The following is a 128,304-nucleotide window of genomic DNA, read 5'->3' as shown; positions in this document are numbered from 1 at the left end:
AGTTGCCGTGTGAGGGCTTCCCATTGCAGCGGCTTCTCTTGTTGTGGCTCCCGGGCTCTAGAGCGCAGGCTTAATAGCTGTGGCCCAAGGGGCTTTGTTGCTTTGCGGCACGTGGTATCTTTTTGGACCAGGGATTGAGCCTGTGTCCCCTGCATTGGCAGGCTGATTCTTAACCACTGAGCCACCAGGCAAGCCCGTGCACAGGTTTTTATGTGAACATACATTTTGATTTCTCTGGGATTTCTGGTTGTATGGTAATTGCACATTTAGTTTTATAAGCAATTCCACACTGTTTTCCAGAGTATGCGTGCCATTTTACATCCCCCCAGCAATGTATGACTAACTCATTTTCTCTGTGTCCTTACTAGCATTTGATATTGTCACTAGTTTTTTGTAATTTTAGTGATTCTGGTAGGTGTGCAGTGACATCTCATTGTGGTTTATTTATTTGGTTGCCTTAGGTCTTAGTCGCAGCATGGGTTCTCTAGTTAAGGCCCATGGGCTTAGGTGCCCTGTGCCCTGTGGGATCTTCCCAGACCAGGGATCGAACCCACGTCCTCTGCATTGAAAGGCAGATTCTTTACCACCGGACTACCACGGATATCCCTCACGGTGGTTTTAATTTGCATTTCCTTAATGGCTAAAGATGTTCAACATCTTTCAGCATGCTTATGTGAAATCTGTAAATCTTCTTCAGTGAAATGTCTGTTCCTGTCTTCTGCTCATTTTCTAATTGGACTGTGTGGTTTGGGGTTTGTTTTGCCTTTACTGTTGAATTTTGGGAGTTCTTTATATATTCTAGAAAGTAGTCCTTTGTTGGATATGTGGTTTGCAAATATTTTCTCCATCTCTGTAGCTTCCCTTTTCTTCCTCTTGACTGTCTTCCACAGAGCAGCAAGAGTTTTACATTAAAAAAAATAAATTTATTTGACTGCATGGGGCCTCAGTTGCAGCATGCAGAATTTTTGATCTTCTTTTGCGACATGTGGAATCTAGTTTCCAGGCCAGGAATCAATCCTGGGCCCCTTGCATTGAGCCACTGAACCACCAGGGCCATAAAGAAGGGTGAGCACAGAAGAACTGATGTTTTACATTTTGTTGTCATTGTTCAGTCGCTAAGTTGTGTCCGCCTCTTTGCAACACCATGGACTGTAGCACGCCAGGTTTCCCTGTCCTTCACTATCTTCTGGAGTTCACGGAAACTCATGTCCACTGAATTGGTGATGCTATCTAACCATCTCATCCTCTGCCGCCTTATTCTCCTTTTGCCCTCAATCTTTCCCAGCATCAAGGTCTTTTCCAATGAGTTGGTTCTTTGCATCAGGTGGCCAAAGTATTGGAGCTTCAGCATCAGTCCTTCCAATGAATATTGAGGACTGATTTCCTTTAGGATTGACTGGTTTGATCTCCTTGCAGTCCAAGGGAGTCAAGAGTCTTCTCCAACACCAAGGTTCAAAAGCATCAATTCTTCAGTGCTCAGCTTTCTTTATAGTCCAACTCTCACATCCATACATGACCACTGGAAAAACCATAGCTTTGACTAGATGGACCTTTGTCAGCAAAGTGATAGCTCTGCCTTTTAACATGCTGTCTAGGTTGGTCATAGCTTTTTGTCCAAGGAAAAAGTGTTTATTAATTTCATGGCTGCAGTCACCATCCACAGTGATTTTGGAGCCCAAGAAAATAAAGCCTGTTACTGTTTCCATTTTTTCCCCATCTATTTGCCATGAAGTGATGGGACCGGATGCCATGATCTTAGTTTTTTTGAACGTTGAGTTTTTTAAACCAGCATTTTTACTCTCCTCTTTCAATTTCATCAGGAGGCTTTTTAGTTCCTCTTCGCTTTCTGCCATTAGAGTGGTATCATCTGCGTATCTGAGGTTGATATTTCTCCTTGCAACCTTGATTCCAGCTTGAGCTTCATCCAGCCCAGCATTTCACATGATGTGCTCTGTATATGAGTTAAATAAGCAGGGTGACGATATACAGCTTTGATGTACTCCTTTCCCAATTTTGAACCAGCTATTGTTCCATGTCTGGTTCTGTTGCTTCTTGACCTTCATACAGGTTTCTCAGGAGGCAGGTTAGGTGGCCAGGTATTCCCATCTCTTTAAGAATTTTCCAGTTTGTTGTGATCCACACAAAGGCTTTAGCGTAGTCAGTAAAATGGAAGTAGTTGTTTTGTCTGAAATGCTCTTGATGATCCAATGGATGTTGGCAATTTGATATCTGGTTCCTCTGCCTTTTCTAAATTCAGCTAGTACATCTAGAAGTTCTCAGTTCACGTACTGTTGTAGCCTAACTTGATGGATTTTTAGCATTACCTTGCTAGAATGCAAAGCAATGAATGGTAGCTTGAACATTCTTTGGCAATTGCCCTTCTTTGGGATTGGAATGAAAACTGACCTTTTCCAGTCCTGTGGCCACTGCTGAGTTTTCCAAATTTGCTGGCATATTGAGTGCAGCACTTTCATAGCATCATCTTTTAGGATTTTAAACAGCTCAGCTGGAATTCCATCACTTCCACTAGCTTTGCTTGTAGTAATGCTTCCTAAGGCCCACTCAACTTCACACTCCAGGATGTCTGGCTCTAGGTTAGTGATCACACCATCATGGTTATCCGGGTCATTAAGACCTTTCCTGTATAGTTCTCCTGTGTATTCTTGCCACTTCTTAAAATCTCTTCTGCTTCTGTTAGGCTTTTACTGTTTCTGTCCTTTGTCCATCTTTACAGGAGACACTCCCTTGATCTAATTTTCTTGAGGAGATCTCTAGTCTGTCGTTCTACTCTTTTCCTCTGTTTCTTTGCACCATTCATCTGAGAAGCCTTTCTTGTCTCTCTTTGCTTTTCTTTGCAACTCTGCAGTTGGCTATATCTTTCCCTTTCTCCTTTGCCTTTCACTTCTCAGCTGTCTGTAAGGCCTCCACAGACAACCACTTTGCCTTCTTGCATTTGTTTTTCTTGGGGATGATTTTGTTCACCACCTCCTGTACAGTGTTAGAAACCTCCATCCATAGGTTTTCAGGCACTCTGTCTACCAGATCTATTCCTTTGATCTATTTGTCACCTCTACTGTAAAATCATAAGGGATTTGATTTAGGTCATACCTGAAAGGCCTAGTGGTTTCCTTACTTTCTTCAACTTAAGTCTGCATTTTGCAATAAGGAGCTGATGATCTGAGTCAGGTCTTGTTTTTGCTGACTGTATAGAGCTTCTCTATTTTTGGTTGCAAAGAATATAATCAACCTTATTTCCATATTGACCATCTGGTGATGTCCATGTGTAGAGTCATCTCTTGGGTTGTTGAAAGGTGTTTGCTATGACCAGTGCGTTCTCTGTTAGCCTTTGCCCTGCTTCATTTTGAACTCCAAGGCCAAACTTGCCTGTTACTCCAGATATCTCCTGAGTTCTTACTTTTGTATTCCAGTCTTGTGATGAAACAGACATCTTTTTTTTGGTGTTAGTTCTAGAAGGTCTTTTAGGTCATCATAGAACCATTCAACTTCAGCTTCTTCAACGTTAGTGGTTGGGGCAGAGACTTGGATTACTGTGATATTGAATGGTTTGCTTTGGAAATGAACCAAAATCATTCTGTTGTTTTTGAGATTGCACATGAGAACTGCATTTCAGACTCTTTTGTTGACTATGAGGGCTACTCCAGTTCTTCTAAGGGATTCTTGCCCACAGTAGTATATATAATGGTCATCTGAATTAATTTCGCCCATTCCCATCCATCTTAGTTCACTGATTCCTAAAATGACAGTGTTCACTCTTGCCACCTCCTGTTTGACCACTTCCAATTTGCTTTGATTCATGGACCTAACATTCCAGGTTCCTATGCAATACTGTTCTTTACAGCATCGGGCCTTGCTTCTATCACCAGTCACATCCACACCCGGGCGTTGTTTCCGCTTTGGCTCCGCCTCTTCATTCTTTCTGGAGCAATTTCACCGCTCCTCTCCAGTAGCAGTAGCTACATTTTGATGAGGTCTAATTTGTCAGTTTTTCCTATTATGGACTGTGCTTCTGATGTCATATCTACACTTCCTTTACCTAGCCCTGGACATTAAAGATTCTCTATTTTTGCCTAAAGTTTTATATTTTACATGATCATTTTACATGATCATTTTGAGTCAATTTTTGCATAACTTATGGGGATATAGGGGCTTCCCAGGTGGTACTAGTGATAAAGAATCCGCCTGCCAATGTAGGAGACGTAAGAGGTGCCGGTGAGATCCCTGGGTTGGGAAGAACCCCTGGAGCTGGAAATAAATGCAACCTGCTGCAGTATTCTTGCCTGGGGAATCCTATGGACAGAGGAGCCTGATGGGCTACAGTCCATGGGGTCGCAAGGAGTTGGTCATGACTCAGCGACTGAAGACACACATACACACACACAAAAATGGTACTGTATTTTTAATTTTGGTTTTCATTTTTTGTTGAAAACTGGACCTTTTAGCTAATATATTGTAGTAACTGTGGATTCTGATCCCCTTCCCCTGATGCTGATGCTATTGTTTCGTTGTTAGTAAATAGCCTATACTCAATTTGTAGAAACTATCTTCTCCATGCAAAGATGAGCTCGATAAAGGTCAGAAATAGTATGGACCTAACAGAAGCAGAAAATATTAAGAAGAGATGGCAAGAATACACAGAAGAACTGTACAAAAAAGATCTTCACGACCCAGATAATCACGATGGTGTGATCACTGACCTAGAGCCAGACATCCTGGAATGTGAAGTCAAGTGGGCCTTAGAAAGCATCACTACGAACAAAGCTAGTGGAGGTGATGGAATTCCAGTTGAGCTATTCCAAATCCTGAAAGATGATGCTGTGAAAGTGCTGCACTCAATATGCCAGCAAATTTGGAAAACTCAGCAGTGGCCACAGGACTGGAAAAGGTCCGTTTTCATGCCAATCCCAAAGAAAGGCAATGCCAAAGAATGCTCAAACTACTGCACAATTGCACTCATCTCACATGCTAGTAAAGTAATGCTCAAAATTCTCCAAGCCAGGCTTCAGCAATATGTGAACCGTGAACTTCCTGATGTTCAAGCTGGTTTTAGAAAAGGCAGAGGAACCAGAGATCAAATTGCCAACATCCGCTGGATCATCGAAAAAGCAAGAGAGTTCCAGAAAAACATCTATTTCTGCTTTATTGACTATGCCAAAGCCTTTGTGTGGATCACGATAAACTGGAAAATTCTGAAAGAGATGGGAATACCAGACCACCTGATCTGCCTCTTGAGAAATTTGTATGCAGGTCAGGAAGCAACAGTTAGAACTGGACATGGAACAACAGACTGGTTCCAAATAGGAAAAGGAGTTTGTCAAGGCTGTATATTGTCACCCTGTTTATTTAACTTATATGCAGAGTACATCATGAGAAACGCTGGGCTGGAGGAAGCACAAATTGGAATCAAGAATGCCAGGAGAAATATCAATAACCTCAGATATGCAGATGACACCACCCTTATAGCAGACAGTGAAGAGGAACTCAAAAGCCTCTTGATGAAAGTGAAAGTGGAGAGTGAAAAAGTTGGCTTAAAGCTCAACATTCAGAAAACGAAGATCATGGCATCCGGTCCCATCACTTCATGGGAAATAGATGGGGAAACAGTGGAAACAGTGTCAGACTTTATTTTTGGGGGCTCCAAAATCACTACAGATGGCGACTGCAGCCATGAAATTAAAAGACACTTACTCCTTGGAAGGAAAGTTATGACCAACCTCGATAGCATATTGAAAAGCAGAGACATTACTTTGCCAACAAAGGTTCGTCTAGTCAAGGCTATGGTTTTTCCTGTGGTCATGTATGGATGTAAGAGTTGGACTGTGAAGAAGGCTGAGCGCCAAAGAATTGATGCTTTTGAACTGTGGTGTTGGAGAAGACTCTTGAGAGTCCCTTGGACTGCAAGGAGATCCAACCAGTCCATTCTGAAGGAGATCAGCCCTGGGATTTCTTTGGAAAGAATGATGCTAAAGCTGAAACTCCAGTACTTTGGCCACCTCATGCGAAGAGTTGACTCATTGGAAAAGACTCTGATGCTGGGAGGGATTGGGGGCAGGAGGAGAAGGGGACGACAGAGGATGAGATGGCTGGATGGCATCACTGACTTGATGGACGTGAGTCTGAGTGCACTCCGGGAGTTGGTGATGGACAGAGGGGCCTGGTGTGCTTCGTTTCATGGGGTTGCAAAGAGTCAGACACGACTGAGCGACTGATCTGATCTAATCTTCTCCATGGTATGTAACCCATGATGTCTCTTCTCAGTTTAACTTATATTTTGTTTTTTGTAAAATAAAAACCTCCAAAGAGATTGCCCCTAGGTCTACATAGCATAGAAGTCGGGCAATTCCCGGTCAGAGGTTCTGCTCAAACATCTCAATTTTTGCCTATAGCTCTGGTGGTGAGTGGGGAAGCCTATTCAAAATTCAGTGTGTTTCCAAGTCTATCCCAACTTCTGATACTTTCCAGTACAGAGCTTGAATCCTTGGGTCGCCCCTGTGTGTGCACGTGGCCTCCCATTCTACCAGGGATGTGTGGAACCTCTCTGGCTCTTTTCCAGGAGTTCCTTGGTAAATTTCTCTAGAGTCTGCCACCCACCCCAAGCTTTCTCCTTTCTCGTTCTATCAAGTTTGCTATTTTTACAGACAATGCCACTGAACAAGAGTTTTTCACCTTTCCCTGCAGAGCAAGCCCAACAATGAAGCTGCTAGCTTTTTAAAGACACCTTCACCCTGGCAGCACTCTAAGCTAGGAATGAGGGAGAAAATGGAAGCAGCTCCAGGTGAAATACTTAGTGTTCTTTCTGGAAGTTCAGCCATCTTTCCATAAACAGTTGCATCTCAATACTTTTTCATTTACTTGCCTTGGGTCAGCTTTCAGAGCCCTGAGGTGGTTGTCCTGACAATTTCATCCTATTTATACAGCTGCCTGACACTTTGCCAGAAATACTCAGACACCCTGAAACCTCTGTCACCCGTGGACACAGCTGAGGATGCACTGGGGACCCAGACTCCAACCTCCTAGCTTCAGCCCCAGTGCATGAACCTGGCTTCTTAAGGTAGACCTCCCTCTGCTGGTGAGGGAAGACTCAGAAGGTTTCGGGTCGAACTTGCAGGACCAGAACTCAGTACATAACTATAACTAGCAGCCTCCACGGAGAAGGCAATGGCAACCCACTCCAGTGCTCTTGCCTGGAGAATCCCAGGGGCGGGGGAGCCTGGTGGGCTGCCGTCTCTGGGGTCACACAGAGTCGGACACGACTGAAGCGACTTAGCAGCAGCAGCCTCCAACATCACCCTCCCTGCAATCCAAGGCACCTACTTTTATCAGTGTACACTCACGATTGCATATGAGTCCTAGCCTCTCCCTCCTCCATCAGAGCTCATGAGGAATGTCAACCTTCACATAGTTCAATGGACCCGATTACTGGTCAAGTTGCCCCATTAACCTTTAACTTTTCCAGGGACCAAAGTAGAGAGGGTGTGAATAGGACAGTAGGCGGGGCTTGCGGGCTCAGCTCTCGTCTTGTTTCTCCCAACTCACCCCCAAGTGCTGGACTCCACGCCTCCACCGCATTCCCTCCATGGAGGGGATCTAAGTAAGCGGGCTGACTGCAGGCCTCCACAACTATAACATTTATCATCTAGCTCTGCTGCTGACTAATGTAAGTCGCTCAGTCATGTCTGACTCTTTGTGGCTCAATAGACTGTAGCCAGACAGACTCCTCTGTCCATGGAATTCACCAGGCAAGAACACTGGAGTGGCTTGCCATTTCCTTCTCCAATGCATGAAAGTGAAAAGTGAAAGTGAAGTTGCTCAGGTTATCTACTTGAAAGTTACACAGTCATGTCCGACTCCTAGCGACCCCATGGACTGCAGTCTACCAGGCTCCTCCATCCATGGGATTTTCCAGGCAAGAGTACTGGAGTGGGGTGCCATTGCCTTCTCCGTTCAATTAGATAGAAGAAACTAAAAATGTTAAATAGCAGTGCATGTCCTATGTGATAAGCATGGTTTTCATTTCCTGAAATGTGTTATATACACTTGCTTTGCGCATCAGTTCTCATCAGATGATAGGAACCCACTGCAAGGGCAGTACCGCTGTTGACGAAGACTAGAGCTTGGGGGAGATCTCTCCGCTTTGCTAATTCTCACCTACCAAACCAGAGGTGACCCACCAGCCTTGCTCTTGGACACCCCCGCCTCACACTTCATTATAATGTTTACAGAACACCATATACTGTTCCACTGTTAACCTGCTCAGTCCTCACTGCATTCAAGTGGCTGCTGTTATCCCTACTTTACAGACGGGAAATGGACACAGAGAGGTTAAACCACGCAGCCTAAGTTACACGGCCTGTTGTGAATTGGGGCCGGGGCTCAGACCTGCCGCACTGACTCTGAGAACACCCTGCGTGGACCAGATGGCGTAAGACATCTCCCTGCATAGACTGTGGGGCCGCCCCAGCAGCAGCCTGGAGGCTTGTCTCTGGTGGGAAGACAGATCCCTGTGGGACTCCATTCTCCACCCATCGTAAGGCAGGGCCCTGGAAGCAGTCTCTGCCCTCTGCCTGGAATGCCCCAGGCCAGCACTCCCCGCTCTGTGTGACTTCAAAGCGTACCTCTTTTGAAGATGCCTCCTGTGATCACCGCGGCTGAGGCATCACAGCCCTCATCCTGTCCCAAGAACCTTTATCTCATCACCGGCGCCATTAGATCAGAAACACACTTCTGTGTTTATGCACTATCTCCCCCCACAGAGGGAGGCACCCAGAGGCCAAGCGTTTGTTGTGGGCTGCTGCGGCTCTAGGTCCTAGATGGACGACGGCACTTAAGAACCCCAGCAAAACGTGTTCTTGGGTGAGCAAGAGTCTGGAGTAAAGAGGGTGAGTAACATGAAAAGCAAAACCTAATCTCCTTCCCCCTGGACAAGGCACTGTCAACTTGCTGTCTGTTCTTGCAATGGTCAGACCGCTGCTATTCACCCACCAGCAACACCTGGCGAGGTATGAGGAATGTGGGGCCTTCAGAGGGAAAAACAGACGGGCAGAGGTTTGTTCAAGACAGGACACAGGCTCACAAGCTGGCCTGGACTCCGCAATGCACGCTGGGTCTGTGCATTCACTCCGCTTCTCCCGAAATCTGCAGATGGTCCTGTGTGTCCGAGACTCACCAGGACAAGGAGATGCTTATAAAGCACTGTCGCTAATGGACTTGTGGACTGGGTCTAGGTCAGGTTTTACAGATGATGAGAGAAGGAAGATGCAAGCCCTTATTTTTCAAGGGCTTCTTCACTGTGATGGAGAGGAGACGCCACGCCCGAGCCTCCCAGCATGAGGAGGCAGCAGCAAAGCACGGTGAGCTGTGCTCCGCCGGCTAGAGAGGGCAGGGCCGGGCAGAGGCGGCAGACACCCGCTCCCAACCGGGCACCCGGAGGCTGACCCCTCCCTGCCTGGCACCTGCGGGGACTGAGGAAGGGCAGACCCACAGAGCCCCAGCCTACGGGGAAAGGGGAAGAATTCACATCGGTGAACACACTGCCCTTCACAAATAGCTACAGGTAACTACAGAGGATGCCTTTCCTGACAAAGCAGGGCTGGCCTGTGTGGTAGCTCTGTACTGGCGAGTCGGGGCCGGCTCTGGTACCTCGGGCAAGAGCACACGGAGAGCGCGTGGGACTGGTGTCTATAAACCCCGTCCCCGTTCAAACGCTCCTACCGCTCTGTATCTCTCTTCCTCCTCCCGGGCAGGAGTTGGGCAGGGCTGCGAGCACTTGTGGTCCAGCATACTAAGGTTCTGTACTCTGGGGGAGAAGACCTGGGTGCTTGGCAGGAAATAGTGCCCGCCCCTCATCCTGACGACAGCTGACACTTAAGAACAGCTTGCAAAACATCCCCACTGACTTACCGTGTATGTTCTTCCCTTAGAAAACACCCAGCAGACAGGAGGAAATGGAGACACAGCAAGTAAATTCAGACATTTTATTCTGGAAAGCACATGTGCACAGTTTCAACACAGAAAATTAACCTGGGAGTGAATGCCGGAACAGATCGGCTACCGACCATCATGCAGCAAGGTGAGTGACACGGACCCGCTGGCCCTCGGAGCCCCACAGTGCCTGCAGGAGGGTGAAAATCCAGGAGGCTGAACCCCTACACACTGCCCGAGAGAACGCAACAGAAGTGGCAGGTTCCTAACGACGAGAAAAACTTACAAATAGAATCAAAACTGATTCAAGTCATACAGTGGAAGGACAAAAGGAAAAGGGAAAGAGATCAATATGATCTGAAACAACTGTTTTAATAGTAAGTTGCTGACCTTTTGTTGGACTCCAGTCCAAGATGCCTGAGGACGGGCCAGTGCTTCTGCACAGGGTCGCCCCTGGAGGGGAGACAGGCCCTGTCTACGACCCTCTTCTCATCCTGAGGTCCCCCGCCCTCCCAGTGAGGGACAGCGGAGGACAGGGCCTTGTCTGTCAGTGCCCGGATAGTAACGGGTCCTCTGGACTTGCTGAGGGTCGGTGGACCCAACACCCCTGGCATCCCCAGCCTTCTTTGTACACCTGACTGGGTTTCTGTAAGATCTGAGATCACCTGTGAGGGGAGAATGCTGGGTTTAAAGTGTTTGTGTCCTGGCCTCGTGACAAGTCATACTGTCCAGGCGTTTTTGGCACTTCCTTTCCTTGTGCCTAACAGCGTCTCTCCTCCCCTGCCAGCAGATGCCAGCCAGTTCCTGTAATTAACACAAGGGTCATTAATATTAGCAACAAGCTGGACCCAACGAACCAGTGAAACTGACTTTTTTCACCTGTCTTCCTTTTATATTACTCTGCCAGTTAATAATCTATTCCTGTAACTCTACTTCCTTGGGATTTTATTAATTCAGTAGCAGCTTCATCTAAAATCTGTTGGTCTTAATGATACTGATGTTTCTAAAGGCCAAGCAAATGGCTTTTTCTCAATCTCATCTTGTAAGTCTCAAAGTCTCTAAAGAGAAAACTAAATTAACTGATTAGCTATGCATCAGGTAAGCAACTCATATCATTAAAAAAAACGGATAGACAAGTCTGATTATTGTGCTTGAAATGTACTAAAAGGAAAAAAAAAGTACTAACGTATCAAGTTACTATGATGATTATTTTAATAACCTTCAGTAAAAGCCCACAAATGTTTTCCATTCAAAAATGCCTGGGATTTAAAAAAAAAAAAACTTGGGATAAAATGTACTAGGCCAATATATTTCAGACTGCAGGGCTGGCTCTAATTTAGAACTGGCTACAGACCTGGAGTTAAGGGAAAGAAGTGCGGGCAGTCGCGCCCAAGACTGTTAACTGCCCTTTTGCTCTATCACTGCTTGGGAGAACTCTCAGAAATCATTAATGACTCTGAGTCAGTAAGGCAAAAAGCTGTGAAGAAAAATGGTAATAACACAAGTGATAAAGGGCTAGAAAAGATGCACAACCATTTTAAAATGAAGATGGCTTGGAAGGAAAAAGGGATAAAAGAAGTAGATTATCAGAATGTTATAAGAAAAAAAAAATGCTTTTGGTTTTCCTGATAAATGGCAAATCAGAATCATTTTCCCTCAGATTTCACAGCCAACGTTTTCTTAATGTTGTATCTATAAGTTGCCATTTCCTTCCAAGTATGTTAACTGCATAAAAATGAAACACCTCCCCATAAAACACCAGGGAAAGAAAAATCCACTCCCTCCTCAAAGAAAACAAGAAACCCTTTCATGACTATTAGACTGAACCATCACCCTCTCCTCTCCTTACTGTCATTTGCAGAAAAGAGAACGGCTCGCTTTCACTCTAGAGCCATCTGTACTTCATTTTTGAAGCCCTTTGGAGTGAGGAAGCTGTTTCAACTTTTATACCAGAGGTAAGGGACAACAGAGAAGAAAAAGGACAGTGGAGCACTCTGAGCCAGCTCAACTCAAACAAGACCAGGCTCTTCGCTGTCCACGTGGAAAATGAAACTTTGATCTTTACCAAGTAAGTGACTTTTAAATATTTAACTTTTTACTCAAGATAAAAGCACAAATCTCTCCTAACTAGAGTAGTAGTAAAATGTGACTATTTTCTCTTCAAAGGGAAAAAGAGGGGGATAAAAAAAAACTTAGAAAGGTATGTTTCCTTGCAAGCAAAACAGAGAAAAAGGTATTATTGTTGTTACTATAATTATTAAGCCACAGACACATAAAATCCACAAACTGGATTGGGGTGGCTTTGGAAATGCAGTATCATATCAAAGGTGCAGACTGTTTTGAACATTCTGTACAGATCGGGCTGAACAAGAACCAAAGCAAACCTCCCCCACAGCAGTGACACGCCTCGGGCCCCCGGGAAAGACAGCACGGCCTGCTCCGGCAGCGAGGTCGCGAATCCTCTCCGGCCGCGTGGGCCATCCCGCCAAGTCCGCGGGTGAGGCTGAAGGGTTCTGGTGGCACCCAGTGCGAAGCACGTGCATCACTGGCCCAATTTCTGAATGGACTTTTATAAATATATACAAATCAGTTACAGGCACTTGAAATGTCTTTGGCTGGAATAACCCAACATTGCAAGATAATGTATTCACAGAGTGTCCAGGCCCAGGCTGGCTTCAGCAGGCGATGATTATGGTTCTTTCAGTCTCTCTCGGAAAACGGCAGCTGTGGGATTAGGCGTCTGCCAGAGCCACCTAGGAGAGAGCAAGACGGCCAACCGGTCACGCAGTGACGAGCAGGTAACTCAGCCCCACCAGCTCTCCTACTGGGGGCCTGGGCTCAGCCCCGAACCCAGGGAGCCACACGCACGCATCTGCCAGGCGGGGGAACGATTAAACGCTAAAAAGATCAAGCTCATCTAGGAGGTAATGAGTAGAAATCAGCTGATCTCATGAAGCGCCGAGCTGAGATGGGGCCAAGTTTCAGCGCTCTGGGAAGTGACCAGCATGCAGACCTCAGTGGAACGGAGGCAGCCCTCAGGGTTAGCTGTTCTCCAGTGGGGAACTTTTTTTTAAATACAGAATTTCTAAAGTCGTTTTTTTAAAAAAATATTTAATTTGGCTGGACCAGGGCTCAATGGCAGCATTTGGGATCTAGTTCCCTGATCAGGGATCGAACCCAGACCCCCTGCACTGGGAGTGCAGTCTGAGCCACTGGACTACCAGGGAAGTCCCCAGTACGTAATTTGTTAATGATCTAATTTTCGCTTGTTTTGTTTTTTGGCCACACGGTGTAGCATGTGGCATCTTAGTTCCCTGACCAGGACGCTGGAAGGACAGAGTCCAGCAGCAGTTGGGACTTCCCCAGGGAAGTCCCTCCAGTGGGGATGTGAGAATGGTTTTTTCCCACCAAAGACCTGGGTATATGATTGAAAATGCAACACCATATTATAGGCTGAGGGGCAATGGCTACTGATAGACAGGAACTAATTTCCCTGGAGAAAAGGAATCATCCACAGTAAGTGCAAATAGGACTAACTGGGACTTTACCCAGAGACCTCCACAGCAGTCCTGGGCCAGACCCCACCCACCACTCACCTTCTCGGGACAGAATTCAGGATTGCTCTGACGCAGTTTGCTGGGTCTGCCTTTGATAACCGCGTAGCAAAACATCGTTATCACCATCACAAAGAGGAAATAACTGGTGTGCATGAGATGCAAGTTTATTAACGAGCGGTCATCCTAAACAAAGAGAACCAGAGAGACACCCACACTGAGTCACTGAGATTTTAAGGCTGGCTTCCTGCCATCAGAGGGCAAAACCTCTAGGCTTGCCTCAGTGTTCCTTCTCACATGCGAACAGAAGGTTCTCCTGTCTTCTCAACGAGGAAAGCCAGAGCTCGTGGTGTTCCAGACACCACCCACACCCTCCCTTCCTAAACCAGTACTCTGCTCAAACTCTCCCCGGAGCCTTTAACCCCTGCCCTTCCCTTTCTGTCTTCTTGTTCTCACAGCCCTCAAGCTGCACAGCTGGCCCCCCAAGTCTGTTTCTAACCCCTTGCTACTCCTCCCCATAGAGGCTGCGGCCTTTCCCCACGTCGACGAGCCCCTGGCTGCAAACGCCAGCCAGGACTCACGCTTTTGAGCGCCACAGGCAACCGCCACCAGGCCCGGCCAGCTGTTGAGATCCCAGCCAGGCCTCCACTCCTGTTCCTTCTCACAGCTCCAGGCCTCCTCAGGCTCCACCCCATTTCATTATTGGGGGGTAGACCAGTCTTCCTGACACACTGCTTTACAAATTTCCTACAGCCCAAATGCAGGCAGTGCTGGCCTCCTCCTCTGAGATCTAAACGCCTCAGTGAGGCCCAAAGGGCCTTCGGGAACCTGGCCCCTGCCCACCGCACAGTCTCAGCTCCACTGCTCGCTCCTGCAGGCCCTGGTGTTCCAACGCCCACAACTTGATAAAAGTGAGACATAAGGAAAGAGAGGGACCAGGCAAAAAGAAAAGAAATCCACCTGGCATGTACTGACAGAAGAGAAGAACATTTACAAAAATTCAGTGCAGTCTTTTAAAAGTGGGCTCCAGTCTGCGGAGCAAATAAAACCGGCAAATCACCCACTAGCTCAGAGGACAGGGCCTCCCCCTCTTCTCTTTGTAAAGTCAAAGCCCACCCATCAGTCTCCAGCCAGAGTCCTCTCCTGTTTACATCGGCCTCCCTGGATGCCACACTGTGCACTGCTCCTACCGCCACTAACCACAGACGCTTCAGCGAGGGGCGTGTGCAGGGGGAAGACGGACCAGCCTCCCCAGCAGCCCCTCTGAGTTAGGCACACAGCCGCAATCGATACATAACTGCTGCTGGACAAAGTGGAAAACGAAGAACAGAAGCGATTTCCTTAACCAAAGGGGTGGCGTGTTTCAGCAAGTCTCCAGCCTCCCCCAAGCTGGCCTCCCCACCCGGATGGAGATCAAGAATGGCAGGATCTAAGCTAACCCAAGGAAGGAGGTAAGCGGGGTCTGCTCTAACAGTTGCTGGACACACACAGGCGCACAGGATTCTTCCCACTTACGTCTGGAACAATAACTGTAAGCTTGGGGTTTAAAGCATGGTAGACTTTTCCAATGGCCCCCTTGTAACACCAGAAAGGGTTGTAGTCTTGAGCATATTTTGTGTTGGCATCCCTGGCCGTGGTGAAGATCTTGTACCAGAGCGTGGCGTTGCTGTAGGAGTCGGGAACGCAGTGCGGCGGCTGTCTGCAGGAGAAGGGGGTGGGACACGGCGCTGAGCAGGGCCTCTTGTGGGGAAGGAGAAATCGGAGACAGCCGTATTTTCTTGAGATAAGGCCTATTATGTTTTTAGTTCAGTGATTTTTTTTTTTTTTTAATTAATAAACACGACAGAATAAGAACTAGGCACCGACACTTGAGAGTTTGGGTGTTAAGATTTTTGCTTTCGGAATTCAATCCTAGGTCCTCTCACCAGAAAGGAGTCGCTTCCTGTAAGCCCATTTTCTCAAAGAGGCTAAACTTGCAGTCACCACTGGCATTTCCACACAAACTTCTCCATCAGCTGTTACAACCAACAGCAAATAACGCTGAATTTGGCCTACAGACCTCCAAACATCTAAAACAGATTAATCCCAGGATAATTATTTAAAAAGGATTCACCCTAAGATCCTTAAATAGGCTCCACCTTGTGTATTTCATGTACTTACAGATCATTACCTCCTTTACAGAGAAAGCAGAGGCAAGAACAGCCTTAAAGGCAAAGCAGTTAACACTGACAAGTGCTCAAAAAATAAAAAAGAAGAAGTTTCAGCAACAGTAACTATTTCATGGAAAAGAAGGTTCAATTTATACTATCAATTTAAAATATAACTCTTCCTGGATAATAGAAATGAACAAAATACTGTTCAGAAGCCGTCATTATGGTCACAGGATCAGCTCTTATGCATCCTTCCTGTGGCTTCTTCTACCAACAGGAAAGGAAGTCTAAAACCTGCAAACAACCAGATGCCTTTACGACCTTACTGAAACACTAACCCTCTGATATTTATATGCAGAGTTTTACCTCAGAAAAGCAAATTAAACTGAAATAATCCTAGAGACAAGTCCCAGAGAGGACAATTCTACAAGGTAACGTGACGCCAGCTGTCCTGAGAATTTGCTGCTAAAGCATCCTAGTCAAGTTCACGGTAAACAGCTTCGCACATACATCTGTGGGGGTCAGGGAGCACTTACACGGTGACGGGGAACACGCCAGGGTGAGCTGTGAGGGTCATGCAGGCTGTGAACACCACCTGCTCACAATGCCCGTGAAGGGCACAGTCGTCCGAGCTCCAGGATGTGGGCAGGGTGAAGGTAATGTTTATCTCCTCCTGGGCTTCCCTGCCTGGAAAGAGAAATCAGTGTTTTGGTAAATAAGGCAAGAAATCATACATTTATGATTCTCTGGGATTTGACTGAATCCTGAGATCAAACCCACCCAGGAATCCCATCAACCCAAGGAGGTGGGACCCCTGCCTTTGCGGGGTTTCGGGAATAACAGTGGTTGTTCCGAGCCAGACTCTGAGGCCTGCTCACCGGGCAGACCCACGATGTGGCAAACACAGCCAGGCCGCTTTCGGCCACCGCCTGGAGAGGCCACACCAGGGCCTGGCCATGCCTGGGTGGGAAGGCTGGGGCTGCATGAGTCCTCCCCATTGGCACAGCGCATGCATTACTTCACTTAGTGGACCACTATCCCATGAACAAGACCAAAGAAGTGTTACTGTAACCCTTTCACAGATAAGCAGACTGAGGATCAGCAGGTCAGACTTAAGAAAGGTCATGGGACAGGTGAGGGAAAAAGTACAAATGAACACCAAGGTATCAAACATCACAGCAAAAGAAAAAGGTCCACCCACTATGTGGAAAACCCAGCCGTTGCCCTTACTGCCTTACTCGGGAATACCTCTCACCAGGAGCAGCCAGTAGGGGACTGCCAGGCACTCCCCAGTTCCTTTAAGGACTTTAAAAGGTTCTTGGTAACCAAAGATGATTCTTCTGAGGCCCAATTCTCTGACACAAAGCCCCTCCTGATTATTCCAGCTTCCACTACTTGTTCAACCTTCTCCTGATTCACCTACAGTCTGTCATGGGTTTGGTACTAGTTCAAGGGCAGCGCTCAATGTTCCACAGGTGTTTAATATTAGTTAACAAGCATATATACAGCATTTCCTGTCTGCCAGGAACTACTCTTAAGTGCTTGATGAATATTAACTTACATTATGCTTGTCTCTTTCATATCCCAAAATTGCAGAGAGGAGACCAGATCTTGGGCTTTTTCTAATTCCTAGCATTTAGCCCAGTGCATTCCAAAAAAACTTAAGACTAACAGCAATATCTGTAGTATGTACTGAAAACTCCAGCATGATGAAACAGAATTTAAGCAATCTGTGTTTAACAGACTCACAGATACAGAGAACAGACCTGTGCTTGCCTCTGCTAATCCCAAACTCCCAACCCTTCCCTCCCCTCCACAGGCTATTAGATAGAACTGATAGACAACAAGGTCGTACTGCACAGTACAGGAAACTACATTCAATATTCTGTGACAACCGTAATGGAAAAGAAGATGAGAAAGCGTATATGTATAACTGAGTTACCTTGCTGTACAGCAGAAATTAACACGACATTGTAAACAAACTATACTTCAATAAAACTTTAAAAATACGAATAAAAAATGTGTATTTAAAAATGTTAAGACCATAAATAGGCCTTATAGTTTCTTCCCAGTCTCCCACTTACAAGCCTTCATTGAGCACCTACTGCATACCAAGCACTTGAGTAAGTGAAGATGTAGTAGAAATGGTTCCTTCTGACTTTGTTGGTTCAAACTCAACAAAAGGGAAGACACGCACAAAGACTAAGCAACAGTCTGAGGAGGGAAACCGGACACTCTCATACTCTGTGTGGCAACAGCTGTGGCCAGAGACAGCCTGGGGGAGCTGGCTGCCACTCAACGTACCCGAGAGTCCGATCTGATGCCCGAGGATGGTGGAGTACAGATGGGTGACGTTGCGCGAGTACCCGCCGAAGGGTTTGAGTGGGTCCAGGGTGAGGGTGATGGCTACTGAGATGTTCACTGGGCCCGCATCCTCCAGGGGCTGTGGGGACTGCGTGGATGTCCTGGCCTGGCCACTGGTCACTGTGCTTTCCGGAGCTGTGGTGTCATTTGTGAGATGCTTTAACGTTTCATTCTCTGAGACACACAAGTCCAAGTCATTAAACCGCAGGAGAAAAGTATTCCAGTCCTTTGGTAAAACGGAAGAGAAGCAAGGGTGAGACGTCTGAGCGCCGCCGGCGCAGTGGCACAGTCCCAGCCCGCGGTGTGCATCACACAGCAGCGCAACTGTGCCTCCAAGTCAGTGCTTCAGAATGACAGTGGGAGTACAGCCCGCAGCTTCCTGCACGGGCAGAACTGTGGAATTCCAAACACTCTCACACTCAAAATCTAAAGTATGAACTCTTCATTGGCATGACTATTAAATAAACTGAGTTGAAACAACTCAGGAATATATGTGAAGAGAAAAAAGGATATTATACTTACAGAAAATCATCTAGCCTCAGAATCAAATTTGAAAAGACGGCTTAGGACTTCCTTGGTAGTCCAGTGGCTAAAACTCTGGGCTCCCAATGCAGGGGGCCCAGGTTCGATCCCTGGTCAGGGAACTAGATCCCACATGCCTCAACTAAGACTCAGCACAACCAAATAAATAAATATATTAAAAAAAAAAAAAAAAGAAAAGGAAAGACAGCTTTGAACAAAAGTAGTAAAACATTCAAAGTATTAATCTAAACTCATTTAGCAGTTACAATGAGCTATTTTTATCATTTTATTTTTAATTGGAGGCTAATTGCTTTGCCACGTTGTGCTGGTTTCTGCCATACAAGAGTGTGAATGAGTCATAAGTATACATATGTCTCTCCTTCCTAAACCTCCCTCTCACACCCCCCACTCCTCTGGGTACCATTAGCTATTTTTTAAAAATTAAGGCTGCCTTAAAATATTTTCTTAAAAGGTCACTTTTCTACACCGAGCTCTCTCTCTTGAGAACATGAAACTGCAGTAAATACCCACCCTGATGTTAATACTTTCTCCCCCTCGTCATGGACCCTGGGTGCCACTTTAGGACAGAAACAATTTCAAAAGGGAGGAGAAAACATGTTCTCACGCTTCTCTTTATATCTGTACTGATGGTTTAAACTATAAACAGTTTTAAAACGGATACCAACATAGTAAATTATCCACCAGGGTGTTTTTTCATTTGAGCTGAAACTCAAAAGATGAACTCAGGCTAGAATGGCAACAACAAATCAACCTAGGCTGTTCCACACAACTCCTTTCTCCCAAGTAATGTATCTACAGAAAGCTGCCACATGTGAAGACAAACCAAATGACACATCCAGTAACTCTAACATTAATTAAAAATGCCATTCAAGTAATTCCCGAGTGGTCAGGTCTACTTTTACAGCCCCAGTTTATCAGTACTGGACATTTAGTACGAGGGCAACCAGCAATTTCAAATTACACTCTCCCTAACACCTGAAAACTCAGCAGACCATTCAAGAACATTAGAGCTGAGAATGAACATTCTAGTCTCACCCCTTCATATTCCAGACATGAGCCAAGAGACCCAGAGCAAAATGGGGACTCTCCAACTCCAGCTGAGGTGAGAGCAGCAGAATCAGAATTAAGTTTTCTGATTCACAGTCCCAAACTTTCCCTATATACCCAGGCTCTTCATTTGAAAATAAAATCCCTAAATTAAATCATAAAGTTCTGCAGCATCCTGCAGCTCTGCTTTCCTGCAGAGCTCGAGTCCATTTTGAACAGTTGGCCAAGGCCAAGGTCGGGCTCCATTCTGCTTATCAAGGGCTAATTATCCAGGCTACATCTTAACCTCTGGCCCTGGCTGAGCATTCAACATGGACTTGAGCTTGGAGGGAGAGCAATGCCAGGATGCTGCAGAACTTTGGTTGTGACTAGAATGTTCATTCTCAGCCCTAAAGACTCAGGCAGGGTCAGAAAAGGGAGAATTAAGCCAGCCAGTACGTTTCCTGGTAAGAAACTCTTTGGTAGCGTTTAGTGGGAGAAGTAGCTCAAGCTTGTTGCCCTGTCTCAGAGAAGGTGGTTCCTCTTGCCAAGATCATCTATAATCCAAAATGGTGCAGAGCACAGGAGTGAGCGCCATCCCCGCGCCACTGAGCGGAGCTCTGCTCCATCGCGAGCCGCACACACTGTGACAGGAACGCAATCCCGCCCCCGCCCCCATCCCCACCCAGGAACACACCCAAGAAGGAAAAGTTCAGGGGGCACTCACAGAAGCTACTAGAATGGAAACTAAGTTGTCCCAAAGGGAACTTATCCACCAGGAAATTCACCATATCAGTGGTTCAGCATAATGTAAACTTACTAACAGGTATACTGTCATTCATCTCTATTAAACATTATTAACTATTGTTTTCTGATATGCAAGAACATGCTTTTGGGGGTGGGAAGGGAGCTCTGTGCTGCATGGCTTGTGGGATCTTAGCTCTCCGACCAAAGACTGAACCCAGGCCCTTGGCAGTCAAATCACTGAGTCAACCATTGGACCCCTAGAGAATTTCCAAAAACATAAAATCTGTATTATGACTGTTCAAAAACCACTATATACCTAGATTAGCAATTAAAGAGCAATGCCCAAATAATTCATTTAAACTGACCAAAAACTGAATCTGTAAGGCAAGTTTGTAGATAACTAAAGTCTTCCTTGATAAGAGAAATGTATTTGGAAATAAAATCCTGCTTTCTAATATTTTATAATTCTTTCTTCCCAATTAAAAGGCTTTCAGTACAGTATAAAACTCCATGACAATATATGGTTTTAAAATAAATGCTTATGGTTTTTTAAAATTGCAATTAGCTAATTTAATGTGAATAGCAAAAAGTTAGTTCTCAAACTTCTTGACACATTGTACAAATACACTTTCTAAAATACATGCTTCATTGCTGAAAGTCTCACTAAAGCTGGGAGCATTATTTAAATCAGTAACTATCTGACTAGGTTATTTCCTACCAAAGTGAGTCACTGCAAGATGAAGACCAAAAATTCTCAATAAATATGACTCCTTCTCACTGGGATAAATAAGTCACGAACCAAAGAAAGGCATGTGGAGAGCCAAAAGGTGTTTCCCCACCCTACAAAGGCCCAGCCTGTCTGAGAGGAGAACTGAGAATTCACTGTACCTCTGCCATTTCTGGTGACTTGATCTCCTTGATTTTGAAGAAATAGCCCAAGGTCAGGAAAGCTATTGCCATGGCGCTGACGCTGATCATAAACACCACCAAGGGGGGCCGGCTGCTGATGTACAGCTTCAGGTTCTCCAGGGGGTTGATGTTGAACATTATTCTGATCAGCTCCACCTGAAAGGAATTCATCAGAATCACTGACAGACTCGCCGAAAGAAAACCTATGACTCACTTGTTTCTTTAATGGGGTTGGCGGGTGAGGAGGTCACACGTTATTGAACTTGAGAACTGTTTGATCATAAATCCATTCAAAGACTAGAAGGGGGAAAAAAACAAACACTAAATATTAACTGTCATTATTTCCAAATGGTAGGATTTTGAAAGACATTCTTTTGGTTGGAATTTTCTTAATTATTCTTTAAGGAACATTTGCTACCTCCACGTTACTTAAGAAATCAGGTAAGTAGGTCACTGATACGACACAAATACATGCCAACATGTACAAAAATAAGCTGAGGGTGCTCTCATTTCCTACCACTGAAGAGCGGAATTCTATTTATTCAACGTTCCATCCTGTTCACCACCATGCTCCTGCCCGTTCCAGCACCTGGTAGAGAGCAGGCACTCAACAAATACTGAATTTTATCACTCCCCTGCTTAAAGCTGAGCCTTCCTGTCAAGGCCCACAGGGTGTCATGATCCAGAAGCCCCGCCAGCCGCAGTAACTCCATCTCCACCAACATTCCCTCCCCTATTCACTGGGCGCTGGCCACACTCATCTTTCTCAGGAGCAGCTCTCAATTTCTACAGGGAAGTCGGCTGAGACTTAGAGAGGGATGGTCCTGAACCTACACATCAGTCTGGGGAGTGCCGCCGCTTTACCAATATTTGTCTTCCAGTCCACGAACCTGGGGTGCCTCTGCACTGATTTATGTTCTCTTTCATTTATTTCAGTATTTTGCAGTTTTCAAAGCACAGGTTTGCACTCCTTTTGCTAAACTTCTTCCTATTTTGTCCTTGGAATTTTTGAACATATCCTACCTGAAGGCTTTTACCTCTGCCTAGAGTCCTTACCCCCTTAAACTTCCACATACTTGCTCTTCTTCAAAAGCAGGTCTCTGCTCAGTAGTCAGCTCCTCAGAGAGCCCCTCCGTGACTACCCCCCATCCCCGATCTCCCAGAACCCTGCGTCAATTCCTTTCACACTGTTCAGTTAAATTTCTACTTGTTTACAGTCTTATCATCCCTCTTTCGTGACTCCATGAGAGCAGAGACGCTGCCCGTCTTGTTCATTGCTACAGCCCGGCTCCTGGCCCCAAGAACAGCAGAGGCACATAAGTTCTTGTATGTATGATCAGGCTACAATACTAACATCTATTTTTAAAATATGTGCCAGCTTTTAAAGTTGAGAGAGAAAAAGACGCATCAACAGCACCTAAGAACAAAGAGCAACCACTTGCAACAAGCCAGGCTGTGTGGCTGTGTACCTGTTTTCACAAGGCTTTGACTCAACCTTCTCTTTTTGAGACACAATCTGTTGACCCAGTCCACTGGGTTTAGCTGCTGTACACGATGCAACTGTATCACAGCTGAGTTATCTCGGGTTCTGCCCACTGTCTCACTCACAGAGGACGCCACAGCAGGCACAAGAGTGGTTCTAACACAAAGAGGTAGGCCCATCTGCAACCTGACTAACTGTCAGACTCTCTGAGGAAGTCGTCCCAGTTTATACTCCTCTCCCCAGCCCCCCACTGCAAGGAAAGCACTCGCTCCATTTCCCAACATTCATGCCAACATTTGATACTCTGTGTGAAACTGTATCTCACCATTATTTTAAATTACATCTCCCTGAAAAGAAGAGTATCTTTTTACTTCTTTATCAGCCATATAGATTCTTCCTAGGTGAACTGCCTGAATCTTCGGCCATTCACCAGTAGGTTGTTTGTCTATGTCTTATTAACATTCAAAGGTTTTTTGTTCTGGGATATTTTAAACACTGGACCTTTTTTCCAATTTTTTCTAAACATTATATATAACTACTCCAATTCTGTGGGTTTTCCTTAAATATGGTTTATGACATTTTGGGCCCTATGACAGGTTCTTAATTTTTTTAAGGGCTTTATTAAGATAAAATTCGCACACCATGTAATCCACTCATTTAAAGTATACAATTCAATTCACAGATTGGAAAACCATCACCATAATCAATTTTCAAACATTTTCATCATTTTCTAAAGAAACCTCATATCCTCTAGCAGTAAACATCTATTTGGGTCCACTTTCTTTTTCAACAGTTTTTTTTTTTAAATTTTCTCTTAATCATCTTGTTGGATTGATTCAAAGATAATTTATGTAGCTACCATTGACAGTATCTTCTAAAAATGATGTTTTCCATTGTTATTAGTTTATATAACAGCAATAGACTTTTGTACATTGATCTCAATTCCAGACACTTTGCTACAATCTTTCAAATTCGAATTAGACTGTAGCTTCTCTTGACAGTAACTCCACAAGCAGTAACAGTGTTTCTTTCCAACCCTTGTTTCATCTTTTTTCTTTCTCTTACTACTTTGACTAGAACCTTCAGTGAAATGAACAGAAGGGCAATAATAGGAATCCTTGCCTCATTCCTGACTTTAAAGGAAATGCTTCTAACGCTTCACTAATAAATGTGGTATATGTTAAAGATTTCTGAAAGAAATTCCTCATCAGGTTAAGGAAGCACCCTCTATTTCATGTTTGCAAAGAGAATTTCATTATAACTGTTACATTTTAATGAATGCTTTATCTGCAACCTCTGAACAATTTTTCTCCTTTAATCTGTTAACATGAACTATGCTCATTGATTTTTTTCACAACGATTTATTTGCGTTCCTTGAATAAATTTAATATAATCGTGATCTTTTAAAACTATATTGCTGACTTATGTTTGCTAAATTTTACTCTGAATTTCCACATCTATTCACAGCCAAAATCATTCTCTCCTTGGCTATATATACTCCCTGACTAGTATGGTTAGGTCATTCCAATATCATAGGATTAACTAATTGTGTTCACTCATCTATTTTCTAGAAAAACATATATATTTGCTTCTTTCTCTGGGAAGCTTGATAAAGTGAAAATCACTCAGTCGTGTCCAACTCTTTGCAACCCCATGGATTATACAGCCCTATTCTTTAGCCAGAATACTGGAGTGGGGAGCTTTTCCCTTCCCCAGGGGATCTTCCCAACCCAGAGATCGAACCCAGGTCTCCCGTCTTGCAGGTGGATTCTTTACCAGCTGAGCCACAAGGGAAGCCCCAAAGTTTGATAGACCTTGACCAAAAAAACATCTGGACTCAAGTTTTTTTTAGTTTTGTATTTTGACGGGCTGTCTTAACTACTTATTCCTGCTTTAAAAATAAGTTAGACTTCCCTGGTGGTCCAGTGGTTGGAATCTGCCTGCCAATGAAGAGGACGCAGGTTCGATCCCTGGTCTGGGAAGATTCTACATGCCTTGGGACAACAAAACCCATGTGCCACAACTATTTGAGCCCATGTGCTGCAACTGCTGAAGCCCTCACACCCTAGAGCCCCTGTTTTGAACAAGAAGCCCTCGCACCAAAACTAGAGTAGCCTCTGCTCACTGCATTTAGAGAAAGCCCGCTCACAGCAACAGAGACCCAGCACAGCCAAAAATAAATAAATATTTTTTTAAATCTATATCTTCTATTTTTAGTAATTTTGATAAGACATTATTCTAGGAAACTGCACATTATATTGGTTTTTAACATTTCTGGCACAGTATTATCTTGTGATTTGTCCAATTTTTACTTGTGAAAGTATTAGTCACTCAGTCATGTCTGATTCTTTACGACCCCATGGACTGCAGCCTGCCAGGCTCCTATGTCCATGGGATTCTCCAGGCAAGAATACTGGAGTGGGTAGCCATTCCCTTCTCCAATGGATCTTTCTGATCCAGGGATCGAACCCGAGTCTCCTGCAATGCAGACCGATTCTGTTCTGTCTGAGCCACCAGGGAAGCCAGTATTATCTGGTGATTTGTTCAATTTTTACTTGTAGTCCTGTTCTTTTTCATTACAAATGTTGTGATGTGTTTGTCTTCTTCTCTCTCCTTTTAATCAGTCTTACCAGAGCTGTATTGTATTTGTGTTTTCAAAAAAAAGTAGTATTTGGGTTTATAGATTATATCTAGATAATTCCTTTTCTTTTTTAGTACTTTCTACATTAAAAAAAATTTATTTTTCAGCACTGGCCTTCTTTGGTTTAGCTCAGCTTGGTTTTTCTAACCTCTGCAGTTGGAATCTTATCTCAGATTTTTTTATTCTTTTTTTAGTGGAAGCATTTCAAAATGTAAACTTTCCTCAACACACTCCTCGTTTAGCTGTATGACTTTCCCTCACCACTATCATCAAACTAATCCATCAGCAAATCTTGTGGATTTTCTTCCCAAAATGTTATCTCAGATCTACCTGCTCTGCCCCATCTTCTTAAGATGATGGAGACTGACCACTGCATCAGTCCTCCACATGTCCCACAGCCCTAAGACCTCTATATCCAAGTGCCCACTGACTATCCCTGTACTTAATATATTCTACAACATGTCAAAAAACTGAACTAACCTGCATTCCTGCCCAATCTGACCCTTCCTCCTGTATTCCCATCTCAACCTAGACCTTTGGAAAACATCCTAGACTACTGCTGCCCCATACCCAAGCAACTACTAAGAGCTAAGATTCTATTTCTTCACCATCTCTTACTTCTGACTCCTCTTTTCCATACTCCTCTGATACTCCCCTTAGTTCAGGCCCTCATCATCTTCACTTGCAGCTATTGCTACGAGTCTCAACTGGATCTTCCTACTATGGGTCAAATAATTCATCTTCCTGTCAGTGGCTTTTTTCAAATGCAAATCTAATCTTGTCACTGCTTCATTATCTCAGAGCTCCAAATGACCTAAGGATAAAGTCCAAGTTCCTTATAGTCACCATAAACTACGTCTTGTCTGCTTAATGGTTTGACTGACTGTCTACAATTCCTAGAACACATTAGACAACACTACAGTTGCCTGCAACTGAGTCCACAGGTCCTCCTGACCGTCATAACGCCATTTCTCACTACTTCAACTCCCCTCTTTCAAGTTCCGGCTGAAGGGTTACCTCATCCTATGAAACATTTCCCACCCCTAGCAGTCCCTCAGGGAGAAGTGACTTTCACCCTTATGTCCCCAGTATACGCCAAAAATTTCTCACACAGAATGAAATACCTCACCGCAGCTGCCTGTGCACATGTCTACCTTCCCAACCAAGCTGTAAGCCTCTTGCTGGGAGACACAACATCTTACTGTCTCTACTTATCAATATCTAAACACAAAGTAGGTAATTTTAAAATATAAGTTTCTTAAATGAATCAAATGAGTCCCGACTTACACTGAAAAATAAAGTAGTAATTTCAGTAAGACTGCAGAATACAAGGCTAATATACAAAAGCCAATTGCTCTTCTATGTTCCAACAGGAACAACTCAGTATCATTTACGTTAGCACTCCCCTTGCCACATACTTAAGGATAAATCTAACAAATATGTACAAGATATATATGAGGAAAACTTGACTTCCCTGGTGTCTCAGACGGTAAAGCGTCTGTCTATGATGCGGGAGACCCGGGTTCGATCCCTGGGTTCGGAAGATCCCTTGGAGAAGGAAATGGCAATCCACTCCAGTACTATTGCCTGGAAAATCCCATGGACAGAAGAGCCTGGCAGGCTACAGTCCATGGGGTCGCAAAGAACTGGACACGACTGAGCGACTTCACGTACACGTTCAAAACTCTCATGAACAAAATCAAAGAACTAAATAAATGGAGCGATATTTCATGTTCGTCAATACAATGATTCAGTATGTCAAGATGTCAGTTCCTCCCAACTTGACCTACAGATTCAACACAATCCCAATCAAAATCCCAGCAAACTATTTTATGGGTATCAACAAACTTCCTCTACAGTTTATATGGAGAGGTAAAAAACCAAAACAGTTAACACTGAAGGAGAAGAACAAAGTGGGAGGGCTGACTCTACTTGACTTCAAGACTTACTATAAAGTTACATAGTCAAGAGGGTGTGGTAGTGGCAAAAGAACAACTGTATCAGTGAAACAGAACAGAGAACTCAGAAACAGACCAACATAAATACAGGCAGCTAATCTTTGACAAAGGACCAAAGTCAATACAAGGATGCAAAGACAAGTCTTTCAACAAATACTGCTGGAACAACTGCACATATGCACGCCATAAAAGATGAATCTAGGCACAGACCCGGAGAAGGCAATGGCACCCCACTCCAGTACTCTTGCCTGGAAAATCCCATGGACGGAGGAGCCTGGTGGGCTGCAGTCCATGGGGTCGCTAAGAGTCGGACACGACTGAGCGACTTCACTTTCACTTTCCACTTTCATGCATTGGAGAAGGAAATGGCAACCCACTCCAGTGTTCTTGCCTGGAGAATCCCAGGGACGGGGCAGCCTGGTGGGCTTCCGTCTATGGGGTCGCACAGAGTCGGACACAACTGAAGCGACGCAGCAGCAGCAGCAGCAGCATCAGGCACAGACCTTACACTCTTAACAAAAGCGAACTCAAAATGGATCACAGACCGGACAGTAAATGCAAAACTACAAAACTTCTAGAAGGTACACTGGGAAAACCCTGAGTTTGGTGATGACTTTTTAGATAAGGATATCAAAAGCACCATTCATGAAAAAAGGAAGTGGTAAGTTAGACTTCATTAAAATGAAGGATTTCTGCTCTACAAAAGACACTGTCAAGAGAATAAGAAGACAAGCACAGATTGGGATAAAATATTTGCAGAAGACATCTGATAAAGGACTGTTCTCCAAAACATGCAAAGAACTATAAAAACTCAACAATGAGAAAATAAACAACACAATTTAAAAATTAGCCAATGTGCTTAACAGACATTTCAACAAAGATTTTTCAGGTGGCAAATAAGCATATGAAAAGTTGCTCCCACATCATATACCATCAGGAAATGCAAATTAAAACAAGGTACCAGGACACATTTATTAGTAAGGCCAAAACTCAGAACACGGCCAATACCAAATACCGTCAAGGATGCTGAGCAATAGAACTCTCTATTCACTAAATAGGCTTCAAACCACAAATGTTGGCAAGGATGTAGAAAAGGGAACTCTAGTAAACCGCTGGTGGGAATGTAAATTGATGCAGTCATTATGGAAAACAGTACAGAAGTTCCTCAAAAAACTAAAAATAGAACTACCAATATGATCCACCAATTCCACTCCTGGGTATGTATCTGGGTATATATTATTACAAAAATAATAATTAAAAAAGATACATGCATCCCAGTGTTCACAGCAGCACTATTTACAACAGCCAGGACATGGAAGCAACCTATGTCCTAAGTGTCCATCAACAGATGAATGAATAAAAGAAGACATTCCATATACATATAATGGATTAGTACTCAGCCATAAAAAGAATGAATCTTGACACTTGCAACAACACAGGTGGACCTGGAGGGTCTTATGTTTAGTGAAATAAGTCAGAGGAAGACAAATACTGCATTTTATCACTTATAGGTACAATCTAAAAAATGAAACAAACAAATGAATATAACAAAACTGAAACAGACTCACAGATACACCAAACTAGTGGTTTCCAGTGGGAAGAGAGAAGGGGAGAGGAGCAAAATAGCAGTAGAGGGTTAAGAGGGACAAATCACCATCTATAAATAAGCTACAAAGATGTAGTGGACAGTATAGGGGATACAGCCAATATTTTATAAGACTTCTAAAGAGAGTATAATCTACAAAAGTATTAAATCACTATGTTGTACACCTGAAACTAATATTGTAAATCAACTATACTTCAATTAAAAAATAAAATATTAGTAGGTTTCAGAAACAAAAATGTCAACAGTAAATTAGAGCTCCATTTATTAAGAAAACAATGAAATCTGAATTGCATATAAAATAATTAGGACTATTCGCTATGTGGAACTACAATAATGAAATATTTAGAAAAACAAAAAAAATTTGAATTCCCTTCTAAAGCTATCATTAAAACCGTATCACTCTAGAAAATAAACACACATATATATAAACACACATATACATATAAACATGTATATATATCTCAACATAAATAACCACCAAATTAGCAAGCAATGTCAACATACACCAATTTAATTAGAGCAAGTTCCAGAGGAGGCCTATTGGATTCACTTAAAAAGTAAAAGCATTTTTTGTTTTTTTTAAGTGAAATTATTAAAAGTCCAAATACTTCATAAAGTTAAAATTCCTTTCCACCATTCACAAGTGTTTTCAAAGATGAATTAACAAGGGCTAAACAAATTTATCTCCCCTGCAAAGAATTACAAGAAAATTCTGTCATCCTCTCAACAGTAAATGTCTCACTTTTAATTAAAAATAAGTTAAGCTCTACGGGGAGGAGAAAGCACACCAGCTGACCTCTCCTACACTCATGCATCCCACCCCCAATCGGAGATGTTCACCAGGATAAAGATAAGAACTGACCTGGGCTGTGGACCCGCCTCCCTGCAAAGCCTAGGGAGGTAAAGCACACAGAACGCAATCAAGAGCCAACTTCACGAGTGTGAGCGCACACAACTCAAGTCCATCGATTCGGGACCCACAGTGTGAGCGCACACAACCAAAGTCCATCGATTCGGGACCCGGAGCTCTGAGACGAGTTTAATGACAACACTGAACAGCAGGCTGCAGCTTTTTAAGTAAGCAAAAGGCAATGCTGAGATTATCCTAGGGTTAACTCCAGCAACCCGCAAGTTAGGAGATCCTAAAAAGGGGGAGAGAAGAGGCTGTTACAAGCTTTCTGGAGACCAGCCTGGAGGTACATGCCCACAGCACCAAAGCTCAGCACACTCTCCTGTGATTCTGCCTCTAACAAGTTAACCTGAGAAAACCCTCACTGCTGAAAACAAAGACTTAACTACTATGACAGTCTTCTCAGGAGTATATACAATTTTAAGACCTGGAAAACCAGATATCTAACAGTCGTAGGGAAGTGGTTAAAGTATAACACAGCCCCAGTAGGAAAACTATGTAGCCATTAACACAGATCTAAAACACACAAAATGAGGTTATCTCAGGTTTTTAAAGTATGAGAGCTACGCAAGCACCAATATGGGAAAAAAACACATAACACACCCTCAACATGTAAACAAGGGTGGTTACTTTTAGGTGGTGAGATTTTATGTCTTTCTTTAACATTTCCATCATGAGAATGTATTTCTTTTATAATAATTTCTAACTAAAATTTATAAATGACTGTCAATTGACCCTGCTGGTCTCCTGGTCCAAATAAAATTTCATTAAACCTTAATTCCATTCATTCTCTTCATTAATAAAGGCAATAAACAACAAAGAAAATTTGTTAAACCCACCTAGAGAAAAAAAAAAACACAAAACAGAAAACAGGACAGTTGTTTAATATGTCCTTGTGCTAAAGAAAGGCAAAGCCTTTCTTGCGGCGATCTGTGTTTGGATTTATGAGAAACCAAAACTAAAATCAGAACATTGACTAAAAACTAAAATCAGAACATGGACTAGACTCCTCCAGACAGCCCGGTGCTGCGTGCTCCCAGGGCAGGTGGTGCAGAGCTTCCCCAGACAAGCGTGGGCTCCTCCACTGGGGCAGAGGCTGGGAGAGCCTGGGGTTGGGGTGGGGTGACCTTGAGCTAAACAGGTGCCCAGGATGGTGAAGGGTCCTACGAGGCATAGGAGAAGAGTGTCAAGGAGGAGGAAGTATCAGCCAAATATTGCTAAGAGGTGACCCAGCATTAGCAGTAACAAAAGAAAGGGTCTCTGAACCTCGAGTACTCAGGTGAACTTAGGCTTGCATAAACACAATCCTCCACCTGGAGAGATCACTGGGGATCCCTGAAACCTCACTCTGGCTGGGGGGACTCAGACGGTAAAGAGATGATAACAGGGGGACCCCACTGGTTCAAATGAGAGGGAGGAAGGGCCGTGGGGGTCACGAGAAGTGAGGAAACCAACACATTCACAGGCAGAGAGCGAGCCGGTGAAAGAGGAAGGCCTCCCGAGGGAACAGCGAAGGCAGAAACAGATAAGTTAGCAATTATGATATTTTATTGGAAAGGAAGTAAATTAACACTCATCATGCCGATACACGAGTCCTCTGTGCATCTCTCTGCCCCTCTCCACAGCCCACGTACTTTAAAGTATACCACATGGCGACTTGTTCCAGTTTAAAACTAGAATCTCTGCACAGGATGGGGATTCCACACTCCCAGATACTTCCTAAACAGTTCCTGACTTATTTTAAGTTACACTAAAACACTACTTGTGACCCAGATCAAAAAGTTCACTTCACATGAACAATAAAACCACCATTTTATCAAACTGAATTTTTGACCTTAGGCTAAATGAGAAATTCCTTAAAACTCTCTTATAAAGTCACCGCCTTTTCAAAGTTCTGAGGAGACTAGGAGTCAGGGAAGTGGTGGAAGAACCCACAGGGGGACTATACAGGGAGGACGAGGGAGGCAAGCTTGTTCTAACGCCCACTGCGGGAAACATGCTAGTCTTATGCTAAGAGAAAAGGCCAGGCTGTCACCTTGATGTGGGAGAGGCTCATTCTGAGTGTAAAAATTAAAGTAGCCTTCTCAAATATCCTGTGATGTTTAAGATAGTCAAAGGGTTTTAAGGCTGGTTGCTATAAACCCTAAGGCTAATAAAGAACATTAATGGATGCGATGCCGGATTATCCAAGACTCAGCAGAGATGAGGACATGGGCTCGTCTCAAAGAAACGCTGGGCAATCTCAACACCCAGCTCTCCAGCACTGAGAAATCACCTCCCTCCCCCACAAAAAAGTGAATGCAGATGGAAAAGACCCTCAGAGAAGCAAATGCAGAGCAACAAAGTCTAAGAAAAACGTCAAGGTCTCCACAAAGGTCTGGACGCTGAAGCCAAGGTCTGGGTCTCGGTCCTTATTACCTCCCAGTGGCAATGGATGCCAAGGGCGACCCCACCTTCCAGCTGCCAGGACCTCCCTCTCCTGGCTGCTCTTCCTTCTCACTGTTCTTCAAAACTTGGGGTTCCCCCCAGGCTCCGGCTGGGCCTCTGCTCAAGGTGGACACACTCATTCACAGCTTCCTGTCAATTTCACCTACTTCCTCACTCCAGATGGAAATATCCATCTACTGGAACATTCCACGGAGAGGACCCACAGGCACCTCGAACCACCCATCCAGGTCAAAGCCTATCCAAAGTCTCCACATCAGCTCCTCCTCGTAAAGAAAGACAGCTCTCTACCCAGGACCCCTGCCAGCCATTCGGGACTCTCTCCTACACCCCAGCAGTTACCGGTTACCAGCCCCGCTGCTCCCACGGCTGCAGTGTCTCTCAACAGTGGCTTTTCTCCAGCCCCACTGCCTCCTTCAGCCCAACTGAACTCCAAACGCATCCTGCTCCTGTGGGCTCTCATTTCTGTGACGCTCTCTGCACACCTCCCTCGGGCAGTGCCTGGCACTGGGAAGGTGCTCAACAGTAACATCTAACTTTACCACCCACTTTGATGAGTGAAGCACGATGTTCTAAGAGTTTTGCACATATTTTATCCTCTTGACATCTGTACTTTACAGATGAGGAAATTCAGGCATAAGGAAGTGGCTAAGCTGCCCAAAGTCCTAAATGAACGTGGATTCAAGTCCAGTCAGACTCCAGGGCCTGGACATTAACCAAGTGCTCCACTGCCTCCCAGGAGATGTTGAATACAGAGTCCACCCCATCAAGTGAGATACACACTGAGTAGCAGTCATACAATTTTGCAATTAAGACATCAATAGTGATATAAGTAGAAACCTCTCCCATTAGGGGTTAAGGATCATTTTTAATAGCCACCATTTAACATGTGCGGGGCCAGGCTCCGTGCCAAGTGCTTTACATACATATTTCCTAATCCTCACAACACTGCCAAGTAAATATGCCTATCCTCACTTTACCCAAGAGGAAACTGAAATCAAAAGGGGTGAATTTATACAAGGTTGTATTACCAAAAAGTCACAGGAAGTACTCAATTGAGATTCTGACTTAATCCACCTGACCTCAAAACCTGTGCCATCAATCACAACACCAGGGTTGATAAGTAGATTTCAAGTCAAATGCCTGATAGGAGGAAAAAAAATTCACGTACCACGGATAGTGTATTTTAGCTGACTTCAATATGAGCACAATTAAAATGAACTTTTTCTGAAGTTTAAAACGGTTACCTTATTTCCCATCTCTTTAGCAAGGCAACTCCCACTTCAGCACCTTTACCAGAGTATAAAGCAAGGATTAGTGGAATCTCCTGCCAATAGTTTCTTGTTTCTTAATCTAATACAACTTACAAGGCAGAAGAGACTCTCAAAAACTTGTTTCACTCAACAAGTTTAAATGATCAAAAGGGAAATAACAGAAAGCATAAAGTTTCAGTTGCTAAATGTGCATTTTAGGCAATAACAGTACTCAAATAAAGACAAAAGGAAAACAATGTGGGCTGATATAATTTCATGACTTATTTTCCAAAATTCAGACTGGCTGTATTTCTACTTACTTGTAACTACTTAATGCATCGCTCCGTTTTCAAAATCATGACATAAAATCATGGGAATTTCCAACATGATCCCTCTTTTTAACAAATAAATTCATCTTAGTCCCAAAATTGAAAATAACTCATTTCTTTGTTCTTAGTTTTTTTAACTGCTGACCTACTTAAAAACCAAACTGAAAGTATCTTTGGATTGAGATGTAATGATTTGGGATTTAATTAACAGATACTTAAGAAAACAAATCATGAGTGATGACAAGATTAAATGAACACAACATGGAATCATAACATCTGAACACAGTGTCAAGACTGGGATATGTTCTGAAAACAGCATTTTAAAACAAATAGCCCAAAATGGCAAATGCCAGCACCATCAGACACTGCTCTACAGTCCCCAGGTTTATAATTATACACAGAAAGAGTGCATACCTCTGGTATGGAAAAGATAATTTAAGGATTTCTACATTTACCAAACAAATCCTAAATGGAAATTTAATTTGCTAAAAACTCTTATCATCTTTCCTCCATTACCTTTTTTTCATTTTAATTGCAATGTCTCAGTGAAAAAAAAATTTTAACTTATCTTAAAAAATTGTAAAGCCCTCTCACAAGTCAGTATCACTCTGTAGCAGGTTAACAGTGACAAAAACATCCCGTAGACCTGCCATCCCTGTTAGGACCACTCTTTTTAGGACACTTGACTGTAACAAGGCGGAGACAGAGCAGTGGGGAGAGAGGGAAGAGGAGTCAAAGAGGAGGAGTAAAAAGTTAAGCTGGTCCCTAGTATGTTTAACGAAAAGCTACGGCTGAAGCCAGTGAGGTCCTAAGACTAATCATAACATTCCAGGGCAATTACATGGTGTCCTGTTTGAACAGCCTCAACAGTTCTTCAACAACTGGGTAATAGAAACAAACAGCATCTCTGTGAAGTGAACTAAGTGTCATTAAAAACACTCAGGTGATGGCTAAAAGTCGGCCATTTATCACTCGGCTGCAGCCAGAGTGGCAGAGATGTTACTAGAGCTGTGCTCCTGCAAACTAAACACAGGCACATAAACCACTCGAGGACAGCACATTTAATTTCCTGATTGTTAATACCAGACAGGAATTACAATCAGCATCTTTTTTCATTGTCTTTAAAATGAGTTAAGCACTGCTTCGTGTCATTGGCTGTTGAACAAAAGAAGACACAAACATCAAATGCAAACAGTTCTCTAACCCAGAAAACCACCAGAAGTCAGACTCGGTAGCCTGTGTTTTTCTGAAGCAGAAAAGCATTCAACCCTTAACCAGCTGTCTCTGCAAATACTTCCAGACACCTACTGCCTAGCTACCTAGTTTGCCCTTCCACCAAAGGCCCAAGCTTTCTATTTCCCAGCAAATCTGTAATGACCCAAACCCTCCCCATCCTTCACGGTCCACCTCCAAAGTCACTTCCTTCAAGGTTATGTGGCAGCCTGGATGGGACTGGGGCTAGAGGGAGAATGGATACATGTATATGTATGCCTGAGTCCCTCCACTGTTCGTCTCAAACTATTGCAACATAGTTTGTTAATCGGCTGTACCACAACAAAAAAATTAAAACTTTTTTTTAAAAAGTCACTTCCTTTAGGAAGGTTTTCTGATCCTAATCAGAAGGAAATCTCTAATAGCTGGTATCTCTATATGGCAATTAAGTCCTGCCACGTTTTATCCCCCATCCCTTTCTCTAATTAAGTCCCTGGCCAGCAAAAACTATATTTGCACTTAGGTCTGTCTCGCTTCCCTGCAGCAGCTGCAGCTCCCGCCCCAACAGAGCAGGTGCGCTCCATCAGCATTTGTGATCCTAGAACCCAGACGCCCTCCGCAGCCCTGATTCCAGTCCATCTCAATTAGGCCACAGAAATTCTTCCCAACCTTTACTAGGAAGTCAACACACTGCCTCCTTACTCCCAGAGTAAACAGTCTTGGAGTCATAAAGTATATCTCAGTTGCACAACAGGTCTATTTCCTTTGAGATTTCTTAGATGCAGTGAGGGAGCGGAGGGTGCTTTTATCATTCAAGCCGGAACCGAGCACTATCTACAGATGGGATACAAAAAGCTCAGATTCCAAGCTCACCAAAAAGAGTGCTACAGGGACAAACCAACAGTCATCACCAACCCTGGGGTCTAGCCTCCCGCTACCTCCCCGAGAGGGCTCACCTTTGAGGCGGGAAAGTAGCAATTCAGCAACCACAAGCTTTCCTGCTTTCAGGCAGACCGCAAAGCAGCTCATCATTCAACACTCAGCCAAGGCTGTCATCGGCTGAGAACTAAACTACAGACACCGGATTCTTCAACAAAGGCCCCCTCACCAGCTGTCCACCGATTATGGTGTTTACACGATCGAAAGCAGCACAACAGGCCTAGTCTTATTCCAGAGGGTGCCTATCAAGGGAACTAGAATTACCGGCCTCTAGATTACCTTGAAGCCACTCAATTTAGTTTATTAAAATATAAGTGAGGATGATAATCCACCCCCGCTCTGGACAGTTACCAAGCTTGACACACAAAAAAATACCACTAGTTCACTTCAAGTGTCGCACGTACCCAAGTCTCTCCCTCCCATCTTGAAATGTGTATCCTTCGCAAATGGAAGAATAACGCAAACGCGTCCCAAAGTCAACAAAAGCAAACCACCAACACGTTCCCCGTGCCAAATCCAAATTATCCAGGCCTGGGCTCCAGACGTGGGAAGTCCTGCCATCTCGAGGGCCTCCAGGGAACGCTGGCTCCGGGGACGCGAGTGGACAAACCCCGGTGGCCGGCGACCCAGGCCGAGGCCACCAGCCTAGGCCGGACCAGGACCAACCCCCATCAGCAGCTGGAGTCCGGGCTGCAGCCCGAGACGTGAGGGCGAAACCCAGCCAGTTCATCCCCTCCCGGCCCTCGTCAGCCCCGGCCGAGCCCTGACCCCCGCCCGCCCTGGCTCACCCCGCCCCGGTGGGCAGCGGCGCGCCCCGGGCCCGGCCGGGCCAGCTGCTCGCCGGACGCCCGCGGCCGCTCGGAGCTCACTAGCGGCGGCGCGCGGCCGGCCCGGGGCCGCTCGGCACCATTCTCCCCGCCGCGCCGGGGGCAGCGTCCGGCTCCGCGGGGCCGACGCGAGGACCAGAGGCCAGTCGGGCTCCCGCCGCCGCGACTCGGTCTCGTCACCAGGTCCGGCTTCCGTGGTTTCCGGGTAGAAAAAAACGCCACGGCCAACGCCGCCTTGACCTCCGACACCTGGCGTCCGACGGCGGCGCGGCGGGGACAAGACTCCTCAGTCGCTGGAGGCGGAGGCCACGCTTCCTAGCGGGGTCACGTGGGGGGCTCGCACGTCAGTACGTGGGGTGCGTGCGTGCCAGCGTGGAGTGCGGGACGTTCTTTTGCGTGTTCTGTGTAAGAGTGGTGGGTAGTCAGAGTGATTGCGCGGAGTATGCATGAGTGGTGCATGTTTGTGGATCTCTGTGTGTCCCTGTGCTTTTTGTACGAGGCTGCAGGCAGTACATATTTAGTGTTTGATGGGTGTGTGTGTAAAGTGTGTGCATGCGTGTAAATGGTGTGTGGGTGTGCGTGTGTGTCTGTGTGTCTCTCTGCTCTGGGATTAATCACTGCTGATCAAAGTATCCCTTGCTGCAATCAAAATTATGAAATGAATTTGTAAAATGATTTTAAATATTTTTGTAAAATAAATTGGCATTGTCCAGTAAACTTGAAGATATACATAATCTCCGGAGACTGTTACCCTGGAAAAACACTTGCACGTCTGCACAAATTGACCTAGTAACGTTTATAGCACCACTATTTTTTTGTTCGTTTTTTGTTTTGGTTGTTGTTGGACTATAATTGCTTTACAGTGTTGTTAGTTTCTGCTGTACAACAATGTGAATTAGGCATATGTATGCATACATATCGGAGAAGGCAATGGCATCCCACTCCAGTACTCTTGCCTGGAAAATCCCATGGATGGAGGAGCCTGGTAGGCTGTAGTCCATGGGGTCGCTAAGAGTTGGACACGACTGAGCGACTTCCTTTTCACTTTTCACTTTCATGCATTGGAGAAGGAAATGGCAACCCACTCCAGTGTTCTTGCCTGGAGAATCCCAGGGGCGGGGGAGCCTGGTGGGCTTCCGTCTATGGGGTCGCACAGAGTTGGACACGACTGAAGCGACTTAGCAGCAGTAGCAGCATGCATATATATATCCCTTCCCTCTTGAGTCTCCCTCCCACCCCGCCAGACCACTGTTTGTAATCACTAAGAATTAAGGGGAGGGGAAAAACAAATGCTCATACAGTCAAATGCAAGCCTGTAAACCTTAGGTATATTCATATATAATCAAATACAATACAAAAGAGCAGTGAAAAATAATTGAAAACTGCTGACACAGCAAAGAAGCTCAATCTCAGGGAGCAAGTCACACAATGATACATTGAAGCATAATTCCACTGTAAAAAAAAATTTCCAAACATGCTAATATAATGGACATATTGTTTAGAGATGCATACATAATTGGTAGAACTCTGACAAAAAAACAAGAGAAAAAGATGCACAGGATTTCCCTGGTGGCGTAGTGGGTAAGAATCTGCCTGCCAATGCAGGGGACATGGGTTTGATCCCTGGTCTGGGAAGATTCCATATGCCATGAAGCAGCTAAACCACAACTACGGAGGCTTTGCTCTAGAGCTTGGCCTCAACTACTGAAGCCCACATGCTGCAACTGCTGAAGCCCATGCTCCATCCACAACAAGAGAGACCGGCGCAATGAGAAGCCTGTGCACTGCAATGAAGAGTAACCCCCACTCACTGCAACTAGAGAAAGCTGGCACAAGCAGCGAAGACCCAGAACAACCAAAAATAAAATTAAATAAAACGTTAAACAATTAATCATTAAGAAAAAGACGCACAGTCTTCATGCTAAGTGTTAGAATGATGGACTCGGGGAAAAGCGCACAAGCCAATTCAAAGGTAATTGGAATGTTCCCTATCTTAAAAAGGGAGCACACAGCTATTTAACAAATTTAAGTTATTGTTTATATTTTATGCATAACTTAAAATTTTTATTTTGTATCCACTAGATAGCTAATAAAAATGGAAAACACTGTGATTCACCATTGAACTAGAAAGTCGTTGAGTATGAAGATGGTTTATCATGTGACAAAGGCAACAGAAGCTGCTAAGTATCTTAAAGTAGGTCAAACCTAGGAGATGCCACTGTGAAGTCATTCAAGAGTCGTGAAACAGAATGACTGTACCCTGAAACACTTATCTTTGACAAAAGTATTAATAGCTTTCAGCTGGTTTTCAAAAGAAGCTGCTTAACTTCCAGTAGAAAATAATTAAACCAAAGATATTTTAATCCTCAAGATTATACCTTCAACCTTAAAGATGGTAAAGTCAATCAAATTACAAGTGGAGGCTTTGACAAGCATGCGAATGCAAGCAATGAATAGCTACAAGTGGCCGTAGGTTCTTTAAATCAGTTGGTGAATGTAAACTAAACTTAAACCTGGATTGTGAAAGTGAACAGCAGTGTGGTAGGTCATTGTGTCAGGATAAATATATGCTGTTATAAATTAAAAATAAGTCATGTCAATTCTGTGCATTGAAGTCCAAAAAGAAATAAAAACATTTTAACTCCACTATTTTCATACACACTTATGTAATTCTTTTTCTGAAAAGCTGTTATTGAATCAATGAACATCTTACACTCGATGAAATATCAGAATCAATAAACACTTGTTGCATAAGTGAAAGAACAGTAAACATTTCATAAAAGAAGAAATATGAATTCCAACAGATACAAAAGGATGTCACTGGTGATAATGATGGGGGACTCACTGAGGATAAACAATTTGCTGGGAGGGAAGGTATACCTCGACAGCAGGAAGGAGAGCAGGAGACTCTGGTTGGAGGTGGGATTTGGAGTCTAGTCCTGGCTTTGCTGTTCACTGTGTGGATCCCCTTGAGTAAGTCACAAACACTCCGAACCTCAGACTCTTCATTCCTAAGGTGGCGAAAATAACATCCACTTACTCAAGTCGAAGACCATAAAGAAAACTGAGCACTGAAGAATTGATGTTTTGAACTGTGGTGCTGGAGAAGACTCTTGAGAGTCCCTTGGACTGCAAGGAGATCAAACCAGTCCATCCTAAAGGAAACCAACCCTGAATATTCATTAGAAGGACTGATGCTGAAGCTGAAGCTCCAATACTTGGGCCACTTGATGCAAAGAGCCAACTCACTGGAAAAGACCCTGATGCTGGGAAAGATTAAGGGCAGGAGAAAAAAGGGGTGGCAGAGGATGAGATGGCTGGATGGCATCACAGACTCAATGGACATGAGTTTCAGCAAACTCTGGGAGATGGTGAAAGACAGGAAAGCCTGGCGTGCTGCAGTCCATGGGGTCACAAAAGAGTCAGAAACAACTTAGCGACTGAACAACAACAACAAAAAATCCTCCAAATGTTGTGTAAACTGTAAAATGCTGTCAAAAGATTAGATATATGCTGTGACAGTTAACCACAGTAAGACCACAACAAACTTGAACTGTTTTGTGAAAGTTCAGGCAGGGTCCCAGCCCCTGGTCAACATACTGATGAAGTGTTGCTTTGTAAACCCTTGGGTTCAAGGAGCTTTAGAATGGTTTATGTCAGCTTCTCAGCATTATTTATTGATAATAATCAGACTGATAATTTACACCTGGGCTTCTTGAGGCCCCACAGGGGGCTCTGCCATGGAGGAATGTGCCTATGTGACCGGCAAGATCTTTAAAGGACTCGGCTTTGGGCTCCCTGTTCCAAAGTTTTCATGCACATGTTGATGGTTCCTGATCCAAGAGAAAAAGTGGTTTCTGTCTTGGTTCTTATAAAAAATGGACAATAGGACCTGGTCTTTCCAGACCTTTTGCTATGGAATAGCCTTTGGCTATAATGCATGTCCTTACTTTAATACTGTTGCTATTTATTTTTTTCCTGTAATAAACTGTAGCATTGCCCTATGAGTTTCCTGAGCAACTGAACCCTGTTAAGTGAAAGTGAAAGTCTCTCAGTCGTGTCCGACTCTTTGCGACCCCATGGACTATAGTCCATGGAATTCTCCAGGCCAGAACACTGGAATGGGTAGCCTTTCCCTTCTCCAGGGGATCTTCCCTACCCAGGGATCAAACCCAGGTCTCCCACATTGCAGGCAGATTCTTTACCAGATGAGCCACAGGGAAGCCCAAGAACACTGGAGTGGGTAGCGTATCCCTTCTCCTTAATTGCCACCATTCATGCAGCTGGTGTCTGAAGTAGGACTTACTGAAAGCCTCCTCATTCTTAATGGCTAAGGCATTATTTAAAAAGAAAAAGGATAGGACTTCCCTGGTGGTCAGGTGGTTAAGAACCCGCCTTGCAATGCAGGGGACTCAGATTCAATCCCTGGTCAGGGAACTAAGATCACACATGCCACTGGGCAGCTAAGCCACAACTAGAGAGACCGTTCACTGCATGAGACAACAAAGATCCCGCATGCTGCAGCTGAGGCCAGATGCAGCCAAATAATAAATAATAACTTAAATAAACAAACACAGCTCCTAAAAAAGATAATTCTGATAAAGCAGATGAAAATGAACAAGCCATCCTTGGTTTGAAATAGCACAGATTTTGAAATGAGATACTTATTAATAATAAAACTATCCAGTGAAATCTGGAAATGAAAGAATCCAAACTCCAGGAGCTTAAATGGATCAGAAGGGAAATGCAAACCAATGTCAAGTCAGCTACAAATTCAGTCCCATGGTTGCTGCTTTGAGCACTAGCCAAATGAAAGCAAGCTCAGAATCTCCATGGGTTGAGTTCTGCCCTCTCTGGCTGGAGCTATAATTTTTGATGAATCAGCTAAGCCTGTGACACCCATGACGACTCAGAAGATAATTCAAGTGGGGCAAGATGAGAGTGGAGGGCAGGAAGGCATGGAAATAAGGGATTATTCAGTAAAGGAATGGAGACATTTTGTAGATCATCACAGACATCGTCCTAATAAACATTTGTGGAAATGACCCTCCCGAGACCTTTAGAATTGGGTCTCTGTCCCTGCTTCGAAGTCTGCTAGCCAGAGGGGGAGTATCTGGGCCACCCCCACCCCATCCTCTGTTGGCTAATACCTTTGTAAGGATGGTTCATGAGGAAGCCCCTAGATTAACGGAATGGATGAAGAAAAAGGTCCCTTCATACATATCCAGAGAAGGGTAATTTTATTGCCCCTCTCTGTATCCACACAAACTGAAGATGCCAAAACACTGCAGGTGCAGCCGGGATTAGGCTATGTATATAATTATGGAACCGAGTCACCCAGGCTGTGACCAAAACCATAATGAAAGGAATCCCGCCGGCACTGGCACCATCTAATACTTTACTATTGAGTCCACGGAGAATGTGAAAGTAGCAGCTTCCAAGCCTTTATCCCCGTGACCCCACGGGGAATTTTTTTTTTAAGTTAGATGGGGTAGCCACTTAGGAAAACAGATCAGCAATTCCTCAAAAAGTTAAGCATTGAGTTTGTATTTGACCCTGTAATTCCACTCCTAGAGACTCAACAGAATGGAAGACATGGCGACACAAAAAGATGTACACAGATGTTCACAACAGCGATATCGTAGCCCCAAAGTGGAAACAGCTCAAATGTTCACCAAATGATGAATGGATAAACAAAATGGGCAATATCCATGCAATGGAATATTCAGTTCAGTTCAGTCGCTCAGTCGTGTCCGACTCTTTGCTACTCCATGAACCACAGCATGCCAGGCCTCCCTATCCATCACCAACTCCCAGAGTCCACCCAAACCCACGTCCATTGAGTCGGTGATGCCATCCAACCATCTCATCCTCTGTCATCCCCTTCTCCTCCTGCCTTCAATCTTTCCCAGCATCAGGGTCTTTTCAAATGAGTCAGCTCTTTGCATCATGTGGCCAAAGGATTGGAGTTTCAGCTTCAACATCAGTCCTTCCAATGAACACCCAGGACTGATCTCCTTTAGGATGGACTGGTTGGATCTCCTTGCAGTCCAAGGGATTCTCAAGAGTCTCCTCCAACACCAGAGTTCAAAAGCATCAATTCTTTGGCGCTCAGCTTTCTTTATAGTCCAACTCTCACACCCATACAAGACCACTGGAAAAACCATAGCCTTGACTAGACAGACCTTTGTTGACAAAGTAATGTCTCTGCTTTTTAATATGCTGTCTAGGTTGGTCATAACTTTCCTTCCAAGGAGTAAGTGTCTTTCAATTTCATGGCTGCAATCACCATCTGCAGTGATTTTGGAGCCCAGAAAAATAAAGTCAGCCACTGTTTCCACTGTTTCCCCATCTATTTGCCATGAAGTGATGGGACCGGATGCCACGATCTTAGTTTTCTGAATGTTGAGCTTTAAGCCAACTTTTTCACTCCCCTCTTTCACTTTCATCAAGAGGCTTTTGAGTTCCTCTTCACTTTCTGCCATAAGGGTGGTGTCATCTGCATATCTGAGGTTATTGATATTTCTCCTGGCATTCTTGATTCCAGCTTGTGCTTCCTCCAGCCCAGCGTTTCTCATGATGTATTCTGCATATAAATTAAATAAGCAGGGTGACAATATACAGCCTTGATGTACTCCTTTTCCTATTTGGAACTAGTCTATTGTTCCATGTCCAGTTCTAACCGGTGCTTCCTGACCTGCATAACAGGTTTCTCAAGAGGCAGACCAGGTGGTCTGGTATTCCCATCTCTTTCAGAATTTTCCACAGTTTATTGTGATCCACACAGTCAAAGGCTTTGGCATAGTCAATAAAGCAGAAATAGATGTTTTTCTGGAACTCTCTTGCTTTTTCGATGACCCAGCAGATGTTGGCAATTTGATCTCTGGTTCCTCTGCCTTTTCTAAAACCAGCTTGAACATGTGGAAGTTCACAGTTCACGAATTGCTGAAGCCTGGCTTGGAGAATTTTGAGCATCACTTTTCTAGCGTGTGAGATGAGTGCAATTGTGTGGTAGTTTGAGCATTCTTTGGCATTGCCTTTCTTTGGGATTGGAATGAAGACTGACCTTTTCCAGTCCTGTGGCCACTGCTGAGTTTTCCAAATTTGCTAGCATATTGAGTGCAGCACTTTCACAGGATCATCTTTCAGGATTTGAAATAGCTCAACTGGAATTCCATCACCTCCAATAGCTTTGTTCGTAGTGATACTTCCTAAGGCCCACTTGACTTCACATACCAGGATGTCTGGCTCTAGGTGAGTGATCACACCATCGTGATTATCTGGGTCGTGAAGATCTTTTTTGTACAGTTCTTCTGTGTATTCTTGCCACCTCTTCTTAATATCTTCTGCTTCTGTTAGGTCCATACCATTTCTGTCCTTTATTGGAATATTATTCACCCATAAAGGGGAAGGGAGTACTGATACATGCTGTAATATAGATGAACCTTGGAAACATACTAAGTGAAAGAAGCCAGAAACAAAAAGACCATGGATTATATGATTCCATTGACATGAAGTGTCCAGAATAAGCAAATCTATGGACACAGAAACTAGACTAAAGGCTGCCTAAGGTGGGAGGCAAATTGAAGGGTGATAACTAAAGGGGAGTTTCTTTGGGGACAATGAAAATGTTCAAAAATTTATTGTGGTCATGGTTGCACAAGTCTGTGAATATAATGGAAACCACTGAACTGTACATTTTAACCATATGAATTGTGTGGTATATGAATTCTCTCTCAATAAAGCTGCTTTCAAAACATTAAGACTTTACAAAAGAAAATCAAAACAAGGCAGGGCGTAACTTTCAAGGCTCTAATCCTGTGAAAATCTTTAGACAGTTAATGTTTAAATGAAAATAAAAAAGGAAGAAATTGACACAGTGCCATCAAAACCTTGATAAAAATATTACAGGAATCTGAGTTTCCCACAACTAGGTCTCCTCAAAGGCCCTAGGATATAAAATTCCAAGGCTTAGAGAAATTTCTGAAAGAAAAGAATTCCAACAAGCCTAGGGCATCAAATTCCAAAATAAAAACTTTTAATATAAAGGTAGTAGTTCTTTGTCTCTTACTTGCTAATTTTCCTGAAGATCGAGATTATTTCGAATTTCAAAATAATTGACATTTCTTCGTTAAAAAAAAAAATCAAGGCCATAATGGAGGAAGACTGGCATAAAGGCTAAGATGTGGACCTTAGGCTTTTTGATGTGGACCATTTTTTTAGTGAAAGTCTCTTAGTCATGTCCGACTCTTTTTGACCCCATGGACTATACAGTCCATGGACTTCTCCACGCCAGAATACTGGAGTGGGTAGCCATTCCCTTCTCCAGGGGATTTTGCCAACTCAGGAACCAAACCCAGGTCTCCCACATTGCAGGCAGATTCTTTGCCAGCTGAGACACCAGGGAAGCCCCAGTGAGCCACTAGGGAAGCCCAAGTCTTAAAAAAAATAGATCTTTATTGAATTTGTTACAATACTGCTTCTGTTTTATGTTTTGGTTTTTTGGCTGTGAGGCATGTAGGATCTTATCTCCCCGACCAGAGACTGAACCAGCACCCTCTGCATTGGAAGGCAAAGTCTTAACCACTGGATCAAGAGGGAAACCATAGCCTTGACTAGACAGACCTTTGTTGACAAAGTAATGTCTCTGCTTTTTAATATGCTGTCTAGGTTGGTCATAACTTTCCTTCCAAGGAGTAAGCGTCTTTAATTTAATGGTTGCAATCACCATCTGCAGTGATTTTGGAGCCCAGAAAAATAAAGTCAGTCACCGTTTCCACTGTCTCCCCATCTATTTCCCATGAAGTGATGGGAGTGGATGCCATGATCTTAGTTTTCTGAATGTTGAGCTTTAAGCCAACTTTTTCACTCTCTTCTTTCACTTTCATCAAAAGGCTCTTTAGTTCTTCTTCACTTTCTGTCATAAGGGTGGTGTCATCTGCATATCTGAGGTTATTGATATTTCTCCCGACAATCTTGATTCCAGCTTGTGCTTCCTCCAGCCCAGCGTTTCTCATGATGTACTCTGCATATAAGTTAAATAAGCAGGGTGACAATATACAGCCTTGACGTACTCCTTGCTCTATTTGGAACCAGTCTGTTGTTCCATGTCCAGTTCTAACTGTTGCTTCTCGATCTGCATACAGAATTCTCAGGAGGCAGGTAAGGTGGTCTGGTATTTCCGTCTCTTTAAGAATTTTCCACAGTTTGTTATCATCCACACAAAGACTTGGTGTAGTCAATAAAGCAGGAGTAGACATTTTCTGGAACTCTTGTTTTTTTCCATGATCCAGTGGATGTTGGCAATTTGATCTCTGGTTCCTCTGCCTTTTCTAAAACCAGCTTGAACATCTGGAAGTTCATGGTTCACATACTGCTGGCTTGGAGAATTTTGAGCATTACTTTGCTAGTGTGTGAGATTGAGTGCCATTATATGGTAGTTCGAACATCCTTTGGCATTGCCTTTCTTTGGGATTGGAATGAAAACTGACCTTTTCCAGTCTTGTGGCCACTGCTGAGTTTTTCAAATTTGCTGGCATACTGAGTGTAGCACTTTCACAGCATCATCTTTTAGGATTTGAAATAGGTCAACTGGAGTTCCATCACCTCCACTGGCTTTGTTAGTAGTGATGCTTTCTAAGACCCACTTGACTTCGCATTCCAAGATGTCTGGCTCTAGGTGAGTGATCACACCATCGTGATCGTCTGGGTCGTGAAGCTCTTTTTTGCATAGTTCTGTGTTTTGTTGCCACCTCTTCTGAGTAGCTTCTGCTTCTGTTAGGTCCATACCATTATGTCCTTTATTGAGCCCATCTTTGCATGAAATGTTCCCTTGGCACCTCTAATTTTCTTGAAGAGATGTCTAGTCTTTCCTATTCTATTGTTTTCCTCTATTTCTTTGCATTGATCACTGAAGAAGTCTTTCTTATCTCTCCCTGCTTTTCTTTGGAGCTCTGCATTCAAATGGGTATATCTTTCCTTTTCTCCTTTGCCTTTAGCTTCTCTTCTTTTCTCAGTTATTTGTAAGGCCTCCTCAGACAACCATTTTGCCTTTTTGCATTTCTTTTTCTTGGGGATGGTCTTGATCACTGCCTCCTGTACAATGTCATGAACCCTGGTCCATAGTTCTTCAGGCACTCTGTCTATCAGATCTAATCCTTTGAATCTGTTTGTCACTTCCATTGTATCATCATAAGGGATTTGATTCAGGTCATACCTGAATGGTCTAGTGGTTTTCCTACTTTCTTCAATTTAAGTCTGAATTTTTAAAGTCTGATATGTACATAGAATGGAATTTAATCTTAAAAAGGGAAGAAATTCTGATACTTGCAACAGCAAGGATTAGCCTTGAAAACATTATGATCAATGAAATAAGTCAGAAACAAAAGAATATATATAGTATGATTTCCCGTACACGAAGGAGCTAGAATAGGCAAATTGATTAGGAAAGTGGAGTAGAGGTTACTGGGAACTGTAGGGGGTGGGGAGTGAGGAGTTATTGTTTAATGGGTACCAAGTTTCTGCCTGGGATGATGAACAAATTCTAGAAATGTATAGTGGCAGAACATTTGTGAATGTACTTTAACAACACTGAATTGCACACTTGAAAACGGCCAATTTTATGTTACATACAGTCCACCAATTTTTTTTTAAAGTGAGCTGCCAGCCTGGTACCTAGTGAACTTCTAGGCGTGGTCTATGTCCTCACAGTGGACAAACAGGTGGGAGGTCTGACCGTGCAACTGTCTGGACCAGGACCAACGTGGCTATGCCTTCAGGTTCCCATTTCCTTTATTTATGTAAGTATAGATGATCTACGTTGGGACATTTCTCTCATGTCCAACCGAGGACACATGGGCCTTGTTGAGAGATTACTCTTGCTGGGAACCAATATCTGTCAAAGTACGTGACCCAAGAAAAGAAATTTGGTTATATTCTCAAGATGTTTTGAACCTGAAACAAGAGACAAAGCCTTAAACCTATATTCCCATGAGAAATAATATATGGTACATGAGAAAAGCTACATTTTGTTGGGAGGGGCAAAAAAAAATCAGTGATAGATTACTTATGGTTTAATCAGTCAAAAGAAATACCCCCCAAAGTATAGATTGTTATTGATCAGGGAGGAAAAGAACTGTCAAGTATTAAAAAAGTGTCTGTGCTGGTGGTACTGGATGGAGCAGCTGTCTGTTTAAATGAATACCAACCCTCAAATGACCGCAAACATTGGCAATATGTGTGCACATCTAGATTCTCTACATGAACAGGTCCTGTTCCCAGGTGTTCTGTGCACATAGGGTGACAGCCTTTGGCCGTGACACTGTTCCTTACGTTAATGGTGTTGCTATCTTGTACCCTTTTCCTGAGATAAACTCTAGATTTGTAAGCACTGCCATATTGAGTCCTGTCGTTTATGTGTCTTTAGCAATTCAAACCTGTTTACCACCATTGGTAATTGTGGTAGTTTTCCTGCATTAAAAATCAGTCTCCTGATGGGGGCGCTGACAAGGACACAGCCCCTCTTTGGTACACCTGCCCCTAAAACACAAATCCTGTTGTTCAGTCGCTTAGTTGTATCTGACTCTTTGAGACCCCGTGGACTGCAGCATGCCAGGCTTCCCTGTCCTTCACTATCTCATGGAGTTTGCTCAAACTCATGTCCATTGAATCAATGATGCCATTCAACCATCTCATCCTCTGTCGCCCCCTTCTCCTCCTGCCCTCAGTCTTTCCCAGCATCAGGGTCTTTTCCAGTGAGTTGGCTCTTCACATCAGGTGGCCAAAGTATTGGAGCTTCAGCTTCAGCATCAGTCCTTCCAGTGAAAACTCAAATCTAGTCACCATGAAATGACCAAACAAATCCCGGATGAGCGACGTTCTCTAAACATTGAGCCCACCCTCTACAAATATATACCAATGTCATGAAAAACAAAAATCCTCATGTACACATTAAACATCCTACAGTTTTGTCAACTATATCAATAAAGCTGAAAAAACACACCCAAACAAAATAAGGCTGGCAATTATTTAAAGAAGACTAAAAAGACATGACCAATAAATGTGGTAATTAATCCTGCACATGAAACTGGATTTTATAAAAAAAAATCTATTAAAGACACTATTTGGAGAATTTGGTCTGTTTATTGCCTCAAAGTTAAATTTTAATTGTTATGTAAAACACTGTCCTTATTCTTAGGAGATATATATCTAATTTATTTAGGGATATAAAATTATGGTATCTGCACCTAACAAGTACTGCAGCCAGAGTGGGAGTGGCAGGGGAGAAAGAAAAAGAGGGAGGGCAAGAGAGAAAAAGCAAATGTGGCAAAATGTTAAGGATTAGATCAAGGAGAAGGGCATGTAGGTTGTTCATTATTCTTCCAATATTTCTGTAGATTTGACATTTTTCCAAATTAAAAATTTAGGAGGAAAAACTAACAATCACTGCACTACGTTAGACCAGTGGTCGACAAACTTCTGCAAAAAATATTTTAGGTTTTACAGGCCGCAGGAACTCTATTCTAACTATTCATCTCTGCCATGTAGTATGAAAGCAACAGAATGAATGGGAGTGGCAGTGTTCTAATAAAACTTTATTTACAAAAGCAGGGGGTGGACCAGATTTGGCTGCTGGCCACACTTTTTGACCCCTAATTTTGGCTGTGAGCAGCTCAAGGCTGCACCCCAGGGTCGACTGGAAATTCATGGCTGGAATTGATAAAATCCTCTTAAAACATGAATCAAATACTGTAGCTTGAAATGCTATAGTCCTAACTGCCTAATAACAAAAACAGCCATACCCCACTTCAAACCTCTCCTCTTTTTCATCTTTTCTCTAATAAAAACTCTTCAAATTTCATTATCTTCCTGAAGCCCCAAAACTCTTTACCAACCTCTCTCTTCTCAGTTCTCTGAGATCTTGGGGAGAGTTGATATAAAATGGTGTTTTGAAGTGGAGACTCTGTGGGAATGTAAAATGGTACAACTGCTATGAAAAACAGTATGGTGCCTCCCCGAAATTAACCAGAGACCAGCCATATGATCCAGCACTTCCAGGAATATATCCAACAGAACAGAATCAGGATGAATGGAAGTTTGAACTCTGTGTTCATTGCAACACTAGCCACAGTTGCTGAGAGGTGGGAAAAAAACCTAAATTTCCAAGAGATAACTGGATAAAGAAAATGTGTATACATATGATGGAATGCTACTCAGCCTTTAAAAAAAACAAGGAAATTCTGAGACTTCCCTGCTGGTCCAATGGTTAAGACTCTGTACTTCCACTGCAAGGGGCTTAAGTTTAATCCCTGGTTGGGGAACTAAAGATCCTGCATGCTGAGCAGCCTGGCCAAAATATTAAAAAATAATTAAGAAAATTCTGTGCAAGTTATTATATATAAGATGGATTAACAACAAGGTCCTATTCTATAGTACAGGGAGCTGTATTCAACAACTTGTGATAAACCACAATGGAAAAGAATACGAAAAAGAATGTGTATATATATGTCTAACTGAATCACTTTGCTGTACAGTAGACATTACCACAGCATTATAAACCAACTACACTTCAATAAAATAAAAAGATTTTTTAAAAAGGAAATAAAATTTTTATTGCAGAATTCTGCAATATGGAACATGGATGGACCTTAGGGACATTAGGCTAAGTGAAATATGCCAGACACAGAAAGACATGTACTGCCTAATTCCATCTCCAGGAGGTATCTTTCACAAAATCAAAGATAGGAAATGGCAGTTACCGGGGCTGGGGAAATGGGAGATGGGGTTATTCATCAGTAGGTGTAAAGTTTCAGTTAAACAAGATGAATAAGCTCTAGAGATCTGCTGTGCAACATTGTTCCTAGAGTCAACAATCCTGTATAAAATTTAACCCAAAATTAAACACACAAAAAATTCAGAGGATAGATCTCACATTAAGAGAACAGATCTCATTTTAAGTGTTCTTACCCTTGTAGCTCAGTCGGTAAAAAATCCGCCTGCAGTGCAGCAGACCTGGGTTCGATCCCTGGGTTGGGAAGATCCCCTGGAGAAGGAAATGGCAACCCACTCCAGTATACTTGCCTGGAAAATCTCATGGACAGAGGAGCCTGGTGGGCTGCAGTCCATGGGATTGCAAGGAGTTGGGCACAACTGAACGACTAACACTTTACTAACACAAAGTAAAAATAGAACAAGAAGAGTGGGACTCTGGAGCTAGACAGTCCGGGTTTGAATCCTGGTTCCCCACTTCAGCTCTGTGATCTTGGGCAAGACACTCACATCTTGGTGCATCAGCCTCATTTCTGTGCCTTGGAATAACGGTAATACTTGCCTGCAGGTTCCCTGAGAAGGTTCAATGTATGTTGTTATGTGAAGCACTTAGCACAATGCCTAGCGTGTATTATGCACTAATTAAGCCTACCTATTATTATTCCTGTTAGTCCAGGTTTATTAGGGCTTCCCAGTGGCTCAATGGTAAAGAATCCACCTGCCCATGCAGGAGACATGGGTTCGATCCCTGGTCCAGGAAGATCCCACACACTGCGGAGCAAACCAAGCCCATGCACCACAACTGTGGAGCCTGTGCTCTAGAGCCCAAGAGCCGCAACTACCGAAAGACATGTACACAGACATGTACACCTGTGTGCAGTAGAGCCGTGCTCCACAACGAGAAGCCACCACAATGAGAAGCCAGCTCACCGCAACTAGAGAAAAGCCCTCACAGCAATGAAGATTCAGCACAGCCCAAAACAAAGAAAATGATTAGACTAGGTTTATTGCATTCAAGAGGTAATACATTTTAAATGCTTGCTTAGCATGGGACCTTGTACATAGGGGCTGAATACACTTGAGATACTATAATTATTCCACAGGGCAGTTAAGCCCAGATGTGGTCCCTGTCACTTCCGTTATATCTTATGGTCAAGCAAGTCTTGAGCTATTTGACTTTTCATATTTTTAGAGCTTCCTATTTTTACTGGATTGTAAGGAAGCTGAAGTCAAAGTCCAGGCCATGTACCTTTCACAGTCCCTCCAGCACCATTCTTCATATGTAGTCTGGGCTCCACATATATTTAGGGCAGAAAATTAGTACATTTTAAAGAAAGACACTTCTGCAGACCACCTTGTCCAACCCTCACTGATCAGTTCACCCAAACACCCACAAAGGGCTCATTTCAGAATGAGTCACTCTTATTTTGGGGAGGAGAAAGTTTCCATTTGAAATAGGGACCATGTCCATCCGCCCCTCTTACTTTCCAAATCAGGAGAAAAATGACCAAATGCAACCCACCTCTCCACCGCCCAGAGCAGATGCCACTGGAATTTCAGCTTAATTCTAACGACAGACTCATCCTGGTGCTTAGAGAGGCCTCCACATTTAAGAATGCTTATCAGTCTTCTGGCTGCTACCTCAGATCCAAGAAACTAGCTTTCTTTCAGCTTCATTGACTTTTTACTAAGGGAGCAAGCAATTTTCTTCTGGCAGGGAAACCATTCGACAGGTGCATACTCCTGTGGAGGAAATTTAAGCCAGACACCTACCCCTGCAGACAACTCATTATTCTTTTAAAGCGGGGCATGCCAGCCAAGAGCTTGATTCCACCCCTAGAGGTGGTATTCTGTATTGGCAACCACCGAGAGGTTGCCTGGGAAACCCTGCTCAGAGACAGCTGTGTCACTTTTAAAACAAACTTCTCCCTTTAAGAGCTAATGTGTGCTAGTCAATTCTGTCATGCAGTAGTTTGAAGCTTTTGTTTTTATACTCTGAAAATATTTTTTTTCTGTTTTCTGATGATAAAACTACCATGCCATTGTATAAAGTTAAGAAGACTAAGGAAATATCAAAAAGGAAAATTAAAACCATCTATAACCCTCAAACCCAATGGTAATTACTGATGATATATATATATATATATATATATTTTTTTTTTCCTCTAGCACTGCTTGGAATTTTAAAACAGATTTGGAACTATGCTTAATACTATATGAGGATAGCTTTCTGCATAATTATTCTTTAATTGAAACATCCCCCTCTACACAATTTAAACACTGAATTTTTAAATTTCTATACTTAATGTTTTTATATAATTTTTTAAATTACTTTCTTGGGCTTCCCCGATGGCTCAGAGGATAAAGAATCCATTTGCAGAACTCAAACTGGGGCTCTGTAACAACCTCAGACTGGTGGGATGAGGAAGGTAGGCGGAGGGAGGTTCAAAAGGAAGTGGACATAAGCATACCTATGGCTGATTCATGTTGATGTTTGGCAGAAACCAACACAATATTGTAAAGCAATTATCCTTCAATTTAAAAAACAAATTTAAAAAAAGAATCTGCTTGCAATGCAGAAGACACAGGAGACTCGGGTTCAATCCATGGGTGGGGAAGATCCTCTGGAGGAGGAAATGACAACTCACTCCAGTATTCTCACCTGAAAAATCCCATGGACAGAGGAGCCTGATTGGCTACAGTTCACAGGGTCGCAGAGTCGGACAAGATTGAGCGACTAAGCACAAGCACATTCTTTTCTTAGCATTGCTAATTATAGAAATAGGGTTACTGTGCCATTAAAGTATAAAGATTTTTAAGGCTCTTGACACACAGCCCTGACTTGCTGTCTGGAAATCTTACAATCTTTCATCCGTGAGGCACATTTCTCTATACACTCATAAAGTGCTATATTTGCCATAAGATGTTCACCTTTGCCAATGTGACAAAAAAAATTGTTATTGAATTATTTTCTATTTCTTTGGTTACTAATGAGGTTGAGTATTTTTCATCTGGTGTCCATTTAAAAGATTTATGATCACTTTTTAACAAACTTTTATATATAATTGGCCGAGTGATGAATGCCGTCGATCTGTTTCTGATCTCTCAAAGAACATCTCTTCATATTCAAAACTATGTAAGCAGGTGAAATACCAAGAAAATCTAACATGTGACGCTTTCTTAGTCACAAGAAATCATGAACACTTCAGGGAAAACAAAGAACATTCCCAGATAAATCATTGTTCATTTTTAAGTCTATATGGTGAATTGTTCATGTCCTTTCGGAGAAGGCAATGGCACCCCACTCCAGTACTCTTGCCTGGAAAATCCCATGGACGGAGGAGCCTGGTGGGCTGCAGTCCATGGCGTCGCTAAGAGTCAGACACGACTGAGCAACTTCACTTTCACTTTTCACTTTCACGCATTGGAGAAGGAAATGGCAACCCACTCCAGTGTTCTTGCCTGGAGAATCCCAGGGACGGGGGAGCCTGGTGGGCTGCCGTCTATGGGGTCTCACAGAGTCAGACATGACTGAAGTGACTTACCTTACCTTACCTTTGTAGTATTTTTAAATGTTCGAAGTTTTACAGTTCCTTATTTGAAAAAGTACTTAATTTTTTTTCATATTTGTATTGATTTGTCTTCCTTGTTTTTCTCCCAGCTTTATGGTGCATGCTCAGTTTCATCTGACTCTCTGCAGCCCGCCAGGCTCCTCTGTCCATGGAATTCTCCAGGCAAGAATACTGGAGTGGGTGGCCATTTCCTTCTCCAGGGGATCTTCTCAGTCCAGGGATTGAACCCACATCTCTTGCATTGGTAGGTGGATTCCATACCACTGTACCAACTGGGAAGCCCAACTTTATGGTGATATTAATTGACATCTCATTGTGTAAGCTGTACAACATTTTGACTTTGTACAACATACACATTGTGGAATGATTACCATAATATACTTAACACATTCATCACTTTACATGACTTTTCTCTTTTTGGTGAGAAATTTAACATCTACTGTCTCACCAACTTTACAAAGTACTTACAAAAAATTTTTAAGTATTTAAAAAATATTTTCTTAAAACATTGACTTATTTGGCTGCACCAGATCTTAAGTCACAGCACAGTGCATGGGGTCTTCAATCTTCATTGCAGCATGCAGGATCCTTAGTCGCAGCATGCAAACTCTTAGTTGCAGCATGTGGGATCTAGTTCCTTGACCAGGGACTGAACCCAGATCCCCTGCTTTGGGAGCAAAGGACTCACCAGCTGGGAAGACCTTCTTGTTCTTGCTTTTCATTAATTTAATGTCTATTTCATTTTTAAGTATGATAATCACTACTGTGGTTTAAAAGGGAAACCTTTATAACATGAGAATATTAATACTGTCTATTTTCCTAAGATGAAGAACCAAAAATCAACCTACTGGGAAGAGGAATGGATTAGGAAACTTTATTGATAAGGATTTCTGTTCCAATCACATTTATAGTACATAAAATGCCAGTACTTTCTGGTTGAGAAAACAGAAACCCTGGCTATGATATTGATCCTGACTTAAAGAGAAACTATAAGGCAAGAGTCCAAAGAAGAATTCAACCAATACGAGACATATTAAAAAAACCAATTAAACAATTTATACACAGGTAAGAGGTCAAAAGAAGACGGCTTTTTTGGGGAGGCTGATATGCACATTTTATTTAATAAACATAATGTACAATGACTAAAAGAATGGTATATTCCCAGGAGAAGTAAGAGTGTGTATGTATACCTGGATTAGCACCTAGAAAGTACATAGAAAAGAAAAAAAAGGGGAAGCTCTCTACGAAGACCATTTGGGCCCAGGTTTCTATAAGCACATTCTCCAGACACTTGATGGTAATACTCCAAGTGAGCTTGGCGATCCGCTGACTCGGTTGACTGCTTCATGTCTTCAGTGCTTTAGGACAACAGGTGTATCAACGTGATGCATTTTAGACGTTAATTTAAGTAAGGGGTAACAAGTTTTATACCCACCCTAGTTTTATTCCAAAACTATTGCACTATGCATCTGTGGTACACCATGAGGAAGATACTGGAAACGCAAAGGAAGCTTTCTTAACTGCTTGTGTGATGTGATCTTGTGCAAAAATGGTGCCTAGGAATTACAATTTCCCAGGTACTCCAAGAGTCTGTAGACATCACTGATTGGAAGGAGAATCACGATGGTGTATTTAGTTGTGAAAGGCTCCACCAGGATTAGACAAGGCTCCACACTGCCAGGGGCTGGAGAGCTTTACCGAATGAGCTCTGAGTTCACATTTCACTGTACATTTGGTGCCATTTTCTTTGGTTACGTCATATTAGCCATCAGGAGAAAAACGCCTTTGCTTACAAAACAGATCAGCAGTCCCTAACTGGGGCCAATTCTGCCCCCCATTTGGCAATGTCTGGAGATGATTTTTCACAACTGGGGGGCTGCTACTGGTGTCTAGTGAGTGTAGAGGCCAGGGACATCACTAAATACTCCACAATACATGAGCTGGCACCCAAATAAAAATGTCCTCAGGCTCCAAATAGCACTGACGTTGAGAAACCCTGAAAGAGGCTTATGTGACATGTGACTGGGCTGTCCATAAAGTCATAAGTACACTATGGAAGCAGAGACGCCCCCTCCCTTGTCTCTGCACTTTAAAGCTCAGAGAGATGTTCCATCAGCTCTTGCCTGCAGAGACCTGTTCATTCCTGGCTTCTGACTCAGCCCCAGGGCAACCACCCTGACCAAGAGCTCGGGGAACATCTGCTGAATGGAAGGAGGTCAGAGGCGCTGGAAGCATGGTTCAGTCTCCAGTCTGTACTGAACAGTAACTTCACATGACTGAAAACGTGATTCAATGGTGTCATGTTCTCTGACTGAACAGGACTTCAAAGTTAGGGCTAACACATTGTTAAAGCTGGAGCCAACATATTAGGGAGAGGATGTCTAAGTATTTCTGCATTCATTTTAGTGGGGCAAACCAAATAAAATGGTGTTAAAAGGCAAATATTCAATACACTTCATTTCAAACCAAAAAAAAAGAAACGGAATTAACACATGAAATGCCATGCACAACGGACACCATTCCTTTTTTTTACATATTTACAATTTTACATATTTACTTAGCAATATATCTATCTTTACAATTATAAAATTATGTCAAACTGTAGAACAGTGGTACCACATACATTTTTTGTAGCATTCATTTGTTTTCTCCTTTAAAAGGCAATTATTTACCAAATCCAAAAACACAGTGAATGCCACAGAGGAAGCACATAGGAAAACCATGGAGAAAAAATAGATTTATAGACAAACTTTTCACACAGGCCTTAAATGAATCTATTTCAGTGACTCAATAAATAGTACTTTATTATTTACTAAGCCTCCCCTGACAGGAAAACAAAACAAAACGAACAAAACAATCCCCACAAACTGTACCTTTAAAAATGCTGATACTTCTAAGCAATTAAGTTATACTCTAGACCCCAATCAGTGGACTGTAGGAAGGGCTGGCTACAATTCAGGCTCAAATAAATACTATCCATGTTAAGTTTTCATCATCCTGCATAAACTTGAGGTTGCAACGGTGGAGGAAGTTTATCATTTTCAACATTTTCAGAGTCAATAGCTGCTACAGACTGATTTGGGGGTCTAATTTCAAGTGGGTATTTCTCAACAATGTCTTGAACCTCTTTTGCGATTCCATCCGTCCAATCTATGAGGTCTTTCTCAAGTTTCTTGGCTTCATTCATAATCCTTTCCTGTCGTTCATTCAACTGAGACAGGAGGTCCAAATTCTTATACATCTGCTTCACACCTAAGCAAGCATCAGGAGACCAATTCTCAGATTCCTGCTTCCTGGGAGAAGTCTGGCCAGACATGTATCGATCAAAATCTTCCTGACTTAAATTCAAAGACTGAGCATCTAATTTCTCAATGAAAGCCACAGCACAGCACTATAAAAAGAAGAGAATATCATTATTATAGTTATATAGGAGAGCTACAAACATTCAAAAAGAAGGTTAAAAAATCCTTTTATTACAAAGAATTCAAACAGAATCAAAACTTGACAAGATAATCTCATGAACCTCCATGGACTTCAGCTTCAAAAATTACCATGGCCATTCATGTTGTTTCCTTTATACTCCCATCTGCAATAATGTATTTCTTCCTTTAAAAAAAATTAAATCTAACTGCCAAGTTCATTGAGCCAGAAATTCAGTTCTCTCCTTGGGTGGTTCGAAGGTCCTAGGGTCTTGTACAGAATGAAATATCTGAAGAGGCACCTTTAGTATTCATTCCACAATGGTTATCACAGAGCTTCCCGTGTGTTTCCTTGAAGTCAGGGGCGCTCTGCTTCCCTGCCAAGCTGTGGGGCAGAGGAATCACGGTGTGGCCTGGAGCTCCAGGGCCACACCCCATTAGCACTTCCCTGTGGAGGCCTTCCCAGCTCTGCAGACCCACTCAGTGCACGGCCTGCCACTGAGCATGTCCGCAGGTACTTGTGTGCACACAGACCACTGGTCCTCAAGATACTTTAATGTCAAACAGTTAAAAGAATGCACTTAGACACCAGAGAACCTGAGTGAAATGTCACCTCTGTCAACTGACAGCCCAGAGCTGTGTGACCCTAGAAAAGTTACCTAAGCCCTCTGTGGTTCCCACATTTGTAAAATGAGGGAAACATCACCCAGATTTACTGTGAGAATTAAACAATGTAGCACATGTCTCACAGGTCTGTAGTAAGCAATGAATAAATGGTAGCAATTATTAGCACAGAAATGCTGGGGGAAATGCTGAGTGACACAGACATCTTAGTTATACTCTCTTAACTTTTTTCTAGAAGGAGCACATACCATTTTCATACTTTTTTTTAAATGAAGTATTTTCATGAGAAAAACATGAAAAACATAACAGGAGAAAATAGACAGCTCTCAGAATTTCTTTTGAGAAACTCGTTCGCAGGATCTTACCTTATTATTCATAAAAAAGCGAATCTCCTTAAAGAATATTTAGCAAATCTATTTCAACAGCCTCATCTGACAAGAACGTGCCTGTCTGACCCTTACCCACCAGCTTATACTATGTGTGTGAAATCAGCGCAGCCTATTTTCTGGAAAGAAGAGGCCTCTAAGATGATTCTGACATTCCTGGCCTAGGCGCGTAGATAACACAGTACTGCCACTAATGGAAACAGTACATAATGGAAAAGAAAGAAACATTTGATGGGAAGGTAGCTTCAGTTCTGAACAGATTAAATCTGAAGCATAATAAATTAGCTGGGAAGCTCAGAGTGAGGTCAAAATAGGTGACCTGCAGGTCATCACTGTACAGGTGACCAGCAGCGCTAGGACCAGAGACGGTCTAGGGAGAGAGATGCACAGAGGACAGAGCCCCCAGGGAGTGACACATTCAAGGGGACAAGGAGGACACCAGGCCCACAAAGAGCCCAGGGAGATGGAGTGGAATCGTGGACGCTGAGGCACATGAGAAGTTGCAGAAGGAAGGAGTCACCGGGAGTGTTAAAGGAGTGAAGCGAAGCAGAGATCCTAAGGCATGTGGCAACTGGCCAATTTTTTGCTTTTGCCACAGTGGTTTCACTGGGGCCGTGACTCTGAGTCTGGCAAGAAGAGGATGAAGAAAAAAGGTGTGCACACAGTTAAGGCTGTGGGTCAGGGGGCCAGGAAGAGCTGCAGAGTGCAGGTGATTCAAGGATCCGTCTTTTTAGACAATTTACCAGAAATGCTTCCTTATGTAACCTGGCCTCCCCTCCCTACCTATTACCCTGAACAGCTTCCAGCACAGGAAACAAAGAACATAAGGTGTCTTGAGGCTCAAACTCATGAACGAGACAATAAATCTAGTCTAACGCAAACAAGAAGTCCAGCGGTCAGTAAAAGGAAGTATGTGGCCTCAGGCCTTAGATGTGCATGCCCCACAACTATCCCGCCTACTGTTATTAGTACTGTAAAAAAACAAGGGCTGAAAATCGCTGCACATCCTCTATGCATCAGCATCTCAGTATTCAATTTTAAGAGGGAATTTGTAGAAATGAAACAAAAAATAAACATTAAGTCTTTTAATAAAGGAATCGGCCCAAGATCTCATTTATTCATGGCTGAAACAACCAAGTAAATGAGCGGCTCTTACAGCTGGGACTCCTGGGAGTGACAGCCAACAGCAGCAAAGACACTCAACGTGGCCATCGTGTGTCCTGAGGGGAACCACAATGGCTAAGTCCTAGGAGGTGTATGTATGCCTGGCCTGGTCACACGTGCTCTGTGATACCAAATATCCTCAGCTATGTTGACCCCTCAACTCCAGAGCACAAACGTGTCACAGGCCTGTGAGAGCCCTCTGGGTTCCTCATCACAACACCAGCAAGTCAAGTCCTTACCAGATTGGTGAAATAGTAGCCATCCTCGCCCGTCATCAGTCGGCTTGGGTTGCAGAAGCGGGTGATGTACTGGATGTTGGACTGAAGGCGTGGGGGGTTGCCCTTCAAGACAATGTAGATGAGTGTGGGTAAGAAGTCGTCGGCTGAAGCCGGCTCGTTCTTGGTGATCTTGATGGCATTGAAGATGTGCTTGCTGCACTTGGTGATGCAGGCCAACTTATCCCGGGGCACACGCTTCGAATCCATCTCAATGATATCTACAAAGGAGAAGAGATGCTGCTTCCGGTGAGGAGACGGTTACATCAAAGAGGCGTCGGGATCATCGTATTTCATCTCTTAAGTTACAGAGGTGCCCTCGCTAACCCCTTCTCCACTAGTTAACTTAGCGTATGAGAAAGCCTGCAGCAACAGTAGACACTAGCTCACACTTGGGCACACGTGCCCATCAGCCAGGCCCTACACCGCGTGCTCTACAAGCATACTCTCTCCATCCCCAGGGTATGCACGTGCACTATTAAGGGAGCTGAGGTTCAGAGAGGGTCAATGATTTGCCCAAGATTACACAATAAAAAGGCTCATAGCAGGATCTGAAGCCAAGCCTACGTCTAAAGTGCATTCCTTAAGTCACCATGTAAAACGCGTATGAGCTCCCTGGAGAAATAAGCAGAGTCGTTTCACTGGTTTTGTTCCTCGTAAATACACTGGAAAACTCAGTCCAGAAGGCCTCGTTTGCATACAGCTTTTTAGAAATGTGGCTATTTTACAAGGCGTCTCTAAGCTGGATATCAAAGTGCAAGCGGCTGAAATCATCACACAGAGGTCCACAGTGGCCAATCCTCGCGGCATATAAATCTCCCACTAGCAACAAGTATCTAACAACAGCTTTATGACACTTATAACCTGCTGGGTAGCAGAGGGGATGAACATAGGTATTATTTAATCTCATAAACAATACTTTATTTCTCTCAGAAGCAAAATTATTTCACTGCCCTTCACTACCACTAAGTCCAACTAGCAGGCTCTTAGAAGTTCACATTCTCTGTCACAAGGACCAGGAGGCAATGAGGAATGATCAAGTGTGAACTCTGCACTGTCAGAACCACACAAAAGGAGGGCAGGTGGGTGCCTCTGGACAGATACACCTCCCTACACTCTAGAACACCATGAAAGAAAAGAGCTGAAGTGGTTTAATTTGACACCAATTTCTTGCCATTAGCAGAAATAAGTTTCAGATTTAGGTCGTTTGGTGGTACACGCCAGAGAGTTTTTTTCTGCTCTCAGCTCTCATCCCCGGGGTCAGCTACCTGGGGAAGTTCTCACAGGACCACCAGCCATGGAAGACTAACGTGTGGGAGACAGGAACACTGGACAGTGCTGAGACCTTATTTTAATTTACTAATACTGCCCCCCCTTCTTTCCTGTCTACTGTATGAATTATATAATTTTTGTTTTATTGTTTAAATTTTTAATTCTGGGTTTTAATTACTGTTACTGTCTCAGTCTATTTATTTTTCTTTTTCTATTTAAATATAACTTATTACCAAAAAGATTTGGGGGAATGTCCACATATATATATATATATTTTTTTTTCCAGTATATATTTTTTTTTAAACTTTACAATATTGTATTGGTTTTGCCATATATCAACATGAATCCACCACAGGTATACACATGTTCCCCATCCTGAACCCTCCTCCCTCCTCCCTCCCCGAACCATCCCTCTGGGTCGTCCCAGTGCACCAGCCCTAAGCATCCAGTACTGTGCATTGAACCTGGACTGGTGACTCGTTTCATATATGATATTATACATGTTTCAATGCCATTCTCCCAAATCATCCCACCCTGTCCCTCTCCCACAGAGTCCAGAAGACTGTTCTATACATCAGTGTCTCTTTTGCTGTCTCGTATACAGGGTTATTGTTACCATCTTTCTAAATTCCATATATATGCATTAGTATACTGTATTGGTGTTTTTCTTTCTGCCTTACTTCACTCTGTATAATAGGCTCCAGTTTCATCCACCTCATTAGAACTGATTCAAATGTATTCTTTGTAATGGCTGAGTAGTACTCCATTGTGTATAAACCATTTTCACCCTATTTAGCCTTCTGCCTTTTACTGTTGGTTTACATTCTCCATTTCAAACATTTAACCATGTTCTCATTAATCTTTATTCCTTAAGTTTTAAAATAAATTAAAAGTGAATAACAGGCACATATTTTATTGCACTTCACAGATACTGCAGTTTTTTGTTGTTGTTTTTTTTTTAACCGATTGAAGATTTGTGGCAACCTATGTTGAGCATCTCTCAGCACCATTTTTCCAACAGCATTTGCTTATTAATTACTCTGTGTCTCTGTGTCACATTTTGGTATTTCCTGCATATTTCAAACATTTCATTATTATTATATCTGTTATCATGATCTGAGATCTTTAATGTTACCATGGTAATTGCTTTGGCATTTTTAGCAATAAAGTCTTTTTAAAATAAGGTATGCATATTGCTCTTTAGACATAATGCTACTGCACACTGAAGAAACTACAGTACCATGTAAATATAACTTATCAGCACTGGGAAACCAAAACGTCCGTGTGGCTCATGTTACAACGGTGTTTGCTTTATTGCGATGATTGGGAACCAAACCCACAGACTCTCTGAGGCATGCCTGTATTTTCTATCTGGATGCATTTGTAGCTGCCCTGCCAAGGAGCAAGGCCAGCAGTGTAAAAAGAAAAAGAGAAGAGAAGAAAAAGGAAAATAAAGGGGAAAACAAAACCCAAGGGACTTCTCCCACACCCTCCATCTGGTAGTGAACCCCACCCTTCCCAGTATCTTTGAGTCTAAGAGAAGTTTCTTTTTGCTTTTAGACCACCCAACCCCAGGAGCAGTTCCATGATTTGTGCTGCCCTAAAGTCTAAACTAGGAGAGTGGAAAGAAAAGTAAACAACACAGGAAACTCATGACTGCATTAGCTGTTCCTCTAGTAATGACTTCCCTTCCCAATCTGCCTGCTCTGACTTGCTTTTCGGAGTCCTCAGATACTGCTTTGTGTTTTCCATTCAGGGCTTTTGAAAAAAGTGAAAGCGTTAGTCTCTCAGTCATGCCCGACTCTTTGTGACCCCATGGACTGTAGCCTGCCCGGCTCCCTTGTCCATGGGATTCTCCAGGCAAGAATACTGGAGTGGATTGCTACTTCCTTCTCCAGGGGATCATCCCAACCCAAGGATCGAACCCGGGTCTCCTGCACTGCAGGCAAATTCTTTACTGTCTGAGCCACAAGGGGCCAGGAGGAAAGACAGGGTTGAGGGTGGGGACTCTATCTTAGCAGATGTCCAGACTTATCTTTAATGCGGTTTTGAAAGCAAAGTAGGCGGTACTCCCAGGTCAGTCAAACTGGGTGCTAAGGACATTTTGGCTGATGATTCTGCTGCAGGGACTGTCCTGCACACTGCAGAGTGTTTAGCAGCACTCGGGGGTTCTACCCACTAGACGACGGATGCCAACTCAAGTGGCACAGGCCTCAGTGCAGTGTATTTATAAACAAAAAGGACAGTCCTGATTAGAAGCAGACAGTGATTTTGAGAAAGTTTACTGATTATCTCCACATTTAAGACTATTGTTAAGAGACTGTCCTTTTGAAGGCTGACAAGTTTATAGAGTAGGAAGACAGTGATCATATCAACTCTGGTCTTCAGAGGCAGAATGTGCCAGCTCTTGGATTGGCAAGAAGAGGGGGCTAAGATGGGAGCATAAGAAGGCTTTTAAAATTTCATGGCTATACTTTTACTATCAAAAGATCTCTCCAAACTTCATCTTAGATGCCGAGAGAGCAAAGTCCCACAGCTCAAATTCTGTTAACAAACTGCTAATATACTGACATCTTCAATTCTTATTTTTATTTTTCAGTAAACAATGATTTGGCACTTGTAGTTTCTGGTTTTCTAAGGTCTGTCCTGTGGCTTTTTAGAAAAGAGTCCCCAACATAAATTCCTATGAAGTACTTTAAATGTAAACCAGTTGATCTTGAACTTATTAGTAAGAGTCTTTGGGGAAAACGTAAGTACAAGTTTCAGGCTTCACTTTCAATCTCTTATGGATGTCCCCTGAGCAAAAGGCAGGGGTGGGGGTTGGGCCTTGACCCAAAACAGTCATTCATGGGACCCACGAGGAGCTTAGCAGAAAAGCTCTGAGCAACAATGAGGATGGTATTTAGTGAGGACAATTAAACTCTACACAGGGAGTTACAGAAAATAATACATTTTATACCAAGAGCTGAAATGTGAAAAAGTACAAAGAGAAGCAGAACCTGAGAAACTGGAAGAATCATGTTAGCCAGAAGACAATTCAGTCCCTGAAGTGGCCTTGAAGCTAAGTTTCTGTAACAGCCTCACCTCCTTTCCAACCCTGATAATATCTTAAGCAAACCCTCATTTCTTACTGTAACTCGAGTCTCTGGTTCTTATAACCAAAGGAGACTACTTAATGGCACACCTCCAGCACTGCTAACATCAGCTGACCCACTTTCCTTCCCAGTAGAATTCCATTAAAAATCTCTAAATTGGCAATCTCTTTCCAACTCTTCTCCTTAATTAAGAATTTGGGCAAGTTGGATGTCTTCTCCACCAATTTTGTTTTAAAACTTTTGTGTTGCACTTCTGCTGGGTTATTTCTTGATTAAGAAACAGAACCCTTATTAGGTGACTAAACCTGTCCAGAACGTCGGAGCCACATCGATTTAGGGCACTTCATTTACTTCTCCAACTAACCAGAAAAGAAATTCAAAGCACATCTCTGATTAACAACCAACTAGAGGCATCATTTTAATATATAACTCTAGCTTGGGGATAACCATGCCTCACCAATTTCATCTCTCAAAATTATTTTGATACATAAATGCAGTTGAGTTTTAAGAAATGTATCTAGTTGATTTTAGTTTAATGCTCAAGAAATAAGAAACGGTCATGGAAAATGAAGGGGGGCAGTGGTTTAGTTGCTGATCTGAAACCTAACACTCTTAAATCACTTTTACCACATTCCAATATAGCTTTGGCAATCTGCATTTTAGAAGTATTTTAGAAATACTATCTTTTTGCTCACTGAAATAAGTACAGATTTATAAAGCAAAATGCTAACTTCAAGGGGAAAACATCCAAATACAAAAGTTCTTAGTTTCACTGACCTGTAATTGCTTTCACCACCATATCGGACACTTCTGGAATTTCTTCATTAACAGGGACACAAAGCATCTGAGGTGTAACCCAGTGCAGGGCTCTACCGAGAGAAAGAGAGAGACAGTGAAAAAAAAGGTCCAAGGATGGACTGCAGTCATTTATCATGTTATCTCCTCAGTGACAGAAAAAGACAGGGCCCCGCTGGCTCGTCAGGCAATCCCAGCCCCTGCACCTACCAGTAGCTCAGCTGACGTGCCGAGCAACTGGAATCCTATGATGAGGCTTCTCTTCTGCACTTATCACAAGAAAGCAGAAGACAATTTTTCCGGTTGAAATGAAATTATACTACATTGGAAAAGCAATGGATATTTGAGAATGAAGATCTGGCAAGAACCTGGTGCTCCCTGTCCTCACTGCCCACCTTTTAGGCTCTGCCCTCGACTTCTGAGGCACACCAGAGCCCGAGTCAGAGATCATCAGGCATGTGTTGCTTCCACCTGAACCGCTGAGATTTTTGGTCACATGGTGATTCCACTCGTGAAATTCTGCTGCCAACCCTCACCACATGCTTGACTAACGCTCTCACCCTGCACTTCAGTCTAAAGCCCACCGAGTTACTTCTGGCTTCATCCCTTATCTTCCCAAGATCTATTCCACACTTCCGATGAGACCTCATCAAGTTCAGAGCTACCGATTACCAGCCCTGCTGTCTGGGAACCCCACTTGTGATCCGAGGCTCCCTCTCCTCCAGAAACACCTCTTCAGGCTCAGGCCTGGCCCTATTCCCACATGTCGACGGCCTCTTTCCCCAGTGCTCTGCTGCCACTAGAATTCACAGCACGGGGACTCACTATACTGGCCATGGAACAGTGGGTGCTTTGCACAGTGTTAGCAACCCAGGGCCAGTGGAAAGATGCAGCAGCAGGAATGGCTGAATCACCCCTGGGAATAACAAAGAAAGACGACACACACTGCCTATATACGGATATTCACAGCTTCCTGCCTGACAAGATAGTGCAGTGAAATGAGAAAATAATGAAATTTCCTCTTGTTCCTTGGAAATTTTGGAGATCTGAACACCAGGCATGGTTCTCATCTAAAGCTGCCTGGATTCAAATAGATGAGCAAGATGGAGACCTGAGTCTTTTCCTCTTGTCAATTTACCACATTCCTTTTCTTTCTGACATCACAAAGGAGTTTATATGCTAAGGATGGCAGACACCTTAGCTGTTACTTGCACCCAAGGTCTGAAACTCAAGGGCCCTGTTTTCTCGGATGTGTTCTTCCAACGGGAGGTAGTAAATACAACAAGGAAAAGCAGAACAACCAACTACCTGATCCTCTTCTGAATAGCAAGATCTTTCTTCTCATCATCAGTAGTTTCTGGACAGAACACATATTTATAGAGACGAGTCATGATGTACTTTTCAATCTGATCCATTATCTTCTCAACTCTTTCTGGAGGCACTGAAATATTCAAAAGGATATTTGAATGAAGGATGAACATTTGAAATGAAGAGTAATGTTTTCATAGTACTTTCAATGTAGCAGAAAACTAATTTACCAGAAATACATTAAAAACACTCAAACAAAAGTATAAGATATTAAAAAATACTCTAAAAAAAATTACCCCAACTTTTGGGGCTGCCTTTTACAGAATTCCTACTTCTAACTTAAGCTGTCTGGCCAGACAGGTGTACACCCTGCTTAATGAGAAAACCTTAGCATGATGCTACATTAGAAAAGCACTTGAAATTCCCAAGACTGGTATGTGCTGGCAAGACTCACCCTTTCACTTTTCAGAGGTCTACTATATGACCTTAGAGGTCACTCTAAAGTAAACAAATGGGGCAGATTTCTCACCAAGATGGCAATTCCGAGATGGGGGTTTTATTTAAAAGCCTCCCAAGGGGTTTTACCTGACTCTGTCCCTATTCCCAATGAAATTATTAAATATTGCTCAAGAAATTATCCAATTGCCTGATTATCTTGGAATGATATACGTGGTGGTATTCAAAGATACTGCTAAATATAAAAGCAACTACCTGAATGTTAGCGGAGTAAGCTATAGAACAGAGCAGGCAAACCAACAAAGACTTCTGAGAAAGAGAGAAGCCACTGAGAGACCCAGCAGGAGGCCTGTGCAACTACCAGCAGTCCCTCGGAGGCGGGCTACCAAAGGATTACCTTTTCCACGAGTCTGCATTCTTTCAGCCACATTCTGGTAAAAATCCTGAGTACACTCTGACTGCTCCTCAATACTTAAGTCCTGAAACAAAGGGACAAAGAGGCTGCTAAGGAACTGAAAGATCAGGAGGAAAGCTCTAAATTTTACAAAACTTATTCCTTGAACTAATCCCCAAAGTACTTACGAATTCAATTACTGCTGCAGGGAAGAAAAGCCTGTCCTTTAATATTCTTTACCACATTCCATGATTTCTCATTTCTTTCTGCTGTATACACATATTCTTACATGGGTATAATGCATATTTTGTTAATTTACATGTATATGTACATTCTGACTTACGTAGTCTACTTAATCATTTGATGGCTTTATAATATTCCATTATATTAGCCAATTTCTTTAACTATCTTCTACCACTGTGTGCCATGGGTTCTTACCCTTTTTTCACTAGTTATATATCGCAGCTATAAACAACTGTGTGAAGATAGTTTATTTTGGGTTATTTCTTTGTGATTCATTTACAAAAGTGGCATTAACTGCTTAAAAAATATGAACAACTTTACAGCTCTAAATATCTGCTGCTCGACACAATCCTCAGAAACTCCAAGTACAGACATTAGCCGTGTATGTGCGCTTATTTCTACACAGCCCCTCCAACACCGAGCATCGTAATTTTTATTTGGGTTTTACTGATTTTACAGGTGTAACACATATATTAGTATTTATTCCCCACTTTCTTCCAAAGAATATTTGAAGTCTATATGAAAGATAAACCCAGCTCAGCGCAACCTAGAAAAATGACGAAACAAGACAAAACATGGAGAGAAACAGAAAGTAGAGCTGGAAAGATAACACTAAAATGTCTTCCTTGAAGATAGAGAAGTTAGTAAAAAAAAAAGTCAGCCCATAAATTTGTCTAACTAAGCTGTCTAGCAATCATCAGTAAGATGAAAACAGTCACACAACTGAGTGTCCAAAACTAAAAGCAGTTTCTTAGGTGAAATTCTGACTCCAAAATCAGGAATTTCTCCAAGGGTTCTCATGCAGATGTCATCACAGGAGGGCATGGATATGGCGCAAGACAAATTCCACAGGACTGCTTCTCACAGACCACCTCTGCATGGGCCAGTGACGCGGGTCAGTAAAGCCCCGATGAAGCACACAGTCCCTGACGCCCTGGCTGATTCAGAAGAGATGGCCTGGGGTGAGAGATAGTGAGCAAACCTTGCCCACCTGCCTTCACAAGGTCTCGTCCACCTTCCCTGGTTTGGGTCCTCATTATCTCTCGCCTGGAGTTCAGCTGCTCTTCCCACTTTCGATCTTTCTCTTCTCAACTGATCATCTTAGATCACAATCTAGTCCCCACGTACCCTGCTAGGTTTCCCGCCTCTCTAACAATGTAAAATTATTCTCTGTCCAGATTACTTCTGCTCCTCTCCAATCCTCCAGAAGCTGCCCAAGGAAGTGCCACAGGGTCTCATTCAAGGCTCGGTCCCCATCTCGCCTCCATTCCCTTGGTCAAAATAACCTTGCAGGCCTCACAGCACTCAACAGCGCTCTGTCATACCTTAACTGTTGCACTCCTTAACTGCCTGAATGTTTAATACCATTAAACCTTTTTCCTGATTATTAAGAACAATTTTCAACAGTTCCAATTTTAGCTCCTCTCTGTAGATGAAATAAGTATCTTAATCTGGTTTCTTCTAATGTTTTTCATTCTTAGCTATTTGGTGGGCATGTAAGGTTCATATCAAACACAGACTTTAAATAATTTGCACACAAACTTCTCTGTCTTCTTCAGCAGCAATTAGTAAAAAGCAATCCTGTTCCCGCTTGTTTTTCTAATTCTCATATAATTTGCTCCTGAGAAACTGAATTTATTTCTGGAATCCCTGGTTTATTTCACCATTCTCTCTCTCTTTTCTTTCTATATATGAAAATCATATCTAGTTGTGGTAACTTTCATTTTAGTATATTCTGAAGGGTCTGCTATATTTAGAAAATTCCCCTCCCAAACTCCACCTACCTTCTTTTACTAGAATAAAAAATGTAACATTGTAATTTAATATTTTAAGTATTCATACTGACCTGAAAGGTATTTGTAAATTTATCTTTTTGTTTTCCTCAGCTAGATCCAAGATATCTGTACTTCCTCAGCTAAATCCAAGATAAAATCCAGAAACAGTCTTTTAATTCTTTGAATAAACCTCTTTCTATATTAGATTAAGTTATCATTTAATATTTAATCTTTTTATTGCTATTATCTTTAAAAACTGCTCTTTTTAAAAAGTCTGCTAGGCTCTCTAGCTTTCTATCTCTGGCATCTTGTACTATAACTGAATTTGGTGGATTTATCTCACCATGCTGCTAAATTTATCTCTATTGGTATTCTGTTTTTTTCTCGGATTTTCCGGTAAGATTATTTTGCCCCAATTTACAGAAAATTATATTTTTATTCATTCTGAAAACATTTATTACATGGCTAATAGAATTCTAGCCACTGTACCAGGCAATTACATAAAAAATAACAACATTCTCAGAGGGCATTCAGATTGAACAGGAAGACTGAATGCAAATAATTCAGTACTTTCTGCAATAGATTATCTCCTTAGGTAGCTTAGAGGAAGAGATAGACAATAAACTAATTTATAATATATAACATGGCTAACTTTCATTCACATCAAATCTTAACAGTAAGAACACATTTCATTCTTAAGACTATTACCAGTACTCACTCCTAACTAGAAAACTATGGCCTCCTTTTAAAGGCCTAAATGGCCTGTTTTATAGGTGGCAATGGATCACCTAATTCCTCCCCCAGCTCCACACAATCATTGTAATTTTGTTACAGTTCAGAAAACTCCATTTTCTATTTCTATTGCACAGATTTACACTTTAGCACAGTGTTTATTTTGCAATGTGAACTAACCTGCCACTCTGTTTTCTTATTCTGCTTTAGATTCTTCAGAGGACTTACCACAGTTGTATATTATAAATTAGTTTATTGCCTATCTCCTGCACTAAAATGTCAGTTCCCTGAGGGTACTATTTACTTTCGTGTCCTTGGAGGCCACAACAGAGCCAGGCGTAGAAAAAAAGAATGCAAGGGGACATGCCTAATGGCTGATTCATGCTGATATAAGGCAGAAACCAACACAATATTGTAAAGCAATTATCCTCCAATTAAAAATAAATAAATTTTTAAAAAAAGAATGCAAGTGGCCATTTATTACTACTCTTTATACTATTCTAAGACGCAGGGAAACAGTTCTATGTTGACCTCTCCTATTTCTGCATCTTGTGAGGAGACACTGGCAGCCTTTGTTCTGCACCCTTTTCCAAGATAGCTGTATAGTGGACAGGCCGTGAAAACAGGGGTAGGGCCCCACTCAAGTGAAAAGGGTAGGCTGTTCATTGTCTAATATAATAAGGTTTCTTTGGCAGGCTCACAGCACTATAAAAGATCCTCTTCTTTAGCCTAACTCACTGCCTATGCAGGGATTACCTGGTTGATATACTCTGGCCACTGCTAATGCTGTTATACACTGGCTTTTTTTTTCTTGACCCAGGAAGCTTGTCTTCTGCCAGTATTCATGGAATTATGAAAGTGAAAGCATTAGTTGCTCAGTCGTGTTCAACTCTTTGCAACCGCATTGACTGTAGCCCTCCAGGCTCTTCTGTTGATGGAACTGTGCAAGCAAGAACACTGGAGAGGATAGCCATTCCCTTCTCCAGGGGATCTTCTCGACCCAGGGATCAAACACGGGTCTCCTGCATTACAGGTGGATTCTTTACTATCTGAGCCACCAGGGAAGCCCATGAAACTATGGCAGGCTAACTTTTAACTTGCAAGTAGATTACATCTCAGATCCTTCAAAGTTCTTCCCAAAGGAGCTAAGTGACATAATAGCACGTTTGTGCTGGTAAATTCTTTTAAGTTTTATAAAATTCCAAAAAGTTTTTCAAATTTTCTAAGAAAAAGCACAGTCTAGCAGTGTAAATTACTTCTTTTCTTTAAGCATTCTTTAACCAATACCTGGGATAGTCTTTTCTATAATGTCTGTGTAAAGCCACTTTATTTTTTTTCCTAAAATTAAAAAAAAAAAAAAAATTGTCTGGCTGAAGTCTTTTTTCCACCCCTAGCTTTCAAAATCTTTGATAATTTCCTTAATTATGTTTTGTGTATTTTATCTTTTGAAACTAGATCTCCATGACCTATTTTCTAGATTAAGTTTCTTTTGTACTACAGTTAACTGTTTGATCTACTTAGGTTTTAACTTTTAATGTTCATATTTTTTGTATCAGTAGTCTCTGCTGCCTTCAATCATTTCCTTTTCCAGGAAACTAAAGATATTAGGGCTTTATGCCTTCTAAATACATGTTTAATTTTAAGTTTTAAAGTATGTCGCCAAGCATGTAGTCCTCAGATTTTAAGATAATCCACCTTCCAAGGGAATATACCCCATGGTCATGAAGCTAGTTGATTTCTGTCAAATTCAATTACTGGCAAAATGAAGGTGGTAAGAACTATCAAGGTACGTGAGTTCACTTCATCACTCTAAGGAAAAGCCAGTAGCAGTTAGTCACTTTTAGGAGCTAGTTACTATGACAAAGTACTCAAATGTGCTTTTCACAAACATTACCATGTAATTTTTCAGCAAGAGAAATGTTTAAACTTTTGCCTTTGCTTCAGTGAATGAAATGTGTAAGGGTTAAGTGTTCCAGAAACTCACATTCTGAGACAGAAGGGACAGAGCAGTTGGTGCACCAGGTAGCCAAATTCTGCAGAATTCCCAAAGATGTCACATTCATTTAAAACACTCTGAGGGCACCAGAGTTTGAGCACATACAATGTTATTCATGACACTCCAGGGGTCCAGTAGTGTCCTGTCAGTGGCTTCTGCAAGTCCCTGACATTACTAAACATATAGTCTTAAAAATCAATGAACAGACTTCTGAATTAGAGTTCATTAATGCAATTGTACATTTAGCATTGGTTACATGAGTTTTCCAACAAGGTTTAGGAAAAGATCAAAAGTATTCACAGATGAGTAAAGTGAACCAGGCTTTTCAAGCAGTATAGCAGCTAGTTTTTTAAAAAATCTCTTTAAGCATTACTTTGCAATACTTCAGTGTGTGGGAATTATGCAGGTGCTGAATGAAATTTTAACCTAAAGAGGTACATTTTGGGGATGAGGAAGTATTTTTAAAAACTCTCAGTGCAGATATAAAGTATTTCCTGATAAAGATAAAATGGCTGAAAAAAATTTTAATGCAATTCTGAAAATACTTAATTTTTCTAGACTTGACCTGTATGTGGGAAAAAGGTTGCTCATCACTGGCATACTCTAGGACTGGAGAAAATAGGAACGAAGAGGAAAAAGGTATGGGCAAGAGTGGTTCACTGTTGAAACTATGGGTTAGAAATTACAGGGTAAAGACACACATGGAGAGGACATAAGCTGTTATCCAAGTGACCCTGGATAAATCACTCATCCTCTCTGGCTCTTAACTTCCCTACCTGTACAATAAATGGACAGAAGTTGCTAAGGTCCTTTTCAATGTCTAAATTTTAGCTTTCACTTCTCTACCTGAGCAAGGACAGGAAAATTAAAAATCAAAATACAAAACCAAACAAACAAACAAAAAAATCCTAAATGATTATTCTCGGTCTAATGATTATTACTTAAGAGTTCAGGTCTACTATGGCCCTCTTGGCAGCTTACTATTTATAAGGTGACAAGTTAGGAAGGCTTATTACTAAAGGACACAGTATAAGTGGCTTTGATGCCAGACTTTCCACATCAAGATGATCCAAATACCATTGAGTTGCAGTGGAAAAGTATTAGCCTTAGAGTCATGTTTAACTTAGTTCAGTGACATTTCCCAGCTAAGTGACAACATTTCTGGATCTTTATCTTCTCAGTTGGAAAATGACAAAGTTTCACTAGATTATCTCTAAGACCTTTCCTAAAACCAAACCTCTACGTTTCTAGGTGGTTCTCAACCTACCCTTTTGTAATGCATTGCTTCCAAAAACAGCTTGGTCTGCTTATAGATTTCTTGGCCTGTCTTGTGGAAGGTCTTGAGAAATTCTATGAACTCTTTAGACACTCTATCCGTTTCAATGCTGGTTTGCCGGTTTATGGAAGGACTGGGAGCTTTTGCTTCCTGAATTTCTGCTGGGAAAATTAAACATAGTAAGTTTCATTACACAGAAGATCCATGCATGGAATTACTTTAAGTATCTAACTTAAGATTATTTAAATTATACTAAATCAAAGTTAAACTTGAATTTAAGTTATTTTATGTTTAAGCATTTGGATTCTCCTTGTTTGTTTAATCACTAAGTCGTGTCTGACTCTTTTGCAACCTCATGAACTGTAGCCCATTAGGCTCCTCTGTCCCTGGGATTTCCCAGGCAAGTATACTGGAGTGGGTTGCCATTTCCTTCTCCAGGGGATCTTCCCAACCCAGGAATCAAACCCCTGTCTCTGCACTGCAGGCAGATTCTTTACCCCTGAGCCACCAGGGAAGCCCATGCACCTTGTAACACAGCTTTAAAACACATGAAACACAAACTAAAGAGAAGAAATTTTTAAATCCATAATTTTAATAGGAGAGTTCAATGCTCCTCTCTTGGTAATCAATATTATAGGTAACACAAAAAAGTCAATAAGGACAGAATACCTGAACAATGCTATCAGACAACTTGAATTAACTGATATTTATAGAATACTCCACCCAACAAAAACAGAATACACATGCAATCTGACAAACTAACAGTGGTAATAGTTTACATACAGCAAATGTTTATTACGTGCTAAGTACTTTCCCAATGCTTTGTTGCGTAATCCTAAAGCTAAGGCTTGAGAACATTAATTAACTTGAATGATGCTGCAGCTATTTAAGTGGCACAAGCTGGAATCTGAACCCAGGACTCTGTGCCTTAACTCTGCAACCTGAGCTCCTTACTATGCATTATCTGCCTCAGCATGTCAGAATGGACTGAGGACTCTTTCCAGGGAACACCATGCCCTGAGACTCTGCGGATCTGTAAGCCAGCCAAGGGCAGGGAAACTCTAACCATCTCTTTTATTGCCTTACTTGTGCACACTCTCTCCCTTCAACAAATACTATTTTCCAAAGACAGATGATTTTGATTTTTAAAAAATACTCTTTCAAAATGCTAATGAAAGTAAAGATACTCTGTATGATACTATAATGGTAAATACATATCATTATACATTTGTCCAAATCAACCGAATGTTCAATGCCAAGAATGAATCCTTATGTAAACTACATGCTTCTGAAAATCATGTGTCAATGTAGCTTCAGCAACTGTAACACAAAAGGCCCACTCTGGCGGGGGATGCTGACACTGGAAGAGACTCTGCATGTGTGGAGGCACAGCACGTATGGGAACTCTCTGTATCATCCTTTCAATTTTATGTGAGCCTAAAACTGCTTTAAAAAAAACTTAAAAGAATAAAAAAGATGAACTGCATTCACTAGTTATGAATTAGTATATGCATGCATGCTAAGTCACTTCAGTTGTGTCCGACTCTTTGTGACCCTATGGATCACAGCTCACCAGACTCCTCTATCCATGGAATTCTCCCAAAGAATCCCTTTCTACCCACTATCTAGAGTCACAAAATTTTAACACTTTGCTCCATGTCTGTGTGCAATTTTTTCTAAATTTTTTCAGAATAGATGGTATGCTCTTTACCCCTTAGTTTGAGTATTTCTTAGCAACAAGGATATTCTGTCGCTAACTATAATTACTGAAAAATAAGCATTTTTTTTTTTAAACACAGGATCAAACTGAGGGTCACACATTTATTTAGTGGTCATACAGTCTCCTCTAACCTGGAAATGTGTCTTTGTTTTTCATGACACTGACAATTTTGAAGAATACAAGCCAGTTATTTTTACTGAATGTACCTCAATTTGTGTTTCTCTACTGTTGCCTCATGACTAGATGTCAGGTTATAAATTTTCAGCTTAAATATTACACAATTGATGTTGTGTTCTTCTCAAATTATCATATCTAGAAGCACACAAGGTCCATTTCCCACGCTGTAATACAGCTATCATTTCTCTATGTGTAATCAGTAAATAAGCTGTGGGAGTTAACCTGAATCACGGTTCACCACTTGTTCCTCAGGAAACTCCCTACTCTCACCCTAGATTCAGCATCCACTGGTGTAACCTGTCTCAACCAGCTCCTACCAGGATAACTATAACATGGTGATTTTCTATCTCCATCACTCCTATATGTGTTAGTCAACACTCTATGGTAAGCAAGAGTTTTCTTCCCTTCTTTATCTATTTTATTAGTTGGATGGACTAATAGATTATTGTTTTATTCATCTGCAGTCCATTTATTGTCTTTATTTGTTTTGATACCCAAATTTGGTCAGTGGGAACCCATTCAAGCTGACCTCTGGGTGCTTGACATGTCCCCAACATTTCTGAGGGGCCCTCCTTTCCCCGCTCCAGTTCCAGAATCACTCAATTCTTCAAGGAACATGAATTCACTTCAGTGTAGGATAGTATGTAGAATCTAAGGTCTGAGTAGAAAGATTGGCATCTTAATTCTTAAAAAAAAAAAAAAAAAAAAAAAAGACAGCCTTTCTTAATCCCTCCTTAGAGCATACCTTTTAGATTATTTGTAAAAGATGAACACAAGATTCTACTCAGGGTGACATCTATTTGAGCTCTAAAGAAAAAGGGCATTTTAGAATGTATGAGCAACTATTTCAACTTGGCTGACCCACTGTGATCTACTCTAAACTACACCTCACTCAACCCTGCTTTGGAGATTAAAAAACTGAAAGTAAATTCTCTGAGTCTTTACGGTCAAGCTGTCCCATTAATCTTCTCTGAAGACACAGACAACTCTAACAGGAAGTTAAAATATTTTTCAAATCTCTTAGAAGGTTATTTGTGTTCTATGTACCACCAACCTGCCCTGGCTTAAGAGCTTTCTTTCGTACCACCAATAGAAGCAAGTAAAATATCAAGAGCAAAGACATCTCGTATTAACAAAGTAAAATAAAGAACACAGAACATAAAAGGCCTATTGTAGTCTAGACTCAATAAATGAAAACTGCATTTAGTATAGGCTAACTTCATCCACATGCAAAGGCCCAAAAAATAATCATCCTGAAATGCAGAGTTCATTTGGCAGAGTTACATAAGCAATCTGTGAAACAAAGATCCAATAGCATCTTCTTTTCTAATACACACACATCAATTTTTTTCCCAACACTCTGAAGTCTTTCTCACCACATGCTTTCTACAGACATAAAACAGCTAAAGGTTAAAAAAAAAAATCTATCATTCTAAAGAAATTTAAAAAATTAAGAAATATTCCACATGAAAGTTTTTAAGATTAAAAATCACTTGAAATTTTTCTTTTAAAGTACAAATCTTCTTTCTATAATACAATGTACACCGTATAGAAGCTCCTAGGACATGATTTTTAAAAGTGCCAAGTATAGTCATAAATGTGTGTGACTATTATGCACTTATCTATCTACATAGATACAGACACAGATATAGTTGTAGGTGAACACATACATATTTGAGGTCAAGGGATATAAGGGGAAAAAGCTTAACCAGGACTTAGGAGACCTGAACTCTAATATTAGCAACTCATTATATGACCTTGGGTAAATCAGTTCACCTTATGGGCTTTCATACTGTCATCTGTAAAATGTGACAGTTAGAGCTGATGATTTTATAATTCTTTACTATTTCACTTGTTGTCATATATCGTCTCACCAGACATCTATAAATGCATAAGGTTAATCAGACTTCCCCAAAGAAGGAAACAGAATGCAAACTAAACAAGAATGAATGGCTTTGATCAATACCTCCGAGTTCCTTACCAGGAGGTTTTTTTCTATCAAAAAAACAACACGCGTTTTAAAATAGCTAACACATACTGGAGACTGACTATGTGTGTTAGGTACTGCGCTAAAACTCTGTACACACATCAGCTCATTTACTCCTCAAGACATGCCAATGATAGGTATTACTATCCCTCAGAATAGACAGGGCTTAAAGAGATCAGCCTGCTTAGGTCACACAGCTAGCAAACTGCAAAGCTGAGACTCAAACCAGGGTGACTCCAAAGTATACACTTTTAATCACCTACTACACTACCTCCCCATAAATAAACCATGAACCAAATATATTCTTATCAAACACATCTAATCTGTAACAGGTATCGATTATTCCCCTTCTTACTGCTGTAGAGAAAACTGCTGACAGAGGGCCAAGCAAGAACAATTCCAAACGGATCATGTGAATGAAAAGATGGCATAAAGGTTTGCCTTTATTCAAGAGAAGTGCTGTATTTTTGGATAAACAATCATTCCTTCTAATAAACAAAAAACAATAGTCATTAAATCCAAAAGATCAGTAAAGATCTTTAGCTGTGATACTATTACTTCCCTTCCTGCAGGCAGACCAAAAACCTAACAATTATCCCAGGTTGGGGTGGAGGGAGTGGAAGGAAGTGTCCAAGAGCACAGCTCTCTGACAGCATCAGTGTTGGTTATCAACAGAGAGGTAGAGAGACTAAGGTCTAACAAGAGACAGTCTTTCTTGCTTCCTACTGGGTCATTTCAATTAGCTTATCAGCTCACTGGTAGAACAAGTGTGACTTTAGCGAGAATTTTCCTGCTGGTTATAATGTGGAATTTTAAGCAGTAGGATGAAAAAGGTCAAGCACATACAAAAGTGAGCCTTTCCTACATGTTCTCTAAATAGTATTTCCTATCTAGACACAAGCTGCCTCTCAAGCTTTCAGAAAACTTCTCTTTTAGACAACTTTAAGATAACTTGAAACAGTCATTTCTGATAACGTATGGATAGTGAGGATATTAAACAAAGGAGAGTAAACCAATATTCAAAAACTGAAGGCAAAAAAATAAAACACCCAAGCAGATACGATGGGTATAAATTTTATAAACAAAGCTATATATTTCAACTATCTTTATTCCTCTGATAAAGTAAAAATAAGTTTTCTTAAACAGAATGTCCTCCAACCAATGAGATTTCATTTGTCATCTGCACCTCCAACCCAACATCTCAAGTCTGAGTTGATATCTCTGAATGCTTACAGAAATTACAAAGCTGAGCCCACACACATTCTGTGTCTCACTGGGCACAAAAGGAAAAAGAGAATCAGAAAAATTACCCTTCTTTGCTCCAACCCTGGATGAAGCACTGAAGAATTTCTTCACTGTGGTAACCTTGCGGGTCTTCTCATTCGTTTTCTTCTCTTCAAACTTGGAAAATGTGAGGGATTGGGCCCCTTGGCTGCTCTGACTGCTGGCAAAGGCCTCTTCTTCCTCCCGCTGCAGTCTGTAATTCAAGGAGAGATCAAGAGTAACCCTGATAGTCTCCAAGTTTTCCTTGCATCTACAGGTAATAACTCGATGAATTGGGGAGCTAAAACGTTCAGAATTAGAGGTTAAATACCAAAGAGGTCTGAGGTCTCTGACAGCAAACTATCCTATGTGCCACTACAAACTTCAAAAGGGACTTTCTCCGTGGATCAAGTTCATTCAGCAGTTGTACGAGGATTACACACAAAAAATACAGTCTAGTCCTCTTCCCTGACAACCTCAAGGGTAGAAGAGAGAAAGAGCTAAGTCAATAACTACCACATAATGTGACAGCGCCTACAGTAGACAGCAAAACCCTAGTGCTATGAGAATACAGGGGGACAAACCTAAGTCTGCTGGAAGAGTCCAAGAAGGTTTTTTGTTTTAAATTTATTTTATTATTTTTGGCTATGCCAGGTCTTTGTTACCATGTGCAGGCTTTCTTTAGTTGCAGCAAGCAGGGGCTACTCTCTACTTGTGGTACACGGGCTTTTCACTGCGGTGGTTTCTCTTTTTGCAGAGCATGCGCTCCAGGGCATAGGCTTCAACAGCCGGGGTACACAGGATTAGATGCCCCACTGCACGTGGAATCTTCCCAGATGAGGGATTGAACCCGCATCCCCTGCATTGGCAGACGGATTCTTAACCACTGGACCACCAGGGAAGCCTTAGGAAAGTTTTTATAATGGTGATATTCAGGCCAGTCTTAGAAGGATCAAGAGGATTCCACCAAGTGGAAGAGCATTCCAGAAAGAAGATACTACTACAAATGGGAAGGATGTGACTTGTGTTGAGGACCAAGTTCATTCAATGTAGTCAGATCCCTAACGACATGATAGACTCTGATGTTGGATGTACAGGTAGGCGCCAGGTGGTAAGAAGCCTCGACTGCCAAGCCTGCTATAATCCTGGACTTCATCACATGGTGGGGAATCAAGAAAGACTATAATCCAACACCATTATCTGATCTGTGCTTTAAACACAATGCAGGCAGCTGTGTGACACCTGGAGGGGCAGACAGACTAGGGACAGAGACGGTAATTAAGAACAGAGTACACAGATTTAAGAGAGAGAAGCAAGAACCTGGAAACAGGAGAGGATAGAATTCAAAAGGCCTCTCTGAGCTGAAATAAGGAGAACATGCTCAATTACCTGCAAGCAGTGTGTGGGAGCGAAGGAGTCAACTGAATAAAGAGTGACGTCATTAACTGGATACAGAGAGGGACAGGAGGAGCTGCTGGAAGTGGGGATTAGAGGAAATAAAAGCAAGAAATCTGGCCTTGGACCAGCTGAATTTGAGGTATTCATAACAAATCTCAAAAGTTATCCATAGAACTATGATTCTCAAAGTGTGATTCCCCAGACAGCAGTGTCAACATCACCTGGGAACTATCTAAAGCTACAAAACCTGGTGGTCCAGTGGTGCTATTCATGGCATTTTATTAGCTCCTATGCTCACTAGACATTCTATGTTTTAATTTTTATCACAGTCATTTTCCTGGATAATACTAACAAATGCCATTTTTTAAGGAAAAGTTAAATTTCTGTACTTTCAGGACCATGGATACAAATCAACAGGTTTCTACTATTATGTGCTTATCACTGTGCCAGATGTCATGCTGAGTATATTAAAAGAATGAGGAAAATAATGCTTGATGAAAGTCATAAGCCAAGCCCTGAGCACTCATATCTATAACCTCATTTAATCTTCACCGTGAAGTATGCTCATCTTCATTCAAAGGAGCTTACTGTCTATGTTAGAGAACTAAGACTTAACTCATCCCAAACACAAAACAATTAAAAGTTAAGACAAAGTGAAGAAATCACTGAAAGCTATTCATTAAGTGGTGAACGAAAGAAAATATCCATTTCTCTTAAAATTAAGCTGACTTGCTGATAGCTCAAAACAGAAGAGAAAAATGTATTCTCAAGCTGTGTATCCAGTTACATCATTGTCTAAACACCCCAAGTTAAGTCCTTTTACCGCTCTGCCAGTTCCCAGTCCTCCTGAATCTGCTTCTGCCTGGCTTTGTGGTACTCCTCTCTCCAGCACTTGGAGCAGAAACCCTGCCAAGCAGGGTTGCCATAGTAACCACATCCTTTCTTGCATAGGAGCTCCGACTGATCCACATGAATTCCTCGGCGTTCAGACTTAAGGCTCATCTTCCTCCTGCTAATCAAAGAGCAAACAAGAAAGTGTTGTTGAAAATGAATTCACTATCATTCTGCTCACAGCAAAGCAAATAAGAAAAAAAATGAATGAGTTTATCAACTTCATGCTGTAAAAGAAGGAAGGGGAGGAAGAGGGAAAAGAAGGTTTCAATATGGCAAATTCCTGTCATACTAAAGAACAAACTTCTTATTCCTGCCCAATAATAAAGCATACTTTAAGAAAGGACTGATTGGATTAAATACCTAAACATAAGACACAAAACTATGAAACTCCTAGAACAAAATATAGGGGGAAAACGTCACAACATTGGATTTGGTGCCAATTTCTTGGAATATGACACCAAAAGCATAAGAAACAAGAGCAAAAACAGACAAATGGGACTACATCAAACTTCTGCACAGAAAAGGAATCAACAGAGTGAAAAGGCCACCTATGGAATTGGATAAAATATCTGCAAACCATTTATCTGATAAGAGCTTAATATTCAGAATATGTAAAGAACTAAAACTCAACAACAACAATAAAAATCCAATTAAAAATCAGCAAAGGCCATGAACAGACAATTCCCCAAAGAAGATATGTGTGTTAGTGTTAGTTGCTCAGTCGTGTCCAGCTTTTTGCGGCCCCATGGACTGTAGCCAACCAGGCTCCTCTGTCCATAGAATTCTCCAGGCAAGAATACTGGAGTGGGCTGCCACTTCCTTCTCTGGGGGATCTTCCTGACCCAGGGATTGAACCCAGGTCTCCTGCATTGCAGGCAGATTCTTGGCCTTCTGAGCCATGAAGAATACAAAGAGCCAACTAACATGTGAAAAGATGTTTAACATCACTAATTACTAGGTAAATGCAAACCCAAACCACAATGACTTATCACACATGCCTGTCAGAATGGCTATCACCAAAAAGAACACAAACAACAAGTGTTGACAAGGATGTAAAGAAATTGGAACCTTTGTGCACAGCTGGTGGGAAGGTGAAATGGCACAGTCACTGTGGAAAACAGTATGGAGAGTCCTCAAAAATTAGAAATAAAATTACCATATGATCCAGCAATCTCACTTCTGGGTATATTCCCCAAAGAACTGAAAACAGGATCTTGAAGAGAGATATGCACGCTCATGCTTCACTGAGCATTATTCACAGTAGCCAAGAGCTAGAAGCAATCTAAATATCCATCCAAGGATGAATGGATAAACACAGGATGAATGGATAAAGAAAATGTGGTATACACAATGGAATAGTATTCAGCCTCCAAAAGGAAAGAAATTCTATCATGTGCTACAACATGGATGAAGTTTGAAGACATTATGTCAAGTAGAATTAGTCAATCACAAAAAGACAAATCAAAGACATGATTCCACCTACATGAGGTATCTAAGTAAGTCAAACTCTTCAAACCAGAAAGTAGAATGATTGTTGCCAGGGGGTAGGGGGAGGGAGGCAAAGAGGAGTTGCTGTTCAATGGAAGAGACTTTCAGTTTTGCCAGATAAAAAGGTTCTAGAGATCCGTTGCACAAGGTACACATAGTTAACACTTCTGTATTATACACTTTGAAAATGGTTAAGATGGGGCTTCCCTGGTAGCAATGCAGGGGACATGGGTTCGATCCCTGGTCCAGGAAGATCCCACATGTGGCAGGACAGCTAAGCCCAACTACTACAACTACTGAAGCCCGCGCACCCTACAGCCCGAGCTTTGCAACAAGAGAAACCACTGCAGAGAGAAGCCTGTGCAGCACAACTAAAGAGGCACGCACCAAGCATTACTTCTGAGGATTCTCAAAGGCAAAAGGGAGGAGGAGAATTAAGGAAGAAGGCCAGAACTCACTGTATCACTGAACCCCTCCCCTGTTCAGGCTACCCTTTCTCCCCTCCAATATCACCAAGTCAACCCAGAAATGAACTCCAGGGCACAGAGAGAGCTCCTTTAGTTCTGGCTCAAAGAATGAGAATAGGAACTCCTAACACTGAGAGGAAATATGAAAATCCCTCCATTTCCTCATCTTTCCCCCCTTCTCTTGAGCCACTGGCAATCATACAATGTCCACAGAAGCGACTGGAATGAGAAACTGTGAGAGCTACCCTCTGTTCAAGGGGAAGTCCTCATTTTTCCCTCTCTCGAGTCTCCCAGACAGTGATGGGAGTACAAGACAGAGCAGGGTAACTACTTCCACAGCTTTCAACCCAGAAGAGAAAAGATAAACCCCGAGGGAACTTAAAAAATACAGGAGGAATCACTGAGGAGAATTCAAGAAAGCAAGCTGTGAACACCCTAGCCCATGCATGCATGCAAAGGTCTGATGCTCTTCAGGACCAAAGACTAAAACTCACACTAATAGAGACCACTGCACAGGTTTCAGACTGGCACGCACCAGAAAACAGGTTGAAATAGCACTGTGAAGCCTCTGAAAAATGAACGGACACGGGAACCACACCTCACAGAAGTAGGGTTGGAACCAGCAGCCTGAACTTGTCAGCAAAACTAAAAACTTTTGCTCTGCAAATGACACTGAGAGAAAAATGAAAATACAAACTACAGACTGGGAGAAAACACTGGCAAATCATGTATCTGACAAAGGACTTGCACCCAGGATATGTATAATTCTCAAAACTCAACAGAAAGGAAAACCATCTGATTTTTTTTTTAATGGGCAAGACTTGAACAGACTTATCCAAAGAAGATAAACACACAGGAGACGATTCTCCATGGTTTCTCACATTTCTGTACAAGGGGCCTTTGTAATTAAGACTATCTCAAGAAAGTTTGCATATCCAACATTCTCAGAAGGAATATCTTCTGCTTCCCTTCAGAGCAGAAGACAAGTTTGTTTACTGTCAAGTAAAATAGAATATTACCCTCCAGGTCAAAAGTCAGGTGGCTTTGTTTGCTGCCCATTGTAAAGAATTTGAGTTCCTTAAGCTTAGGTTCCTCGGCTGTGACACCAGCCCCATGGGGCTTGGGACCAAAGGTAGCCCACGTGAGATGAAGCTTGTTTTATTTACGTCCTGTGAATAATGAAGTCCTTTGTCTCCGATTCCAGAGTCTCATGACTTCTGCCAGCATCTATGAAACTGGCAGGCTAACTGGTTACATTTCAGACGGTAAGAACCCATGTCAGTCACATCGCCTTGACAACGTGGCAGCTAAGCACATGAAAAGTAGTTCAATATTATCATCCGTCAGAGAAATGCAAATTGAAACCACCATGAGACATCCATTCACACCTACTAGAAAGGCTAAAATTAAGGACAATACCAAGTGCAAGCAAGGATGCAGAGCAACTAGAACCCTCCTGCTGCTAAGTTGCTTCAGTTGTGTCCGACTCTTTGACCCCATAGACAGCAGCCCAACAGGCTCCGCCATCCCTGGGATTCTCCAGGCAAGAACACTGGAGTGGGGTGCCATTGCCTTCTCTGAGAACCCTTCTGCCGCTGCTGCTAAGTCACTTCAGTCGTGTCCGACTCTGTGCGACCCCACAGACAGCAGCCCACCAGGCTCCCCTGTCCCTGGGATTCTCCAGGCAAGAACACTGGAGTGGGTTGCCATTTCCTTCTCCAATGCATGAAAGTGAAAACTGAAAGGGAAGTCGCTCAGTCGTGTCCAACTCTTAACGACCCCATGGACTGCAGCCCACCAGGCTCCTCCGTCCATGGGATTTTCCAAGCAAGAGTACTGGAGTGGGGTGCCATTGCCTTCTCCAGAGAACCCTCCTAGTGGGATGCAAATAGTACATCTACCATGGAAAACGATTTGGTAATTTCATTAAAAGTTAGATACACTTAACATACAACCCAGCAGTCCAGTTCCTAGTTACTTCCTCCAGAGAAATAAAACTGATGTTCACTCAAAAATCTATACAGTGTTTCTAGTGACAATATTTATGACCAGTTAAAAAATGGAAACAACCAAAATATCCTTCAGTAGATGAATGAATAAACAAACTGTGGCACATCCATGCAATGGAATGCTACTTAGAAAAAAAAAGTAAGTGATGCTACACCAAACAACTTGGGATGAATTCCCGAATGCTTTATGCTGTGTGAATGAAGCCAGTTTAAAAAATTTATGTACTCTATAATCAGTGTGTTAGAAACTGATGTTAGGGCGGGAGTCTATAAATGAACAGCACAAGAAACTTTTTTAGAGGTAATAGAACTGTACTGAGATGTATTATGGAGGTGTTCACATAAATCTATACTTTTTTTCTGGCTTCCCAGGCAGCTCAGTGGTAAAGAAACCACCTGCCAATGCAATGAGCCACAGAAATGCAGGTTAGATCCCTGGGTTGGGAAGATGCCCTGGAGAAGGAAATGGCAACCCACTCCAGTATTCTTGCCTGGGAAATCCCATAGACAGCAGAGCCTGGCAGGCTATAGTCCACAGGGTCCCAAGAGTCAGACATGACTTGGTGGCTAAACCATCACCACCACCAAGGACAGACAGGATTTAGATTTATCGTACTTATCATTTAGTAAATGAGGCTGAGCTAGAAAGAAGGTTAATGAAGTCTAGTCAAGATTCTAGAATGTTAAACTGAGAAATTTTAAAGACCATCTACTTTCTTCTATTATAATACAGATAAAGACATTGAGACTGCGAAGCTATAATCTGTTCGATCAAAAAGGTAGTAAGTGGCAGGGACATCACAAAGCCTAAACTTGTACTACGTCCTGAGTTCCTCAAACTATTTTGAGAGCCTGAGCTAAACTCACCATCATCAGCCTGTGGTCCTTCAATTTCAAGAGAAGTAGGCAAAAAGAAATATCTACTTTTTTCCTTTTTATTCAGTAAGCTTAAAATTTTGTTTTTATACTACAAAGACGATAGCACAGCTGTTACTAAAATGAACATATTTTAGAGAGGCTACCTAACATAGGTGTCAGCAACTTCCCTTTCCTTGGGGAAGTGTTCCCCAAATGTAAATCTCTAAATCTACAGGTTGCCATGTTTGTATATGTGCACCCCCCTCCCCCCAACTTCAGGGCCATGGTCGACGCAACCAGAGGTGGATACATGACCCAAAATGAAGTTCTGGAAATGAAACTCAGTCTGGATTGTTCTTTTGAATGATGGAGAAGCTGAGGCAGGACCACCTTCCAACAAGCGGTCTGAGTAACAGGATAATCAGTCTGCAGACTGAAATAGATACACAACAAGAAGCAGAGAAAAGTGGTAGAAGAAAAATATTCTCTAGGTCCCGAGGGGCTTCCATTTCTCAGTTCCAACCCTTTGCTAAGGTTTGGCTGCCTGCCTACCTTCAGATTCTGAAACACATCCCTTGATTCCTGACTGCTTTTTCCTTTTGCCAACTCCAGTACAGCCTATTTGCACCCAAAGTGAAAGTGAAAAGTGAAAGTGAAGTCGCTCAGTCGTGTCCAACTCTTTGCGACCCCGTGGACTGTATGTAGCCCACCAGGCTCCTCCATCCATGGGATTCTCCAGGCAAGAATACTGGAGTGGAGTGCCATTTCCTTCTCCAGGGGATCTTCCCGACCCAGGGATCAAACCCAGGTTTCCTGCATTCCAGGCAGACGCTTTAACCTCTGAGCCACCAGGGAAGCCAAGTACTATGCTAGAGCTCAAAAAACGTAACTGTGAAGACTACTTCACATATACTAAGGGCTCAACAGGTTAACATGAAAACAACAATAATAGCTATGAGTCTATGAAGACCAACTTGATGTATACACGAGAACATGGAGATCGGTCAAATACGCACTCAAATCCCAGCTCTGCAATGTGACTTTGGACAAAATATTTCTGAAACTCCCATTCATACCCCTCTATCCAACTTCTGCGCCTATCATTCTCTACCTATTTACAAATCTAAGCCTCACAGGCCTTGTGCTCCCATGACGTTCACTCTGCTGTTAACCTGTGATTATGCTACCTCATATGACCAAAAAAAAAAAAACCTTTCCAGATAATTAAGATTACTAATCAGTTGACCTTAAAATAGAGATTATCCTGATTTTCCAGGTGTACCTAATATAAGCACATGAACCTTAGACGCAGAAGACAACAGGAACCCAGAGAGTCAAAACAATCTTGAAAAAGAATGTAGGAGGACGTACGTTACCAATTTCAAAACTTACTACAAATCCATGATAATCAAAACAGCATGGAACTGGCACAAGGACAGACACGTGGATCAATGGGATAGAACTGTGAGTCCAGAAATAAACTCATCAAACTATGGCCACAACTATCAAATGGAAGCGTCCTCTCAACAAATGATGCTGAGATACCACACATACAGAATGAGGTCAGACCTTTGCCTTACACCATACAGAGAAATTAAAAATTGATTAAAGAGCTACTGGTGGTCCAGTAGCTGAGACTCTGTGCTCCCAATGCAGGGGGCCCAGGTTCAATCCTCAGTCAGGAAACTAGATCCCTTGTGCCACAACTAAGGGTTGGCATGTGCAACTGAAGAGCCCACATGCTGCAAGAGACTGGAGATCCCACGTGCCACGATCAGAACCAGTGCAGCCAAAAGAAAGAAAGAAATGAATAAATATATATTTTAAAAAGACCTAAATGCGAAAACTAAAACTATAAAAACTCTTGGGAAAAAGCACAGGTAAAATTTCATGATTTTAAACTTGGCAAAGATTCTTAGATGACACCAAAAGCATAAACAATAGAAAAGATAGACAAATTGTAGCTCATGAGAACTAAAAGCTTCTATGCTTCCACAGATCCCGTCAAGAGAGTGAAAAGACAACCCACAGAAAGGGAGAAAATATTTGCAAATCATGAATCTGATAAAGAACGTGTATCCAGAATATATAAGGAACTGTTACAACTCAATATTTTAAAAGATAAATACTCCAGTTATCAAAATGGGTAAAAGAGCTGAACAGACACTTCTCCAAGGAAGACATACCAATGATAAGTAAGCACATTAAATGACTTCTGACATCATTACTCATTAGGAAAATGAAAAACCACTTCGCACTCAATTAGATGGCTAGTATTAAAAAGCAAGATAATAACAAATGTTGACAAATATGTGGAGAAACTGAAACATTCATACACTGCTGATGGGAATGTAAAATGGTGCAGCTGCTTTTGGAAACCATCTGACAGTTTCTCAAATGATTTTAATTAGAGTTACTGAGCAATTCCACTCCAAGGTATATGCCCAAGAGAAATGAAAACATATGTCCCCATAAAAACCTGTATATGAATGTTTATATCAGCAATTCCCTAATAGTCTAATGATGTTGAAAACAACCCAAATGTCCATCAACTGATAAATCAACAAAATGTAGTACATTCACACAATGAAGTATCAATATTATTCAGCCATAAAGAGGAATTAAGTACTGACACACGCCACAACAGGACTAACCTTGAAAACATTTGCTAACTGAAAGAAGCCAGTCATAAAAGACAACACATTATATGATCCCATTCGTATGAATGTTCAGAACAGGGAAGTCTAGAGAGAAAGCAGAATAATGGTTGCTTTGTAACTCAGGGGGGGACAGAGAGAGATAGAATGAAATAAGGAGACAGCTAAAGGGCATGGAGTTTCTTTCTGAGGTGATGAAAATGTTCTAAAGTTGGTGTGGTCAAGGCTGCTTTTGAATTGTGCTCTTTAAATGGGTGAATCCTATGGTATATAAACTATATTTCAAGAAAATTGTTTTTAAAATATAAAGCAGAAGAGGATGACAGAGAAATCAAAGAGAGTCAAAGAACCCTTGTTGGCTTTGAAGAGAAATATAAGAAATGTGGGTGGCTTCTAGAAGCTGAGAAAGACCCCTGGCTGACAACCAAGGAAATGACAACCTCGGTCATAGAACTTTATTGAACTCAATTCTACCAACATTTGAGTATGCCTAGAAGCAGATTCTCCCCATAACCTCCAGGTAAGAGCCCAGATCAGATGACATCTTAATTTTGACCTCCTGAGAACCTTCACGGAGCACAAGCTGAGCTGCCAGGAGTTCTGACTTACAGAACTTTGGGTGCTGTTTTAAACTGCTGAGTGTGTGGTAATTCATTATGGCAACAACAGAAAGCTAACTTAGGACTCCTTTCAAGTTCTCTCTTCTGGGAACCTTTGCAAGTGTGTTCTAATGCCTAGAAGCTGTGACTCTGTTCATAAGGTAATTTCCCTCTCATCAGTTAGGTCTCAGCTTTCACTCTTTCTAAAGTAGTACCTATGCCAACAAAGGTCCATCTAGTCAAGGCTATGGTTTTTCCTGTGGTCATGTATGGATGTAAGAGTTGGACTGTGAAGAAGGCTGAGCATCAAAGAATTGATGCTTTTGAGCTGTGGTGTTGGAGAAGACTCCTGAGAGTCCCTTGGACTGCAAGGAGATCCAACCAGTCCATTCTGAAGGAGATCAGCCCTGGGATTTCTTTGGAGGGAATGATGCTAAAGCTGAAACTCCAGTACTTTGGCCACCTCATCCGAAGAGCTGACTCATTGGAAAAGACTCTGATGCTGGGAGGGATTGGGGGCAAGAGGAGAAGGGGACGACAGAGGATGAGATGGCTGGATGGCATCACTGACTCGATGGACATGAGTCTGAGTGAACTGCGGGAGTTGGTGATGGACAGGGAGGCCTGGCGTGCTGCGATTCATGGGGTCACAAAGAGTCGGACACGACTGAGCTACTGATCTGATCTGATCCCAACCAACCCAAGCCTCACCTCCACCCCAGGCCCACAATTATTTCTCCATATCCTATCTCTAACAAAGCAGGGTAAGCAAAGGTATGCAGGAAGAGTTAACCAAGCAGGCCTGAGTTGCTCAAATCATGCACATTCTCACTTTCAGAAGGGCCTGTTTGTGTGGCTGACTCTTGGCCAGCTCCTGGGAACTGAGGTCTTAAGAGTGAGTGCCCTTACAGACTCACTGATCAGGGTGTTCTGTATGCTCATAGTCTTGATCCACATTGTGCCAACCTGTCTAACCAGTCTGTGCAGACTGTACACTGTATGGCGTGTACTGTGCAAGGTCCAGTGAATACTGCTTTCCTTTTGGGGGTCAGTCATAAAGGTGCTTGTGCCTGTGTGACCAGCCTCCAACAAAAACCCTGGAAACTTAGTCTTAAGTGAACTTCCCCAACAGAAAATTTCACACCTGGCGCTAGAGTTTGCTGCTGAGGGATTAAAAGCATCCTGTCAACTCCACTGGGAGATGACTTTTGGAAGCTCACATCTGGTATCCTCCAAATTCTGCTCAATGCACTGTTTTCCTTCATCCATCCCATTTCACTGTATGCTTTCACTGCAATAAAACAACCAACAATACAGGAGTTCTTCAAGTCCTTCTGTGAATTACAAGACCTGGGGAACAGTCCTAGGGTCTACCCATACAGGATGTGATTACAAAGGGATAGCATAAGGGAGTTCTTAGTGGTAACAGTTCAGTATCTTGACTATGGTGGTGGTTATAGGAATCTACGTATGTGATAAAATGGCATAGAACTATAATACACATTGAAAGATGTCAACTTACTACAACTGTACTACAGCTAGCTATGCAAGACATAACCACTGGGGCAACCTAGGTGAAAAGAATACAGGACCTCTCCGGATTATTTTTGCAACTTCTTGCTAATCTGTAATTTAAAATGAAAACTTTAAAAAAAAATTCCACTTAAAGTCTATTAAGTAAAAACACCTATGACTAAACAGGGAAGCCTGGTGTGCTGCAGTCCATGGGGTCACAAAGAGTAGGACATGACTGGGCGACTGAACAACAACATGATTGAACCAGTGTGTATCAGACAGTTGTACACAGCACTCAGATCATTTCTGTTACTAAGTATGGAAAACAAAGCAAGCAAGTAAGCCACCAAAAAGAACGTACATCCCATGATCCAAAGGTTATGCAGTGGTAATGAAGCTGTTCTGGTGGGCAAAGCAGGTACAGTCAGCACACCCAGGTTAGACATCAGAGCTAGAGACGCCATACCCTCTTCAGCTAGGGAGAAACACAGGGGGTCAATTCTGAGACTCAATTCTGTCTTTCCTGGGCAGAAAGACCTATCCCTTCCCAGATGGGCCACAACCCAGAGGTGAGCTACCATCAGCTCTGCACCCAGGAGGGAGGTCAGGGGGAGCACACCCAGTTCCTGTCCGAGCTCTGCACACCAAGTAGACTTTTACTGAGCAACCTGGGCATAGAAAGCGCGTAATTCAACTGGCCTACTCATACCAGGGAGGATGGAGTAAGAATGATCTCTACTGCTGAGATAGCCGAGACTGCTGTGAGTTCTGCCGCAGGGCTAGGACTCAATCTGGACTGAGTACCCTGAAAAGGGCCAGAGGAGTACAGAGTCCACAGAGGTGTGTCTGTTCTTCCTTAAGGCTCTGCATGCAAACCAGGTTCATTTCGTAAAACCAAACCAAAAAATACTCTGTACATCTGAGTAGTTTCCCATTATCTTCCTTGTGAGAGGCCTGCTTCCTTTTCTTAGGTTCAATGTCATGTCCTCACAGATCATTCCTCTGGGCAACGCACCTGGGATTTGCAGAAAACATCCAATCAACTCTACTAAAATAATAAACTGTCCTTGAACCTCAGATAAGAAATGGAATTTAAAGTTAAGCTTTTCCCCTTAAATTTTTTTTTTTATAGTTACAGAAGTAAAAGATGGTTACTCTAAAAACCCTAAGATATATACAGCCATAGAAAATAAAGAAAACATTCCTCCCAAGACAGCCACTATGTTCTCATAGTGCTTTCTCTACTCATCATGACCTCATTTATTTATTCAACAAATATTTATATACTGATTTATATAACAGGCACCTAGGATACAAATGTAAGTAAAAATAATGTTTCAGTTCTCATAGCACTTACTGTCTAGAAAATGTGACTATATAGCTAGAAGCCCTATATTTGGCAAAACTAATACAATTATGTAAAGTTTAAAAATAAAATAAAATTAAAAAAAAAACACTATGAACATTGAGGAGTTAATTTTAAAATTACTAAATTTCATAAATGAATTTTTATTTATATGAAAAAGCTACATATGTGTACATGAAATCTATGAAACTCTTATAATAACCTAACTATAAATTAGGAAATATAAAAAGAGATCTCATTCCCAATAGTATCAAAATGTAAAAACATCTAGGAACTATTTTAATAAGAAAACTAGGGACTTTCCCTGGAGGTGCAGTGGTTAAGACTCTGTGCTTTCACCGTGTGTCGGGGCGGGCGGGGGGAGCCGGGGAGTCGATCCCTGGTTGAGGAACTAACATCCTTCATGCCACACGGCTCACTGTGTGTGTGTGTGTGTGTGTGTGTGTGTGTGTGTGTAAAAAGTAATTATTCATCTGCATAAAAATACTGAGATATAAAGAAGGCTTAAGTAGTTGGCAAGACATACCAAGACACAGTATGAGAAAATTAAATATTTTATAAATAAGCAAATGTTTCCAAATTTTTAAGTTTTCTATAAATAACAATAGAATTCCAAAAGACTCTTTTGAACTTGACAAAATTATTCCATATCTGGGGACTTCCCCGGTGGTTAGGACTCCACATTTCCACTGTCCACTGCACAGGGCGAGTGACAAATCCTGGTCAGGGAACTAAGACTCTACATACCAAATAACACAGTCAAAAAAAATTCCATGTTTTATCAGCAATAATACATAGGCAAGAATTTTTAAAAATATTCTAAATTAATTTAATTTACTAAATTTTAATTTTCTGCAAACTAGTTGAAACACTGTGAACTTAGCAACAGAACTAGCAAGTCACTAGAGTTGACCCCCAAATGAATTGCTAATACATAAAATAATTTATTACTAATATAATATTTAATATATTCTGTGCCTCTAATATAATAATTAGAGGAAGGAGAAGGGAAGAATGTTCAATAAACAATGCTGGAATTACTGGTCAGCAATCTAGTACCCCCCAAAGTTAACTACAGGTACCATAAAGAGTTAAAGTTCTTTAAAGACAAGTGAAAAAATAGAAAGAACTAAAATTAAGTATTTATGAAACTTCTAAAGACGTGAGGGCTATCTAAGCTTACAAGCTGCAGGAGAAATCAGAAAGGAAACAGATTTGAATAACTAAAGTGAAACATCTACCTAGTTTTTAAAAGATCCCATCTTAGAACCAAAATACAAAGGCAAATAAGAGACCAGGAAAACTATTTTAAGTAAAGAGGACAAGAGAGTATTTTATCATATTTAGAAATTATATTAATAAAATTTATAAATCTAAGGATTTGAGCAGACCATTCGCAAAATGGAAATAGCTTCCTAGGAACAGACATGGAATGTCAAAGGGTGTATGCCTTGTAAACTTTGATTTATATCCCCAAACTGGTCTTACAAAAAGGTCATACCTATTTACATTCCCACCTACAATGATCTACTTTGCCAAAAACTCAGAAAAGCTACATTATTAGTCTTTAATCACTGCCGATCTGAGAGGCAAAAAAGGAGAAGCATTTCTTGTTTTAACACATATGTCCTTAAATTAACCATCTTTATAGATACTTATTGGTCATTAGCATGCTTTCTCTGAAGAATTAAACTGTTCCTGTTCTTTGTTCATTTTCTCTGACATCTTTTTTCTTTTAACAGGTGCTCTTTCTATGTCCTCTTTTAGTCCTTGACTTTACATGTTATGAAGATACTATAAGTTTAATCAAAGACTGTACACGTTTCACTGACTTTCATAGCATGAAATACATTGCCTCCAAAATGAATGTGAATGTCACACAGAGAATTAGTGGCAGAGTTCCAATGTTAAATATAACAAGACAAAAGTATCCAAACACCCAAATAATTTCAAACAATAGTCAACCCCATGGAGTATAATGTACAGTTTATGTTGTTGAAATGAGCAGAGCCAGCAGAGCAGCATTCTTGAGGAATTAACTCCAGGCAACAATCTTCTATTGTATGTCACACCCTCGTCAGTGAAGTGAAATTATGACTCCAATCTGAGCGTGCCATTCCTGAGGTGAGTAGCTCAAAATTACACACAAAATAACCTGGCTGCTCAGGTCTACTTCTACCAGGCTCTATCCCTTCTTCTTCCACAGAAGCAGCCATTTCTCAACTGGTCAGTAACACAAAGTAACAGCAAACTACAATATGTAAAGGTGGCTTCAGTGATCAAAGGGTTCTGGTTTTGCAAAATTATACCTTCATTTTAGCTTTGCTGCAGCCATTTCATCCTTCGCCAGTTGCTATCACTGGGCTAGACATACATGGATCTATGAGATAAGAGAAGTACAAAAAACAACTGCCTGGAATGAGATGTATTTATTCAGACTTGTTAGAGGGCTCAAATAAATATCTGTATTATATTCTAAGCTTGTGAGAAAAATGCCTTGTTGTGTAACAATAAATTAAACTGCAGAAACTTTCAAAAGCTGTTAAAACAATCCCATCTGCTATGGGTTGAATTGTGACCTCCCAAAAGACAGGCTGGACCCCAATAATGTGAATGTGACTAGATTTGGAAACAATGTCTTTGCAAATGTAATTAACATGAAGTCATACTGGATTAGAGTGGGTCCTAAATCCCATGACTGGTATCCTTACAGAAGGCCCTGGGAGACACAGAAACACGCAGAGGCCACGTGGCCACAGAGGCAGAGACTGGAAGAACATAGCTACAAGCCAAGAAACTCCAAGGCCTGCAGCAACCATCTTCCCTACAGCCTTCAGAGAGAGCATGGCCCTTGCTTTTAGACGTCTAGCCTCCAGAACTACCAAAAAACCCATTAATTTCTGTCATTTTAAGCACCTAGTTTGTGGTAATTTGTTACAGCAGTCCTGTAAACCAATTAGAACTGTTGTAAATTCCAGAAATAATTGAAAGAAATTAGTCTTTCACTAGTTGACACAGACCTGTGGATCCACAGCATCACTTCCTCTTTACAAATAGGCTGATCATACATCCCAGTTAATGGTAACAGTCCTGACATAAAAGCATCCCTTTGGTTCTCAAAAGTGACTGTTTTCAATAACAAGGTACACAGTCATTCTATTCACGAACAAGTCTAGAATACCCTTCTGTTCATCGGCCTTCAAATCCCACCCTATTTCAAATGTCTGACTCCCCTTCCCCCACTGACAGAATAATTCCATCTCTCTGGCTCCTATAGCATTTTTTTTTTTTTAAGATTTATTTACTTATTTGTTTGACTGTGTCAGGTTTTAGTTGCGGCACATGGGATCTTCGCTGCAGGCTCTTTTGCTGCGGCACAAGGAAGCTTCAGTTGCAGTGCACCAGCTCCGTTGTTCTGCAGCAGCATGTGGGGTCTTAGTTCCCTGACCAAGGATCAAACCCAAGTCCCCGGCACTGCAAGCCAGATTCTCAACCAGGGCAGTCTCCCTAGAGCATTTTATAACTACAGCTATTACAACACTCATGTTCTATTACATTTACTTACTAACTTGTCCATTCCATGTGTGTAGACAACACAGCACCAGGAACAGAATGAGTACTCAATAGGTATCTTCTAGATTTATTAAATGATTTATTCATAAGACTCACAAAGTAACTGCTTAGAGAGTTTTCTTTCCCTTTTGTCCCTTGTGAAAATTTTTTTTAAAAAAGAAAACCTAACTAAAATAGGTATCAAGAAGGCCTGTAAAGGGAGCTCTCACGTGCTACTACTTCCCTCGTCATCCTCATCATCAATTACCTCAAACAGGAAGACATCAATTACCCTGCAGGAAAGACGTCAGTTACTGACTGCAACAGAAGAGATGTACCTTGCACTTCCAAACAGGAAGTGCACTACTTTATTACCTCAGCAAGAGAAAGACTTCCTTCTTTCCCAGCAACCGGCCCAGCCAAAAGAAAATGCTGTAGCTCAACCAATGAGAAGCTAGGGTCACCTGAGCTTTTACTTTCCTCCAATGAACTTTCATTTTTCCTTGCTGATGATGACTTCCTTTCCTGTCCCTGCTGCTTACTACAGAAGCCTTCCACATTGTGTAACCTCTCAAAGTATCTCTTTGTCAGAAGAGATGCTGCCTGATTCATGAATCATTTGATAAAGCCAATTAGATCTTCATTTACTCGGCTAAATGTTGGTTTTAACACCCCTATATACCCTCTAGCGTTCAACTGTAGGAGGTAGGAGAAACTTAAACAGCCAAACAACTAACTTCTAAGGCAGTGGTTCTCATATTTTAGCATGCATAAGTATCATGCTTGGAAGACTTGTTACAACATGGATTCAGGTGGTCTGGGGGTAGGGAGGGCCTGAGAATTTGCATTCTTAACAAGTTTCCAGGTGATGTGGCTAGGAGCTCCTTGAGAACCACTGCTCTAAATTAAAGTAACTTTCCCTGATGGCTCAGATAATAAAGAATCTGCCTGCAGTGTGGGAGACCCAGGTTTGATCTCTGGGTAGGGAGGATCCAATGGAAAAAGGAATGGTTACCTGCTCCAGTATTCTTGCCTGGAGAATTCCATAGACAGAGCCTGGCTATAAAGTAAGCACCACAATTATAAAAAGATTAATTTCTTCTTATAACTTCATTCCTAGCGGGAAACTCTTTTCTGAATATGACCAAGTAGCTTGTGGCAGACCAACACTGCTGCTGAGTATTAGGAAAGTCAGCAACATTTTGAAAACCAATGTTTAAATGCATCAGAAAGCAGCGGAAGCAACCAAGACTAGAAGGCTCTAGATTCTGGAAAAAGGGAAGAACTGTAGAGAATCCAAATGACGTACTGATGATTCTGGGGCAAAAAGCTGAGAATCAAGACTTTCCTTCTGCAGAGGAACCATGAGAGCTTTTGGTAGAGATGAAAAGCAAGACTCCACAGGTCAAGATCCCAGTGAAAGAGGAGAGTTGAAGAACCGGGCCTGACAAAAGGCTGGCCTTCTCCTGAAGACATTTACCAAATTCTGCAGTTGCACAAAGAAGGCTTCAAAACAAAACTAAAAGCCCCGAAAATCAAGAGTAGAGTTTTCAACAACCTCACTGCTCTCAGCAAAGATTAGAGCAGAGAAGCTACCAGGAGGAGGGATCCCTGGGAATTTATGAGAGTATCAGTTGGAAGCCCTGGATGGCTGGCTACTTGCTAACATTAAAGGCAAACAGCATTAAACACAAACTAAAGAGAATCCCTGCCGTACCAAACCGGCAACACAATCTCAACCATCAACTCAGCCCCTAACAGGATTAGGTGATGAGCCCCTACTCTACCTGACTAGCAAAAAGGATGAGGGATTTCCTCTCTGAAGCAGAAGCATCTGGAACTTCATTTTATTCATAATGCTCAGCATTCCTATAACTAAAAACCAAAAGGAAAAAACAGAAACAGATGTTCAGATAATCCAGACATTGAAGTTAACGGAAAGACTTTTAAATAACAATGGCTTAAATTTCCTATTTTAAAAAACAGGGGAAGAAAGAGGAAAGAACATATAAAAATATGAAGAATTTCAACTGAGAACTGGAATCTATAAGAATCAAATTGAAATTCTAGATCTGAAAAGTATATTAACTAAACCTAAGAATTCAAAGGGTAGATTTAGGCACAGATCAAGGACTTCCCTGGTGGTCCAGTGGTTAAGACTCCACACTTACACTGCAGCGGACACGGGCTTGATCCCTGGTGGGGGAACAAAGATCTTCCACGCCACACGGTGTGGCCAAAAAAAAAGGAAAAAGGAGCAGATTGGGGAACACTGTGAAAAAGTCTACCAGGTGTTCCTGGTAACTTTAACTGGTTCCTTGTAACTAGAGTTCCAAAAGGAGAGGAGAGAGTAAACAGGGTAGAAGTAATACTAAGAGGAAAGAATGCACATTTCCAAATATAGTAACAATTACACTAATAGACTAACAATTCTAATTTAAAGACTAAAATTGTCAGACTAAAGAAATAAAAAACTAAATCGAACTTCATGATGCTTTTCTAGGATAAAGAAGGTTGGAACATATAAGGATAGAAAAAAGATACAGCAGGCAACATTGATCAAGAGAAAGCAAAGAAAGCTATACTGCTACCAAAGTAGACTTTAAGGCAAAAAGCACTACTAATGATTTCAGGATAACAGTGTCAAGCCACCAAGAAAACTCTTTTTATTTTTTTAAATAAAATTCTAATGTGAGCCAAGCGGTTAGAAATTAGTCATCACTGGGAGCTAAGAACACACTGGCTGAAACCAATTTTGTTTAGGAAATCTATGACAACTCAAAGAAGGACAGAACTACAAAGTTACATGGAGCTTAAATACCAGTCTTCTTTGCAGTACAATAAAACCCACTTATGTTATGACCAACCTAGATCGCATATTCAAAAGCAGAGACATTACTTTGCCAACAAAGGTTTGTCTAGTCAAGGCTATGGTTTTTCCTGTGGTCATGTATGGATGTGAGAGTTGGACTGTAAAGAAGGCTGAGCGCCGAAGAATTGATGCTTCTGAACTGTGGTGTTGGAGAAGACTCTTGAGAGTCCCTTGGACTGCAAGGAGATCCAACCAGTCCATTCTGAAGGAGATCAGCCTGGGATTTCCTTGGAAGGAATGATGCTAAAGCTGAAACTCCAGTACTTTGGCCACCTCATCCGAAGAGCTGACTCATTGGAAAAGACTCTGATGCTGGGAGGGATTGGGGGCAGGAGGAGAAGGGGACGACAGAGGATGAGATGGCTGGATGGCGTCACTGACTCGATGGACGTGAGTCTGGGTGAACTCCGGGAGTTGGTGATGGACAGGGAGGCCTGGCGTGCTGCGATTCATGGGGTTGCAAAGAGTCGGACACGACTGAGCGACTGATCTGATCTGATGTACCTTATGGTGAGTTCTGAAATGCTTACACAAAATATTAAAATCGCTTTAAAATCATGAAATAACGGGTAGATAGTTGAAGACAACACACACACACACATACACACACACACACACACACACACACACACACTGAAAAGGCAATGTACTGAAAAGGTAAAAATTCTTCTTTAGGGAAATAGCCTACAACCTCTCACGGGTAACATCAACAACAAAATCTGCCTGCAATCTGTCCTCAAGCACACATAAGAATAAAAGTAGGCTCCTGAAATGAACTTATTTACAAAACAGAAATACTCACAGATGTAGAAAACAAACCTACTGTTACCAGGGGGGAGAAGAGGAGAGGGATAAACTGGGAGATTGGGACCTACATACACACATATTATAAAACAGATAACTAATAAGGACCTACTGTATAGCCCAGGGAACTCTATTCAGTACTCTGTAATGGCCTATATGGGAAAAGAAATTGAAAACTGATTCACTTTGCTGTACACTTGAAACTAACACAACACTGTAAATCAACTATATGTCAATAAAAGATAAAAATAAAGGGGCTTCTCTGGTGGTCCAGCAGTTAAGAATCCCGCCTGCCACACAAGGGACACGGGTTTGAGTCCTGGTCCGGGAAGATCCCACATGCGCAGGGCAGTTAAGCCTATGCACCACAACTACTGAAGCCCAAGCGCCTCGAGCCTGTGCTCTGCAACAGAAGCAGCCACAGCAATGGAAGCCCAAGCCCACAACCAGAGCAGCTCCCGACTCTCCACAACTACAGAATGCCCACTTGTAGCAATGAAGACCCAGCACAGCCATAAATAAAATTTTTAAAAAATAAAATGAAAGTAGGCTTTGGGAGAAAGTGCTGTCTCCCTTATACAGCTGACATTCAAAGGACTTAAATACTGAATTGCAATATTGTCTCTCATCAGACATTCTATGTCCTGGAGCAGGTGTTTTGTAAACATCACATGATGTTCTGTAAAGGTATCAGCAGCTAGCATATGGTATGAAAATACTTTGCCATCTGATTATTGCTTATAAATGATATTTAAGATGTGTCCATTCACAACTATACAACATTTGAAACTCCAGACAAATGAAATCTACACACTTATCACACTACTGTCCCAACCACAAAGGCTAATTAATTTCTATAAACAAAAATGTAATCCAATTCACTAAGTAAAAGCCAAGCATATTACTTCTTAAGACATTAATTATAATGGATTTTGGACACTGTTTCATCAGCCTACTTTTTTTGTTGTTTTCACAATTTTATTTTGTATTCTTCTTATAATATCCTATTCAAAACTTAGGTCACTAACTCAACTAATTTTTCAGGAACCTATTTAACTACAATGACAAAAGTACTATGGAAATGCAATTAAGGAAACACCATGTTACATAACTATATTTAGACAAGGACAGTTCCACCCATTGTTTACTATCAAGGATGAATAAGGATGTTCTCTACTCTTTAGTTCCGTAGGCTAGGTCACAATTTACAATATCCTGGAGGAACTATATTACAATACTTCAAAATAAAATGATGTGAAATTAAACTGGAATAGTCTCATATGAAAACTCACAATAAATAATGGTTTACTTATCTGTACAACTCTAAAATGCAATACAATTCCTAATAAAACACAAAATGAGATTAATAACACATAACAATATCATAACATAACAATAATAACACCTCACAATATCACTATAAAAGTATAACCTAAATGTGTCCTAAATTGTAGCAGTGGGATCACCAGCTCAAGTTTTACTCTATAAATATAGACCTCTCTTTTCAGAATGGCACACTATCTTTACAACTATATAATCGTGGTTTTCCTGCTCTCAAGACACAAATTTATAACAACAACAAAAAAGTATATGCATTTCAGATGTACACAAATGCATAAAATAATATCCCCATTTCTCTAATCCTGACAGATCCCTAGAAGGTGTATTTTTTCCCAGCTGTACAGACTATGGCCAAATGCCCTGAACTTGCAGCTCTCAGCTCATTTTCTGGATGAAGGTTCAAAATGGTTCAAGGCCCTTTTGCAGGGATGGGTTATAATACTTGCCAGTGTGTTGACCTCTACTGAAGTGTATCGTGTAGCCCCATGTGTGGGCCCAGACTAGCCCACCTCAAGTACTATAGTAGAAAGTCACAGGTGTGAAATAAGTCCACGGTGTGGACCACTGAGTCTGTCAGATTACCGAAGTTAAATTTTACCTAAGCTCAAATCTCCATCACTTCTTGTATGACCTGGAACAAGTTACTGCTCTGAATCACATTTCTTTATATTTTTCTTTTAAGAAAGGAAATAAAGGAGAAGGACAACACTGTGACAATGCATGGAAAGAGCTTATTATCAGCACATGCCTGGCTCATGCTAGCACTTGATAAGTTTGAACTAATTACTTAAAAGGTCATTTTTTAGCTTGAGGAAAAGGCAGATATATTAATTTACTGGACACTACACCTAGGATGAGCTGAGTGAATTGATTCCCTTCTTAAATATAAATTACATGCCTGGACTTTACAAGCCAATGCTCTCTGTGTTGAAGTTAACACCCGAAACCTACTTCCAGCAATGAGTCTTGGTACTCATTGGTATTTCCTCAGCTTATCTATGTGTGGAGGCAAGGTAACTTTTATTTAAATATTTATCCTTGGCAGTCTCCTCCATTTTCATACCCTCCATGATAAAGCATGCCTGATAAAAATATGGCTCTGTGATTAACCAACAACACAAAAAATATATGTACTCAAAGAATTTGTCAGGAAGCACAAACCCAAACCTCACTGCTGATAAATTAATAAAAAAGCTCCATGGAGAAACAAAATACTTATGAAAGGTAACCTGAAAACCGTGTCATCCCCATCTATACACCTAGATAATGTAAAACAGATCCTTAAATTAAATCAGTCTCAGGAGCTGAGTGCTTAGTCCACATTTTTTTTGCCAGGACCAGAACTGTTTTTATTGAATTATGTTTTGATCTTATGTCATTAACCTACACAATGAAGCAATGAGGAATTTTACTAAAAAACAAAGTAAAACACAATACAGCCCTCTGAAATGCATGCTACTTAAGGATGTAGTTAAGGGGTTTCTCAGAACAAGGAATCTTTGGGAATCCAAAGCAGAAGTTGGGTCTTGTCTTATGGTCAGTGAACCATGTAACTGATTACATTTCTTTCTGAACTGGCTACTAAAAAGCAGTCAAATATGGGGCCCTCTAACAAATACTTAAGTCTTCAGTCCAAGTACTTTGTGTACAGATTTCAATTCTGTTTCCACCTTCATTTTCCTCCCACAGTCCTGAATTCATCACCTTTTTCTGTTTCCAACAGTTAGTTGTACATATCTTTGCAAGTCATTATGAATCCTTTTGGGAACAAGGTGTGATATAAGCAAATGATATGCCCCACTTAAAAAAAAAACAACAGTAGAGCACAAGAAGATATTTTCTTGCACTAATAAACATTTATGAGCTCAATTTCTAGAGGCATTATCTTTCTTGAGCTCCCAAAGAACAAAACCAAGTGTTGTAACCAACGTTATATTTAAAATTAGGAAAGTCTAACAACAGAGGAACTATCAAAATAGGACACTTTCATTATGTATTTTTAACTGGGGTACACACAGAAATTTGCAAATATATCCCCTGTAAAAATCCCCCAAAAGTCATTTTTAAAATACAGATGAAATCACCACAAATGCAGGTATATTTGCATATTTACTCCGAATGGAAACTGAACCAACTAGCTTCAAAAATGATTTATAAAATTTCTATCCAGCTCCTTTGGGTTGCCCTCTGCCTAGCACAGGGGATGCTGCCAACCATTCTGTACTGTGAAACAGCATGGAATTTAGAGCCATAAATGCTCTTGCTGCATTCATGCTTCAGGGATTTCAGAAATCTCATTGCTGTCATTTGAAGAAAACAAAAAGCTTAAGACTCTGTTAGTGGGTAAAATTTTACTCTATCATGCACTCATACTTAACATTCTGATCATAACTTCTAACTATAAATTTATCTAATTAATTGATTATAATTATAGTCCTTCACCCACCTAGTGACCATAAACAAGTAAGCTATGCTACCAGAGATATAAAAAAAATGTTTTACTACATAATAAAAATTACACTTCCTATCCCACCGATAGTAACTTCAGCAACAACAGGAATCTCATGGGGTAACTTGAAAGCAGCACCATAAAGTACAGCATTTTCTTAAGGCATGTTAGGAGCTTTATCCAAATAACAAACAGATAAAATAAGAGCTACATAATAGTATGTGGGAAAAAGATGAGTCAACTATTATTGTTTTTCCTAAGTGTTTACTCAACAACAGTTTAGATTATTTCAAGGCATTTCAGTCAAACAAACAATATACATGTTTCCACAATTCTTTAGGACAAAAATGAACATTTAACATGACTTTCAAATGCCTGGCCTCTGTTGTGAAACTTTTTTTTAGGGTCAGTGCTGGGTTAAGAAGCCACTTAATAGCATTTCTACTCTAAGTCACAGAACAGACAAGTATGTTACACAGACATCTCCAATATTTTAGGCATGGGTCATCTCTGCTGGAGATGTCTACTTTGCAACCAATATAAACACATGTGCCAAAAGTGAAACTTGCATTGTCAAGACAGAAATTCTGTTTCTAGCCAAAGACTGACAAAAGTCCTTCTATTTGTAGCTATCTAAATAAATACTGATTAATTTTTTTTCACTGAAAATCAACATCAGAAATCCATGATGTCTCAAGTCCTCCAGGAACACTCGGTGAATGCCTGACTTGGATTGAGATGCAAGAGATAAAAGCAGAATTCCTGTTTATAGAAGTGTACAAATAAGCAAGGTCAGACACACTCAAACAATTAGTAAATGAACAGACAATTCCATTCAAACACTCAAAACACAAGCTAGCCCAGAATCAAGCACGATCCTGATCAGCCTGTTAAGACTGACATAAAAATTCCATGTTAACCAGGCAAATAAAATAACCCACCTCAAAATCCTTCCCTGGTTCTGTCACCGTCAGAGAAAAGGCCCAAGAAATTCCTGCATCTCTGCCCCTCTCTCTGCATTTTTTTCCCTTTTAAAAAACCACCTCCTGGGGAGTTACTCTCCTCTCCTCCTTTAGCTGCCCCACCCCCACATTCCCACGACCCCTAAAATTCTCACCCCACCTTGTCAGTCTGAATAGTACTCATTCTTCAGGACATTTCCAAAAATATTCCCAGGTACCTCCCTCCACACCCTGCAGTCCCTCGGGGCACCTGGGGTATGGTCCCCACCCCACCCCGCCCCTACTCTTAGCTCACTCTGCTCACCACACTGGATCTCTGCTGTCCCCCTCTCCTGAAGTAGCTAACTTCTAGAGAGAAGAAAATGATTGCTTGGGAGGTCCATAAATGTTCAAATCCTGAATACTTCTTAATCTTCCACCTAAGAACCAGTAACTCTTAAAATTATCGTTATTTATCATTAAATGGATTAAATCAAAATCTTCGGGGATCTCTGGAAAGCTTTCTTGGTACAACTATTTTAATTAGTAACTTTAATAGACTTTTTGGGGTTTGCTTTGCCGTTTTAGATTCACAGAAAAAAAAAAAAAAGTACAACTATTTTTACACACAAAACACAAAACTCTCCAGATCCAAAAAATTACTTCCCAGGTGATGCTGTAAACTCATCCTGACAAATGTTCCTGACACCTAATCAATCTCACGGCAAGGCGAGGCCCAGCGCCCACTGACACATTTCTCAACCACAGGGCTTGGTCACTGGCGCTGAGACATCACCAGCAGGCTCTGACCTACTCTCTTCCCCCCTGCCAACTAAACTTCCGTGATGGGCATCTCCTCCCAGACAGTTCAGAAGCAGGGACTTCTCCTAAAGACCCAGGCCCACAACTTCGCCCTCAACCACCGGGCCAAAGTTAGGACCAGTCTTCAGTCCCCGTGCTAGTAGCATTCTCCCAGCTCCGGGACCTTTCCCTCCGGGACCTTTCCAATACCGACGAGGCTCCCTGAAGTACCTGGCGCCCCTGACAGGCCGGGCTGCGACGGGATCCCCCAGGCGCCCAGGGCACGACCCACCCGGCCACCACCACAGGTGTCCCTCGGCACTCCGGCGACTGGACAGTGAGGAGGGAGCCGGCCGGAGGGCAGCCATCCCGCGAGGAGTGGACGGTGGCAGAACGCGGCCAAGAAACCAGACGCGCGTCTGCCCGTCGGAGTTGGGCCGGGCCGCAAAGAACTTGGCGACGAGCGCCCGAAACGGACAGTCCGAGCACGGCAGAGGATGAAGGGGGCCGACGACTACCTGGGACCGGCCAGGGCCCCGCCGCCGACCCCGCGGCTGAGACGGAGGGCGGCAGAAGACACCGGAGCTAGATGGCCCCAGCCGGGTGGACAGCCCAGACCAATGACCCAGCACCCCAACGCAGGGACGGCGCCGCCGCCACGCCGCCCCGAGCCAAGAACCGCGCCGCCCTCGCCCCCAACCCGTCTGCCCCGTACCTCGCCTCCGGCTCCACCGACGTCAGGTCAGCCGCTCTCCGCACGTCGCTAGAGGAGGTGGCCGGTACTTGTCCACAACCCGCCCTCACGCCGGCCCTCCCTCTCGCAGCCCCGCCCCCGGCGCCGCGAACGCACGCACGCACGCACGCACGCACGCCTGCACGTCACTTCCGGGGCGTGGGCGCTAACCGAAAGGATGCGGGTTTCCGTAGGAATCCGCCCTGGGTGGAGAGGGCGTGAAAGCCTGCAGCCGCAAAGCCTAAAGGCGCGGGGATGGAGATGGCTTCGACCCTGATCCCGGGGCGCTGATCTGGAGCGTTCGGGAGCCGGCGGAGAAGCCGGTGTTTCCTTGTCTTTTTCTAGGAGTAGGCGGAGGACGACGCTGCCCGTCTGACATGGCTCCTCCCATTCTTAGCTTGGAATGGGAGGTGGCGGCTGCCAAGGCTCTCGGAGAGCAGTGTTTGGGCCGGTAGATGGTTCCAGACCGCAGGAAGTGAGGCTGCCTGAGAAACTCATGAATCCCACAGCTTCACCCGGATCTTAGGATTTTTCAAGTTCTTGAGTAAAAAGACCTTAACGAGAGTGGTTGATATAGAAAACAGTTTTACAGCCGAGCGTAACTGAGTTCCAGGAGTTAAAAAGTTAGCCAGTGTCTCGCTATCAGTGGTCGAGTCATAAATGGAATCCAGTTCTCCGTGATTCCCATTTCAGGAATGTTGGAGACAGCAGCTGCCTTGTATTCTGGATGCCATCTATGGCACAAAGTGCAGCCACGATTGGGAAAAAAAAGAAAAGAGGGAAAGAAAAAAGAGAAAATGCAATACGGTGTCTGGGAGGGAGATCTGGATTAGAATCCCAGGTTTGCTAAATACTGCCTCAGTGATCTCGGACAGGTTGCCTAATTTCTCAGTCTTTGCTCATTATTTATAAAACGGAGATTGGTTCTTCCTCAGATTACTCCTAAATGCTGGAGGGTAGTAGAATATGCCACCCCAAAATATGCTTCTTTGGCATAAGGATTATTCTGAGAAAGAGACACAGAAGCCCTGAAAACAAACTAGAAGTTAACCTTTCTTAAGGGAAACGTACATTTATGAAGGAAATGGCCATTTATAAAAGTGTCTCCCTCTCTGTACCTAGCAGAGGACAACTCTAATACATTACTGGAGACTCATCAATGGAGACTGGCTTAAACTGTTTAACAGACTTTTAAGCCTGTTTTTCTTCCCCTGCTGCTGCTGCTGCTAAGTCGCTTCAGTCGTGTCCGACTCTGTGCGACCCCATAGACTGCAGCCCACCAGGCTCCCCCATCCCTGGGATTCTCCAGGCAAGAACACTGGAGTGGGTTGCCATTTCCTTCTCCAATGCATGAAAGTGAAAAGTGAAAGTGAAGTCGCTCAGTCGTGCCCGACTCGAGCGACCCCATGGACTGCAGCCTACCAGGCTCCTCCGTCCATGGGATTTTCCAGGCAAAAGTACTGGAGTGGGGTGCCATCGCCTTCTCCGTTTCTTCCCCTAGTCACCTCCATAAGTGGTCTCCACCCTCCCCTCGCGCCCCACCCCCCCCCCAACATCTTTCCTCTTTTGTCTTTACTGGACAATATTTAGGTTGGCATTCTAAGCCCTTTCCCTGGTTAACTCCTGTGTACATGTGAAGGATACATGTTAATAAATTTCTGTTTTTCTCTTGTCACTTTTATTTTATAAGGATTTCAACCAACAACTCAGAAAAGCAGAGAGAAAATTATTTTCCCTCCCCTACCACACCTAAAGTGTGCTCTGCTGAGGATAGCAGACTATTTAAAATTTAAAAAAGTACCTATGCTGAGAAGCTTACATTCTAGGGGAGAGGTGCAGGGGCTATTAATAAATCATTTACAATAGTACATAGGATAGTGGTCATTGCTATGGAGGAAAATTTTAGGGTGAACAAGAAAGCCCTGGCTGAGCAAGTGACTAGAGCAAAGGGTGAGGGAGCTAGCTATACCATTGGGTTGGCCAAAAAGTTCATTTAGGTTGTAACATCATACAGAAAAACCTGAACAAACTTTTTGGCTAACTCAGTACTATGCAAGTATTTGGGCAAGCATGTTTTAGGCACAGGGAACAGCAAGTGCAAAGGCCCTCCTGACACCAACTTGAGTAGCTGTAGCAGAGTGAATTGAAAGGAGGAAGGAGAAGAGATCAAATGGTAATGGGCAAAACAAGTAAGGGGCTAACCCCAAAGTCAGTGTGGGAGGGGACTAGCAAAAAGGACACTAGAAGGTCTAACTCGTTGAGGCCATTAATGGAACAAACTAGCACAAAACTCAGAACAGGCAATGGCAACCCACTCCAGTACTCTCGCCTGGAAGATCCCATGGATGGAGGAGCCTGGTGGGCTGCAGTCCATGGGGTCGCTAAGAGTCGGACACGACTTCACTTTCACTTTTCACTTTCATGCATTGGAGAAGGAAATGGCAACCCACTCCAGTGTTCTTGCCTGGAGAATCCCAGGGACGGGGGAGCCTGGTGGGCTGCAGTCTATGGGGTCGCACAGAGCCAGACACGAATGAAGTGACTTAGCAGCAGCAGCACAAAACTACCACATTCCGCCCTGGGAGAAGGGATGGTGGTGGTAGTGACTATTGGAAAAGGCAACAAAGGTATAGTTAACTGAGGAAGCAATGTTTTAGCTCTTGAGTTGGATGACAGGTACATGGATATTCATTGCTTTATTCTTTATTTCAATGTATGCTTTGTTTTTGCCTGTGTGTGTGTGTGTGTGTGTGTGTGTGTGTGTGTGTTAGTCGCTCAGTTGTGTCCCACTCTTTGTGACCCCATGGACTGTACAGCCCACCAGGCTCTTCTGTCCATGGGATTTTACAGGCAAGGATACTGGAGTGGGTTGCCATTTCCTTCTCCAGGGGATCTTCCCGACCCAGGGATTGAAACTGGGTCTCTTGCATTGCAGGCAGATGCTTTACTATCTGAGCTACTAGGGAAGCCCTGTTTTTGTATACTAACTTATAAAAATCAGTCCCATTGGGAAAACTGAAAAGAGGGTAAGAGTAAATCCTGGAGTGGGTCAAAAGGAAAAGAGCCAGCAAAGAAGAAGAAGAAAAAAAAAAGCAACAAGAAGAAAACTAGAAAAGAGGAGTAACGTGGAGGCTAAGAGGAGAGAGAAAGCCAAGGGACTGATCAGTCAAATTCTGCAGAAAAGTTAGATAAGATGAATCTACCCAAGAGAAATGAAAACATATTAATAGAAGTGGTTAAAGTACGCATCCTTGCCTTGTTTCCAGCCTCAGTGGAAAAACTCAGTCTTTCACCATGGTCTGATGTGGGTTTTTCATACATGGCCTTTATCATGCTGAGAAGTTTCTTGCTATTCCTAGTTTACTGGGTGTTTCTTATCATCAAAGTATATTAATTTTTAATGTAATTTTTATTGTAAAATAGACATAATGTGAATGAAGTTGGACTCCTACATAACATGTATATAAAAAATTAACTCAAAATGGATCAAAGACCTAAATGTAAGAAAATTTAGAAGGAAACACAGGGGATAAAAGCTTCATTACACTGGATTTGGCGATAATTTCTTAGATATACACCAAAGGCACAGGTAATAAAAGAAAAAATAGACATATTAGCACAAAATTTAAAACTTTTGTGCATCCAAGGTAACAGTCAATATAATAGACTATAAAGTCAACTCACAGAATAGGAAAAAGGTTTTGCAAATCCCTACCTGTGATAAGGGATTGTTATCCAGAATATATAGAGTACTCCTAAGATTCAACAACAAACCAATTTACATGATATGTCTTTCGATTTATTTATGCCTTCATTCTTTCATCAATGGTTTTGCCATTTTCAGTCTTTCGCCTCCTTAAATTAATTCCTAAGTATTTTATTCTTTTTGATGTTATTTTAAATGGAATTCTTTCCCTACTTTCCCCTTTGTTCAGTATTAGAAATGCAATTGATTTCAGTGTATTGATTTTGTACTACTATTTTTGCTTGATTCATCTATTGGTTCTAACAGATTTGTGTGTGTGTGTGTGTGTGTGTGTGTGTGCATGTGTGTGGAGTCCTTAGGGTTTTCTACTGTAAGATCACATCATCTTCAAAGACTCCTTCCTTTCCAGTTTGGATGCCTTTTCTTTCTGTCGCCTAGTTGCTCTAACTAGAACTTCCAATACTATTGAATAGAACTGGCAAAAACAGGCATCCTTAATCTAGTTTCTTATTTTAGCAGATAAGCTTTTAACCTTTCATCATTATGTATAGTGTTAGCTACGTGGTTTTTATATATGGCTTTCTTATATTTATATTCCTAGTTTTTTGAGTGTTTTTATTATGAAAGGGTATTGAATTGTGTCGCAAGCTTTTTCTGTATCAAATGAGAAGCCTGGGTAGTTTTTTCAGTATCAGTTCAGTTTAGTCACTCAGTTGTGTCCGACTCTGTGACCCCTTGGACTGCAGCACGCCAGGCTTCCCTGTCCATCACCAACTTCCGGAGCTTGCTCAAACTCATGTCCATCGAGTCAGTGATGCCATCGAGTCAGTGATTCAATATAGTGAATACCATTTGATCAATTTTTATATGTTGAACCATCCTTGTATATTCCAGGAATATAGTTTACTTGATCACAGTATGTAACTTTTTTTATATGCTGCTGAATTCGCTAGTATTTTGTTGAGAATTATTATATTAGTGTTCTTAAGGAATATTGGTCTGTATAGTTTCCTTGTATTGTCTTTATCTGACTCAGTATTAGGGCAATGCTGGCTTCACTGAATAAGTTAGAAAGCATTCTCTCCACTTTCAATTTTTTTTTTTTTTTAAAGACTTTAAGAAGGACTGATATTAGTTCTTCTTTAAACTTTTGGTAGAATTCACTAGCAAAGCCATAAAGTCTAGGGCTTCTATTTGTTGGGAGGGTTTTGACTATGGATTCAATCTCCTTACTAGTTACAAATATTTTCAGATTTTCTATTTCTTTGTGATTCAGAGTTGGTAGGATTTATGTTTCTAGGAATTAGTTCATTTAGTTATTCAATTTGTTCGTGCACAAATATTCACAGAATTCTCATAAATTTTTTCATTTATGTAAATAGTAATGACCCCTGTTCTGATTTTAGCAAATTGAGTTTTCTCTTTTTTGTAATCAATCTAGCTCACGACTTGTTAATTTTGATCTTAAAGAAAAAAAACTTTTGGTTTTGTTGATTTTCTATATTCTCTTGTTATCCTATTCTCCATTCCACTTATTGCTACTCTATACATTGTGTCTTCTGCTAGCTTTGGCTCAATTTGCTCCTCATTTTTATAGTTCCTTTAAGGTGTTTGGGGGCTTCCCTGGTGGCTCAGATGGTAAAGAATCCGCCTGCAATGTGGGAGACCTAGGTTTGATACCTGGGTAGGGAAGATCCCCTGGAGAAGAGAACAGCTGCCCACTCCAGTATTCTGGCCTCCAGAATTCCATGGAAGGGGAGCCTGGCAGCTACAGTCCATGGAGTTGCAAAGAGTTGGACATGACTGAGCAAATTTAACTTAAGGTGTATTTGAGATCTTTTTTTTTTTTATATATAATTTTATTTATTTTTGGCTGTGCTGGGTCTTCCTTGCTGCATGGGCTTTTCTGTAGCTGTGGGGAGTTTCTAATGTCCTTATCTCATAACCTTTTTAAATGTAAAATCTATTCTTTTTAATAATATAACCACCTCAATTCTCCTTTGGTTACTGTTTTCATGGAATATATTTTTCCATCCTTTTACTTCCAATCTCTTTGTGTCTTTAAGGTAAGTTTCTTATAGACAGCAGATAGATGGAACTTTTTAGGAAATACATTCTGCCAATCTTTGGCTTTAAAGTGGAAAGTTTAATCTACTTAAATCTGAAGTAATTGCTGCTAAATAATGACTTACATCTGCCATTTTGCTACTGGTTTTCTAAATCTATTATGTTTTATCCCCTCCATCTTTCATTACTGCATTTTTTGGGTATTTAAATGTTTTTCTGTAGTCTACTATTTTCATTTTCTGTAAATTTTTAGTTATTTTCTTCATGGTTACTTTTGTGATTACAATTAACATTTTGAACTTGTAACAACTTAGTTTGAATAATACCAACTTTATTGAAAATAGTATGTACTGTGCTTCCAAAACAACTATGTCCTTCTCATTTTATCTTGTTATTGTCAGATTTCATCTCTATAAATTGTTTGCCTATCAGCACAGGTTTATAATTAGTGTTTTATGCATATGACTTTAAAATCAAATAGAGAAGTTGTTGTTTAGTCGCTAAGTCATGTCTGTCTCTTTTGGAAACCTATGGCCTGCAGCCCACCAGGCTCCTCTGTCCCTGGAATTTCCCAGGCAAGAATACTGGAGTGGGTTGCCATTTCCTTCTCCAGGGGATCTTCTCCGAATCTCCTGCATTGGCAGGTGGATTCTTTGCCACTGAGCCACCAGGGAAGCCCATAAAAGAAAAGAGAGGAGTTATAAACGTTTAGTACAATGACATTGACCTTTACATTTACCTAGGTTTTCATCTTTATTGGTATTGTTTACTTCCTCATATGACTTCTAGTGTCCTTTTTTCTTCGGTTTGAAGAAGTCCTTCTAGCATTTCTTATAGAGAAGGTCTACTAGTGACCAATCCCCTTCTCTCCATGCTTTCAAGATTCTTCTTTGGCTTGCTACACTTTGATTATAATGTTTTCTGTGGGTCTCTTTGAATTAATCTTACATGGAGTTTTTTGAGTTTCTAGAATTTGTAGATTTGTCCAATTTTCTTTATCATTTGTGCTCTTTCTCTCCCTTTTTTCCTGAAGAACTTAAGACTAAGTTGCAAACACCTACATATTTCAGTGTGTTTCCTAAGAATAATCTCTGAGAAAAACCAAAGCAAAATTATCAAAATCAAGAAAATTAACATTGATAAAATCCTCTAATTTAATCTATAATCCTTATTTATCAATTGTGCCAAAAATGTCTCTTATAGCTATTGTTTCCCTGGTCCCAAGTCTAACCCAGGATCACTTAATTGTCATGTGTCTTAGGTAGTCTTTAATCTGGAATGGTTCTTCCATTTAAATTTGTCTTCCATAATCTTGACATTTTTGTAAAGTATAAGTGAAGTGAAAGTCGCTCAGTTGTAGCCAACTCTCTGCGACCCCATGGACTATACAGTCCATGGAATTCTCCAGGCCAGAATACTAGAATGGGTAGCCTTTCCCTTCTCCAGGGGATCTTCCCAACCCAGGGATCAAACCCAGGTCTCCCGCATTGCAGGAGGATTATTTTACCAGCTGAGCCATTAAGGGAAGCCCAAAAGTATAAGATGGTCATTCTAAAACATGTCCTTCACTTTGGGTTTCTCTGATTTTTTTTCTCATGATTAGATTCATGCTGTTCATTTTTTTTGGGGGGGGGGGGTGCAGAAGAATCACAAAATGTTGTGTTCCTCTGCAGACACTAAGACAGGTGATGTACATGATGTCTGTTTGTTCCATTTTGGCTAACGACATTGATTAATGATGAAAGTGGAGTCCTTCAGGTGTTTCCACTGTGAAGTCACTATTTTTACTTTATAATTATTTAGTAATTTATAGGAAAATACTTTGAGACTATGTAAAGATGCTATTTTTCTTAAAAACTTATTTTAGAGTCCACTGATGATTGATGATGATTCAGTTCTAATTATGTTGACAAAATGGAGTTTTTTTAATGGGGGTTTTCTAATGTCATCATTCTTTCTATAGTAGCTGACATTTTATGCTAATTAAGAACTTTCCTTTCTATCTCTTTTATGCCATTACTTATTCAATTCATTTGTGTCAATATGAATTCATGGATTCTTATTTTATTCAATGGGTTATAACCCATGGGTATAATTATTTATTTAAAAAATTTATTTATTTGGCTGCACCGGGTCTTAGCTGTGACGTGCAAGACCTTCTGTCTTCATCACTGCACGTGGGTTCTTTAATTGCAGCATGCAAACTCTCAGTTGTGGCCTGTGGGATCTAGTAATAAATAGTTCCCTGAGCAGGGCTCGAACCTGGGACCCCTCTACTGGGAGTGTGGAGTCTTAACCACTCAACCACCAGGGAAATCCCTATAATGATTTAGTTAGGTGTTCAAACTGTTCCATTTCAAATTTTAATAATGTGTGCCTAAGACAAGAATTTTGACTTAACACTGAGCCATTATTTTCTACAATAATTATATAGTTCCCTGTGCTATACAGTAGGACCTTGTTGTTTATCCATTCTAAATTTAGTCGTTTGCATCTACAAAGCCTAAATTCCCAGTCCATCTCTCTCCCTCCCCGACTCCTACCCCCAGCAACCACAAGTCTGATTTTCTGTGTCTGTGAGTCTGCTTCTGTTCTGTAAATAGGTTCATTTGTACCATACTTTAGATTCCACGTATAAGTGAGACACTGCAGGGGGAGAGATGTTTCCTTTCTGGTTCTGGTATGCTTGCTCACAGCTCATATAGCTTCTCCAGCACCCAGCTCCTGCCATACAAGTTGGTCTGCAGTCACAAAGAGCTTTCCCCAGCACCTCCAGGGGTAGTTTTGTAGTAGAGAGCCTCTGGCAAGACACACCCTAAGGAACAGATTTTTCCAGCACCTCAGAGGGTAGATTTCCAGCAAGTTTCACCAGCACGGCACCCCCATGACTTCTCTGTCATTCAGTGAACCTGGCCATGCCTTGTCCAAAAAGGTCTGGATATCAGCTCTTGGGGGAGGGGGTATTCATCCTTAGACCCTCTATCTCAGTCTTAGTGGCTGCTTCTTGGCTATTCCTATATTCTTTATAGTTATCCCTACTCTTTATTAGCCAATCCTTCATTCCTCCAATCATAATTGGTAACTATTTATATTCAAGATATAAATTATTCAAATTACTGTGTAGTTTTTTTTTTTCTCCTGACTGATACAAATGACTCCAAATTCAATTCAGGGACGGAGACCTTATAGATTGATATGTCAGATGTAAGGTCCAAGAAGTCTTTGTTATTTTCCATTTTGAATGGGTGGGACATGAAGGCACATGGATGGCAAAGAGGTGAGCAGGAGTTCAGCTTCCTCCCCTGGCATGCCCATCAGCCGTTGTAAGAAAACATTGTCCCTTTTCGTGTCCACTCTGGGGAGCTCTGGGTTTTGGCTGGCCTCTGCTGCACAAGTGGCTCAGTGGTAAAGAACCCGCCTGCCAATGCAAGAGAGACATGAGTTCAATCCCTGGGTCACGAAGATCCCCTGGAGAAGGGCATGGTAACCCGCTCCAGTATTCTTGCCTGGAGAGTCCCATGCACATAGGAGCCTGGCGGGCTACAACTGAGCAAAGCAACTAAGCACTGCTGCACGTGGGTACCTGCCTGCAGTTTGCAGTGGCTTCTCTCAGCTGCAACCAGAGCCGGATTCCTCTGCTGGCCTCTTGGGGTCTTGTACATGTAACAGAGCCTCTTCTGAAGCCAAAGTGTTTGAAAAACTGGACCCGCCCTCATTGTGCAAACCAAGTTGCCAGTTTCACCTTGACCGATCCAGACTGCTGCAGATACTCCCTGTAGGGGTTCTTTCACAGGGTGCCTCTGGACCTTGAATCTGTTTATTACAGTGCAACTCTCATACCTGGAAGGATCGCCGGCCTCAACCAACTCCAGCATCAGGAAGATGTAGGGACTAGGGCCAGAGGCTACCAGGCTGGTGCCTCCTTGTGACCCCACCGAGGCACTGGAGTGTCTTGGGGGTGCAGGCCCAGGACAGGAGAAAAGAGGTACAGGGCTTTCAGCAATGGGCATTCTGGGTCCTCAGTGAAGGATCAGGTGAACCCGCTTCCTAAAAAGATAGAATGGTCAAGGGAGGAAGTTGAGGGTCGTGAACAAATGGTCAGTACTGCATAAAAACCCCAGAAATCCAGGGGCACAGGTGAGTATGCCTACCGGGACAGAGACCAGGTGAGGGTAACTGCAGAGGGACCTCCAGGGGGGCCCATCCCCCTTTAACTTCAAGTCTGGGTGGAAGTTCAGCTGCATGTCTCAGGGAAGGGTCTGCTTGATTTAGCATGGCAACACCAAACATACCACATTTTAAGCAGAAAACAACACATTTGCTGGCAGCCTGGAGGGCGAAGGAGGGATGAGAATACATCTCTAAATAAGAAAGGCACGACACCCAGGTTCTAGTTCTTGACTTTAATGCTAGGTGAGGGTACCGAGGCTCTGTGGATCAAAGCACTCACAGACAGGAAAATGAAGGAACACAGGCAGCATTATACGGTATACACAAACCCAACACTACAGAAGGAAGAAGACGGACCTATGACCTCCCACACCCAGAGGCAGCTGCCTGCTCCTCTCGGTCTCCGTTCCCATCTCCCCGACCCCTCAGCCAGCCCACCCTTCCCCCAGTTAACATATATGTATACACGTATGATTCTTCCAAATTCCAAAAAGTGCCTCTCCCACCCCTGCTCCCACAACTCTGGCTTCTGATGAATAAACCCTCCCTTGTAATAAGCATCATGAGGCAGGCACCACCTTCTTGAAAGAGCCACGGCAAAATGGGACCTGAGAGAGCTTAATCACTTACAGTACAATCAAGTACGGACACAAGGTGTGCAGAAGGAAGATGTCTGAAATCCCAACTGGGATCAAAACGCTGGGTGTGAGTGGTTTCTGTTCTGTTGTTGTTAGCTGTCTTAACCATTAGAGGATCCAGCTGAGACCAAGATGACACCCTGAGGCTCACCCAACGCTGTGGCTTGCGGTTGTCAATTTCCCAGTCCTCCAATGAGTGACCCAGAACAGGAAGATGACACCACCTGAGCAGCCAGAGGCACAAGACTCCAGACAGCTCCCAGAATGTCCCAAATCCCGGGGAGAAAGACAGAAAATTGCAGAGCACAGTTGACTGCCTTCCACATGATAAGCACTGGACAGCCTGATGAGCTTACCAGAAGATGAATTAGGATGGTGACGATCCCTTTGTTTCTTCGATTTAGAGCATTACCCAAAGAACTCCCCCCACTTGGGATGGTGGGATGGGTCTCGCTGTGTTGTTGTGTCTCTCTCGTTGTGTTTCAGTCTTTGCAAACTGAGTTGCCGTTAAGTTTTTCATTCTTACTAAATTGCAGCCAGCATTGCACCATGCAGTCCTATCTCCTAAAACCTGCACCGTCCCAACCACTGAGCAGAGCTCCTGGGAGAAAAGGTGCCCAAAGTCAAACATAAGGGAAGCTTCAAAGGCAAGTCCTTTGATTTGACCAACTGATGTTATGCACAAGAATTCCATGAACGTGGACTTCCTTTCACTCTGGGAAGCAGTTGTCCTGTGGAACCCTTCTTCCTGACCCAGCCCTTCATATGCTCTGGGCCTGGCCACTGACAGTTGAAAAGGGAACCCAACTGGGAGAGGTCACTTCCTCAGAGATGACCTTTATTTGAAGGCCATTGCCACATACCCCCACGTCCAAGAGCACTTTGCAGCCTGGCCTTGGTTCCTCATAAAAGGATGGCCCAACGTGGTCATCAAATTCTCTTACTCCATGTGGAAAGAGCTCTAAGCTGGCTGCTGGTGTCTCTGCCCAGCCTGGTCTACCGGCCTGCAGCCTTGTCTCCCCACAGAGGCACAGAGCACACCACCACAAGGAAATCTCGGGGAGCAAAGAAACAGGGGTGTTTCCAGCAAGAGGCACAGGGCCAGTGTTCTTACTCAGCACCCTTGGAGCCCCTGGCAAGTCTTAAGGGCCCGATTTTGAGCAAACCTGCATTTGCGTGAACCAGTCGCTCCCTGTCTTTAGTGTGTGGACTCTAAATAACTGAGTGCTGTGATGCTCTGCGCTGAGGAGGGAGAGAGAAGGGGCCGAGGTGGGATTACTGAAAGCTCTGGGCTTCACTGTCTGCTCTGTCCTCACACCAGCTCCCTCCTCAAGAGTCTGCCTCACTGTCTGTCTGAAAACAATTTTTACAGTTCAAGCTACTGGCCAGTCTGGGCAACTTAAATCAGAGACTTTCCTGTGAGAACAAGGTAAGGGCCGTGCTACTGGGGTCCAAACAGGGATGTCAGCTCCAGAAAAGTGACAATCCATTTGTAGATGAGAACAAGAAGAGGATGCGTTATCTCGGAACCTGAAGCACTGACTGGACCATCCCCTCAGATGTTGGCCTGGACGCCTGCTCCACGCACACAAGAATACAATGTACGAGTGGGAGCCCATGCCCTGGAATCTTCTCACACAGGGGCCAAGGGGTCACTTCCCCGTGAGGGAATTCAGCCAAGGTCTGGCCTGCTTCTCCTCAGCTCCCGCCCCCTCCTCACCAGTCTCCTCCTGGAAGAATGAGACCGATGAGGCTCATAGGAAAAAAATCTTATAAGAGCACTCGGGAGCAGTTAAGTTCAATTGCGACTGCAGGGAGCACCCCTACACGTGGTGTGGGAATGCCCTGCTCCAAAGACTGGGGCCGCAGAGTATGTCCTGGGGCCACAGACCCACCCCTGACTGGTGGCCCAGGCTGCAGACGTAGCAAGAAGGAAACACAGTGGAGCAGAAGCTGCTGGATCTTTTTCTCTCCAAACTGGCTTCCTGCTTGTCATCCCTCAGCTCCAGGGACAGCTGCGCCTCTCCCCCAGCCCTTTCTTCCCTTCCCCAAGACAGACACTCTCCTGGAAGGAGAACACTGACGGGAAAAAGCAACAGGGGTTCCCCGTCCAGGGAGGTTCACCGTAAACTGGATCCTAACACATGGAATAGCGGCCAAGCAGGGATTCTGAGCCTCTAGAAAGGATGTTACATCTCAAAGAAGATCTAGGCATCCTGCCTGCTTGACTGACTTCAGAAGGAGTCCCTGAAATGTATACTCCAGCCCCGGGAGGCAATCACCCTTCAAGCAAGGCAGGTTGTGGAAAGGAGGAGAAGCCCAGGCCCTGAGGCAGGGCTGTAAACATTGTGCTTTTCTAAGGCCAATCTGGTGCATGGCTTTGGCAACTAGGGTAACATCTCCAAAAGGTGGTGAAGAGTATGTCTTGGAGGAAAAGACTCTTTCCACATCCTAAAATGAAGCGTGGGGCTGTCGCTGGGGGAAGAAGGAAACAAGATGCTCCCTCTTCAGCCAGGGGCTGTGGGGGGGCCCGCGGGCAAAGTCCCCCCACCGTGTTCTAGGTTCATACTGAGACACTGCGCACAAGAGTGGAAGAGTGGTTACGCCTACATCAGCTTGGCAACGTGGCTCTAAAAGGGCACAAACTCTCTTGCAAGGTCAAGAAAATGACAAAACCTCTCTGGACTTGCCGGTCAAGCCCTCGCTAACTGGACCCCATCAGCCTCGGGCAGAGACCACCGTGCCTTGAGGTCCCCCGGGGGCCACCAGCCTCGAGTCTGGCCCCGAGGTATAGCCGGGGAGACCAGGGCTGCCCCTCCATCCCCCTGGAGCCGAGCCTCGGGACCCGTCCTCACATCAGGAGGTGCTGGGGCAGCCAGGAGCCCCTCCAGGGACCTCGCTCCCAAAGCCACCAAGGGGACCGGCTACCCTCCCTGACGGGACTCTGCTCCCGCCAGCGCTACTCACCACCACGTGATCTTGAACTCATAGATGGGGCGCTTGCAGTAGTAGTGGTTGATGAGGTGCTTGTCGCACACCCCGATGCACTGGTGGTCCACGGTGAGGCCCTGGGCCGACAGGTCCGTGACCAGGCAGTGCAGCAGGTCGTAAACATCAGCCACGGCCTCCCAGGGCCCGAAAGACACGTCCACTTCGCAGTGGTGCTCAAAGAGCTGCCCGTCACTCTCGCTCCGCTCGAAGCGCAGCGAGTTGAGCAGCGGGCACTCGTAGGGGGTGATGGGCATCTCCTCCTTGAAGACACAGACCTTGAGCTTGGCAAAGCGGGCCTTCCGCTGGACAGCGCGCAACCGGGCAATCTCCACGATCCGCTCCAAGTGGTCTACGGGGGGTGAACACAGAGCCCATCACTGGACGAGGCTGGGAGATGGGGTAGGGAGCAGAGAGAGACCACCCAGTGATGTCTGGAGGGAAGAGACAGACCCCCAGGGAGGGCACTCTGTGGGCCCATGAGGGGCACAAACTTCACCAGGGATAGTGGGCGGTTCTGCAGGGCCAAAGGAAACCAATGGGACAGGATGAGGGTCTCTTTCTGAAATACAATTGGATGACGCTGCAGGCAAGGTGGGCCCTATTTCACCTGAGTCTCCCCCTGTGACTGAGAGGATGGCAGGAAGGGAAGCGGGACTCGCTCCCATCCCAAGTATGACAGGTGTGTAGGAAGCCGTGACCCCCCCTCTCCTGGTGGAGACCCCGACACTGACCGATGCCTCGCAACCCTCCCTCCTCGCATCTTGACTGCCCCGGGTCGTGGCCCCCTCACCTTTGTAGTAGGGCATGAGCCCCAGGAATGCCTGGCGCACCTTTTCACCCTTCAGTGGCTGCATGTTCTCCAGCTGCTCCAGGAGGGGCCCGATGGCGTAGTACTGGGCCTCCTTGTACACGGCCCGCACGCGCTCCCGGGGTGGCAGGTCCCCCGAGCGCAGGAAGTTCAGCACATCGCTGAGCAGGAAGGAAAGAGGGCGGGTGAGGGGGGAGCTGATGGACTCAGACAGGGCCTCCCAGAGGTTAGAGCACAGGCTCTGGACCCAGGTGGCCCACTGTGTAACCTCAGGTAAGAGAATTTAATCTCTCTGTGCCTTGATTTTCTGCTCCGTAAAATGGGGGAGAAAGTCAGAAAACTACCCCATCATGTTATAAGGGGATTAAATAAGTTAACATATAAAAAGTGCTTAGAAAATACCTAGCACAATGACTTCCAGTGGTTAAGACTCCATGCTCCCAATGCAGGGGCCATGGGTTCAATTCCTGGTCGGGGAAGTAAGATTCCACATGCCACATGGTGTGGCCAAGAAAGAAAGACATCTGGCACAGTTAGCCCTCATAAGTGTTAGTGGTTGTTATCAGTACTATTATTAATATAATTATTAAGGACATATAGGAAAAATGAAAATATATGATATTTAACCTCTTTATATATTTTAATTGGGTATAGTTAATATCACCTATGAATATACCCATAACCACCACCACCTACATCAAGATACAGAACATTCCCATCTCCTTAAAGTTTCCTTGGGCCTCTTCCCAGCCAATCACTAGAGAGGCAAACTCTTCCCAGCCAATCACTAGAGAGGCAAACAGTCTAACTTCTATCAACAAAGAGTACTTTTGCCTCTTCTTGAAATTCATGTAAGTGGAATCATACAGTATGTCCTCTTTGTGCCTGGCTCCTTCCCTTCAACTTAGTGTTTTTGAGATTGATTTCCTATGTTGTATGCAGCAGGATTTCCCTTCCTTTGCTGTTTTTCTTTCTTTTATTGCTAAGTATCACACTGTTATATGGGTGTGCTATAGACTATTTACCCATTCTCCTACTGATGGACATTTTAGTTGTTTCTGGTTTGGGGTCTCTTAAGAGTAGAGCTGTGATAAATATTCTCTGTAAACTTTTTGTGGACTTGGGGACCAATCCCTCTTAAGTGAATGTCAGCAGGAGAACTTTTTGGTCATAAATGCCTGTTTGACAAAGTGGTTGTAGCACTTCATTCCCACTAGCCACGTGGACGAGTTCTGCACCCCCACCCACCCCTACCATCAGTATTATGCTATACACAGAAGATGACTGCCTAGCCCTGACACCTGAACTGGTTTTGGGAGTGAATAAAAATGACACACTGTATTTTCTTAAAATAAAAATTCAGCTATTTTAGTTCTCTCTTTAGATTCTGCAGTGCTAAGAGTCATTGGACCTATCGCTGGCAGGTGTGGAAGGGCTCTTCCGTGAGGGTGTATGAGTAAACCCCAACATCAAGCTGTTACCTCAATAGTTTAGTTTATGACCATGATGCAACACCAGCCAGAACTCACTAAGCAATAATCTGTCAGCCACTATTCAGGTGTTATCCCATATAATCCCTTCAATGACACGGTGTAAGTGCTCTCTTGCATCCATTTTATAAATGAGGAAAAACTGGGCCTCAGAGAGCTTAAGGAACCCTCTTACTAAAGGAGCCATGGCTAGCCGGAGGCCCAGATGCAGACACAGGTGACTTCAAGCTCACACCAACAATGGTCCAGACTTTAGTCCAAAGAGCTATGTACTGAGCCCAACTGGAAACCAGCCTAAGGGGAGGCCCAGGCAGCCTTCACAGTGGGTGCTGGGGGCACGTGTGCTCACCCATGGAGAAAAGCCCTAAACTCTTTTATCTGAATCTTTCCACAACTTCACAGGCTGCTGGTGAACCACAGGCCACTGGAGTCCAATAGCCTGAGGATGAATGCCACAATATCCTGTTTTCTGCCACACCCTTGCCTGGCCCTGCCACTCTCCAGCTGTGGCCACCTGAGCATGGGCACAGCAGCCCAGGGCCAAACCTAGTGCCCCCTCCCCATCACCCCTTCCAAAATTAGTCCTTTAGGCTCGAGGGCAAACCTCAGTGAGCTCTGAAAAACATAACCCCGGGGCCAGGTCCAGAGAGGAGTATTGTGGAAGATGCCAGCTGGGGCCAGCACTTTCCTCCCCCAAACAGCCTGCAAACAAAAATCTTTTTATAGCTCTGCAGAGAGATGTGACACTTTGTTTTCTCAGCATTGGAGGCAGCTGACAGCCCAATGGGGAAATCCAGATGCTTCAAAGCAAATTATTTGACCAGAGGCTCCTTTCTGAGGATGAAAAATGACCCTCCTCCCGGTGTGGGCAAGCCTACTTGGAGGCTGGCACAGAGATGTAACAGTGGAGGGTTTCCTTTTGTTCAAGGTCAAGGACCACGCTAGTTCTCCAGTCATCTCCAAAGTTAGATGGATGGGGCAAAGAGCTTCAGCCATATACTCAAAGGACCTGGCCAAAGGTCACACCAAGACTCTATTTAATCCACATGACAGGCCTGCAAAGCAGCTATAATTATTTCTCATTTCACAAACAAGGAAACGGAAACACAGAGTCTTTAACTTGTGTGTAAAGTTGTCAGAAGTTATTTCTGGGAAAGACTTTTTTTTTGAGATTATGTCTTCCCATGTTTTACTGTTAAAATGACAGTAACAACTGATTTTTTTTTTTAAGACTTGGCAATACTATAGGATGGCAACCCTATGTTGGTCCTCCTCTTACCTGTTTTATTTTTATTTATTTATTTATCACTGCACTGTGAAGCTTGTGGGATCTTTAGTTCCCCAACCAGGGACTGAATGCAGGCCCTTGCCAGGGAGAGCATGGAGTCCTAACCACTAAACCACCAGGGAACTCCCTGTTTGTTTAACTATTCAAAGAAGTCTGGGAACCACCGCCACACACCATGTTCCTCCCTAATGGTGATGCTGACGCTGGTGGAATTCCACTTTCCAGTCTTTGCATAGCAGAGAAGCGGTTTCATCACACCTACCCAATGTGTGTTACCTGGGATGTCTGGGGCTGTCCTTGCCTCCTCTGGGAAAGAAACTAAGAAGTCCGATCCAGTTCAGAGTGCACATTTATTAAATCCCACCAGCAGGTTATCTCCTCTTCCGGGTGTTATGGAAGGTATCACGGTCCTGGGCCCCAGCCCAGGCCACTCACTCACCAGGACCGCGCAGGTGACGGCAGAGGGAAGGACGTACCCGAAGTGCGCGCCGTCGCGGTCGATGAAGTAGCGGCCCTCGGCGTCGGTGGGGATGTAGTGTCGCCCGCTGAACATGGCCGCCAGCATGGTGTCCTCGTAGCGCCGCAGGGTGGACAGGCGTGTGGTGAAGTGAGCCCCTCCGATGTTAAGGGGGACGACCTCAGGGAACTGGGGAGGAATCGCCGGCGCTTTCAGTCCGGCAGCTGGGGAGGCGAGCCCGGGCTGCCCGAAAGCCGGGCTTCGTTCTGACCGCTTCTCTCCCATCCCCCCACCCCCTCATCCGTTACCAAGTCCTCCCCCTCCTCCTTCCACAGCTCTTAAATCGGGTCTCTTCCCTGCAGTCCTCCTACCTCTGCTCCAGAGTTCAAAGCCTTCGCTGTCCTCCTTCCGCTTTCTGAACTTCCCATCTTTGTGCCTTTGCTCATGTCCCCAATGCTCCTGCCACTCCTTTTGTCCATTCAGCAAATGCAACAGCCCCATACGGCAGTGGGTGCTGTTCGCTGCGCAAGGGCACCCAAGTGAGCAGGCTCTGCTAGCCCAGCTGTGCGCCCTTCTAATTCACACTAAGGCACCGTATGGGTTAGCAGCATCCATGCATTTAAGAGCTTCTATTCAAGATCCCCTGCTCTGTGAGAAATTTTTTTCTTTTACTTTCTTTCAAATATTTATTTATTTGGCTGCTCAGGCGTCTTAGTCACAGCATGCGGGTCTAGTTCCCTGACCAGGCATCTAACCCGTGCCTTAGGAGCACTGAGTCTTAACCACTGGATTACCAGGGAAGTCCTGCGTGAGCAATTCTACTCTGTCGTCCCTTGCCTGTCCCAAGATAGGTTTAACTAAACACTCCCACCATTGTGCCTTCACTATACCCACATTCTCCTCTATAATAGTGCCTTGCACAATAGGTGCTTTGTGATGTTGGTGGTTCTGTATTACTGCCCAAGTTTTCCGAGGGCAGGGACAGCATCTTGTTCACCTATTCTGAGGCCACCCAGAGCAGGGCTCACAGATGCTTGTTGAATAACACCAGGCATCGACTCCTCACCCTCTGTACCTCTCTGCTTCCCTCCTTAATCTGTACAGTGAGATTAGTCCCCAGTCCAGTTACAGTTCTGGAGTCAAGGGCAGGGAATAAGGGAACCAACATTTGTCCTGAGAAGCTCTAGGTTCTCCCTAATATGCTCAGGGTTCCCCCCCCACCCCCAATCTCTTCACTGCTTGTGGCTTTGAAAGAAACCAGGCCAATTCTCTCTAATTTTCCCACAAACCTCCTCCAGATTAACTAAAATTGTATTCCACTGCATACTTCAATATTACGACATCACTCGGGCTCTGTGAAAGTCTGTGTGTATTTATCTAGACAGTCCTTTCTCCCAACATTCAAATCCTTTGTGAAATAAAAATAGGAACAAATACAGTACATCTAAGTGGTCCAGGGTCTTGTGCAGTGTGCCTGGCTCATAGTAAAACCTCAAATAAGCATCAAATGAATGGATGAATCAGACAGACAGGCATTTACAATTCTGTGAATGTAGGTGACGTTACTCGTCTGCACCCAGAGGACATAGGAAATGCCTGCTGCTTATTCAACAGCTAGCTCCTCTAAAACTATTCTATGTGCACATCAAGGACTCAAATATTATTGTGGGATAATAATACTTTACATTACTCACATGAAGCCATGCAATATTTTACATTACTCACATGGAGCCATCTAATCTGTGAAAGAGCTGGCACTGGAGTGCTGGCCTATAATCTCCAGGTCCTATGCTTTTTCTCTAAAAACAGATTGTTTCCCAGTAACAGCACACACGCACACACACACAAATGGCACCCCGTGTCTCCAATGGCTCATTTCTTTCTTCAATTACAAAAGTCCTCCTGGAGTTTTGCCCATTTCACAAGTGTCCCATGATGTTTAGACCACAGCCTTCTAACCCCAAGATAACACTGAAACTTCCCAAGAGCCTCACCCAGGCCCACCTTGCCCTTCTGGGGTTGAGTCCCTTCATCTAGAATGCTACCTGTCACATGCGTCCACGTCTGCCACTACCTTAGCCCCTATCTCCCAGCCTCTGTTTTCAGCGTCCAGCAGGGCCCCGCTTTCTTTCCTCCCAAGGGTCATTTCAGGTGTTCACAAGATAGTGTCACATGCGTTCAGTAAGACCAGTGGAAGCCACTGTGCGTCACAGCACAGCATCTAGGAGGGAGGGCCATGGAGCTGTCAGGTGGGTAAGGCTACAGCTATGAACTGGCCTGCTTTACATCTGCACGCTGCCCCTGACCCCACTCTCTGGGCAGCTGGAGACTGGGTCTGCACAACTACCCAGGCGTCCTCTTGGATTCTCTAGAAAACACTATCATCTCTTGGGGCTCCAAGGGTCCCTTCCCATGGCTACCCTCCCTCCTCCAGTAGATAACGGTGGGACAAAGGGATGGGAGTACCAACCCAGGAGGCAGTGTATCCTGGAAGGAGGCGGATGGGAGGGCCAGGTGCCTCCTGGGACAGGGAAGACACACCTGGTGCGTGACAAGGGGTGGGGGTGATCGGTGGGTGGTGGGAGCGGGGTGGTAGGGGAGCAAAGAGGACTGGCGCCGCCTTCGGCCCGACCCCTACCCTCCACCTCCGCGCCGCTCACATCCCAAGGTCAGCTCTGCCGGACACTGGCTCCTCGTTCTGCGGCCCTTCCCGCGCCCCCAACCCCTCCCCGGGTCCAGGTACCTCCTGCGGCAGCAGAGGCAGTGCGTGCCCCGCCTGCGTGGCCGTCGGGGTAGCCGGCTCCAGAAAGTCGTCTTCGGCGTCGGAGCTGGACATGGCACCGTCCGGGCGACGGCTGTCTGGCTCCCGCCCCGTGACTACCACCATCCCTCTGGCTCTGGGCAGTGGGCGCGGCTTTGGGCGGGCGGGCGGGCGGGAGGGCGGCAGCCCGGGCACTAGCACCCAGCAGATCCTGGCATGACGCGGCGCGGCCGACAGGCGGGGCCGGAGGGGCCGAGAGCGCAGCGCGCGCAGGCTCGAGGGCGGCGACTCCCTCAGCGCCGACCGGCTCGCCGACCACTGTGGGGACCACAGGGCCACTGGCCTGACCCGGTTGCCTCACGCTATTGGCCGAATCCCTCTAGCGCCCGCCCCCGATTGGCAGGAAGTTCGACCAATCTCAGGGCAGACAGAGCTTTCAGCCCGCGCCTGAGTAGCCATCAGGTGCCAGACCCCTGGCCTTCCCGGCTCTGATTGGCCGTCTGGTCAGCGGGCTCGCCCTCTCCACCCCCTACCACTCGCTCCGCGCAACGGGCGCGCGCGCGGCCACCACCTCTAAGCCGGGCCTTCTTGTTGGCGGGGAGGGTGGCTCCCGCATCCCAGTCGACACCTAGAAACTTGAGGAGAGAGAGGGCTTACGACTTAATCGTTCGTACGTTTCCAGGGCAACGGGTCCTGCGCATCCTTGGGCGTCGAAGGCCGGGGAAATCCGAGTCCGGGAGGACCGGGTCACCTCAATGGAAAACCTGAGCATCCTTTCCTGAGGGAGGAGGCTGAGGTCACTGAGGTTGTAGGAGAGGAAGGGCAGCACTGCGACAGGGGCTGGCCCTCCTCTAACCGCAGAGACAGAACCTGGGTTTCCAGTCTTTCCCGACTGACTCAAGCAGCAATCCGAAAAAGGAAATTCAAAACAGGGGCGATTGAGTTGATTAAGAATGGCGTAACTCTCCACTCTCCACGCGTCAGGTCTTCCTCTGGACACCTGGAGACAAGGATGGAGACACGCCCTGTCTAAATAAGCTCACAGGCTGCGGAGGCGGAGTCCAGCCTGGGCCAACACGTCTGTCTGCAGCCTTGGAATCCGTGTCTCCTGGTATGACAGTCAGCTCAGGGACTCTCCTAGGGGGTCAAGATTTTAGTTCTTTCAAACCATTTTTACATCTGGCTCTTCATTTGAATCTCACATTGTTGTGTCAGAAAAGGAAACTGAGGTCTAGACGATTAGAACAGCTTCAGGGAGGTCAGCCATGAGCAAGAGGTACAACACTTCCTCTGTTGGACCAATCACACTCCCAGTTGTAGGAGTCTCCTAGGTCAGTGTTTTCTCTAAATACAGTTGCATCAAAATTACTGGAGGGAGAATTTCTTAAAAAACAGATTCCCAACCCAGTTGCTCAGTCGTGTCCAATTCTTTGTGACTCCATGGATTGTAGCCTGCCAGGCTTCTCTCTTGGTAGGATTCTCTGGGCAAGAATAGTGGAGTGGGTTGCCATTCCTTTCTCCAGGGGATCTTCCCCTTCCTGGGATGGAACGCGGGTCTCCCGCATTGCAGGCAGATTCTTTACCATCTGAGTTACCAGGGAAGCCCTTCTCCAAATATAGTTGCATCAGAATTACTGGAGGAGTAAAATACAGATTCCCAGCCTCACCTCCAGAGACTCTGATTTGGTGCATCTGGGGGTGAAGCCCTTTAATTTGCATTCTTAATGAATGCCCAGGTTATTCTGATGCTGCAGGTCCTTGAACTGTGTTTTGAGCAGCACTGCCCTGATGAAGGCCCCTTGAGGCCATCTCTTGGCTCTCACTACCTGCTCCAGCCTCTCTGAACAATATCTATAACAAATTTCCTCTTTCCATCCTTAGGAAGTTTCAGCTGTAATAGAAATTGCAGCCAAAGGTGGCTTAAATCAGTGGTCCCCAGCCTTTTTTGCACCAGGGGCCAGTTTTGTGGAAGACAATTTTTTCTGTGGATGGGATGGTTTCTGGATGATTCAAGCGCATCACATGTGTTGTGCACTTTATTTCTATTATTATTACATCAGCTTCACCTCAGATCATCAGGTATTAGATCCCAGAGGTTGGGGATCCCTAGCTTAAATAATAGGAGAAGTTTATTATCTTATGTAACAAGAAGTCTGAGTAGATCCTGGGTTGGTTCAGTAGGTAACGCAACAAGGAGTTACCTGGACCAGCTTGCTTCATTTATCCCCTCTGCCAGATGGCCTCTCCTCCCCTAGGAATCCATAGAGAAAACCAGAGAGCTAAGGGCTATTGGGGTGACATTTATTCCTACACCTTAAAGCAAGGCTATATAAAAAGAATAGGAAGGGAGCCCCAGAGACTCGGGATGTAGGAAAATCCATGTGCCATCATGGTTACATTACTGAATGTGTTCGAGTTTTTATCTTCCTTTTCGGTTGAGGAATATATTTCCTTCCAGAATATAGTTTCCCAGTTGGTTTCTGTTTACACGGTGAGGGGACATCCAAGATCAGCTGCCTGGAATGAGGATTTGCTGAGCAAGTAGGCAGGGGTTGGAGCAGGTTTTCTGGGAAAGCAGGGCACTTTGCTGGCAGCGGCTACCCCCAGGCTGCAGTGCAATGATTTCCAGGCCAGTCCGCATGAGGTCTAGAGG

The 128,304-nt window shown here is 43.0% G+C and overlaps 3 protein-coding genes across 8 annotated transcripts; all 3 read right to left on the bottom strand.

The window, feature by feature from the left end:
- Positions 1-9,978: 9,978 nt before the first annotated feature.
- On the bottom strand, positions 9,979-37,053 carry TMEM248 (transmembrane protein 248). Of its 2 annotated transcripts, none has more exons than XM_055561274.1 (7): positions 36,797-37,053; positions 21,212-21,388; positions 17,948-18,233; positions 16,180-16,330; positions 15,009-15,192; positions 13,536-13,679; positions 9,979-12,692 (listed from the first exon to the last, which is right to left on the bottom strand). In XM_055561274.1, the coding sequence occupies exons 2-7, from the start codon at positions 21,368-21,370 to the stop codon at positions 12,672-12,674; spliced, it is 945 nt and encodes a 314-aa protein (XP_055417249.1). In that variant the 5' UTR covers positions 21,371-21,388; positions 36,797-37,053; the 3' UTR covers positions 9,979-12,671. The 2 variants fall into 2 exon arrangements, with proteins under 2 accessions (XP_055417249.1, XP_055417250.1); XM_055561275.1 differs by lacking the exon at positions 36,797-37,053 and adding an exon at positions 36,026-36,457.
- Positions 37,054-55,034: 17,981 nt separating this feature from the next.
- On the bottom strand, positions 55,035-105,390 carry RABGEF1 (RAB guanine nucleotide exchange factor 1). 4 transcript variants are annotated; one of them, XM_055562462.1, is made up of 9 exons: positions 105,258-105,390; positions 80,753-80,941; positions 78,579-78,745; positions 73,376-73,545; positions 67,366-67,447; positions 66,513-66,645; positions 65,187-65,278; positions 60,007-60,263; positions 55,035-57,565 (listed from the first exon to the last, which is right to left on the bottom strand). In XM_055562462.1, the coding sequence occupies exons 2-9, from the start codon at positions 80,929-80,931 to the stop codon at positions 57,167-57,169; spliced, it is 1,479 nt and encodes a 492-aa protein (XP_055418437.1). In that variant the 5' UTR covers positions 80,932-80,941; positions 105,258-105,390; the 3' UTR covers positions 55,035-57,166. The 4 variants fall into 4 exon arrangements, with proteins under 4 accessions (XP_055418437.1, XP_055418439.1, XP_055418438.1 ...); XM_055562464.1 differs by having other exon boundaries at positions 80,753-80,938; positions 105,258-105,382; XM_055562463.1 differs by lacking the exon at positions 105,258-105,390 and adding an exon at positions 97,506-97,627.
- A 7,286-nt stretch (positions 105,391-112,676) lies between these two features.
- KCTD7 (potassium channel tetramerization domain containing 7) lies at positions 112,677-126,116 on the bottom strand. 2 transcript variants are annotated; one of them, XM_055562467.1, is made up of 6 exons: positions 125,634-125,746; positions 123,262-123,411; positions 122,910-123,079; positions 119,638-119,816; positions 118,824-119,196; positions 112,677-115,095 (listed from the first exon to the last, which is right to left on the bottom strand). In XM_055562467.1, exons 2-6 carry the CDS (start codon positions 123,367-123,369, stop codon positions 115,068-115,070), a joined length of 858 nt encoding a protein of 285 aa, XP_055418442.1. In that variant the 5' UTR covers positions 123,370-123,411; positions 125,634-125,746; the 3' UTR covers positions 112,677-115,067. The 2 variants fall into 2 exon arrangements, with proteins under 2 accessions (XP_055418442.1, XP_055418441.1); XM_055562466.1 differs by lacking the exon at positions 123,262-123,411 and having other exon boundaries at positions 125,634-126,116.
- Between the last annotated feature and the right edge of the window lie 2,188 nt (positions 126,117-128,304).

This window comes from Bubalus kerabau, chromosome 23, assembly GCF_029407905.1.
Source record: "Bubalus kerabau isolate K-KA32 ecotype Philippines breed swamp buffalo chromosome 23, PCC_UOA_SB_1v2, whole genome shotgun sequence".
Classification (NCBI taxonomy): Eukaryota; Metazoa; Chordata; class Mammalia; order Artiodactyla; family Bovidae; genus Bubalus; species Bubalus kerabau.
This window is presented reverse-complemented; position numbering and strand designations above follow the sequence as displayed.

Bases quoted from the DNA above. Each gene is read 5' to 3' on its own strand.
- TMEM248 (XM_055561274.1), bottom strand. From the start codon at position 21,370: ATGTTCAACATCAACCCCCTGGAGAACCTGAAGCTGTACATCAGCAGC. The intron at 16,331-17,947 runs GTACGTTGAGTG...TTCTCTTTCCAG, and splicing joins GCATCAGATCGGACTCTCGG to GCAGGGAAGCCCAGGAGGAG. The intron at 12,693-13,535 runs GTGAGTGGTGGG...GCTCTCTCCTAG, and splicing joins CTGAATTCTGTCCCGAGAAG to GTGGCTCTGGCAGACGCCTA.
- RABGEF1 (XM_055562462.1), bottom strand. From the start codon at position 80,931: ATGAGCCTTAAGTCTGAACGCCGAGGAATTCATGTGGATCAGTCGGAG. The intron at 78,746-80,752 runs GTAAAAGGACTT...CTTGAATTACAG, and splicing joins GACTGGGAACTGGCAGAGCG to ACTGCAGCGGGAGGAAGAAG. The intron at 66,646-67,365 runs GTAATCCTTTGG...TGAATATTTCAG, and splicing joins AATGCAGACTCGTGGAAAAG to TGCCTCCAGAAAGAGTTGAG.
- KCTD7 (XM_055562466.1), bottom strand. From the start codon at position 125,777: ATGGTGGTAGTCACGGGGCGGGAGCCAGACAGCCGTCGCCCGGACGGT. The intron at 123,080-125,633 runs GTACCTGGACCC...ATTCCTCCCCAG, and splicing joins TGCCTCTGCTGCCGCAGGAG to TTCCCTGAGGTCGTCCCCCT. The intron at 119,817-122,909 runs GTACGTCCTTCC...CTTCCTGCTCAG, and splicing joins CGCGACGGCGCGCACTTCGG to CGATGTGCTGAACTTCCTGC.